Source organism: Lytechinus variegatus, chromosome 3, assembly GCF_018143015.1.
Source record: "Lytechinus variegatus isolate NC3 chromosome 3, Lvar_3.0, whole genome shotgun sequence".
NCBI lineage: Eukaryota > Metazoa > Echinodermata > Echinoidea > Temnopleuroida > Toxopneustidae > Lytechinus > Lytechinus variegatus.
In genome coordinates this window covers 65242260-65343359 of record NC_054742.1, presented here as the reverse complement: position 1 = coordinate 65343359, position 101100 = coordinate 65242260, and the positions used below count along the sequence as shown (strand labels likewise).

The window sequence follows — 101100 nt, the reverse complement described above, 5'->3', positions numbered from 1 at the left end:
TAGTAAAATAAGGAATACTAGTTATTCTAGATCATGTTTAGCAGGACTGTCATGACCAAGATGATAACTAGACATCCGACAAATGACATTTCTCTTATGATCATCTTTATATACTCATTGTCATTAATCAAACAAAAGATTACTGCCATGAAAAATGTGCAAGGAAGTTTGTTTATTACTGGATGCCCTGTTTATTGCTGAAAGCAAAGTGATTAAAAGACACACGAGATAATCCATGAGGCAGATCGTGTTATTTTGTTATCTTTAACTCGTCTGCTTTGGCCCATGATATTTTGTTTTTATCGAGTACGTTATCTCCTTCATTCTTTATATTTATATATTAATTATACATATATATATATATATATATATATATATATATATATATATATATATATATATATATATATATAATATATATTATATATATATTAATATATGACCCAGTTAGGGATCATCCCCCCAGGTCTAAGGACCTGTCTACGCCACTGCATGTCAGTTTCCTTGATTTTCATGTCATGTATGGTAATCATTATGGACATGCGAAACGAAACTTTTCAAGGTTATCAAATCATGATGACGTCATCTAGGCGCCATTTTGTGAAATTAAATGATTGATCATATCATCGCAACTAATCATAAAAAATCATCCATATTTGCATCATATCAAGTTCAGGTGACACGTCATCAGGACATGTCAACAGAGGTCATGCAAAGGTCACGACGCGCACGTACGCGCGCGTCAAAATTTGAAAATTCTCCAAATCAACCGTGGTCAAGTTTGGGTACGTTTCAGGCCATTTTGAGCATGTCAAGAATTTGCGCGCGCATAGGTATGCATGCGCGTTCTTGCTCCTACCATCGGTATGCCTCTTCGAGTCGTCATTTATTTTATGTCTGTCCATTGTCCATTATCTTCTGATTAATTTGATACCTCATTCAGCCTCTTACGACCAATAATACCGGAATGCGCGTCCATTCAAATTTGCATTGCACGCGCGTGCAAACTCGCAAAATAAGTCATAAGTGGGCAAAATATGCCTATATAAAATTCACTGTAGCTCTTCAGGGAGTCCGTTGACCCCCAATTTGTTTTTCCTATTCGAATAGAGTATGAAAGGGAGATATGATTTTATACCACATTTGACCCTTAAAAACATCGTGACGTCATCAAAATGGCGTCCGAACTAAAAATTAACGTTTTCTGTTTCATGATGTCACCACACTCATGTAAATTGATTCTAATTCCGTAAATATTGGTGATTTCTCGCCAAATTTTCAATATGTTTTAACTCAAAATGTACCATTTAGACAATATGTCCATTGTTTTATTTTAAAGCTTGTACTACTCTCAAAACTAGAATTTGTAGAGGTTTGTCATCATGCCAATTTTTTCCTCACTCGTGGATATAGTCAATATCTCATCTCTAAATTGCATAAATACCACAAAATTGCATAAATACCACAAAATTACGTTAAAAAATAAAATTACACATTTTCGCAACATACGTCAACGTATTTATGCATATTTGACCGTATCTTCGTTATTAGTGGTCAGTTTTCTCTCAAATTTTGATATGATGTAGTCGAAAAAAATCTCTACAAATAACGTGTGAATAATTTTCACTTTCGACTGCAACATCAATGTTTTGTGACCTGTTTAAGTTTTTGCAAATTTTTTCTGGGCCTAATTTTTGAGATTTTTTTTGAGAAAATGTTTTTGTTATTCAATTTTACGGTCTTCCTGTAAAATTCAAGCGCACTGGTTTTGCGGTTTTTCATGTAGGATATTTTTCGTACTTTTTCCGGAACTTTTTAAGAGGTAATTTTTACATTGTAAAACATCATTTATGTATTTTCTTAGTAAACGCCACCGTATTGAAACGCTATTCGGTGGAAAAATTTCATTCCAGACATTTTTTAGAAATTCCCGGGGTTTTTTTTTGTGGTCATTTTTATTGAATATAACGTATAACAAATTTTCAGGTACCTTATATAAAATTTAAAAAATTGTGCAATTTAGTTTATTTCACATTTTCCCTAAATTTTGCGGGAAAATTGCTGGTATTTTAATATTTTACCTGACTTTTTTTTCATTAAAAATCATCACAAAAGAATTTTCAAGTAAATTTCAGTCATACTCAATTAATCAATGAATATTGAAAATTCTTGACGGAAAAAATGTGAAATGTTTAGAAATTTGCAGAAATTGTGCAAACTTTTACAACAAAATTCTACTTAATTCTTTAAAAAAAACATCACTGATCAGTTTTTAAAATTATTGAAATTTAGCAGAAATTTTGAACTAAAGTATTTAAGATATTTTAGTTTTAAAAAAGTATCACCTATGAATTTTCAAGTATTTTGTGAAATTTATACTTATTGAAATTGTAAAAATTCTTGCTTGAAATTTTGAAAAAAAAATTGCTAACAGTACAAAGGATTTTTAAAAAGATTTTGCATAAAAAAATTAAAACTGTCGATTAAAAATTAGCTGCTGTGAAAATTAAGGCGTCTTTCATTGCGAAATTTTAGAATGTCAATTTTGGTAAAATCGTCTGAATTTTTAAAGGAGTTTTTAAGGCGTTTTACGTGCTCCAAACTTCATTTAATATTTACCGTATTGTATTATAACCACCATCGTTATAATCATCACAATTGTCATCACCACATTAAAAATCACATTTAGCAATGATCCAAATTTATTCCTAGATGTCTATGATCAAGATTATTAATCATATCTAAGTAATTCATTTCATACAACATTAGACGACACTGAATGAAATTTCATGACAGACCACCTAATTCGTCCTCATGACGAATTAAAATCTAGTTATGTATTTATGTCTATAGACGTATCCCGTCACAAGTCTTTGCTTTTAGGGTACACGTCTTCTTCTTTAAACCTAAATGTAGGCCTACATATTCATATTCTTCATAACAAATTGATTTTTGTATGAACTAATGTTTACGAAAAATCTGGAAATTCGTGAAATGGAAGAAAAAGTTTTTTAATTGAATTGAAATTCGAGTGTATTTTACATTAATTTTCTTTTAAGTTACTGGACAATGCATATTGGTGTTGTAAAGTGAGACATTATCGAGTTTTCGAGACCACTGCGCACACGCTTTCTGGGACATTGATGAGCATGTTCACGGTTGTAAACTGGGAACGAGCAGAAAAAGGTCATTTGAGATAAACCATGAAGGTGGCTTTCAAATTCACTGACATAGGCATTTGTGATTTGGTGATTATTCATGTGTTCCTTTCAAAATATTCATTTTATCACATCCAAGCTGAAGAGTAATAAATAGAGCCTTGATAATCACTGGTGTTTGACAGTAGCCTAAACAATAGTCAAATGTGCCAAAGGCAGACAATAAAACAGATTTCAAAACTTTATCCATGATGTACTATTCTAGTCACCTGGTCTATACAATGCCTTTTGTTCTTAGAATTTGAATACTCTACCGGTAAAGCTTACGCAACATCTACATTTGAAAATGATAGTGCTTATCCTAATGAAAAATCACAAAGGTCATTTGAGAAAAGTTAATCATGAGCTGACCGTGAACTGGCTTATATTTTGAAAATGCCCGTTACATGACAATGAACAGCTTAGAAGTCATTCCAAAAAGTGGTGCGCCGGGACAACAGATCGTCTTAAGATTCGGACCTGACTAACAACTGCAAATATGTCGTTTGTCCAAAGTGTAGGACGACACTGCTGTTTTGATTCACCGATTTTCGACAAAGGCTGCTTTGTTATGAAGGGTTTTTGACAATAGATTCTCAACGTTCCAGAAAGCATCTATGTAATGGTTGTGAAAACTCCATATTAATTACAAAAGAGGCAAACAGAAATATTGACATATCCATATTTGATACACTGATTTTTTTTAATTTAAGAAGAGAGAGTGAGGCATTTAAAAAATAAATAATACATCAACACCTTCCCTCTTTTAGGGTAATGGTGAATACACCAGCAGCTACATGTACAAGAGCTATTTAGTATCAAGCATTATCAGGGAAAATTGGGCTTATGAACACGAGAACACAACACAAACACATGTATCATTTCAACTTTTTTAGCACTACTCTTACAGTAATCAGATATGATTGAAAGTCATCATCAACGGACCCAACATTGTCATCATATCAACGATTATTTAGTCTACGAGGTCTAATACATGTATTATTTTGAATTTATATTTTCTTTATATGGAACGAAGTATTAGTTACAAACGATGTTAACGAATCATATGATAATCTCATGACTATCCTTCTCGATTCTTTTAATGAATGTATCCCTCTTGTAAAATATAAACCAAACAACAAACGGACACCACGAAACCCCTGGGTTAGTAAATCACTTTAAAGATCTATCAATAGAAAAAATAACCTTTATTACAAGTATCGTGCAAACCCGTCAGATGCTGCTCGTGAAAAATACGTCAAATATAAAAACACCTTGACAACTCTTTTGAGATCTGAAAAAAAAAAGAAATTTTATTGTTCTAAATTTGCAGCGAGTTCAAATAATATAAAAGATACATGGAAAGTAATCAATGATGTCTTAAATAAGAAAAAAGATCGCAATACTATAAAACATGTGAAGATCAACAATTCAGTTATTGATGATAATTTTGATATAGCTACGAACTTTAATAATTATTTCTCAGGCATTGGTCCAAATCTTGCCAACGAAATACCACACACAGATAAAACCTTTGAATGCTTTCTAAAGAACCAAAACCCACATTCAATATTTTTTTATTCCAACCGATGCTAATGAAATCATAAAGATAGTAAAAGAACATAAAAGTAAAAAAAGTCCAGGCTATGATGAAATAAGTAATGACTTGTTAAAAGATATCATTAACGAAATTGTTATTCCTTTAGAACACGTCATGAATTTATCTCTTGTTAATGGTATAGTTCCCGACCGAATGAAAATTGCGAAGGTAGTTCTTATCTACAAAAAGGGAGATCCGTCCGATATAAGTAATTATAGACCTATATCTCTCTTATCTTCTATTTCCAAAGTCTTAGAAAAAATTATATACAATCGTACAATAAAATTTGTGAGGAGTTTTGGTCTTTTATCAGAATCACAATTTGGCTTTAGGCAAAAGCATTCAACAACACATGCAATCTTATATTTCATTAATCATATAGCGACTGCTGTTGACGACCACCTTCACACTCTTGGTATCTTTTTGGACCTCTCCAAGGCCTTTGACACCATTGACCATGAAATCTTATTGTCTAAACTATCACATTATGGAATTAGGGGAAGGCCTTGGAGTGGTACAGAAGTTATCTTACTGGAAGAAAACAGTTTGTCTCCATAAACAATTCTAATTCCGATTATAATGACATGATTTGCGGAGTACCCCAGGGTTCGCTTTTGGGGCCATTATTATTCATTCTATATATCAACGATTTTCAGGATTCATCAAAGGCCTTGTCTTTCATATTATATGCAGATGACACCAGTGTTTTCTTTTCACATAAAAATCCTGATACTCTTGTAAACATAGTAAATACTGAACTCAGATGTATTCATGAATGGATCTGTTGTAACAAACTTTCTTTAAATGTTGCAAAGACCCAGTGCATGCTTTTTAGTAATTCAATCACAGCTCTACCCAGGAACGTCTTTCTTAATAATATTTTAATCGATATTGTCGATTCAACGAAATTTCTTGGTCTATATATAGATAACAAATTTTCATGGAAGCCGCACATTACGTATTTATCAAAACTTTTATCTAGAAATGTTGGCGTCATAAACAAACTAAAAACTTTTTTGCCTCCAAACGTTTTATCAAATTTGTATAATACCCTTATTCTTTCTTACTTAAATTATGGGATATTAGCTTGGGGCAGTTCCTCTAGAAATCAGTTGGATAGACTACTACTTACACAGAAAAGAATAATGAGAATCATTTGTCATAAACACAGATTAGCTCACTCAGATCAATTGTTCTTCTCCAATAAAGTTTTAAAAATACAGGATTTGTACTCTCTTCACCTGGGCTGCTTTATGTTTCAGTTAAACCAAGGAGAGCTGCCAACTTCCTTAAGTTTACTGTTTTTAAGAAACGAGATTTTGCACAGCTACCCCACCAGATTATCGTCATCTTTCCATCTTCCGAAGCTCAGAACTTTTTACAAACAGAAGACTATTGTTTATACTGGTCCCCATCTTTGGAATTCTCTAGATGAATCTTTAAAACTGACACCAAGCTTATTTTCGTTCAAACATAAGCTTAAGACTACACTCATAAATAACTATAATGTTACACTATGATTTTCCTGCAGGAGGCTGTTCATTGTCCCATGTTTGTGCTTGAGTTGTTCTGATGTACTTGTCCCGTTTAGTGTAGTCTTGTATCGTCCCGTCTAGTTTGTATCTTTTTATACCATTTTCATTAATTAATGATACTGTAATATTATTTGGGGAACCTGAATTACAAGCTCCGCTTTCCAAGGTTTCCCCCACAATATACAGCTAGCATTTAAGTTAAAACTGAACTTTCTAAAATTCAATTATACATTATATCTGTGTACTGGACCTTTGTGAACTATTTCAATATTTCTAATTGTTAATTTATTCTATACTCACATTTCTGTTGTAAAATAATTATCTTTGCTGTTATTGTGGAAATAAACGAAATGAAATGAAATAGTATAGTGTGAAAGAAATGGATGAAGAGAACAAAGGTAGGCGTAGTTTAAATCAAGGTTCCCCAGAGCTCTCTCTCTCTCTCTATATATATATGAGCCATTTGTAAACACATTTTTTCAAGCCATTGGCTGCCAAATGTGTATTGTTTTTGGAATAAATAACCCATGAACATGATCAAAGTCATGGAAGAGTTGTATTACTAGTGCCATTCCTGGCCGTAGAGGGCTCCTATCATCCTATGCTTTGGGCCTGTGTCATAAAACGATATCGATGTTTGTGACGGATTGCAATATTTTGTACATGAATTTCTCTAGATTTGAAATCACCATGAAATATAAACTTATTTTAATTTTCATTTCATTTATTGGTTTCTGCAACACTTTTTCATAAACACATGAGCAATGAAAATACAATAATTATATACGTATAACTGACAAGCAAAACATTGAACATAATTGCATTTTCTATTAATATATATCGATTGTTAGAAGGTTGCAGGGGTTACCACTATAAGCTAAGCTTGACTGCGTGGCAGCCCCAGAAATTATGTTGTTTTAAATCTTTGAAACGAAAAGTTTGACAAATAGAATTTGCTGAATCAATCCGTTCATCTGATTCAGACACATGTTCATTTAGTACTTGGTAGTTTATTCTGTCATCAGCAATATTTTTACAAGCTCAAGGTCACTATTAAACTGATATACATGTACATGTAAATTGTATTAAATGTATGTTTATATACCAATGAATATTATCACCTCTATAGTTTTGCTGACATAATATCACATCTTAACTATTTATGTACATACACATTTTCTAGACTCAGTGCCAACTGCTGCAACATTCCAAACATGATTTATATACATCGATGTAAGTATAAATAGATATGTAAATTTATTCTATACTCAATTGTATACTCATCCGAATGAATACAAAACAACTGTGTTTTCCGACAACATAATATGAAAAGTAATTATATTCAATATGTTTTATATTTGCATTACTATTTATGAAAATTAATTTGTAATCTACAGAATAAATTGATTTCCTAGTCTAGACGATCGAATAGAGACTAGCGCGTCTAAAATCAGTATATTGGAGTCCGTTTATGTTGTTCGACAACGTATCACTACCAAGTGCCTCACAGACGTCGCTTGCCCCATCAGCAAGGCCATTCTTCCGCCAAGTTAAGTTGACGCTGACGGCTCGGCTACGGGACAGAGACAGGCCACACCCTGCTAAAGATCTCGAAGAGAGTTGTTGGTTTGGTTGGTCTAGCATCACACTGGCGTGTTGGAAGCGCCCTGACGAGGGAAGGCAAAGAAGAAGAATGACATGAATTGTGTCACAAGAAAACACGAAGATCACACATTTACAATGGTTGTCATGATTTGTATTTTTTTATTTAGTATCTTACGACACATCTTCCCTACTTCCTACAAGAATAGACAAATCCATTACATCATGAACATAGTAAGATCTCTTTGGTTCGGCGTATTTCTAATTTTTTGTTTTCTGTTACCTTTTTATAGGTCTTTGACTTCTTGGTAGGCCTTTTTCGGGTCTGTCCAATTGTTGGCCAAAAAAGTCATTGGCCTGACAGTTTCCTAAATCTCTGATACACCATGTATAGAGTCTCGGTTGGTTATACTTACCTAGCTCTATTGCTTAATATGAAGGGTTATACCCCACGTACAGGATAGCTTAATCAGTGGTGTGAATAAAATGTTTTACAAGAAGGCCCCTATTTTCATACAGAATATAAATAAGTTAAGATCTATTCCTCTTCCTTTCAAACCAACCTATGATACCATCGACAGAAGATGTTAGGCCGGTATTATCAAGAACGTTGAATGTAAAGGCATCGGGCCGATGTCTGTCCGTGTTGGAATCCAGTCGTTTGCTCATTATCTCAAACCTAGCACCGTTCGCCAGCGACACTACCACGTGAAGTCCATTGACCTCCAGCGAGTGAGCTCCAAAGGTATACGCAGAGGTGATTCCCCAACGCAAAGGACGACTGGAGTCGACGGCTATACCACCAGAGTTGAACTTGAGGCGATGTCTGGATGGCTGGGGTGAGTTGAGGACAATGGCGATTTCGCCGATGTAAGTGCGATCTCTGTCTCTGAATCGACCAGAGACAGTGTCCCCGACAATTCGCCCGTTTACAAATATACCTGAAACAACAAATACATGTATGTCATAAAAATAGCAAAGCTCATTCAGTTTTAGAATAGCATAATGGACAACTGTACTCTATATGTCCCTGCTAGATTCAAACTCAAAACCTTGATACACCTGATAATGTCTTTAATTAAAAAAGTCATTATGAAAGCACTGTCAGAAATTTGTTGCCTGTCCAGACGAATTTTCTCAGTTTTGGCACTGACCCAGTGAACATGGCGAAAGGGAAGAGGGAAAAAACATTCACCCCATGTCACCTTGATGAACATTTACATGCAAGCTGCATGACCTATAAACTCTATTTCTTAGACAATATTTGATGCACTGATTATATTTGTTTTAATGATATTTTCACGTCTTTACCTTGCAATGGATCTTCTAAGAGAGCAATGACGTCACTGTCTTGAGGATCCTCGTCTAAGCACACAGTGAGCTCAACCTTTGGTACAGCTATGGTGAATCCTAAATCATCAACAACAACAAAAAAGATCACAAAGTCCAATGCAATATCCGTCTCAACTGGTTTCTCTACACTGTCAATTATATTGTAGAAGATGTAAAATTACCTTTTCCTTAATATAGAGTTTCCAAACCGTTCAATGTGGGATCCTATTATGAGCATGATTTATTTAAAAAAAAATCATATATTTGTTTTTAAAAACCTACAATGTTGTAAAGAATGATTGGAAGAGCATGACTGGATATACATTAAAGTCTGGAGGCCGAATGGTAAGGGCAAATCAACTCACGTCTACATTAATAACTCATAACTCTTGCAACGTGAGAACTAACATGTGAACTAACGTGTTTTAGGTAATTCTAGATCAGCAAAGGCTGATGTTTATCCAAGATTGTGGCTCATCCATGCATCCTGGACTTGGTCCTAATGGAGAGACCAGTAGCGGCACCTGTAGGGATAGAGTAGTGATTGAGGGGTGGGCAATAGCCTCTCCTCCAAATAGAACCCCTTTGTTCTCCTCAGTTTCCTTAATTTGAATTACGATTGGCAATTTATGATTTAGTACGAGTACTTTTTTGTTCCCCCTTGCACCCCAATATTTTTCACTTGCCCCTGAATTACTCCCTTCTTTTTAAATCCTTGAGCCGCCCCAAAAGAGACGTATCATTACCGGCAGAAAGAGGTTCTGGTGCAGGGATAGGAGCAGGTGGGATGACGGTGTAGTTCCTGGAGAGTGTCTTACGAGCGGTGCGGGGCAATGGTGAGGTGATGACCCTCATGCCAAACGGATTCACCCTACGTGATCCTTGGTCATCTCGACGGATCAGCAAGGCAGTAGAAGGGTTGAAGAATCTGATGAGGTTGATAGATTACTTTTAAATAAATAACACACGACTTGGGATCATGCATCCTCAAGTAGAAAAGCATAAATGGTAATTTGATATACATGAAATGACCTCGTTTTAGCATGACTTCTTCAATTAAACGTAATAATAAATTCTGTTGACAGTCAAGAACTGCAACCCACTGTGTGATGGATTTTGCACAGCATTAGCTCAGTCTCAGTTTATAATTAACTTGATGAAAAAATACAAGAGCAGAATAAGCAACAAAGTAAAACACACCGATGTATTTGTCAACTAAGAATACAAGTCTTGTGTTCCCATTGGATTTTTGAACTGCTAGTCCCCAAGATCAAAAGGAATAAAATATTTTATGGTTAAACTTCAATTAAAGACCACTTTCCAGCAAAACAGTTGAATTCGGAATTCACACCTGTACTGGACGGACTTGTCTTTGATTTCACTGTCCCCGATCATGCTGTAATCCGGTGTTTCTTCTGCAAGAGCTTGTTCATTCTTCAAGGATTGGATGATGTGATAAGCCCATATCCTCTCTATGATATCCTCCGGCACATCTGCATCAATCAGAGCACGAGAGGGAACCTTGAAAGAGATGAGCGATAGATTAGTGACAAGAGAAAAGGCCGATTTACTCGATCCAGAGACCTGATGGGGAGCGTTTCATCAACATTTCCGTCCGACGGGTTGTCAGGTCGGACAACTTTCATTGATAATGATTGGCTGAGTCACTGTTACCATAGTAACTGTCGGATAAAGCAGTACTTGTCGAATAAATCATCTGACAAGTCCTTTCATTACGTGATCCTCATTTGAAAGATAGTAGATCCGCCAGTGAGCGTTGGTTACCGGGCGGTTGTTTCATAAATTCGTCAGTGCTTGTCATAAATGAAATGGCACGGAGTCATCACGTTTTTCAGTTTTGGTTAATTGTCCAAATTGTTGGTGCATGTATCACTAATGAGCATTAAAATGTTTATGAGACCCAACCCCGAAAAAACAGTACTATATGACGAAATTTCTAACAATAATAATCAAGATATATGAAGAAAAATTAATTTCCTTTACCTGGATATTACCAAGTCCTCTAAGAGTAACCGGATCGTTAGTGGTCCTTCCGTAAACATACGAGTTGAGTGTATCATACTGCGAATTGGGCAGGAGTTTACCCACCACCGTCAACTCGGACCCATTGAAGTAGTTTGAGAAGGTACGATCGCTGAGTGAGTTTGGTTCGATTCCTCGAGAGTAGCGGAATTCTATGTCACGGAGCAGAGGGGTAGCCACCTCGTAGTAGAAGTTCTCGAGGTGTTCTCCAGCGTCGGCGCGTTCGGGAATCCGGCGTGCGATACCATGGTTCTAGGTAAAATGATATGGATTATGAGTCGAAATCATTTTGTTTTAAAGCATCAATGAATACTGAAGTTGTAGCTTGTAGAATTTATTTTTTAAAACTGATCTGTGCAATACAAATAGCTGATATGGCCATGTGTGGATAGCAAGTGTGGCGATTCTGTTATCCCTCCAAAGGAGTGCGGGGGGAGGGGAGCTTGGTAGACAAGACAACAATCACCCATGTACATAGGTTGCTATACGAAATTCGAAGTCCGAGACACACGTCCCTCTGCTCAACCCCCCCACCCCACCACCCTACCCGGGATCGCCGCCCATAGTGTGTAGTGAAAAGTAAATGATATAGTTCAGTATTCAACTCCTTAATACATTTGCATGTAAGAGAAAACTCTTGACATTTTAGGTTCTGCAGAGGTATTCCTTTTCTTCATCTCACCTGCAAAGACAGCCTTCTCAAGAAAGGGTAGTCAGCATCAGCACCAAAGCCGATACAAAAGAGCGAAAAATCACCATTGATCGCCTCGTGGACGTTACGTTCGATGATTGTTTTGTCAATCTCGCCATGGTTCGGGTTGCCATCGGTGAGGACGATGAGCATGGAGACGATTTCCTCGTCTTGTGGATCTTGCTCGCTCTCGGTACGTAGCATCTCAACTCCAGATATGATGGCCTTGTGGAGGTTGGTGTCTAAGAGGTCGGAACAAAAGCGGTGACGAAATTACACACTGCCTCAGATCTCAATTATACCTCATGATGACTGATGAAACGAATAAACAAGTTACATAATCTGTACCACGAAATGGTAAAAAACGAATTGATTATTGATTGAACTAGTGATTAAAGATTGAAGCTTTGTCTTAGGTCTACGATTGACATTATTTTTACTGCTGCAGGACATTGATTCTCTTCATCAAACTTCTATGACAACTCTACCAACGCTGATATCACGGATATGGAATTCAATCATCATCATTCAATGACTGTCTTGATATGATCAGGAAACATTTTTATCAGTGTAACCCATTCTTGTAACTTTCGACAGATGATCAAAGGCTCAACTAATCTGTGACTGATCTTAATGGAATATAGCAACAAACTCTTTACCTAATGTGTAAGATAACCGTTTTGTTAGCAATTCATCAAACATTACTTTAATGTCTATGAGAAGAAAGTACTTCATTTCACAACAATAAATGTCAATTACAAATTGCAAGAACAAATTGATTCCAACGTCCTTTAAGGAATAACCTTAAAACAAACGCAGAGCTCTTCTCCGAATAGATGTTAATTCGCTTGTTTGAAAGAGATTTTTTTTTAAGACTTACTGTCCATTTCCTGAAGACCCATGACGAATCTCTTCGCCCTGCGTACATTCTCCTTGGTGGAATAGAGCATCCCAGAACGCTCCAGGAAGTGAACATCATCGGAGAAAGGCAGGATATTGAATTTGTCCGTCTCCGACATGTCATCCAAGATGGTGGACAAGGCATCCTTGACCTGAGACAGTTTGGTGCCCGACATCGAGCCGCTGATGTCGATGACGAAGATGATGTTCTTGCGGAGAACCGAAAGACCTGATGGGGAGAAGTACTGGACGAAGTAGTCGTTGAGGACCTGTGGTGTTTGGAAACAGTGGCAGATAGGAAACGCATCTCATGGGAGCGTGGAGCAATGACAGAGAGATATACTGGTGTTCTCGAAAATATTACAAGTGATAACTAAATAATTACAACCTTCATTGACGGATAAACACATACATTAAGTTCATAAAGCGAAATGGAATGAAAGATTAAATGCAATCGAATTTTATCGAATACGACAATATCAAATTCTTTATCAAAGAAGCCAAGAAAATAAGGTAAAAGATGAAAAACACTTCCATTTGTCATTAAGTATCACTGTAGTTACTACTACTCTGGCGACCTTGCTAGTATTCACCTGTATATCGCCGGCATCATTGCCGTGGATGACGTCGTACTGCACGGTATAGTCAGCCATGATCCCCATAGGGGACACACCCATCTGTTCTCGCGCCCGGGGTGAGTAATGAACCTCCCATCGATTGCTGTTACGTTTCTGGACACTACGGGCCAGTGAGATTGGATTGGACGGATCGGACTGGTCAAGGAGGTAACTGTCCAGGCGAGATAGGCCTTGAGGTTCGATGATGATGGTGTCCAGGTTCATCACTTCAACTACCTTTGATGAAGAGCATGGAAGACGTGGTAGTTACATGATGGAATCTCATTTGTTTTCATTATATTTTCAATTATTTGCTTTTCACGTTAAATGTCTAACGGTAAATATGAGATGCGTGAAAGATGCGTGAAAGCACAAAATACAAATCTTTTACGGAACGCATAATTCGTAGTACGTCTCCTTTCATACTGTGGTGAAAACATGAGGAGACTTTGTCATCCCCCATCATATTTAATAATCATGCTTTGAAAGTTGCGTTGATGATTTTCATTATAAAAAAACGCTTCAACTGAGGAATGCCGCTGTCTAGCTAATGGGAATATTGTTCATCTCAATTAGATTTTTGTCACATTGTTCATGGTATTTTAAAAAATCATGTTCTTTATCTTTAAGCAAGGTTAATGCAATGACTGACATTCTGATCCGTACCTGTTCTGGGAAGATCCCGATCTTCTGTTCGTACAATCCAAGGCGTCTTGGTAACTTTCGTTCGTAGGTCAGCCGGAAGTACGCCCTCTCACCTGGTTCAACTGGAACAGCTATCACCAGAAGATTGTTCTCAAGATCACCTCTGAAGAGAAACGGACAGAAAGAAATTTTAACGGGGAGGGGGGAATATGAATAACATGCAAGAAGTTATGCGGTAAGGAATGTGATAGAGAAAGAAGGAAATTACTGTTATCGATATGCGTGCGTGTGTGTGTGTGTGTATGCGTTTGAGGATGATATGTGTAGGTGTAAGGTATGTGTGTTCCCATTTCACACATTTTCGCCAAACCATATCCTGAAAATATCGATTAATGATAAATTTTCGTCTTTGCTTCGTTGCCTTCGGCTTTTATTTTGAATAAACAGAAATGCCAAAAGAATACCAGTACAATACGGGAAGAGGTGATTAAAGATGCTTACAATGGTGAAAGAATTCCTCCACTTCTTCCTATCTCTAGTTTTCCCAGTCCCAGTCCTGCAGTATCCTGTGGGTCGGTCACTTCACTGGTATACATCTCCCCGTTTACAGTTCTAGTGAGAAAAGAAACAATGAATTTGAATAACGTTAGAGTTTTAAATAATTTTAAACGTCATTTGCATAGTTGTTAAATAAGAAATGTTAATAAATAAGTTTTCCTTTTATCTGTGTTTATGCATTTTCGTAACATTGAAAGGTCATGTATTATCCTATTCAAACAGTAATATCGTTTAAGAATGTCTTAACAGTCATTAAACTTACGTTAAAGGCTAATTGCATAATATTCTTTCTCAGCACACAAGGTTTTACTATACAAAAATACATACATAAACAAAAAAATATGGAATCACCAACTATATGATCACGAAATCATGAATGGGTGATTATAATGTAAAGCATTGTGGTGCTATTGCTAACGATAAAATACGTAATCAGTGTTATTGTTTTGGCTTGTCTAAGCTATCATTCCAAACCATTGCAATTACTACATAATGACATTATCAATGAATTCCAAATCAATGTTGATCTATTAGCAAGCGTCATGAATTTACATTGTAAGATTAGAGATGAATGCATCTTCTGGAAGCTTTTGTTTGAAGACCGCATGCCCTGGAACCCTTCCTTCATTCTGCATCTCGACCTCGACAGTCGTTATTGCATAACGTAGGATGATCAAAGACATTACGTTGAAAAGAACAATGTTGATATTTTCCTGGAAAGGGGAAGAAAATAATAGAAATAACTTATTTAAATTTTTAGTCTATGTGTCAGACTTCCAATTTATGCTTTATTTTATCAACAATTTGTTGGAAAAGGGGATGAATAGAAAAAGATGAGTAGAATAGATTAGTCGAGTACCATTTACGAGCTATTTGTGAAGGTTAGGTTTTTACTTACATCGTTTTCCATTGCTAGCGGGGCATCTTGCAATTTGACAGGAGCTGTGGTCGGTCCATTGTTGCCTTGAAAAAAAATATTTTAAAGGTGTATCAATTAAAAATTATAAAGTTGTTACTCGTCTGTAATAAGTTCAAAGACTAGAAGGTTGCTCATAAAACAACATGATTTGCGATAGTAGTACTTGAGAATTTTGAGATTTAAATTGTCTAAAGTCTTTGACTTGCATCTCTTAGACGATAATATCATGGATGAAGTTTTGGAGAATACATATTTTCTCCAAAATAGTAGAATAATCAGCAGTCGAAAACGACATGATGGTACTAAAATGCTGTCATCTAAGGTTAATGGAATTTTTCAATTTGAATTCGTCACTTGTATGTCGTGTATGTTAAAGGCCTAGATTATTAAAGCGAAACAATCACCCTGATCTCACCTATTGCTTCTTTCAACAGATCTCTGGCACTGTTGGCCAAACTGTAACCCGGAAGTGGAACATCGTCGCTATTGCTTCCGTCGATCACGTCTCCCGTTCTTGGGTGTCTCAGAGCCAATGGAGTAAGCGGGGTTACCAGGTTATATCGCTTGGCAAGGATGATGATACGCTCTGCAATGTCGTCACGTTCGATGGGATCCCTGCTCCTTGCGTACATGTCGATCAGATCCTCAAGCCGTTTCATCACCCAGATGCGTTCAACCACGTTTGGTACCGTCCGATGGTAAGACAGTTCCGGAGAAGTTCTCTGTATATTCAAAAAAGTTTCGTTTCAAAAGGGTAGTCCCATCAATAATCTTATGATTGTTTTCCAGTGAAAATGTTTTTACTATTATTGAAGCACATTTTGTAAGATGCGGAAAAATTGTATTACCGTGATTACGCTGGGGTACTTGAATTCTTATCAAATAAAATTTAAGATAATGCAATATAAATTCACAAGTCTGCACTAACCATTCATTTTCTTATCTCATTTTGGGGGAAGCTTTAATAGAAAAAATGTTGTCTTAAATCATATAAATTCCATTATGACATAAGGTTTACAGCCTTGGCTCGACACCCAAGAGATGAGACTTATTTTGCCCTGACTTAACGTCATCACAAATTGCGCGAACCATCATGAACCACCCACAGATGATAACAAACTTACTCTGATATCTGAATTGACTCTGGTCTGGTCGGGTCCGTCAGTAGATATTGAATCTATCACCCCTCTGAGATAGTTTGATGGTGGGTTGTCGTCGAGTCTCCCGGCTACCACAAGCTCCGATCCATCGAAGTAGACAGGAAAGCGCCTCTCTGTCAGGGTGTCAGGGTTGACCACTCCGCCTGGATACCTAGCGTGAGATTCAGAGGGGATCAAGGAATGAGAGGTGTCAACACCAATGGCGTAATCATACAAATGCATATTGTTCATTAGTTATATGGGGGTGGTAGCGACAACTATGCTAAAACACCGTTTGCATTTTGGGGAAGGAGCTAAGGTGTTTAAGGTTTACGCAGAGGTACGGTGACCGATGTCACAACTGTACTTTTGCTCTCCTAAAAGGTCGAATGAATGACCGAACATTTTAAAGGATATCTTTGAAAACGTTCATTAACGAAGTGGATGTTAGTATACATGGGGTGAAAATCGCCTCAGAATCTACAAATTTCGGAAAGGTTTGTTTGTTTGTTTGTATGGTTATGACTGACTAAGTTTACTTCACTTTACTTCAGTGACTGTCGAACTTAATGGAGAAAATTCAGCTGGTTAGTTTAAATAGCTTAAAACGATCATCCTTTTAGCACTCCATCAAACGATCATCCACTTAACACTCTCTCACACAAGACACTATTCATTGCTAAAATAATATTTATGAATAACTCTTACTCCATGGACACATCGAACAAGAGCGGTCGATATAGCTCTAGATAGAAATCACGAAGCTGTTCTGTGGCACTGGAGTCTTCGTAGATCATCCTGGCAATTCCATTATTCTCGTAAGCCAGCTTGACAAGAAGATCGAAATCTGCCAGTCGACCGAATCCAAGCGTGTAGAGGGAGTGCTCCCCAGCGATAGCCTCTCGGGCGTTGTCGAGGATCTCTTGAGGATCTGTAACGCCGACCGAAGGGATGCCGTCGGTCAAGAGGATGATCATACTGAGATATTCGTCACCCGGTCTGTTGTACACAGTCTCGCTGTCTAGGAGCTCATCCGCTCTCAGAATAGCCTCGTTGAGGTTCGTTTCTAGGTGAATGGAGTGATTATCAATTTTTTTTTTCAAATGCACACATGTACATGAACAAATCTCTTGCTTCAGTAACCTTAAAGACCAAGGCAATGTATGCGCAAAATTAGAAGAACCGTCTGAAATTTACATGACGTACCAAAGAAGTAACGTCTATGATCGTGTTATTGCAAGTTTATAACCAAGATTTGGGGAAAGGTAAAACGAGACCATCAAGATAATGAAAGGAGATTAACAAGGAAATGTAGCAACTGGATAATTCAGAGTGGAATTTAAAAACATAGAGAGAATGGCTTTTTCAGGAGCATCTCTCTATCATCACCAGATGTCAAATTCTACGGGCCATTATCAATGTTCTTTATTTACCGATTTCAATCTCTAAGGCTAATCATTAATCAAAATTAAAAAAAAATTACAGATGAGTTCCAATGAGTCAACGTAAGGAAACCATTAAGTGAAAGATAACCTACCAGAGTCATCCCTGAGGCTATCGACGTAGGATTTAGCCTCTTCAATATAGCGTGGAATGGCCGGTGCCAGCCTACTATTCCCCTTCCAGTACCTAACCCCGTCAGAGAATGTAATGATGCTGAAGTAATCTCTGGGGTTGAGACGGTCTAACATGGTCTTGAGAGCTTCTTTGGTCTGACTCAGTTTGGTTCCGTACATGGAAGCACTGACGTCGATGACAAAGACTATCTGCTTCTTCAGAGCGTCCAGTTCGGATGGTGAAAAGAAGTGCACGAAGTGGTTGTCTTGTACCTGCGTTCGGAGATTCAGGCAAGCATTATGTCTGATTAAATTCTCCTCGTTTAATAAAAGATCATGATCGACCATGTTTCCTATCCAGTATCCACCGACTTGAAAGCAGCGAATATGAAACACCATGAAAATTGAGGGATACTAGTAACTTAAAAAGCTGGGCGACTGGACGCTACGACGTTTGAAACGTAAAAAAAGATAACCACAGATACAAGAGATATAGACCCACATATAATTGCATTAATGTGGTGTCGATTTTTTTAATGATATATTTGAGGGGGCGGTATTGGTTTTAAAACGAGCATACATGTATACCCTTGATGTTGCTATAAAAATAAAACACACACACATTTTAAGGCTATAGAACAATATGCATGGCAGGGGAACGCGGGGTAAGTTGTGACAATTTTTTTTTTGTGTTAGCATTGATATGATTAATAATCTTGTAGAAATAAGTATCCTGCCTTCAAATTTAATTCTTCTGAAATATTTTTCACCTATACATAACTTTCCACCCCCACACTTTGAGTCATTGTGATCTTTGAAAAAAAACGATGTCAAAAGGCTCAACTTGCCCCATCTTTGGGGTAAGTTGAGCCACCTTCTGGGATAAGTTTAACCACAAAAACTATGTACAAAATGTATGGGGAAGAACCAGCTTGTCCTTTTTTATTTCAAGTCTTTTCACTTGCTAAATACTAACATCATCTAAAAGGAAAAGAACAATCATGTAAATTTGCCCCTTTCTGCCTGCATATTGATGGCTCTTTAAGGTTTGTTTGGTTTTTTGTAAGCATTACCATAAAAATTGCCATGCCCAACTTGCTCCATGTTGGCTGGCTCAACTTAGCCCAGTCCGAACTTAATGCGACAATTTCGCATCCACACATTTCTTATGCATCTATCACGTAAAAGACTATGACAGGAATGAAGATCCATACCTGGACTAACAATGTTGTTCTTATGTCTTTATCATATCTAAAGACGTGTGTGTGTAGAAAGCACTCATCTATTTCATACCTTTTTTACTTTTTTGGCTAAAATTCATATTTTTCCCACTAAAAAAATTGTTGTTTCAAAGTTGAAAAGAATGTGGTGAGGTTAGGGGTTATGCAATCGGTCATCAATACATGACACCCCAACAATGTCTGACTTATTCATTATTGGCATGAGGACAGTGGCTCAACTTGCCCCTATGCTCAACTTACCCCGCCTTCCCCTACATGTATGCCTGTTTCTTGGGTAACATGCATCGATTTTCGCTGATGTGGATAGACCTATTATCAAATAATAATAATCAACAATGACATCTGACCTTCCGTATAGTATAGGTATTGTATTCTGTATTTCACAGAAAGCAAGGGAACTTCAGAGAAGCAGATACGGAAGATTCGTAATCACCTGTAGATGACTTCCGTCCGGAGTACGCTCGACATCGTACTTGATCACGATATCCCCATCCAGACCATTCTCATTGTAGTACGACTGATCATAGACCGTCGGGTAGAATCTAAACTGGGATCTTGTATCTGAATCCTGCGTAATCCCCGTGGCAAGGTTCAGGGTGTGTCTTCCAGTCCGGGTGTCACCATCATACTCTGCGGTCATCTCGCGGATCCTCTGGGGCTCGGTCACCTGTACGTCGATGCCGAGATCCTCTACGAGCTGGGGTAGTAAATGAGAGACAATAAAACCCTTTCTATGTATAGGCAGTATGAATCAAAGAGTACAGTTAAAGCATGAACTTTGTGGTACTGATGGTTCCATGACGTTTCCTCCCTCGACAATTCCTTCTACCGAAATTCCACACATTAAGCCAAACATATAAACCCAAACTTCAAACCTTACCTCAACCTTAACCTTAAGGATTCATTAAAGATTCATTCTCGTGTAGATAACATCATCGTGGGCAAAAATGAAGTTGAGAAGGAACCAGAGGACCAGTGTCGATGTCAAAATATTTTGATGGAGAGGGAAATCCTTTTCAATACTTGAAAACTCATGGAAGAACGGTCAGTGCCCCTCATGCAGAGGAAAATATAATACCAAAGGTAAAGGTATGATGGTGTATCATTGGAGGATCAGAATCAGTATATACCTGCTGAGGTGCGATGTTGATTCGTTGCTCATACTGCCCTCTGACTCGTTTCAAGAGTTCATCGTAAGTCAAGACGAAGGTTGCCCGTCCATTAGGTCTAACCTCTGGCAACTGCATCACAAACGCATCTTTCGTCGGGTCCCTGAGGGATAGAAAATGGAATGAGATGGGAATGGTTACTTCATGGCATGAAGGAGATATACTGAAAATGGTGTGCAAGTGACAAAACTAGAGCTTTGAGAGCTTTGCATTCTGCCATATCTGACATTTTAATGAATAACTTATGAATATAGAATACAATACTTACAGCTTCAGCTATAATAGCGTCTGAAGTTTAAGGAGAATCTTACTAAAGCTTGAAATGACGTATTGTAGAATTCAATGATAATCGATTGTTAAATATTTGATAGCACCTTCAACACACCGTGGTTGTAACAATAGGGTAATGGAACGTTTCATGAAAGAACTTGTCGGATGTTTTACCTGACAGTTACCATAGCAACAGTGCTTCTCAACCAATCAATATCAATGACAAAAATGTTGAGGAAACACTCCCCTGATTTTCAACTTGGAATAGGTTGATACGGTGAGATTTCAGACTTCCTTCACCGAAATCTACACCCAAATCAAGATTCCCATCGATTGACATTGTTTTCATATTCAAATTCAAATTTATTTATTTCACTTCCATCAAACAAAAACAAATTGAAAGAATAAAAAAAAAACCATGGTTTTACCTTCTTGCAAGCACAGCCAGGACCTGACCGCTGCTACTGGTAGCAAAGACATCACGCCAACGGCCATCACGGATATTCTGAACAACACCGCGGTAACGCTCTCCATCAATGTCACTGAAAATGAAAATACAATATCATTTAATCTACAGAAACCTCATAGCTATACCTAAGTGATCCTTGGATCCCAGCAGATATCGTGAGCGCAAGACTCCATGATCACATGTTATTGCAAATATTATACAATTATTGTTCTGTGCAGTACATATGGTTGAAAAATATAGAAATGCGATTCCTATCTAAACCAATACATCTTCAAAAGACATTTCGTTCCAATCTTTATAACTCTGATGACGATGACTTAAAATATTTTTAATGCAATGTAAAAAATGAATTCACAATATTCCTCATCACCTAACTTACACAAAAAAGTCAGATACATAGGCACCACTTGGTATTTGTTGGCTGAACTCGATAGGATGGGCTTCATAGTCAACGTTCTCATACTCGGCCTCGACTTTTGTCCGTGCATACCGTTCAGTTGTGTCTGACTCCACGTTATATCTCCTTAAAACTATTGGATTGTCCTGAAATGAGGGGTGAATTCATGTGTAAGTCATCATTGATAAATTGAAGACTATATTAAACAAATTTCGACTTTCTAAGACATGTAACTTTATGTAAGCAAATTATGATATCATTAAAGAGTTTTGATTGATAATGTGCTTACATACGGAGATTTATAAAATATATTTTTACATATTTCATAGTTTTCATCTTAAAACTTACGACTCGGCGAACTGCAGGGGCACTGGTAGTTCTTGGTTGTGGTCTCGTTCTTGGCGCTTCTGTTGTAGTGGACCTTGGTCTAGGTGGCCATGTTCTTGGTGGTGGTCTCGTTCTTGGCGCTTCTGTTGTAGTAGACCTGGGTCTAGGTGGCCAAGTTCTTGGTGGCCATGTTCTTGGTGGTGGTCTTGTTCTTGGCGCTTCTGTTGTAGTTGGCCTAGTTCTGGGCGGCCAAGTCCTTGGTGGCCATGTTCTTGGTGGCGGTCTTGTTCTTGGTGCTTCTGTTGTAGTTGGCCTGGTTCGCGGTGGCCAAGTCCTCGGCGGTGGCCTTGTTCTTGGTGCTTCTGTTGTAGTTGGCCTGGTTCGCGGTGGCCAAGTCCTCGGCGGTGGCCTTGTTCTGGGTGCTTCTGTTGTAGTTGGCCTGGTTCGCGGTGGCCAAGTCCTCGGCGGTGGCCTTGTTCTTGGCGCTTCCGTTGTGGTCGGCCTTGGTGGCCAAGTCCTCGGAGGCCATGTTCTCGGTGGCCAAGTCCTTGGTGGGTCAGTTGGAGGCGGTTCTGTTGTAGTTGGAGGTGGCCTTGTACGAGGTCTGGTTGGCGGAGGCTCTACAGGACGAGGGTCGCAATTCGCTCCACCTATACCTGCCGCCATCTCTCCAACCCTCCCGAACGACGGTCCAACCATAGACCATTCGAAGCCACTAGGTCTAGACTCGACAATCCTTGTCACAGACACCCAATCATCGCCCTCTTCGCCAGGATCCGGTACGCGGGAAAGAACCATGCTCATCAAAGGTGTCAGCAAGTTATAACGACGTGATATGACACGGGCACGCTCAGCTATGGAGCGTCGTTCCACTGCATCGTCTGCTAGACGGTACCTATTGAACAACTCTCGCAACGTCATGAATGCGTAAGTCCTCTCAACGAAGTTCGGAGGGATGGTACGGTCGTTGACTGTTTGAGGATTCTGGAAAAAAAAAAGGTAAGGGTACCATATCAAAAGGAAGATTTATCCAGTTATGGCATCCAAACAATTTCTGAATATACCCACCTACAATGGAAGAGACTATTCTATCGAGTAGCGCTAACAATACTGATTTTTTTTAATTTCCACTGTAAATGTAACTATAGCATCTAATTTTATATTTAATCATTTATTTACAAAACATTTGGCAAGTGTGAAAGCAAACTATACTTGGAATCACGATTAAAGTCATATTTGGATCTCCATTATAAGAACGTTGTTTACTTAATCATTTATCAGTCAATCAATCCTGACGAACTTGGTGTAACTACTTACCTGCATAAGCGAAAGTCTTGCATTCTTTTAGAGAGACAAAAAGAGAAAATATTGAAAGGGCTGATAAGTTCTCTTATATATGGAAAAAATCAATATACTACACAGAATGATTCCTGACTTATTTGTTACTGTATGACAGTATAAACATAATTATATTATTCATAGGTGCCTTTTACCAGGTTTACAGTTGTTTCTGATTTCAGAATCTGAGTGAAACGATTTACGTAAAGGTACAGTTGATTATGGATTGAAGCCACATGAACTTGTGGATTATCAAATTTAGATAAATAACTACATACTAAGGAATATATATTCTACGACACCAGTGAAGGTAGTAGCTCAAGTGGTAAACCGGGACGGTGTTGGAGCTTGATCCGACACTCCTTTTTATATTGGTTTTAGGAATCCTAAGTTGGGGTCTAACCCCCCACCCCCCCGATCCGCCACTGAGTACAAATTCTGTGAGTTTGACCGAGCTGGGTCCCGTAACACAAAGGTTAGCGATTGATCATACGCTTGATTTTTACGATTGATTGTATATTGTAGTCAATGCAATCAATCGTAGACAAATGTTCTACGATCATTGCTAAGCTTTGTGTTTCGGGCTCCTGGATGGGCTTTTGAGGTGCAATTTCTTGGCTTACCCTCAAATTGACATCCTCTTTAAAGGTGGTGACGCCATCAGCACCAACAGCAGTGATCTTGATCGGCAAATATCGGAGATCATCGGAACTGAGTATTCCCGAGACGGCGAGTTCGGAACCGTTGAAATAGTTCGGAAAGGTTGTGGCTGAAGTGCTTCCGGGTCTCACGGCATTGTTGAGGTATTCCACAACAATGTTAAAGAGCAGGGGCGTGGCAACCTCGCTGTAGACTCCTGCAGAATATGGCGGTAGTATCAATATGCTAAGTTAAAACATGATGTCATGAAAGGATCATCCTTTTTTTATCGAATTGAATTGATTATCAAAGTTTTGAAATGCTAATTAGGTTTTAGTTTGTGTGTCAAGTGACAATCGGAAGTGAGATTTAAACATCTGAACATGGTTAAATCAGGAGAAATGTGTATTTTATGAACTAGACGAGTTTTACAAAGGATACTCTTCTTTCAACCATTTTCCTTCGTTCCTACAATACTTAGACCTACAATCGGATAACGTTTCCATTCTTTTTAATGTATGTGTACTGACCTTAACGAAACAAAAGAGTCTTATCTAGACGAACCATATCGGAAACTGTCGATCTCTTTCACACAATTAGTACCACCACGCAAAACTTTCAAGATCATCTTATAAATACAATTTTTCATAATTCTAATCATGCGAATTCATGCACATTCTATCAACTGTTCTCAATCACATACCACGTAATTGCCCGGCAGCAGACGAGTCTTCGTAGATCCGTCTGGCCATACCACGGTTCTGAAGGGCTAGTCGCACCAAGAAATTATAGTTCACCAGCTTGCCGAACCCAAGGGTCACTATAGAACACCGCTGGTCATTGGCGTTACGGACGTTACGTTCGATAGCGGAGAGACTCGTTACACCAACGGATGGTTTCCCATCCGTTAGCACGAAGAGGATGCATACCATTGGGTTGGAGATGGTCGAGTTCATGGAGCCAGTGGTTTCAAGGAGACTGAGACCCTCTAACAGGGCATCGTTCAGGTTGGTCCCTATGGAAGGCAACACAATAGAAGGAGACAGTCTTCACTCAAAGGCTTGAATAGATCGCCTGTCTTTACGATATTGTAATCAAGGTTGAACTACCGATGCAATAATAGACATTCCGACATTGGTGACATTAGGGACCACTAGAAATTTCGTCAAAAGTTCATGTACATTTTTTTTTCAATATCAGTAATATGGATACTCCTTTATATGATGTTCAGTCAAGTTTCAGAAGCAAACAGGAAAACCAAAAGCGTACTGCAGATTGGTCTTACATTGTTTACAAACACCATTTCATCTGTCAGTTACCAAGATTTCTTGTGAATATGCCTCGTATGTATACACGTTTTTAAAAATACTTATGATACCCCTCTCCCGCCCTTCCCTTTCCAGGTTTCTTGTATGATGTCATCAAAATAAACGAACGTAGAGTTCGTTTACACTTTGCAAAGTGTTGACGCCCTCTACGTTCGTTTGTCACGATTGGCTTACCTCTTTGAATGTCGAGTTCGCGAATGAAGTGCTTCGCATGATTGATGTTGTACGGGTTCACATCGACCATTCGTCCGCGGTTCCAATCATCGTAGACGTAATCGGAAAAGGGCAAGATATTGAAATGATCGCGATCGTTCATCTCGTCGAGAATGGTGTACATCGCCTCTTTGGTCTGTTTTATCTTATTCCCGTACATGGAAGCACTGAAATCGAGGACGAACACCACTCTTTTGTTCACAGCTCCAAAGTTGGCAGGTGCGAAACGATGGATGAAGTTGGTTCCCGAGGTCTAATGTTACACGTTAAAAGAATAATAAAGACTCTTTAGTCAGTACGAGTTTTTACGAATCATCTATTTTTATACTTTATTTTGGGTTAATGTTTTTAAGTAGAATTCGATACATGGGATATAGGCCTACATTATCAAGCTAATTGGCCAGAACTATAGGTATTAGAATCAATCAATATCAACATGTCTATCAAATCGAATGAGATAATGGATGAAGATCTCAACCCAATGTATACAATCGTTTGGTACCAAAAAGAAAGGTATTCTTTTCGTGATGCTTGATCTGGCAAAAGATGTTCCTTCGTAGCTAATATATCAGACATGTAAGCTGGAACTTAAGTAAAGAATTAAATAAACAAAGATTACTAAATCAAGTTATGACCACTGTAATCTCAAACAGATCCTAACTTAGACGCAAAATACCAGAATAAATTTTTTATACAACGTAAGGAAGTGATGTGAGAATTGTAAGATGCGGACTGGCATACCTTCACTGCTCAGAAAGTATGAATAGTAAAGAGAAAACGAAACAACCGGCGGCTTTGCGTCCTGTCACTCGGAGAGGACATTTTCTCACCTGTACTTCCCCTACACCGGGAGGATGAGCGATGTCATATCGGATGATGAAATCTCCGTAGATACCAGGAATATTGTAACGGTTCATGTAGCCATCCTGCTGCCGTTGGGTCGGGCGGTAGTCGATCTGACATTGCGTCGTCCCGGTCCCCGATGTCCGTGTGTTCCTGAGATGACCACCGAGGTCGTAGACCTTACCTCTGTCATTACTGGCGGCTATAATGAGACGAAAATGACAATTAATATGAAATTTTCTGTTATATTTCACCACGGCTCTTTTTGCGCCACTCTTTCTCGATTTATATTAAAAATATGTATTCTGGTTAATTTGCATGTTCACTATTTAAGATTTTGTTTTAAGAGCAAATATCTTTATGTACAAAATTTTAATTCTCTCTAACAAGAAATTCGCATGAAGAACCTTGGACGTGCATACACCACCTTTAACCTAAAAAAAGGTTTAAGATTTTAAATCTACCTAAGATGTGAATATATATAAGCAACTAATACTCAGATGATGTGAGGTACAATTTACAAAGATTTGTGATTAATCTAATTAGCGCTTCTATCGGCTTTCATCATGAATGATGACAGCGCGCAAGGATTCTCCAAAATAATACCAGGAGACGGCTTCATAAAGCTGTTCGTAAGTTAAGAGCGACTTTAAGAACGACTGGGGATTCTTTCTTTTGATAAATGGTATACTCATTGGCAATGGTTTAGCGCGTAAGAAAGGATCACCAGTCGTTCTTAAAGTCGCTCTTAACTTACGATTAGGTTTTGGAAACCCACCTAGATTGGCAAGATAATATAAAATATTTTGGGTACACCCGCCATTGCTATGAGTAATGAGCTTTCTCACTTGTTGTTTAAAAATTCAGTGACATGTAGAATACATTTCTCTTTGATTGAAAAACATGACGTCGATAGCTTTCCATAGATTTAGAATGACAAGAAGAATCATTTGATGAAACTCAACACTTGGTATGGCGGGGAGTTACTTATTCTGCCGAAGTATTGGGCGATATGGACACATCAATAGAACATTGATGAGGGATTACTTACTGGATTACTTACTGGATTGATTATGTTAGACTTGAAAAGGCGTTTGACAGTATTGTGCATAAGATTCTCCTCGATAAATTATACTTTATAGTATACGAGGTGTCAACCTCAATTGGTTTAAGTCATATTTATCCTCTCGATCTCAATACGTTTATATGAATGGTGTCAACTCTGATTATGCTACCGTTGAATGTGGCATACCACAAGGTTCAGTGCTTGGACCATTGCTATTCTCTCTATATATAAATGACATTGGTAAAGTAATTAAAAATTCAAAATTATCACTTTATGCTGATGATACATGCATTTATTTCAGTTCCAAAAATGCTATTGATATAAAATCTGAATTGGAGAGTGATCTCCAAGCAGTATCAGAGTGGCTTGCATGTAACAAATTAAAGTTGAATATAGCTAAATGTGAATTTGTTCTTATTGGTACCCGAAATCGTATACACAAAGTTGATAATGACATAACTGTATCCTTGAATGGCGAATTGCTAAAAAGAGTTACTAAAACAAAATATCTTGGAGTTGTTTTAGATGAATTCCTAGATTGGGGAGCTCATATCAGTCATATGAAATCCAAGATTGCTAAATGTATGTATCTTTTGAAAAGAATTAGACCTTATATATCTCAAAATCATGCCCTAATTTTGTATAAAACTATTATACAATGTCATTTAGACTATTGTGATGGAGTCTGGAGTAATACGGGTAAAGGGTATATAGAACAACTAACTTTGTTACAAAAACGAGCTCTTAAATTAGTATTGATGGTATCCAGAAGGTATCCAACAGAAGACCTCTATCGTCAATTAAAAATTGACAAAGTCACTGATAGGCTTAGAATGAGAAAGTTAATAATAATTCACAAAATCTTGTATGGAGCTGTTCCAGAATATATAAGTAGACGATTTAATTATCAAATATATTACTATAGAACACGCAAATCGGATTATAGTCTTTGCATCCCCAAAGTAAAAACAAATTATGGGAAAAGGCGTTTAGAATATAGAGGTGCAATTGCCTGGAATAATCTTACAAATGACTTAAAAGGAATAAGGTCCACTTTCAGCTTCAGATCACAACTAAGACTCCATTTAAATGAAGCTACCATTATTAATGTGCTTTAATTAAATCTCTAATCAGACATATTAAGATTTATATAATGATTTCACTTGGGAAGGGTGGGGAAACGCAAGGGGTACAAGGGATAACGATTTGTATAGTTTTAGTTTTTTTATAGTTTTTTTTTGTAGGCCTATTTATCCACTTTAATTGTTTGTATCCGTGTAATATTTTGATTTTTTTACTTTGTTTGCTTAAAAACTATGATCATTTTTGTGTATTGAATATTGTATATTGTATCACGGCCCCAATGAAAAACAGCTATGCTGAATGGGCTTTTTAACCGTGGTGAAATAAATGAAGTGACATCAAAAGACATCATTGATGTTAAATTTCGTTTACCTACAGGGGTGAATTCTTATTTCATGTGTTTTGTACACCATGACTGCATGTGTGGAACAACTTCATTTAAAGAAATATAGATAAATATATAAAACATAAAAGCTAAAATTGGAACTATAACGAAAACTAAATCTTGAAAATCAAGAAGGAATAATCCTTACTAGTTCGATGGAGGCCTGCCATACTGTCAGTAAGGAGAGATGAAACAGACTCGGTGTAAGATCTAGTATCGATACCGGCCTCCGATCGTTCGATACCTTGAGGCTCAGTCACTGTCGAGTAGATACGGAAGTCATACACACTCTAGGTGGGAAATGGAATATAATATGATTACAATAACGATAATAGAGAACTGTTGCCTGAATTTAAGCTAATATCATGTCATGTTTACAGAAACGTTAAATCAAGAAAACTAGCAAATCATACAATAACAGATGATTAAAAGAAGAAAAGTTAGATATGGCTTGAAAAGCAAGAGGAATTTGAGATATTATCTATTAGAGAGTTTATGTAGTTCATGTCATGACATCCGTGAACACCTTTATACCTTTGAAAAAAGTGTACAGAATGTGCCCTCCATTGGGATAGGGCGACATGTAAGGAAATTTGAGCATGATAGAAGTTGTCATGATATTGTGTTGTGGCGTCTCAATTTTGATTGAAAAGGGGCAATTTTTCTTGATATTAAATTCATGTCTACAATGGGATTGAACTCCCCAACTTTGCCACTGCAAGCACAGGAATATCCCATTGCACCAAGGACCGATTACTTTATAGGTTTATAGTTCGTGTCTATGAACATCAAGGGCGCTATCAGTATAGTATCTTTTAAAATATTCATGAAGTGTAGTCTTTGACGGCACAAACCTAACCTGACCCAGGTAGAAAAGGCCGTAGTAAATAATAATTTAGGCCCTGTGGATGGGGGACGTGTACCCCTAGGAATTCTGCAGTCTATATGCATGATGAGAGTCAGTTGTCTTGTCACCCCGGCTGAGAAGAAAAAATCTCAACAAATTGCCGCACCGTCCTGTTTGAAATGGTCATGATGGTCACGATGCACTGGCGGATCAAAGGGGGCACAGCCGGCCCGTGCCCCCTCCCCCTTTGAGAGGTACAATAAAAATTTGTAAAGTAAATATGCATTTGTAACACAAGTGTGCCCCCCCCACCCGTTTCGAAAACGAGGACATTTTTGCTTCTCAATTTTTTGTGTGGACAAAATGACCTCGAATTTTGGGTGAAAACTTTTTTTTGGCTTGTCAAATTTTCCACAGGAAATTGTGCATCCCTTTTTGATAATCCTGGATCCGTCCCTGTCACGATGGTATAGGCTTTGGAATCGTCCAAGCTTTCACTGTATATTGTCTCACCTGACTTGGTCTAACGCTGATCCTCTGTGTGTACCAACCATTCTGGCGTTCCAGTAGTTCTTGGTACTGTATCATCAGCTGGACGTTACCTCGAGGGACAGTATCAACAGTCACGGTAAACAGGTTCCTGGTTTGTTGTCCACTGTGTTAAAACAAAAGAAGTAAGCTTTTATTGTGTGAACGGAGGTTATTACATCAATAATAAAGTAATTATTTTTTTTACTTCATGTTAAGTGCCTGAGAACAATTTATTTCTTACAATATTAGTTTCCCTTTGAACGTGTCAAAGAAAAGTGAGAGTAGAAGAATATAGAAAATTAAGAGAAGGATCATTTCACACAGGATGAAAAACGAAGAAAGAAGAAGAGGAAGAACAAGAAGAAGAAAGGGGGGAGGAGGAAGACAGAGGAGGAGGGGGAGGTGGGGGAGAGCAAGAACAAGAAAGGGGGAAGGTAAAACAAAAAGAGATACACTAAAATTTGGAGGGCCATGGGCAAACTCTCCTAGAAACCATTTATTCAGGTAAACGATATCTGCAATATCTCGAGATTATTTTTTTTTCAGATATGTTACACATTAGTTTTATAATTTTCACACCTGAACATCGAACCTTAATCAAGATAATTGAAATAAAAAAAAGTTCCTTTGAAAACCCGTATACATGGATCGTAAAGTTATTAAATATGTTCCTTACCCAGTAGTGTATTCCATTTTTTCCAGACTTGATATCGATACGTCTGATGGTTGCGACAGATCGCTGACTAGACATCTATCGATAGCATAACCCTGGTATCGCTCCCCATCGACGTTCCTGATGAGAAGTGAAAAGAAATATAAATCATTATCAAAGTCTGGCATCGGGCTGCGATTTCGTAAGAGTTTTGGTTCAACTAGAGGGGGGGGGGGCGAGACGACCCTCTGACAAAGGCAGCTGCACAAAATTTAGAAATGGAGGGTGGGTGACGTACCCCTGTCCACACCCCCCCCCCCTCTCCGATCGCCACCAATGATGAAGAGGAGGGAATCACCAAGAGAATCAATCAGCGACGAAATTAAATAATTTAAGAGATGACCCCCAAATGTGATCCCTGGCGCCTCTTGCCAACAAAAATGAAGGGGGGGGGGGGCGTTTCATGCAAGGACTTTTCGGAGGTTTTATCCCATTTCAAACACCATTTGCCTCTCTGCCAATCAGAATCAAGGAAAGTTGTCAGATCTGACAGCTTGTCGGACATAAGATGTTGATGAACACTCCCCTATTAAAGTATGATTGCTTGGAAGGTATGACAATTTAAGATGACAACTGTTAACACTATTTAATGTAATTTTGGTCTCATCAAAATCATATCTTGGGTATGAGGAATATGTTATCCTATGCGCCGCTGTATATTCATAATGTTTACCGGATTATATCAGTCACATGATTTGTTTGTTATATGTAAACTGTGAGGTCTACGTCATTCACAGACAGTTAAGTTCGTTTCCGTAAAAAAATGTGTAATTGTTAAATAAATTTAGAGGTTTGTGTCTATTTTGCAACCAAAACCCTGAATTTAGAGGGAAATAATATTTTAGCAGTGGCGTAGTTTTAGACAACGAGCCATTTTGTCTATAAATGTGAAAACTAATAATATGCAGAAAAAATAATATAATTACATATTGAAATCGGTGATGTACGAGTTGAGTGGGAGCAACAGATCGAATGAGACGCTTTGTCTGACTGATGCCGGATTTCGGATGTAGGCTCTGATCGTTGTACTGGCAAACCGAACGGCTATCCGAGACTCGACATGAAACCGGACTATCTCAGGAGGGACTGGAGTCTGAATGAGGAGAGAGAATGATTATGCTGAGGTTTGAAAAAAGTTTGAATAATCGCAATTTCAAATTTTCAAATCTGATAATGTTTCAAAAAGGGAATGAATTATGAATCACGAGGCAGTAGGCCTACGGCGACTAGCTTAGCACTCTATAAAAGGCAAGAACAAAGGCACAGAAGATGATGAAAATAAATGACGACGGGAAGAAGAAGAACCGGAGAAGAAAAAAGAAGAATTTGAGTGAGAAAGAGAAGAAGAAAAAATGTAGTGATGATAACAATAATAATGGTAACAATAATAATAAAAAAAGAGTAATACAAAATTATAATAATAATAGTAATAATGATAATAGTAATAACAATCATTTGATAATAACAACTATGGTAATAATAATAATGATAATAATAATACATTTTTTGAAGCATTAAAAGTCAGCCTGCTTCTGGACCGATTATACAAAAAGATTATAAGGATTACATTACAATGATTACATACATTTTACTTAAAAGGAGGGAAAGTAATAAAAGCAGAAATGAAAGAAGGAGTAAAGGAGAAGGAAGAAGAAGATGGCAAAGTAGAGAAGAAGAAAATAGAAAGATAGACAATTCCCTAATTCATTTAGTTGATAATGCAAACGTACCACATCAGCTGCTTGTCTCTTGACTCGATCTATCAGATCTTGCTGAAAAAATGAAAATGAAATAAAATTCTCCTTAAGCAATGCGTATTAAAAGACTACCATGACTTACATAGATATAAACCCCCCCCCCAAAAAAAAAGAGAATGAATAAAAAAGCACGTGTGTCGATCTATTTTTCAAGCAATCGGGGGAAAAGATACAATTGGACTCTTCATGAATTGAAATGCATCGGACGACTTCACAGGAGTTATTATCCCCTATTCATGAATCATATCATGTATAGAACCCGCCATGCCTACGGTAATATGATTTAAATAAAACTTCTTATAAAACGATTATGGGGTTCCTGGTTATACATCCTCAGCTGAACAAATCTTCTAATATCATAAGAGCGAATATGTATTGTAAAATTGGATTTGCATGGTTGTCATATGAGGATATTAGAAAAAAATATTTGGGTACAAGTTTTGCTGGGGACGCAAGTACAATAATAAAATGCAAAACAGCGCAACGAATTATTTACAAATTTACACGACGTTGATCATGTTGATTTTCGCAACAGAGTCTAAACTTGTTTAGAAAAATGATTAATAGCTATTTCATAAAAAAATCAATAAATCGGGGGGATCAAATCTGACAGGGTTGGCACCTCCGCTTTCTACCCCCAAGAATATCTCAATCTCCATGACAACCAAAGATCTCCTCCCGTCGCTCCGGTGACAGAGTGTCTTCGAGTCAATAGACCTTCCCACGCCCCCCTTGTTTGCTGGCTTTTTCTCACCTATATAAAACCTACCTATGCCAGACCGAGGTCTCTATAGTTACCAGCTATTGGTAGGAAGGTGGTAAGAATAATAATTGTTTTCAATAAAACATCCCACTCTCTGTCCTTTATTCAATGGCGGTATTTTTCCATTTTAGCGTGCGCTTACAATAAAAAAACATGCCAAAAATTGCAAATTATCGTCCGTAGCATTACCTGTGAGTATAATGTATTTCATTAAATGTAACGCGTTTCCTATCCTATAACTATGACTTAGATTTTCAAAAGGAATCAAAAGTGACATTCTAGATATCTTATAGATGGAAAAAAATTAAATAGTTACGTTTGAATTTTGACTCAATCTTTGCTAATAATAAATGTTATTATCAAAACGTTTAAAATGGTAAGATATTGATTTAAATAACAGGATATATTTTGTTAAGCTTCATTTTATTGCATATTAAAATATGAAAAATTGTCAAACAATATGTTTTTTATAAATAATTAATGTATGCTCTTGATATCACATACAAAACATACCATAATATCAATTAATTGAACATATAATTTTCAAGGAACTTTCATCCATGCTTCACTTGAAAAATAAACAGTTATCAGCATTGACCACGTATTCCATTGTACATGTATTTTGAATATTTACAGAGGCTTCTACGAAATATATATGAAGACTTGCGAATACTAATCACATTTATGGAATACTGACTTTAACATATTAAAAAAACTATATTGTATTAATGAGAATATATTTTCGTTTTAATGTTAAAAAGATATTTTGTTACTATAATTCTATATTTAAAATTAAACTATTATCATTTCGATATGTTGTGTACATGAATTAAAACTTATATTTTTTTTCAAAACTGAGTGTTAATACAAAATACTACAATACAGAAAGGGTTATAATGGAACATACAAGTAAATAAATCTCTTTAGCTTCAATAACAAAAAAACTTTTCTTGAAGAAACCTTGAAACATGTCAAACGATGTCTGTTTTGTGATGGTGAGGATTAAAAAGAAAAAAGAAATAGGTTGCATTGATGCTTTTATACATAAACCCAAAATTGTGGCCTATTAATTGTTCTGAACAAAGATAAGCTATTGTGAAGAGTATTCGCACTTTGTTTACATTCAATGTATCACGATCATAGGTAATCACTACCAGAAATATATTCAAATTTAAATTGAAAATTTCAGGCCATCAAAATCTTGCGACCCACCTTGGAACTGAAAATCGTTTTCTCTTCTGCGAATTCGTCATACTGATTTACAGATTCGTAATATAAGGTAATATATTTCAAAAGTTTAACTCAAGTTTTACTCACCGCTGTAATCGGCTTCTTCCTCAGATGTTTCGCGAAGGCGATCCATTTTTCATTAGTTTTGGAGGATGATGCATCGCATGGGTAAGAAGAAAACTGATGAACAGCAACCAAGAGCAAAATCAGGCGAAAGGCGGTGCTCCTTATCGAGTACCCCATCCTCCTTCCTTTTCCCGATCTCCACACCATGGGTTGCATCTTGTGGAAGTTCGTTCCCTGGACGTCCACTGGGCCCACACCAACCTAGTTTTGCTTCATACCCTACGACAAAAATCACGGAGGCTTCCGATCCTCAAAGAACTGAAGAACGAGGAGGTCTTTACTTCATTTCGACATATTTCCTTCAGTATCACTTCATGATCACAAAAGTGTTAAAGTCCATTTTTCTCCTTTTGTCATCCTGCGATTGACTTGTGAGTGCGTAATTGTTGTGGTTTGGGAGTTTGGCTGAAGTCAGAGTCAAGGATTCCGTGAATGGCAAGATGGGTGCAATTTTTATCACCGTCCCAAGGCAAAGCACTAGAGGAAGAGAGTTTTGAAGGAAACAATAGAAATATGGAACTAAAAAAGAAATGCATATATCGAAAGCAAAACATGGCAAAATTATCAATTATATCATGTAACCAAGGTGACGATTCATATAAATGATTTTGAAACATATATTCATCTTAACAACATTACTACTTATTTTGGTCTCCGGAAATGGTCGTTTGACATTCATATTGAGATTGTCTTTATATATACTGACAAACATTTACCTATAATCAAATCTAAATGGTATGACAATGGTGAGCAGAGTTACCTTAACCCTAATAGTACGGGGGGGGGGCTGATTAAAAAAATGCAATTTAGGTGCCTTATTTAGTTAATTAGAGCAAGCTTTATATTTTAAGCGTAAATTCGCATAATTAATTTGAAATTAGTTTTTACGTAGAATTTGATTAAACAATTTCGTAGATTATGCCAGCATGGGCAACGCGTGTGCCGATTTTCGTCGCGATCACGCAATCGACGACCGAGATCAGAAGAGGTGCCGTGGCCGAGTGGTCTAAGGCGCCTGACTATACATGGAAAGTCCGGAGTTCGATCCTCGGCCCGTGAGCAAGGCATTTAATCTACAATGCTCTTTTATCCTGCTTTCAAATAAATCGAAATGCTACATGCATTATTGCAACTAGGTGTGCACTTGTTTAAAAAAAAATAATAATAAATAATAAAAAAAATAACGGGGGGGGGGGGGCTTAATCAGCCCCATGGCCAGTCTTCTTAGGCGTCGAATTTGTCCAGTCTTTTAAGGGTTAAGACACGATACCAACATTGAGCATTTTATTTGTATATTTTGGGAAAAGTGTTAGTACCCCATCTATGGTTGATAATGAACATGCTAGAAAGTATGGGTGAATTTATTGTTTCATTTCATTTTGAAAAAGAAATGTATCATTGAAATTCTATTGCTACCGCGCCCGCACCAACACCATCATCATCATCATCATCATCATCATCATCATCATCATCATCATCATCATCATCATCATCATCATCATCATCATCACCATCACCACCATCATCATCATCACCACCATCACCACCATCATCATCATCATCATCATCATCATCATCATAATCATCATCTTCCTCCTCATCATCTTTTTCATCATTCATCCAATATCACCACCACTATCATCATTATCGTCATCATCATCATCATTATCATTATAATCTTCATCCTCATCATTTATTCATTCATTCGCCGTTTAATGAATTCATATTATTGACTTCGTCGTCATTAGCCACGTCGTCTCACCCTTCAGTGTTTTCAAGTGTTATCATAATTACAGTGCACGCACCACGAACCGTCCTCTCTGCGCACTTCGATGCGCGATAGCGCACTGTATCTATTCCACGAACCGTCCTCTCTGTTCCGATGCCCACTGTGGCGTAAATAATTGATTTAAAGGAAATATAAAGATACGGGATGACACCTTCGAACCTGAACTTTTGAACGAAGACACCGGTAAATAATTGGCTCTCCTTGTAGGTGCACTTATTGCTGGTTTTAAAAAAGCTTTCTTTAAATGCGTTTTCTGCAAAACTAACTTTCGCATCGAAGTGCGCAGAGAGGACGGTTCGTGGTGCTTGCGACGGTTTTTTTTTCAACATGAAAAAAATCATTTTTAATAATTTTTTTCCATTAGTATCGTCTGTAATATAGGATACTAATCAAAAGCATAAAAACTGGTTGTACACGTTTTAAATTGTAAATAAACAAAATTAACATAGAAATATCACATTAGATTGGCAAATATTATGGACTATAAAAGACACAAGAAATGCTATTGCAGAAAAGACAGTAAAATGACTCATCAGATACAACCACAAGACAAATCAGAACACCATATAAATGATTTAAGCAAGAATTGTTTTAGTAATCCTATTGCAGAAAAGTTCTGGTATTGTGAAAAAAGTGAAGGTGATAGAAATAGCTCGATGATGACTTGCTTACATGAATTGACTTGATTGACGTAGGATCCGTTAGAACGATCTTATCGATGCAACATTTCCTATTATTCCGAATAACAGTAGCCGTCACCACCTGACTAACTTTAGTATCAGTATTACCGATCACAGCCTAATAGAACATACGGATAGAAGACAAAGGTCAATGGGACATAAACTATCATTTTTCAAGGGAATTCTTGTTCTTTTTGAGCAAGTCTGTTCATGGTGACAATTTAACAAAGAAAAGGAGAAACTGGACGATCACTCGATTATTATTTTTTGGACGTTTCAAGACGACGGATCGGTTACAATTTCATCTCACAAATCACCCAACTGCCAAAGGAAAGGATCAGAAAGTAAGTTGCATTCAATCTTTTGAAATTATTTAAAGTTACTATACTTTAATGATGAGATAATCATTAGTTGTAATTAAGTTGAAATGACACCGCCAAAATCATGAAGGGGAAGATTGTTTTTTCTTTTAATTTTCCATATTTAAAAAAAAATCAAATTATGGTATAAATCATTTCTTTAAATTGGGACCATCTTATTTCCAATATTTTTGTTAATTTTGCAAGAACATCATCATCTGTCGACTTATTTCAATGTTATTTTTTTAATCGGCCATAAATACCACTTGATTTTCATTTCGTAGTGTGTATTTGCCTGTTTGATAAAAGCTATACATGTCACTATTCCATTCATTAACCTGTATTCCCCAAAGATTTATGCTCAGAAGAATATAGAATAGCAATGTGTCTCGTTGGATAAACTTTTGCAATGCGCTCATATTATTTGATTTTGATCTTGTGCCTTAAAGTTCGATGTCTTTCTATATATTTCTTTATATATAAAACCGCTTCTCAAACATAATTTGGGGGCGTTTCATCAATATTTTCGTCCGACAAGTTGTCAGATCTGACAACTTTCCTGGATTCTGATTCTGGTCATGCTGGTTGAGAAGCACTGTTACTATAGTAACTGTCGAATAAAACAGGACTTGTCGGATAAAACGTCTGACAAGTCATTTCATGAAACGCTCCCCAGATATCCAGTCACTGAATGCGTACACTTTAAATTGCAGGGATTGAAAATAATTCCAGATAGAGAGTAGTTAGCATCATTCCGAATCGAATACTGGATTTAGTTCTAATCCTATAAAAATGATTTTTTTTTCAAATCTCAGAGGATTTGAAGTTGAATCCCTAAATATAAAAAATGAATCTTTAGGATTAAAACTAAATCCAGAATTCCTTTGGTCCCTATAAAGTCCACGTGGACTTTTTTTAAATCCCTGCAGTTCAGAGCATAAGATCAGGCTACAGAGATCATGAGTATTTTTGAACTACATGATTATACGAGTATATGTTTAAATATCAATCTTAGACATGTTAGATGTCAGTTGAACTTTGAATTTCTGACGTATTAAGGGGGTGAGTAATATGCCATGATTAAAGAGTGACAAAATAGTAATATTGGCGATGGTATTTGTATCACCATAAAGTATTGATGCAGGGTAAATAGCGGGCAAGGATAGTCCTACAGTAAGGATTCACAATGACCTTTTAACCGCTTTTCCATATTTCAATCTAATGTAATATTGATGGATATAAGTATGACATGTCTGTAAACTATATTGGTGAGTGTCACTTCCATGTTTTCTTCCTGTCTCTTCGTCCACGCATTGCACTCATTCATAACAGGATGAGTCAATCGTTATTTTGTTCAGCACGAAGATGTCTAAAATCAAAACTAAAGTGAGGTTGCCTGGAATAAAATGCAATCAAAAGGTATATGACTGATTTCCTCTTTCATTATCTTTGCTTTTTAAACAGGAAAGTGTTGCACCTTACTTTCAGTTATACCTCCCAGAGCATAGCATTAAGGTTAAGCGGGTGTTGCATCTGGATTTTTAATCATTATAGATAGCACTTTCAATGCCATTCGTACTTTTACCGAATAAATCAGTGGACTCCTCTGATTACTCGAGTTGACAGTACAGGGAATAGTTTCGACAATCGACCACTGCTTATATAAGAAATGTAGGTTTACTTTGGAAAATATTTCATGTGTTGTACATTTAGAACAAGGATCTCTACTGGTGGAATAAGCATATCGCATCACCCCGTGAATATTTTAATTTTTCTCGCACACAATTTGCACTTTTGATCCAGCTTTTACTTCGAAGGGATACAAGTGTAAACTTTATTATTTTAATCTTCTTTATAGTATTGCCAGAATGGAAAAGTTCCGATATGTCTTCTGGTTGGTCGTCATGGCAACGTGTTTAACAATAATTTGTGCAGACGATATGGATGAGGACAAGCTCGAGAACTTTCACGACTACGGTAAGAAAGATACCAATTTCTATTTATGGAAAGTTGACAGATTCTCCATATGATTTCAGAAATAAACGGCATGAACAGTAGAAGAAATCAAGTATTTTGCAAATTTTGATATTTGTGATTGAAAAAAAAATATTTTGAAAGGTAGAGAGTGAGAATGAAATAATGCTGGGTACAAAAACAAAGGGGATGATATTCGAGCTGGGGTTTATATTTAGCCTTCCCCTTTTCATTCTTGTCTCATTTAATATTGTAAAGTTTTTGTGTGTATAATCATGTAGTAAAACATTAATGAAAGGTGATTCTAATGAATCATAAGTCTTTATTAGACTTGGCCACGGCGAGGATAGCTTTTGATTGAAGTAAAATCATTAGGGAGTCATGGAGGAATTCATTAGCTACGATGGCATTTACCTGATAGAGATATTAAAGAAATGTAAAGTTGTAAACCAACAATGTGGCGAGATACTGCATGAAAGAAAATCGATTATTTTTTATCATAATAGAGGGAAGGAAATTTGAATAGCTAGTTACAAAGGTTTCCTGAAAATTCTTGATAAAATTGTACACTCACTCCTTTTCTTTTAGGAATGAAAAATCCACAGGTGAAATGCCCCAGCAAGTGCTGGTCAAACCCTCCAGCCAAGAAAACCATTTGCGCCACCAACGGCAGAACGTATATCTCGTGGTGTTACTTACGCATGAGCGCATGCGCACTACGTCCCGTTGCTGATTGGCAGGTGGCTTACTTGGGACCTTGTGTGCACTCATATGGGTCCGTCAGCTATACATCATCAAGTGTTTACGAGGTGAAACATTCTTACGAGGAGGCTATTCCCCTTGGGCAACTAAAGAGAAAACAGCAACAACAAAGACAAAAAGCTCACTTTGGAGAGGAGGAGGAGGAAGAGGAAGAGGAAGAAGAGGAAGAGGAGGAGGACGAAGAAGAAGGAGACTATTCTTCACCTGGTATGACATTTGCATTGTTTTGCTGAAAAAAAAACTTATCTTTTTTCCCCTTTGTGAAATCGTTATCAATTCGAATTTCATTCATTGCAATTATCGATTAAACTCACTATTTTATCCACTGCTGTAAACTTCCATAGTCTGGAAGTGAATCTTGAACCATCATTGTAATGATGATTGCAATTCGTCCATAGAATCATTAGATCTTTCACACGCTCACTCGAAAGTGTGATTTGAATTCGAATTCCCGAGCGAAGGCGGCATGTGTCCTTGGTGACTTGTCAATCAAAGCACTACATCACAGATACAAAATACGATGAGCGCATGACAGTTGTATCACCTACGGAAGTGCTTGAAAGGTCACGTCAGCTCCGCCCCCAAAAGATGTTTTGGAGGTCAAGCCTTTCACACGCAAAATTCGTATCGTAATTTGAGTGAAACTTAACTGGAATTTACCTCCGGAGTAGAATTTGAACTCGTGATTGTGATTAGCGTTCGTGGTTCTAGTCATGTTCTAGTTTGTTTCACACGCCATGCACGTGCTAAATATTAGTCATTAGCCTTATTTTTTCACTGACATTATCATTTAAATTACGAGTTTTTACCGTGTGAAAGGGCGGTACGTTAACTCTATCCTATCATGACAACTATCGTAATGCTTTCGTAACAATTAAGTATGTTACGTAAAAATTGACACTCGAAACCAAAGCATGCACCCACAAATTCGAAGAATGAAAGCAGTTTAGTTCTAACAAGAAGTAGACATGATTTACCGAAGTTACACCAAATTTCAGAAAATTCCGACCGCGGACATAGTTTGAAAGTGTGACCCATTGAGTGTTTACTGAACATAGCAATTCGAAAAAAAAATCGAGATGTATTCTCTCACAGATTAGTCCATATACTGATGAGAATATATTTTCATTTCAGTTGCAATGGGAGGAAGCGAATCAGAGGGGGAAGAAGCAGAATCGTCACCATTTGTACCTGTTAGTTTTGCAGGTGAGCTAATCTCCACAAAACATAGAGATGTATATAATTATATTATATATATATATTGACAATATAATACATTTCTATGCTTCAAAACATAATTACAAATATATATGAATACTATAGGCAAACCAAAAGAGTTGTATTTTCATAAACTGAAGATCTGCCATTATTGCAATGCAATGCATTGCAAAATTGGCATCTTAAGAAGGAGAAATTATAAAAATTATAATTATAATAACCTATTTCAACTATTTATTCCGACCTGAATCAATAAGTTGTCAATATCCCGAACTTTACAACGTTTCACAATGTCTGTTGTCTCGTGACAACATTCTGTTGTTCATCACGTTGTCAGGTTAATGCGGTGGTGAAAACGGACTACTGTAACCTAACAGTGGTTTGTAACATACTGAGTTCATACAGCCTCTTGTTGAATACTAATAGATGCTAGATTTACTAGTAAATGAGAATTTAAGAAGATCGATTGATGCATTATTATGGAGAATTGGTGATCTGAATCGCTAAATATTTCCCATTCAATTGCAGCCTCCGAATCTGCTGAACCAGAAGAATCCGAAGAACCGGAAGAATCTGAGGAACCTGAAGGTTCGGAACCAGCAGAATCCTCGCCAATGGAACAAGCAGGTATTTTTGATGGTTGTGTATTCCGTTGAAATGAGTCAATGAGACATTTTTACAATTGTATCACACACCTTTCATGCGTTTGACATGATGAAGACAAATGTCTTGAATAACTAATGTACCCATTTGTATTCATTCACAGCCTCTGAATCCGCTGAACCAGAAGAATCAGAGGAACCGGAAGAATCCGAGGAACCAGAAGGTTCTGAACCAGCAGAGTCCTCGCCTCTGGAACAAGCAGGTATTATTTCTGAAGGTTGCATATTCCATTGAAATAATCGAGTTAACATGATTAGCTACACTAACTTGTCTTGTGCCACATACACTCTCAAATATTTGAAATAATGAGGATCAATGTCTTGAATAGATAATTACTTACCATTTATTTATGTCTATTTGCAGCCTCTGAATCTGCTGAACCAGAAGAATCCGAAGAGCCGGAAGAATCCGAGGAGCCGGAAGGCTCTGAACCAGCAGAATCCTCGCCAGTGGAACAAGCAGGTAAACCGAATCTCTAAAGACCTTCTACTTACATGACTGAGTTGAGTTGATCTGAGCTGAGAATAACTGAATGATTGAGTTTGTGATTGGGTAGGTTTCTTTGTCTCACTGAAATAGTTTAAATGGATCAAATCATGCAGTCTCGAGACAACCAGTGATGGTTATATCCTCCACCTTTCTCAGTGAGAAGATGTGATGATCATTATGCTACCTGTACGAATTAAATATCGATTTGGCTGCATGATTACTCTATCGAATGTTTACTCAATCAAAATGAACAATAATAGTTCCCCTTCACATTGATATGATTAACACTTGTGAAATTTGTGTAATTTTTAAAGTAGACTTTAAAGATAAATTCCAGTTTTGGTAACGATCTCAAATGACTTTTTACAGAATCTAATATAATGACCACCCAAGTGTCTGTTTGTATGAATAAAAAATATGTGCCAAAGGATTCTGGAAGAAATTGTGTAATTGCTGAGAAATAAGCAAAATAAGCGCGGATTCGGTCACTTCCGTCGGGTCTTTATTCGAGCAATAAAATACACTGTCCCACGTGTGCCTATCCGTGTTGGTGATCTTCAGTGTGAACGTTTTTCAGCGTATATTTCAAGATTTCACAAAGTTGTCAGTTATGTAACTGTACCAGATCTAGATCCTCGATGATATACTGACAATTAAGCCTGGTTTTACAGACTTTCTCATGAAATCAGTGTTTACTGCAACTACTGGAATTTCTCTTTAATGTGTTTGAACTACAGCTTCTGAATCTGAGGAGCCAGAAGAATCAGAAGAGCCTGAGGAATCAGAACCAGTAGAGTCATCACCAGTAGAACAAGCAGGTATGTCACAGCACCATAAACTCAACACTCAAAAACAAATCAGCAAAAAATGACTAGTCAATAGGGTCAGCTGGGTGCAACTATTATTCTAGTCATATTTGACTATGTTCTAGTCGTATTTACTAGAACATTTCTGACTATTTATGACTAGAATATATGTCAGAAATATGAAAAGACATATTACATGTAGTTGCACCCAGCTGACTACTGGTCTAGTCAATTTGAATGATTTGTTTAGAATTAATTCTGCTTAGACCTTGTGAAATCATGTTATGGTTAGGCACATAGGTTTCCTTATTATCTTAAAGTCATATGGTGATTTAATCAGGGCTTCAAAACCAAGTTGATAGAATCATAACAATGTCTTGTGTGAGGAACGTATGGTTCTCCCGTCCCCCAAGACCAAACAAGATGTTGCAGGATGAAGTGTCATAAAACTAGATACTCGTCAAATGGACTTAATCATGGAGGCAAGAACTTTAAAAATACATAATCAATACATCATTATATCATTTTTAACGTCGCATTCTTTCCTCCGGTCGATTTCACCATACCAGATATTGGGTTCTCTTCAAATTGTCTTGATGCACTTTCTTGCCTTCTCGGTACTTACTCATAATGCACTTTCAAGCCACCCATGTCTCATCAACGAGACTGGCTCCAAATCAGCCGATAATTCGCCATTGGGAAAAACACTGGCTTCGATCGGTCCTGATTCGGTTTCGTTGGTTGTAGCATCACACTCTAGCTGTTGAAACAAATTTTTAATCAGAAATCATATTTATTTTGTAAATAAGCAGCATCCGAGTCAGAGGAGCCAGAAGAATCAGAAGAACCTGAGGAGTCGGAGGGCTCAGAAGGAGCAGAATCATCGCCTGTAGAACAAGCAGGTAAAATGTCGTATTTGACTCTAAAAGATTACAGATTTAACGAGACGAAACGCGTGAAAGATAGTTATACATCATACATTGTCAGAAGAACATTCCTTCATTTCTAAAGAAATCACGAAAATTTACAAAGGATTTTTTCCCTCGAAGCTGAGAGGGCGGAAGAGGGTGAGAGATAGATTTCGTCAACAAAATCAAGCGGTACAAACCCCTCAAGTCAGTTTTGTTATGTCGAACAGATGAGTTGTACAACCTTAAGGAACGTGATATCTAGGTCTAATAGCGTCACCAAAACATAGCAACAGAAGTTGTTTGTATGTAAAATATATCTTGTAAAATTTGTGAAAAAATTGCAACTTGTATATTATGTGTTTTCTTTTGTGATGTAATATCTTATTGGTGTTCTTCAAATAGCGTCAGAGTCAGAAGAGCCAGAAGAATCAGAAGAGCCTGAAGAATCGGAAGCACCCGAATCCTCTCCAGTAGAACACTCGGGTAAGTACTTCCCTTTCAAGGACAAATGATCCCACATTCAAAATTAGGCAATGCATAATTATGATATCCGTCATAACACCTCTCCCCAAAACTAATAATATAAAAATGAAGGAATATATTACACATAATTCCAAAACTGGAAAAGAATAGAATAAAATATAATAATCTATGCAAGCCACTGGTTCAAAGCACATCTTACATAATAGCCTCATGCAAAATTGTGAGCAGTCATTGATCGCATCAGGGATCGCACCCACGCGCAATCACTGAAGGCCTCGATAGCATACCGTATGAACCTTTTGAATATCAATTTATAGAATCCATATCTATACCAAAGCTGGGGGACATTTAAAGTAATGAGAATGACAAGCTCATAAACATAGCCAGTAACTGATGTTGACGAGATCGTCTTTATTGGAACTGCCCCCCTGTCACAAGTGAGGATTCTAATAAAAGTCAGATAAACTCAATGTGTACCAAGTCAAAATTTACAATATATTTCAGTATACAAAAATTCTAATATCAAAATATTTCGTATGATGTAGAATTTGTGCAAATTTATTCTTTTTAAATTTTATTATTGATTGTATTTTTATGTAAATGATTGTAAAGGGTAATTCAATTCGGCTTTTCAGCCGCTATAGAAACCCTTGTTGAAATAAACCCTTTTAAATAAAAAAAAACACCTGTCTCTGAAGTTCAATTTGTCGAACAGATGAAGTTTATAAAAGAGAGAAAAAATAGTAAAATTTCTAAAAATAAAGCCATGTCAAACTATCACTCTGATTCACCGGTTAAAAAAAAACGAAACAAAGGATTCTGTATTGGTCCAATTTATGGTATCAAACTCTCGACCTGCCTCAAAAATACAATATCCCTGAAAAGATCCTACACTGATCTAATCAGTAATTACCAAACTTCAATATGTTAGTGTGTCACACTTCACCAGTATTAATACCTTTCAAACGTATCAATCAATCATTTAACTTTGTTCTATTTCACTTACAATCCCCGGTTACAATCATAACTCTACACAAACATTCCTATGAAAGGATCCTGCATAGACCCACCTTCATAATGTTATCATCACTTATATCTCTAAACTAATATATTTTACTGATCACATTTCAAATATTTTCAAACATCTTCAACATCCGAACTTGAGCGTTTCTCCAAATATATTTTAGCTCAAAAGTCTATACTCTAACATCGAACAATCTTACAAATAAGGATCCAAATTAAAAATAACACTTCTCAATATCATCCGTCGACTGTTCAGCCATCTTCATAATTGTCCGTTATCTCTGATCTCAAATAAATCAGAGTTTCTGATATTCCACTTATTGTCCTTTACAACTTATCTGTCTGGTAGCTTTTTAGACGAAAAAACATCCTTTGAAGTCAGTACTTCGTATCATCGGTCAAAAGTAATTCGCCAATCTCCAAATCGAAAATGTCCTGATTCTGGAAATCATCCAACTGTGGATGATCTATCACGATCTTGGTACCATCTAAAATTAAAGACAAAATCAAGAATCTTTCTACGATATATCCTGACAATAACATCAACTGGAACTCATTTTTGTCTATCATGTCATAATATAATTAATAAAAACTTTTTTGAATTTTTGTAACCTTTTTAAGTATCAAATCACATTCAAGAAAATTCATAAAGTTTGAATTATCTCTCGCATGAACTCGCAAAATACAGATTTTATGATACTTGTATCTTCCTCATAAATGCATATCTACTTTAAAAGGCTCATAAAAAATACATAAACATTTCGACATCTCTCAAAGTTTATGTTTGTTGTTTTTCTTTATAAAATTTGAAGAAATCACAGATTGACTCACCGATGGCTTCTTTAATAAGAAATAAATACAGCATAAATTCTGCTTACAGGCTTCTACCAGTCTCAGCAAATATCAGTCAAAAGGCTGCTTTTTGGTTTAAAGTTGAAAGTTAAACCAAGATGGCAGTTAAAATGGCGACAGCCTCAGACTGTGATTGTGTGCTTCACGAAGTCTAAAGATGCAATGCCAAGAAGATTAATGGAAAGTTACTGGGCTCTCCTCCAAAGTTTCTAATTACCCCCAAAGTATCTCAAGCAGCTGTTAAAAAGAAAGGCTCATTGAGCTCAACTAAAGAGGGCATGTGCAAATTTACTACCCTGGATACAACACACAATAGATAGGCAAATTAACCTATCAAGTTTTAGCAAAATAATCTCTTACACACATCCATGACATATCTCATTCACTTTTCATTGATGCATGGGATCTACTCCTTGTCTGTTAGCAACCTGGCCATGTAGTGAAACTTAGAAGAAAATTATTAAGCTTTGCTGGGAAAAATGAATAAAATGAAATAAATGCATTTTCAATATGACATCCCCTCCCCCTCAGGAAAACAATCGCATTCAGTCACTTTCTGTATCATAGTTTCAAGTCATACATTGTCTCTGTTGTCCTCATTCATCATTCCTGAAGAGAATTTATGATATTTATCATTCTGATCCCTTTCCTTGAAACAGCTTCGGAATCAGAAGAGCCCGAAGAATCTGAAGAGCCAGAAGGTTCCGAAGGAGCAGAATCATCACCAATTGAACATGCAGGTACGTGATGTTCAGGAATCCAGAGACTTCGTTCCAAATCCAAATCATCCTGGGGAATAATTTTCACCCTAGATGGGACCCTTTGACGAAAGTGTTGCAATCAATATCAACTTCAAAAATCAATTGCTACTCCAATATGTATGATTTTCCGACACATGCTTGTACGTGATTCATTCTGCATAGGCCTCAAGTCTGAGGAAAGATGTCAGTTTATTGTCTCACCTGCATAGCAGAGTGAGACTATAGGCGCCGCTTTTCCGACGGCGGCGGCGGCGTCAACATCAAATCTGAACCTAAGGTTAAGTTTTTGAAATGACATCATAACTTATATATGGACCTAGTTTATGAAACTTGGCCATAAGGTTAATCAAGTATTACTGAACATCCTATCAGAGTTTCATGTCACATGACTAAGATCAAAGGTCATTTAGGGTCAATAAACTTAGACCATGTTGGGGGAATCAAAATTAAAATCTTAACCTGAGGTTAAGTTTTTGAAATGTCATCATAACTTAGAAAGTGTATGGACCTAGTTCATTAAACTTGAACATAAGGTTAATCAAGTATCACAAAAGATCCTGCATGAGTTTCACGTCACATGACCAAGGTCAAAGGTCATTTAGGGTTAATGAACTTTGGCCGATTTGTGGGTATCTGTTGAATTACAATCAAAACTTTCAAAGTTTCTGGATCTGATTCATGAAACTTGAACATAATAGTAATCAAGTATCACTGAACATCCTGTGCAAGTTTCAGGTCACATGATCAAGGTCAATGGTCATTTAGGGTCAATGAACTTTTAGCCGAATTAGGGGTATTTGTTGAATTACCATCATAACTTTAAAAGTATGTTGGTCTAGTTCATAAAACTTGGACATAAGGGTAACCAAGTATCACTGAACATCTTGTGCGAGTTATAGTAGTTTTCAAAGTCAGTACTGCTGCTATGTTAAATCGCGTGATGCAGGTGAGACGGCCAGAGGCATTCCACTTGTATAAACTATATGTTGTCATTTGATATAGCCCTAATGACTTTACTAGGATTTGTAAGATAAAAACAAGTTTTCAGTGCTAAAACTGTCATGAAAGCTATATCCAGCACGATTAAGGTTCATAAATGCTCAGACAGATCAATTAGAAACTTGATACTGTAATTTGGTTTTACATTCCTCTTCTTCAGCATCTGAATCAGAAGAGCCTGAGGAATCAGAAGAACCTGAGGAATCAGAAGGAGCCGAGTCCTCGCCAGTAGAACACGCAGGTAAATAAAAGTTGTTCTTTCATCAGATCTTTACACCTGCACTCTTGAAGACTCCCGGGTAATCTTTGAGCCGCACATTATTCATTGGGGTATCACTCCCGTTCCGGTTAAAAAAATAAAACAACAAACAACAATGAACGATGCGACAATTTCAGATCTGGCTAACTTTGTGTCGGTTATTATCGCGGGTCATATTTGACCCGGAACAGAGTGAAACGATGAACTTTTTTTTTTGCTTGTCAATTTTTTTTATATGTGTCCATCACAAAATTTCAGGAGGACACCCCCCTTAAAATGTTTGGCTTCCGCCGCCAATGTTAGTCTGACTCGGGATTTGTCTTTTGTCAGCATCTTGACGGGAGATGGATACATACATTCCCTGAAATTTATATCAACATGATCAATTTCATTTCTCCATTAATCAATCTTATTTCTGCGGCGAATCATGTACCCAAGAATTATTGGGTGCTGGGTTCAATTATGTTTTAGGTTATATGTATATCGAAATGAAATATTGATAAAAAGAATTCAAAGATTTTTATGTTAAATATCAGTGTGGGTTGAATAAAAAAAGAGTACATTTGTTATCAGAGAATTCCGTTGACATGATAGTGTACGTTTTAAAAAAAAATTCAAACGGATTGATATTTTTTATGTTTCTCATTGAAATACAGCATCGGAGTCAGAGGAACCTGAAGAATCGGAAGAGCCCGAAAGCTCAGAACCAGCCGGATCATCTCCTGTCGAACATACAGGTATAATCATGATTTTTTCAAAGAAAATTACAAAGTGTATGTTGCGCACATAAATATTGATATCCAAATTATGTTCCTTTCTTATAGGCCATTTGAAAATTAAATCAATGTCGAGGAGCAATGCAACAACCGCAATTTTCTCCCACTACTTGAAGTTTCATTTAACCCATTAACAATCAAATTCCTATTCATGTAGACTTCATTTTCAACTGCAAACATATACAATGACATGATTTGTCATTATGCAAACGATATAAAGTCAGATCCCATATTCACCTTCTTTGCTATGTTCCAACAGTTATCTAAGTAACAGTCAGAGACTAGCGCTTCACCGCCAATCAAAATCAAGAAAAAGTTGCCAGATCTATAGCAACTTTTCAGACAGCAAATGCTAATGAAATTCTACCAAGACGTTACCTTTGATATGCACAATGTTATAAGAGCATCACTCTGCAACACTTTGAAAAATTATTTACCTGTTGGCATTGGTCAAGATGCGATCATTATGTTTTAATAAATCTTGAATCTCGAAAATTCCAAACCATTCACCGAAGTAAACATTCGAACTTGTAAGAGATCCACGAGGCTCACCTGATAACTGACAATTTACAGTTTACCTTTGATAAAAGTATATTTAATAGTTATACCTTTGTTTGCTCTCCAGGCGAATCTGAATCCGAATCTCCTCAGCCATCTGAATCTGCTGGTAAGTGATTTATTATTAATGACAACAAAATCTATAGAAAGTAAAAAGAATTCGTGCAAAGAATAACACATTGAGCTGCATATCCTTATCTTGATTATAGTTTATTCAAATTTGGAGTGTGATCATTTGAAATAAGAGTAACACAATCAGATTTCCTCGAGTTTCTGAATTGAACAGGAACCGTACCGGGAATCAAACCCATGGCCCTGGGAAGTAAAAATAAGTGCTGAACCCCTTTAGCCATCACGGCTACGACACCCTTACTAGTTTTGGACAAATTAGTGGTATCACCATTGCCTATTCAAAGAGGGCGGTTTTTATCTAGGAAAAGATTTGTTGTGGGGATTATGGTTGTAATAAATCTAGCAAGCAATTATAGTTTCTACTTGATTCAAGAAGTGTTCTTCTATAAGTCCCAAATCCAAAAGACCATCAGTCGATTTCGAAATCCCTATCCCTGCGATCAAGAAGAGACAACGCGAAGATTTACGGATATGACTACGTCACCATAACAGAAATTCGTAACGTTCACAACGCCTTTTTTTCCATTCCGGATGGGAATGACAATAAATTAATGTCGCCAACCATGAACTGCATTATGATGCTATTTCCAAGATGCGGTGTTCATAAATTTGGGTATATCTGCCACGGGGTTTTGTAATTCCTAAATATAGAGTTCAACCCTATATCAAAGACCCTTTTATTTTGTTTCCTTAGAACCTTCTGAAGAAGAAGAAGAGGAAGATGACGATGATGACGAGGATGATGAGGATGATGAGGAAAATGAGTCATCGTTCAGCGAAAGCGTAGGTCCGCATACAAAAAAGCCAGGTAGAGATTATTCATGCTGTGCTTAGGCGAAAGAGAAATGAAATGAAAGAAAAATGACGTGATATTAATGTTTTGATTAATAAGAAAGAGGGGAGTGATACGGCCTATTGATATTGTCTTGTTTCTATTTAAAGTAGAGAGCAACCAGAGAGAGTATTGAGTCATCAATTAAAAATGAAAGTTTTAGTTTGGTCGGTCAGTTTGGCCATAACTGAATAGATTAGAATATGCCTGAAGCCAGCATATCTTTATACAATTAAAAAAATCGTATTTGAAATAGTCACCAAACTATATTCGGAAGGGCAAATGTCTTTGAAAGTGTCATAAAACCAAATACAATTATTTCCATTAAACAATCAATTTTTTGTCTTCGTCTTCGTTGTTTTTACAGTCCCCCATAATCGCACGCCATCTACCACTTCCGCGAAGACCACTACTATCACTACTGCCACCCCAACCACCGTAGCCGTCCAATCCACCACACCCCGTCTTGTTGCCACCACCCAGGAAGGTTGCCAGGTCTTCTGTCCACTCTCCGGAACGAAGGTGTGTACTACAGCGGGTGTCTTCGATAGCGAGTGCCTCTTCAACTTCTTCAAGTGTCTGGGTAAGATCGGCGAGGATGAGGTGGTTCTTTTCGACGGTGAATGCCCGACGACAACAGCACCGAAGATCAAGACACCACTGAAGCCGGATTTGATCACAAAGGCCCCTGTCCTGCCAACGACGGTAAGATCGCGTTTAAGGTACCATGTTCACCGAACACTGTCATGCTCTGGTACAATGATGCAGAGAAGATGGTGGATTTTTTTTTCTTTCTCTTGCAAAGTAAACGTTCACTCCAAGCATGCACAGCTAGGCAACAAGAAGATAAAACATGCAATATTAGGATCACACTAGAATATTTGAGAAGGTGACCCTACCAGATTCAATTTGACAAGGTTTTAATAAATCAGTTATTCAATTCTATATTTCAACAAATGATAACCCTAATCCGAAAACGAAATAAGGTTCGTTGTTCCGAAGGTTCGTTAATCCGAAAACGAAATAAGGTTCGTTGTTCCGAAGGTTCGTTAGTCCGAAAACGAAATAAGGTTCGTTAATTATTTCGTTTTCGGACTAACGAGCCTTCGGAATTACTAACCTCACCTCGTTTTCGGACTAACGAGCCTTCGGAATTACTAACCTCACCTCGTTTTCGGACTAACGAACCTTCGGAAATACGAACCTTTGGAATAACCAAGCTTCGGAATTACGAATGTATGCGATTATAATGATGATGCTAACGAGTGTCATTATTTTGAGAACCACAGAGTAGAGGGGCCGCGAAAGCGGAGGAGGGGCAGGGGGGCTTCAGCCCTCTCCCACTTTTATTCCAAAATCGTGTACAGAAAAGTAAAAATGACCATGTGATTGTGATATTTTGCATGGTCAGCCCCTCCCCCTGATAACCGTTCTGCGGCCCCTGAATTATAACATCGAAAGGAATTGATATTCATAGCAAGTTCCAATCTTTCTTTATAGACAGCGGTTGTTTTCAGGTACCAAATTGAAAAGCCCAGAAAGTTCCCAACGTCACCACTGATCAAATGTAATTCAATTCTTTCAAATCTAACCTTTCCTATCAACAGACAAAAGGACGATGTCCAGGATCATGTCCCATGATAAATGACCCCGTCTGTGCGACCTACACAGCTCTCATGTCTTTCTTCTCGACTCCCGAACCTACCCCCAGCCTCGTCACCTACACCAATGAGTGTGTGTTCCTTCTGCTTCAGTGTCAAGGCAAGATCAGTCCAGATGACATCATCCTGTACCAGGGAATGTGTCTAGCGCCCCCTACGTTACCCGATGTCGATCTCGCTTACCGAGGAACTGCCGGACCCTGAAGAGAACTAAACACTATAATGGTCCTCACCGAGATGTACAAATAATTGGTCTTTCAATCAGTGGTATAACTACTGGCAATCACCAGTGACTTTCTACCTTCTTTGTTATGTTATGTTTTTTATGTGCATGGGACACCTCTAGTGTCATGATCGAACAAACCAAGAAAACTGTTGCTTTATGAATTCATCGATAGATTACACTCGTTCGAGTACCAGCGATGGAAAAGTTGTGACAGACTCAGCTACAAATAGCTTGACTACACTTTTGAACCATGGATATACAGCGGTATACCTAGTGAACATGGTGAATACAAGAATCTGCTTTTGGATGTTTTGGCAAGAGACACATTGGTAAAGACTAAACATAATTATTGGCCAACAAACATGACGGAAGACGAATGGGTGTTCCGTAGAGTTGATCGCAAAGTTGGGCAGAAATTTTCGACGAACCACTTTGCTATCATGGGTATGAAGTGCTAAATGGTGCGTCAATTTGTTTTATACATTAAGCAAATTTGATTACCTTTCTCAACGTTCATCCTAACATGGCATTTACTTTTCTTGACACTTTCGAAGTGCAGGCAGATCTCCTCAGTTGCTATTGTCGCATAGATCGTTACTTATGATTTAGTCACATCAACGAAATCGAATCAAACCGATTGATGGTATGCCATTCGATATCATGCAATAGCTTTGATTGGTCCGGATTCGTTTTTGTTGGTGTGGTGTTTTGATTGACCATTGGGGCTGGCCCCCGTGATTGTAACTCTTATGCAAAACAAAAACCCAACAAAACTGACATGATGAGGCTATTTCCTTTATGTAAGAAGAAATCACATTTTTCTCCCAATATCGTTCTTGTTTTCACGTTCATCACGGTATGTACAGGGGACCGTTTCATGAAAGTAGTCAGCACTGACAAGTTATCTTTCTCCGACAGTTACCATAGTAACAGTCAGAGCCAGTGCCTTTCAGCCAATCAAAACCAAGGATTTCACTGAAATTGTCAGCACTGACAATTTAGTCAGTGCTGACAACTTTCATGAAACACCCACCAGAACTGATCCGTGCGCGTAGTGAGTATAATTCACAGAGGATATGAATTTTAGTATAAATATAAAGTATATTCTAATTGAAAATGTGATCATTTCAAGTTATTTATTGATTGCAGCATATTTTTAAATAGTTTGTATATTACAATATAAATGTTTTTAAATATATGAGAGACTTCCTTGAAACGACATGTCAAAAACACTTGAATTAAAAAATGTATAGCTAAAATACTTTCTTGAAGAAACTTAGTGTCTTTATTTGTATTGACTGGTGAAAATATTATTTCATTTGTTATTCTTAGAAATTTAAAGAACCACAGTTGATTCAATTAGAACATCAAGAAAAATTCAGACAAGTGAAATTTCTTTACATGACATGAGTGAACAGAAAAGTGCATGGGAAGAAATTTCATGTTTATCACATTGGGGACAAAAACACACAAATGATTAAGATGTAAATACATCAGAAATAGAAATAATGAAAGTACTAGAGGCTCTGTCTAAGCTATGATTGTCAAAAGAAAGTCGTACAAGGTAATCATGAGTTAGTCATACCACACCTCCCCTCACCACGAACAAACCAACTGCCATGTTGACAGCCCCCCCCCCCGAGTGCTAGTCAATATCTAACTGCACTGGAATGCATACTAATCAACTATTCTCTGCTTGACAATTGAGGAAAGTCCGGTAAAAAAATGCATCTACATATTAAAACACGAACCACATATACGGTTTTGATATTGACCCGGGGGGTGAGCAGAAGGGGGAGAGGTAGCTGACTATTATTAGTAAATTACAATCAAAAGGAAATGTTACCTTTTTGTTCACGTTTGATGAAACTAGGGGAGGGCGGAATCCCCCCCCCCCCCTGGTTCAGTGGCCCATGATGTAGACTATCATGTGAACAAAGCAGAAATTTCAACAGGCCCTCAAACAGCTCCTACTACTTTGCATATCAATAACTGTTCATTATTATCTGTTTGATGTTGTGTTCCTTGCTTCATAATTACATATTCATACGCGAAATGTCTGAATCAGGCCCATGCCACGCAACTACACCCCTCCTCACCAAATCGAACTGCCCCTTCTTTCATTTTGAATTTAATAAGGATGTCATTTCATGGCTGTTCTATTATCGAAATTAACGCTTGCATTATTCTGTCTAGCTCTAGAGGAAGAGGGGATAGGGGTTGAAGTTATAGTGAGTTAGTGACAGACAAGTCTATTATCCGGGCAGAATCTCCTGTATCACACACCTGAAAAAAAAATCATAATAGCTTGTTCATCACTTTGGAGACACAATTCATGTTACCTTTAAGTTTTGTGAATTATATAAAAATCATGATTTCGTTTTCATGCTCTTTCCTCTGACAAGACTCTATATCCAAGAATTTTGCTAATGAATATAACAATTGTTTGAAACGGCAGTCCACGCCCCCCCCTCCCGAAAAATAAAATACGCAAAAACATGAAAAATACATAGGAACTCTCCATCTTTTTTTTTAAATGAAACATTCAAAACGACATTTACTGTACATTTAATGATCAGACAAAAAGTTCCCATTCACTGAATTTGAACAGAATGAAATATTTCATCATTATATATTAATACTAAAAGTGGCAGAGAATAAAATTATATCAAATGACACGGGGAGCTGTAGTATCCTAGATTATAATATATATATACATACAAGGAATTTTATATTGTAGCTATTTCCTCAACATCAAATGATTGTTTTCAGTGGCTTTTTTCCAGGCTATTTTGATATATATTTTTAGAAGGGGTGTAGGAACACTTAATTAAATTGAAATATTTTCTCAGTTGTACACGGCATGTATAAGGATATTATAGCGCTACATGACCAAGATCACTCCTTCACACTCTAATAGTTTTTTTTCTCCTCACCCTTTTATCTCAATATATGAAAATCATAATGGTCCCTATGGTGCCGCCCTTGTTGGAGGGGACTCAAATGGGGCCCATAGTTTCTTCATAAAGAGGAAGCTGATGAAATAGAATAGTGATCAAAAGTCGAGACTTCTATATTTCATATCATTAGATACAACAAATGCAATGCGTTTTGATACATTCATCTAACAAGATAAGAAATATTTCATACAGTGAAGTACAAAACAAATAGTGAGGTCATCTCATCAATTGAATACCATGTAACAATGTTAATTATGCATAAGTTAGAGTAAAATATGACATACTGTTATTTTCTTGACATTTATAGAGTATTTTTACTCTGTTATTTGGCTAACTAGTCCTCTCTGTTTTCAAATAAGACAGAATATTCATGATTTAAGTTAGGCCTTTAAAATGTAAAGTTCGCTCATAGAAACAAAACAATGGAAGTAGTCCCACTAATCCTTTAGCTTTGCGGAGATACCTAAGATTTCCGAATTTGTCAATGTCTACAATATCAATCAATAATCCTCAAATTTTATTTTTATGCTGCTGGCCTTCATCAGAAGAAACACACGCACGCAAATTATCAACACACGGCTACACCCCACACTCTCACCATCGCATCATTACCTCGAGTCTCGTACCACACATACCCTCTCGCACGCACACACACGCATTCAACACAAATACGGTACGAACGTCCACACACCTTAGTGGACTTACACACACGCGCGCGCGCGCGCACACACACACATACATACAAAAAACTGACACTCTCTCTTTTTTCTTTTACAGACTTTTTCAAAATTGTGATTTTCGTCCGAGATCGACCTTTAACGTCATGAGACGTAATCAATGGAGGGGGGGATGCCTTGCTCGGGGACATAAACGCCAAGATGTGATGATTTGAAGGGAAGTGAAGATATTATTCCCATTCATAATTGCACAAATCACGTGATCTACATTCCACTAGAATAAACACTGTTATCAAAACATGAAAAATGGAAATGCAAATTAATGTTCGGATGTTTAACCTAATTTCCAGTCAGATCCCAGACTATATTCTGTCAATCAATGATGGCGATACCTATGATGTTAAGAAATATTTTTTGAAGGATGGGAAGTGGTGGGAATGGTTCACATTTACAAGATAGATGAAACTGGCAAGCAACCTACGTCAGACTTTCCCTGGATGTAATTCCTTAGAGATGACTCTAATTGTGGTTATCACAACGGGCATACAGATGGGGGCTTGGGGTCCGTGGATCCCCTAAAATTATAAATGAAGGGAAAATATGTGAAATATGTTACGTTATCATTTCTGGATTTTGAATCAAAATCTATCACAAATTCATATAATTTTTTTTTATTAATAAGGTCCTTTTGACACATATGCCATGTCTGGCCTCATTATTTATTTTATTTTTTTTGGGGGGGGCTCAATGTACTACTAGTTTCCATGAATACGATCACAAAACTAAGTATCATGATTTGAATTGAATTTATTTTCCACATTCTCATTAAAAAACATACACGTAAATATAAAAAGCATGATAGAATATGAAACAATCATTATTTCATGTAATAAGCTAAAAATGTATAATGGGGACGAGAAGTCATCAGCACAAGTAATGAATATTCATAATGCCATTCATAAAACTGTTTTGTTTTTCAAAAAATATGTAAAAATTCAATAAAGTAGTTTTTCCTTATCATATTTTGATGAAATTGTCATTTTGCTCAGTAATCAACCCCGAGTATCCCTTTAAACCTCAATAACAGGAAAAACAGGACGCTTGATTTCTATCTCTCTATGTCATGAGAGTGCTGACGTATAAAGAGTTGAGCGGGGGGGGGGGCATTCCTTTGCAAGAATATATACATGTACAGGACATTTTTCCTCTCTATATATAAACCATTCGACTCAAAATTCACTAAAAAAAATTACTATCGCACTTTAATTGTTTCTGAGGTGCAAGGAATCAAGGAATCAAACCACGATATTTCGAAAAGGAACTAACCAATCTTAAAGGTATTTTTTAACTTTGTGAGCAGCCGATTTAAAAAAATCTCAAATCAAGATGAAACATGTATACAAGTGCATGTATTAGAACTAATAAACCCTGAAAACGACCATAATTGAGAATGAAAAGCTAAAACTACAAGGCAAACCCCGATTTTGTAAATAGGCGTCTTATAGACACCTAAATAGTACACATAAGTGTACAGGATGAAATTAAAATGGTGTTTCCGGTCACTTTATATTTCAATTTTTGAAGCACTAAATAATTATATTCGAACGCAACTTTTTTTGGGCTTCATTTTTGTAACATATCACAGACACAGGTGACAAGTGTGACCTTCTAGCTCAGATTTTTAAAAAGTCAAACCAATGTTAACCAATCACTTTAACGCAGCACAGAGAAATGAACTCAAAATAAATACCTTCCTCCTGTGAATTCATAATCTCCTGCATTTTGTGTTGTTACAAAAGAGAGCAAACTGTGTCATCTATCAGAACAAATTCAAATCAGCCTACTAAAACAATGACAATTTCATATAAAATTATTATATGTTCAATATTTCATGTGAAACCAACCATAGGCAATAATTATACTTATCTTTATTAAGAGAAAATGTGGTGTTTCATCGGATGGATCATTTTAAGTTAGACACAGTGGCGTACACAGGATTTTCCACAAGGGGGAGCAAAACCGTCCGCCAAAAAATTTGACAAGCAAAAAAAAGGGTCTTTAAGCTCGTCAGGGGGCAATAAAGATATTCAAGCTCGTCGGGGGGAGGGATACGTCCTTTGCATGGGTTGTGATTCGTCAGGGGGCAGACTGTCCCCCCTGCCCCCCCCCCGTAGGTACGCTAGTGGTTAGACACCCCAACCCCTAACAAAATGTATTACAGGTTAATCAGCTTGATGATAAAATATGCGACATAAAAAACAAATTAACAACTATTTTGAAAATTTCAAATGAACAATGTACTGATCATTATTGAATTAATCCAGTTTTCAGTTTCTATCCATCTACTTTTTCCTTTCTATTTTATTCTTTGTGTCGTTTCAATTGTTTTAATTGTAATTTATTACATTTAGTTTCAAATCAACATCAATTTCTTTTCTTTTTTTCATGTTCTGATTTTGGTTGCCATTCTTTGTTTGCGTAAACAATTATTACAGAAAATCAAGAAAAGATATGCAGCAAAAGTCACGTACATGTATACGAGAAAATACTTAATTTATTTATTGTTTTTGTTACATTTGCAAAACCTATATCCGTATTAATCCAGTTTGTGGTTTTTATCAATAAACTCTGAACTCTAAAGAATTATGGTGTATGGGGAAGGGGGTGGGCAAGGTGAGAGGAGAACAGGGAGGGGGGTAATGAAAAAAAGGGAAAATATATGTTTGGGTTACTGGGTAAATAAAAACAAAATGGGGGAGGGGTGGATCAGCTTAGTAACCGCCTTGAACCAGATCCAATGCGAGAGACGTGCCAGACATTTGGGATTTGTTGTATCTTTCTATAATTCATCAAGCAAACGCGATTATGACATAAATTATGATGTGCTTTAATAAACCCGGAAACTATATTTGCAAATAACTTAAAAACAGCAAAAGAATTCATGGCGTAGTGTCAAAAATATCAAAGTCGCCTATGGTGTAGACCGTTGACTATTTCGAAATTACCATTTGTGAAGATTTATATTTGAACGAACGTAGTCGCTCTATATTTTCAAAAGGGGATTTTAGAGCCCACTGTCGGAAATAATGTCAATTTCTCTATAAAGTATTGGAATCAAATAATTTTTACATGGATTTTATATTGTGAATATATACCGCATCTGATCTGAACGTTTTATCCGAAATGGGTAAGTATATTACTCAATTTATCGCATATTATCGGTGCCACAGTGTGATACTATGTTCACAGTGTGGAAGCACTGTGTAAATGGGCCAAATCCAGCTAGTCGTCACACTGCAAACACAGTACTATCACCATGTTGCTACAATGATTATATCACACTATGAATGACTATGACATTTCCCGCAAAGAATCCAACACATTTGGGTAGTTCAGGATTCTTCTAAATTCATCGTCTCACTGACCCCCCCCCCCCCCACAAAATAATATTTGGATATGTATATAAAAATTATTATCGGGCTAATATGTATTTATGAGGTCATATCTTGAGCACCCGTGGACCGATTCTACCAAATTTATATTTCATTGATTGCGGAAGTATTTAATCATGCTTTAATAATGATGATAATATAGGATATTTGTATGGCGCACGTACACTCTAAAGACTATTGGGTAAAAAATGTTCAATGAAGGTAATGTGTCCAAACAACATTGGGCATTTCTTTGGGGCATTTTCATTTATCCAGTGTGAATTTTGCCCATTCTAAAGTAAAAGCTGCTTATTTTTTAAACTTACTGGACGATATGCTTCCCGTATTGGGTAAAATACTGCCCCAAATTGGTTGGACACTTAATTACCCTCGTGCTGGTTAAAACTTTACCCAATACTTTTTACAGTGTATCCCCCTTGTGAGGTGGATGTACGTGGCTTTGGTGAATTAAAAACGCTGAAATGAATAAAAAGAGAAGAAAATTGATTACGTCACACTTCGGCACCCATAATCGCGATATTGACTTCCGTTGATCCTCGAGGAAATAATTACCTCAACCTTTTCCGATACAAATATAAAACGAACATTTCTCAATAAAAATCTGACAAACAACCGAAGGCTTCTTTCTATTTATTTCCTTGTTTTTATCAAAATATATCCTCTTCCGGAGAACCAAGTCAGTTCATTACCCTTCTTCGAAAGTTACTGAAATCAATTTCTTTTGGGGTGACTAGCGTATAGATGGGAGTGGGCTTGGGGTTCGATGCCCTATGAAAAAAAGAGGAGGTTCCAAGAAGAAACAGAATGGAAGGATAAAGTGTAAGGAGTGATGTTATTTTTTTACTACTGGGTCAAAATATTTCACAGTTTTTATTATCATTTTGAAAAAGTCATTATCTTTCCTCGCTCGCTTGGTCTTTTTAAGAAATTTTGTCAGAAAATGCCATATTGTACCCCCTCAGTATTTGTTTAGCCTAATAACGCTAATTAATTTCTTATCTGATTAGGTCCTGTATGTGGTTTGGATATGAGTGGACATTCCAGGTTTTTTCCTTCATATTTCATTGCTGATATACATCAGGTGGACGTTCGGTGGACATTGTTCTAGGACCGGATTTTCATTTTGTGTCATTTTTCAGTGAAAAGGGATGCTTCTAATTTCTCCATATTTGAATCAAAAATGAAAAAAAAAACACGTAAAAACGAGTCATATACAACCAACACACTTCCCCGATATATTAGCCGGAAGAAATTGGGGAAGAGAATTGAGTAATATTATTATATAAATTTGAAATTATTTTAATTGGGAGGTCAAACAAGCAGATCGTTGGTCATTGTTGGGGTTATAGCAATCAGCAATGAATTCCTTTTTTTACAAAAAAAAATAAAAAATACCTTAAAATCATCGTTTCGTTTTCCTAATTCGTGAAAATAATATTCTCGCTACACTAATGGGCACTAATACAATATTTTCTCAGAACTTTTGTCATAACCAACAAATCAACACATTTTCAAAGAGGATAAAGAAAACAGAAATGCATGAAATTAAAACCCTCTTTAGTTTTTGTAACTAAACAGCATTCATGGCAATACTATGAGACTTTCTCGGAACTTTCCTCTTGTTTCCATTTTGGAAGTTATGAAAATGGATTACTCGCTATACTCAAATCTTTAATATAATAGTTTTCATATATCTATTAATGTTGTTTGTATATCATTTAGTAAATAAATGTCAATACTTGAGATTAATTTCTTATCTGAATAGGTCATTTATGTGGTTTGGATATGAGTGAACATCCACTGATGTCTTTCTTTCTTTCTTTTATTGATACTTCTAGTTTCCTTGTTTGTTTGTTTATTTCCCCTATAGTAGCCCATTGGTTCTTTTTTTCTCTCTCTCTCTCTTATTAAATTGTATGTCAATGTTATTTGTTGTTCACTCTTTGTGTATGTTAGGCCTATATATTAATTTGTATTTAATTGTACCATGGTGGTGCCCCACCCACAAGTTTTTCTCAATGAAATCTTCTAGGGGCTCCCAATCCCATGTTTTTATCTAATTTGTATATACCTGTATTTTTATGATCGATTAATTGAAATAAATTTTGAATTGAATTGAATCAAATAACGAGTAAATCCTTTTCAAATACAAAAACAATGGAAAGACAACGGAAACTGTAGCAATAGAGAAGGGGTGGGAAGAAAAAAGGGAAAAGGAAACGCGTCAAAATTGTGATATGCAAGTATTACTCATGGTCTGAACAGTATTTGGAATTTGGGTACACATGTCAAGTCAAACAGCTGTCGTGTCTACAGACTCGTACAGGACGGGAAGAGTTAAACGAGTCATGTATACGACGCACCTATATCCAGCAGCACCAATGATTTTCGAGAAAAGAGTGTGACTGATTTGCCTCGGATGTGCTTCTCGCCACAAAAAAACTGACTGGGTCCCTGTGAACAAAGAGGAATCCTTTGTGATATCACAAGGTCGGTATATAAGCATTGAGGCTCGGAGGTAGTCCCACAGAGATGGTTAGATTTTGCGCGCCAAAAAAACGTCAACACATTATCGAGGATTATTTCGTATTTCGTAGGAGGTTTCAAGGAACCGAGGAATATAAACAAAGTTCTATATTGATTACAGGCATCTAATTGATTTCGATCATCGTCGTCTGCCATCTGCATTCGATCACAGAAATTGGTAAGCAATGTCACTTTGAGTTTAATGAGTTTTTGGTGTCGACTATCAAACGGACTACGATAATATTGTAACTTCTGCGTTCATTCATGTCATTAATAGGATTCAAATTGTATTTTCTGATTCTTCGGTTTCTTTTCCTTTTCTACGTCTCAGCTTTATATTTATTCGAGTTGGATGTCGTTGTTTATGAATTACTTTTGATCGTCGTACAGTGTTGTATTCATTTATTATTACATTCATAAACTGTACGTAAACAAAATCCTCCTACCTCTTCGGTCAGGCAAATAACTAAAATGGTTGGTTTCAGTTATTCGACTCACCTTTAACTATACAGACATGATATACCTGAGACCATGGGGTGCTCAAATTATTGTCACTCTTACTTCTCCTTTTCGTTGCTAAGCATCAGTCACTGATTAACTGTTTTTAAAGAATGGAACGGGGAATATACAGTCACACACGCCCTTTCCTATCCTCCGAGGATAACAATCTCTCATGCTAGTTTATACCTGTTATACCGTCGCACATTGCGCTAAGGGGGCTTGGCAGGACATCACGAGGTAATTACAGTTGGCAAACTGTAGACCTGTTAATAAAAACAATTTCATTGGCAACACGAAATAGGATTGTACATTAAGGGGGGAAATTATATAGGAAATGCAATTCGATTTATTTTCATGTATGTAGGTCAGTGATTGTCAAAAATGGAGTCATATTTCGGCCTATCTGATTTTTCCATCGTTGCTCATACGGATGTATTTCAGTAAGGGGTAGGAGCCGGGGCGGATTTGCGAAGGGGAGAATTGACTTTCGTTTCATGAAATATATTGAATTGCAATGACTTCCTCTATCGGCCTGTCAGACGGTCAAGTTTTGCGTGATTATTCATCGCCGTCAAGATCCCAGATTTAGTGCGTTACTTTTAGCGGGACTTTTAGACGCGTAGCTTGAAAGAACAATGAAAGCCAGTAAGGTGGTAAAAAAATGATGTTCCTGTTGGCGGGAAAGAAATACGTATAGCTTGTCCTAATAGCTCATTCAAGCTCATTAAAATATGATAATTGCAGATACTTTATGTAATGTAAACACTGACTTACGATATGAGAAAGGTTTGCCGCAGGCACAGCAGTTGCACTTTAGGCGAAGCAAGATTTCACCTCATGCAACTGTCAAAGACATCTTTGGTTAAAGCCGTCACCTTTTTAGTTAGGGTCCGAGGTTTTACTGAAAATTGTCATATTGATGTTTAGATAGGATATCGTCAGCTTATACAAGTGTGTAGGGAAATGAATAGGAACATAAGCATCTGTGAATACTACATAGAACAGAACATAGGATAGACGTACCAAATTGTCGACAACCTCAACAAATTTTCATTTTTTGGTTAACCCAATGCCTACTGGAACTAGGTGATCCCTGTCCAAAGTCTCAGGAAATCTCAAAACTTACTAGTCAACGGTAATAACTGTGTAACAGTTTGCTATTTCTTTACCTTTTCACTGCTTGCAAAACGATATAAGCACGGAATAGTTTATTTTTGCTTAGTGATTTAGCCAGTCCGATCCTTTAAATTCAAGATAATCTGAAGAGACTACCGTACCGTTAAGGAAATGTTCAAGACGGAGGATATAGATTATGGTGGCTTCTCCATGAAAAGCTTAATCAGTTACTTCCTCGTGTAAAAAATAATTATGCGACCGCCATATCAACGAAATGGACTCCAAACTGACCGATAGTATGTTATTGGAAATAACGCAATCGATTTGGTGGACCATGAGCCGGTTGTGTAGGTGTGACTGTGTGGTATCAAAGATCTGAACAAGCAACACTACGTGAAATTTGATTCGAATGAAAATATCAATTCGTTTTCTTTATTTCAGAAGGTTCAACACGTATGTCTGTATGATGTATAATGGCAAGTTGGTGACAGTTTTGTTCACCGCCACCACAATCATATCAAAGGGAGAAGATAGATAAGAACAAAGAAGAGAGAAAAATGAAACTAGATTGTGGATATTATTTCTGAATAAACAACTATATAAGATGAAGATCGTTAAAAAATGAAAAATGTTCATTTTTGTAATAAGGAGTTGAAAGATATTGTACACTTTTTCTATGAATGTAAATTTAGTAAAGAAATTTGGAAGAAAACAGAAAATTTGATTAATTAATGTTCTCAGGCACATGTTAAATTCAGTTTGAAAAATGTAATTTTTGGTTTTGATGAGAAAAGAAATGATGCATTGAACTGTTTGGTATCTATAATCAAACAGCATTTATTTTTTCAAAAGTTAAATAGTAAAAAAAAACAGTGTTTACATATGCAAAGAAAAAAGTGATTCAATATTATGAAGATGAGAGATATTTGAGTTCTACAGTGCGTATCAAAAAAAAGTTTACACTTTGAAAAAGCCCTGGGAATTAAAAAATATACAACATGTAGGTAATTTTTTCACATATATTCCTGGGTTTGGGTCTCATCTATCAAATGAAAGTAAAAGTTTTGACAGAATGTTACACTTGAGTGAGTACTGTCCATTTTTGTAAAGCTCGCAGAAATCTGTTTGCGCAGAAATGCCCGTTTTCACGCTGTGTCGAGGGGAAAGGGCGAAATCAAACTTATCCTGCGAAACATTTCTCATACATTTCCCTTCCACTTTTAGTCAATTAAAATAAAACGTATACATTAAAGCATTTTAGAACAATTTTGCCACCAAAATTGAAATTTCAACACTTATTAAGCACAACCTTTACCCTTTTTGTGCCAGCTGGATCTGAGGACATAACTGAATCTGACCAAAAGTTTAAATCAGACATCTCCAGCATTTGTTTCACTAAGTTTTTATCATTTAATGTGGGTTTACATTTCATTTTTCATTTAATACTTGCTTCTCCAGACTTTTCCCAGGCTTGACAGTTATAAACAAAATGAAAATCAAGCCTAAGCCATTTCATGTGGATCACAGCTCAGTGCAAAGCAAATACCATCACGATGGTCTTGGTGTGAGGGGGAGGGGGGTGGGGCGCAATGCACTCTTCGAAGTGTTTTGGGCAATGAAACAAGTTTAAAAAGTAAAAAATATCTTCAAATCAATTTTGTTAGCTAAATTCACAGTGTTTTTTTTATGATTAAGGTCTACTTTTATTCGCATAACTATTTCGAAGTTCTGCGCAAATCATTTTTCACTAACTTTTCAAAAGTAAGTGGTGCTCACTCAAGCGGAAATAGTTTTCGACAGTTATATCGTCCTCTGCTTAAATGTACATGTACCAATGTTAAAATATGGAAAAATCTTCAGGATATTACAAATGAATATTTTTAAGGATTTTTTGTAAGTGTAAACTTTTTTTTGACACGCACTGTATATCGGGTTTGTTTTAACAAATTTAATACTAAATGGAGGTCACTTCATTCTTTATTAACTTGAGAGAAATGTTTAAGTATTATTATTGTTTAAGATCATTTATTGATTGTTTAATAATGTTTGTTTTTGTATATTTTGATATTATTTAATTCAATAAAAGGCCTTTGGAGGGCTAAAAAGTTGGGGGAAAAGATTGTGGAGAGAGAGAGAGGGGGGGGGGGTGGTAAAGCTGATTGAAATAGATATTGGATTTTTTTGTAATTTTTCACAAAATATCATTTTATGATGATACGTGATATGCACATATACATGTTTAAAAACATTAACCTTAACAATACGCATTCCATTGTGGCTGTGTGTTTCGAATAAAAGTTTGAATATAATGGAGAACATTATTTCATTAATTCGGTTTAATATCATTACTCACTCTGCCTCCCGATGACGCGTGCCATCAGTGCGGAAGACATTTATTTAAGAGTGACGTAAGCCTAAATCCGGGACTAATTTCACTTCAAATTGATTACAGAGAGGGGATGAATCAGAATGAACGAAATTGTGCCCGGCTTAATGCATGTGAGACTAAACTGGATAATGTTGATGGGAAAGGTTTTCCGTGACGTGCTACTGGATCAACTATCCTGAACGTAGCTAATCGTTTAGAGGTTTACGAAAAAATAGTTAACTAGTTCATTGCACAAAATACAAAATAGTATTAATAAATGGAAGGCTAATTTACACGGCAATTAACATAATCGGGATATAAGTAATTTGGTCAGTTAATATTCTTATCGAGGGGGCGTAGGTGCTTCTGCTTAAGTATGTTAAGCGGTTAATGTTCTTTGCCATTGTCACTTGACTAATAATTATTGATTCAATTACTTTATTTGAAATGCCCATGTATTTGTTCGTAGTTTTTATTTGTTTTACTTTGGTTTCTCAATTATGAATATATATATTCATAAATATTACAGGATCTATTAATTACATTTCATTCAACTGAATTATCACTTTATTTTTTTTCACCGTGAAAAGCAAGAATAGAAGTAAGTTAGTGGAAAACCATGATCTGAATTATACGCAATAAGGACAGGAACTGCTTACAGAATGAAAATAAATTGTTTCCTCTTGTTGATCATTTCCAGAGTTCACAAATTTTGAAAACGAACGATAATTTCCCTTACGATTTATATTCTCAGAAAAAATATAGTTACGTCTGTATCAAAACCAATTTGTTGGATTTTCCTCCAAACGTCATAAATATTAATTGCCAAATTAGGGTAGCACTCCCTGTCAAATTACAGGATATCCCACCTCATGTCCGATAACAATATAATATAGTATTTTTAATTAGTCATCATGAATTCAAACTTAAGCTAACTGAAGAAAACAAAAGGTACCCCGAATTATGTGGATAAAACCACGTATATAATATCCATGGATATTTTTTTTATTTGATTTAGTTATTCAATCATATATTTTACTATTATCATAATTATCATTTGATTCTGCGGCTGCTGCTTCTATTGATTTTAAAAAAAATTGTCCAAGAATTGACAGAATGGGCATGACAAATATAAGAGGGAATATTGTTTGAAAGCTGATTAATTAAAAGTGAAATAGAAAATCAATTTTGTGAAAAGTACTAACACTCAGGTCTTCTGATTATTGTGTATCACTTTGAACGAAATCTTGAATAATTTGCGCCAATACCAATAGCGTAATGAGGCAACAAATTTAGGGGACAAGACAGAGCGTATGCAGCAACAATTTTCTTAAAAATTACACAAAAATATCAAATTTTGTGATAGATTTTGCCATAATATCAAACAATGAAATCATACTTCACCCTTTTCCTTCCTTTGCTTTTTAACTCTTTTTTTGGGGGGCGGCCCCAAGCCCCCACCCCAAACCCTCTTCTATACGCCAGTGACCAATGTAGTTCTGTTCTGTTAGAAGATTCAAAAGAGGGCCTCTTGATGGAGGTCGAGGAAGGCTTCAAAACTTTCCTCACAACAAATACTCTAAAAGTGACAGATTGTTTCAACCCTCTTACTCCACGTGTGCCCTGGTTTTGATTAGCTGTCTGTGTTGATTTATCACTAGACCGGTGTGAATCGGTGAATCATCATCGATTTCATGTCCGCCCTCTCTAAGATGTGTTTAATCTTTCTAAATAATAAAGGGTGCTTTCGGAGGGCTCATGAGCGCGTTAGTCATGAAGTATCAAAACTTAGTCATCTAAGAAGATGAGATTATTCGGGTGCTATATCGAGACTCTTGAATCTTGATGTCAGCAGGTCTGTTATTCTTGGCTAGAATCTTCTTTAACCGTTTGTGAAATTACTCTTACGCTTATATTCATTTCCTTTAGATTTGATGATGCATGGATTAAACTTGTTAATCGAAAGCTTGGATTAAGATTTTTTCAAAAAAAAAATTCCCGTGTTACCATTATGACTCACATCATTATAAATCAAAATAGACTTCGATTTTCATGGTATCATGAAGTGTTTGTTGGAAAATTGTTCTAATAATAATAACCAAGAATTAGGCCTCGCTGAAAGGAAATTTCGTTACCACAATATTGATCTAATGGTCGTGAAAAAGGATACAACGGTCGATGACGAGATCCACTGGGGAGTTTACGATTCACAACTGGATTTCGTATTTATAGTATTATATTTAACAGATGATAACATCACGAATCTAAATCATACTAATAATTGTCACATAATTGTGGCAATATTGAAATCACTAAAATGATAATTATCTATAATTATTTACATTCGAATACCGTGAATGATTTAATACAATGATGAAAGAATTGGATTAATTGATCACGTTATTGAGTAAAGCATGAAAAATACACTGGTAACCGTTGTGAAACTATTTTTTTCTCATTATTTACAGACCTTTATTCGAGAACGGAGAGAGAGAGATGAAGGCTCCATACGTCATCATCCTCTTGGCATGCATCATTCTCCATGGCAACGGAGATGATAGTGAAGAAGGTACGGATGATGACAGTTCAGAGGAACAAGTACCAGGTAAGCGTATAGTTTCTTGAAATTTACAAAATGAGGGAGGTGTAGCTTGTTGCACAAGTTAGCACAACAAAAACATAATGAAAAATATCGAAATCACTTTATTTGTATTCCATTTCTGTATCATAACATGAAGAAAACACATGAAGCACTTTAAAATTTAACTGTACTTAGTTTGTTTAAGTCCAGATGTAAGGGAGTCTATATACGAAAACATCACGAATGGCATGGAGGAAGGAAAGCTGAAATTAAGAAAAAAACCGTTCTGCTCATGCTCTGTCATGGAGAGCCTTTGACTAAGCATGGGCAGCCAATCGATCTTCTTTCTCATCCGTCATGTGTTGCAAGCTCCCTCATAGCGATTTTTCGCAATTGCAACTGGAACGGATTCTACAACACAGTAAATCAATTGAAAATGCCCGTCAAATAACAATGGACAGCTTAAATGACTTTGTCGAAAATCGTCCTAAGATTCGGAGCTCATGAAAAATTGCAAATAATTTGGTTTGTCCAGAGTCCAGGATGGCACTGCTTTTTTGATTCACCGACTTTCGACGAAGAATGATAAAGGTCTTTTGACAATACATTCTCAACGTTCCACAAAGTGTCTGTGTAGTAGTTGCGAAACCTCCCTAATATTGCATGACTCTAACCCTTCATGGCTTAAAAGGTAGACTGTGATAGAAAATAATTTATTCATTAAACCCTAGTGTTGAATATTACATGCAGTTGGTTCTCTGGTGACACGACATTTGTTCCTGCGACAAATGCTCTGGGCTTAATTTCTTCTAAGATGTGTTTTTTTTTGGGGGGGGGGGTAGGTTGAGGACAGGGTATATAGTGTTAAGCCCAGGGTTAAAGTTTGTCATTCGATTAGTCATTGTGTGGAATGTAGAGTGGAGCAATTGTCGCCGGAGCAAATGTCATGGTACCGATTTCCTTCTTTTAAGCTCGGAGAAACACATATAAAACAAGTTACATTTTTTATGTTTTCATTTTTTTTCTTTGGTTGCAGCCCAAACTTATTGTCCAAGATGCCATCCAAACCCTGATCCGAGTTCTACTGTGTGTGGTGTCGTTGGTGGTATATACAGGACAACATTTAGATCGGAATGCCACCTTCGACAAGTCGCCTGTTTGAATGGGAATGTTCAGTCGAGAGTAGTGCATTGGGGAGCTTGTATGACACGCCCACCGGTCACAACTCGTAAGTTACATCGTATTAAAAAAAAATGAATGGACTTATTAGTTTAATAACAGACGAATTAATGTCGGGTCATCATGGTCATGTTGCTTGTTTAAAAAAAATAGATTTCGACGTTGATACCCCCAAAATGGTGAACTTTCTAAGTTATGATGGCATTTCAGAAACTTTACCCTTTTAAACCTTTGTTAAGATGTTAACGACGTCAATAGTCTACCTCTACTATTCAGGCGAGCTCCCCCCAAACAAATGATAATAATAATAATAATAAATAAATAAAAAAATAAAAATAAAAAAATGAATGAATAAATGAAATAAAATGAAATAATAATAATAAATAAATAATAAGAAAATGCAAAAACAAAACAGAAGAGAGAGCATGTTCTTGTGGAAAGTAATTTTACTCTGTCGATAAGATGAGTTCAATAAAAGCAGGATAAATAAAGACAATAATAATTAATAAAGCTTTGATGAAAGTCTGTCAAAGAGTAATGCAGATATAAAGATTTAAAAAATTAAATAAAAAAAGCTGGGAGTTTTAACTCCATCCTTACTAAATGTATACTTGACATCGCTTTTGATTATGAATGAAGTTGCAGTCACACCTATTGATCCATCTCTTGACCGATCAAAAGTTTAACGTTGCTTCGAATGGCATACGTGGTCGGTTTGGGGTCTTGTTTTGTCTGTGTGAAAGGGCAGTATAGGGAGTCTCCGCAACCACTACGCAGACGCTTTCTAAACGTATATCTATTGTTAAAAAAAAACCCTTCACCACAAAGTAGCCTTTGTCGAAAATCGCTAAATCCAAACAGCAGTGTCGTCCAGGGACCGTTTCATCAAGATTTTTGTCCGACAAGTTGTCAGATCTGACATCTTCCTTGATTTTGATTGGCTGAGAAGCAGTGTTACTATGGTAACTGTCGGATAAAACAGGACTTGTCGGATAAAACGTCCGACAAGTCCTTTCATGAAACGCGCCCCAGGACTCTAAACAAGCAACATTGTCGCCTGCTCCGGGATTTAGAAGGATCTCCTTAGTGTCCAGGCTCACCAATTTCCACACTGACCTCTAATTGAGGGGCATTTCAATAGATTTTCAACAAAGCGTCTGCATAACGTTGCGAAAACTCGATAATCTTTACTCAACTAATCACGGAAACGCCAGTCTCCAAAACCAATCGTGTGACACTGAAAATTATAGATAGATTGGTCTGGAGTCATGGGAGTTGGTTCCGTAGATATGACTGTGGTCATATACTTTTACAGTTCCTTATGTTGTTCACAACACTCAGTTCTCCAAAATGTCTGTCTTATTCTATAGGAGTCCCTACTACCAGGAGAATTAAACCAACCCCTCGTGTTACTCCAGCTCCAACGACAAGGAGAACGACTACGGCAACGACCACGACGATGGCCCCCGCGATGACGACGCCATGTCCAGATTCGTGTGACCTGGTACTAGAGCCGGTATGCACGACCGTAGGAACCTACCAAAGCGAATGTACATTTAACTTAGTGCGATGTCGAGGTATCATAGCGTCTACAGAAACCATTCTCCATGCGGGGAGGTGTATCGATACATCGACAGCGGGCCCGTGATCGATCGGAACTAGGGTTCACCCGGAAGTACTACAAACTTATCGTCTCCGACCGATTCATTAACCTTTATCGGATTGACTTCTTACCTTACAGTTAAGGAAGATCATCTGGACCCTATCCTAATGAGACAATCGAAGGAACTACACAGACCCTTTGGTCATATTTATTCTTCTTCTTCTTCCGTTGAGTACAGTCCTCTTTCCAGAGTATAGTCGTACTTGGAACTGGTCAAAGAAATGTTTAATAATGTGGATATTTTTTTTAATATGGACATGGTCCAGGTGCAGATCCTCCATAATGTGTGCTTTTGTGTCGACATGTGGGTATGTGTGGATGTGTTCATCACGCGTTTGTGTAAGTTTGTGACTGTGTTCGTGGGTCGATATGTACTTAACCCTGATGGAAAAGGAGGGCACATACTCGAACTTAAACCGAGGACACAAGTCACATAGGATGTCCTCATTACGCTGAACCATAGCTTGTGACGGTCCCATTTTTTCCCTTTCTTTGCATCGGCATTCATGGCCATGTACATGGCATAATGTAAAGTTTAGAAAAGATCAGTGCCAAACGATATAAGATGTCCTCGGATGTAGAGTAAAGTTTCAGATCCGTATACGAGACTGGCACAAGAGTCTTCGCATATGTAATAACGTATTTCCGTATTTCCATGAACAAAAATTGTTTCGATTTCCGCCATAAACGCATTTCAAAAATATATTTGTGTCCTACTGATGTGAGTAGGGAAAGCAAAGTTTACCTTGCCAAGACCCGCTAATTAACTAATCAAAAGGTTTTTACAGCATGTATTTCTATCTAAAAGGCCTATTTGGATGTGCGGTAGGACATGTAGGATCGGTTATGATGTCCATGTAAGAGTGTGTCTGTAATTTAAATGATAAATTGGACCAAGCTGTTGAACCAAGACATTAAAAAAATGTTTGTGTGTGTGTGTTTGCAATGACTCGAAAGGTCGATGGGAAGGTCAATATTGTAAATATATTAGCTTATATTCTGGAGTCCAATTTTACATGGTCTAACCCTGTGAATAAATTATGGAAAGCCGAACATGTCAAAATGATGTTTACATTGTGTCTATGTGCTCTCTCCTAATTCTTTTGAAGCCAACTATCTTATTTATCATTCCTATAGACACTTACCAATGATTTGAGTAATTGATCCTCTACAATGAGAGGAGTACAGTATGTCACATTTGGCTTTCCATAGTTAAACCACATTAACCAGAGTTTATATCAAACCCGACTTCAGAATACGGGTCTTGGAATTGTATTAATTCTGAATTCGTTTCATGAGGATGAAGCGTTAAACTACATCGAATGATGTTGAAGTTATCTCATATTTAGTTTACTTATGGAAAGGTTCAGATAAATTGTCAGGGGAATGAATGTTTTGAAACACTGTAAAATCGAATTGATTTGCATATAAACGATCAAAACGAAAACAGAATTTTGAGTATAATAATAAATATATTAAAATAGGTTAACCCTTTTTTTGGTTGAAAATAAATCGTTCCCACGCCATGTTCGCATAATGTTTACAACGTGTTCACATTCTGTTCACAGCGTGATTTACAGTGAATTAAGTTTGTTCACAGTGCCTTCACATTGTAATCACTTGGTCTTCATATTGTGTTCACAGTGTATTCACAGACTTTGTTTTGAGGATGTTTGCAGTGTATTCACAGTGTGTTATGAGTGTGCATGGTCTCAGTGTGAGTGTGTTCAGTGGCTAATATTCTGAAGTCAGGTTTAACTTAGACCATGGTCCAACTCTGTGCTAAAAATATGGGAAGCCAAAAGGGTAAAAAATATATTAAGTTTATGTTTCTTATGTTTACTGTGCTCTTTCCTGTGATTCATCGATGGTGAAGACAATCATCTATCTATACTTCCTAGACAAGTACGAATGATTTGAGAACCAAATGAGCTGAAATATGATAGCTCTGCTGTTAGTGATTTCTGTAACAATTGGCTGTCCATACTTAAACCGCAACTTTAAACCTGAGTTTGAGTTAAACCAGACTTCAGAATACGGGCCAGTGTGTTCAAAGTGTGTTCAGATTGCGTTCATGTCGCTTTCCTTGGTTTAACATCGTGTACACGGTAATTTACAATGTTGAAACGCTCGAATTAAACACACAGTGGATAGTGGCACACTGTGGGCATCTACTAAGCTTAATTACAACAGAGTTACCGCATCTTGAACGTCCAAAGAAATCCTTATTTTGTATATATGGAGAGGAATATATAAAAATATGTATTAAATGATAAATCAATTAATTGCTTGCAATACATTATATTCATCTCTTGAAGTGAATGGAAACAGTTGTTTATAAATGTGTTATCTTTAACATCATATAGAAATCGATTTAAATTGAATATTTCCATATTCCAAGCATATTTGCCTGCAATGACAATCCACCTTCATCAAATGATTTAATGATCAATAATGTATATTTCTGATTTAATGTCAAATGATTCTAATTGTTCACAATATATTTCAAAATGATTCGATGACACGAAAGATTAATCCTTTCATGCACTTGACCCTATATTCCGCAACTTTTTGAAAGTAGTGTCTGAAACAATTGGCCATAATTGAATATAATTTCAATCTTCAAGGCAAATACCAAATAAGATGACATTCTTAAGTATGATGGTGTACCAATGACGAATACTGCACCCTAATATATAGATTTTTCAATGAAAGTTCTTCTTCTTTTTTTCATTTCGAGAACTAAGTTTTTTTTATTTCTATAAGTATTTTATATTTCGAATGTTAAAATGTCTGATGTAGCACTTCCCCCAAAATGTTATTGCTTTCACTCGAGTCCACAGTTTGGTGTACCACAGTTTTGAGCTCGTAATAACCATCACGAACTATATACAATAACCAACCAACAGACTATAAGCCTAAAACAATTTGCCTTTATATTTGCAATATCACCGTATTTTACAGTGATTGCATTGTCAATATATTATTTTAAGTGAATTGTAAATATTTTCAATAAATATTAAAAAAAGATTTTGGCGTATCCCATCGAATTCGATTATTGAGGAATAAAATGTAATGCAAGATAAGCATGGACCTATAGATCCATGAATAAAGAGAGAGGGGGAGGGGAGGCGGGAGAGAACGGAGAGAGAATTAAAGTGGAGGAAAGAGGGGGGGGAGAGAGATGGGGATAAGGGAGCTCAGGGGGTCACTTGCCCGTCCTCTGGGATAAACCGAAGCCCCCTCTTAACAGACAATATTCTTCTTTGACTGCCCTGGCCCAACAGAGGCAAGGGGGGGGGGTAATCATCCCTTCCTATTAAGACACTTTCAGTGAGATAAAAGCAGGAATGTGTCGGGAAGTATTTTTTGCAAATTTCTGCCTGCTCCAAGTGGCTAGGGGTACAAAAGCAACTCCATCACGCCAAATCCCTGACGCATAAACTCTCACCTCTCCCATTCCTTCAGTTTCTCAATTTCTTTCCATTCAATCATCAACATTTCCTCTTTTTATCCCCTTCCATTTCTCTCCCCCTTCTCTCTCCCTTTCTCATTTCCCCTACTTTTCTTCCATTTCTCACTCTTCTCTTTTCTTTTTTAATTTCCCATCTTCCTTTACCATGTTTACTTCATTGTTTTCTTCCCTTTTCCTCTTCCCTTAAATTCTTCTTGTTTATATTCCCTTCCCTTTTCTCTCCCAACTTTTATTTGTCTGGTTTTCTCTTTTTCCCCTTTCTTTTCAATGGCTTTTTTTTTCTTCTTTTGTTCCACTTTCCCCCCTTTCTTTTCTCTCCCTTCTCCTTTCTATTTTTCTTTCCTCTTTCTTCCCTTACCCCCTTTCTCTTCTCTCCCTTTTGCTTTTTTTCTCTCTCTCTCCTTCTTTTCTTTCCTTTCTCCCTCTCCATTCTTTTTTCTTCTTTCCCCTCTCTCTTTCTTTTCCTTTTACTTTTTTCTTCTTCCCTTTCTTTTTTTCCTTCTTTTACTTGTTCCCCTTCCAATCCATTTTTAGTTTTATTTTTTCTCCCTCTCTTCCTTTCATTTGCTTTTCCGTCTCCCTCTCCGTCCGTTCTTTTCCTTCACTTTTTTCCCCTCTTCCCCTTTTTTCTTCTCGCTCGCTTCGCTCACTCGGGACCTATTAAGCAACTTTTTAACACAAGCGCCATACTGTGCCCCCCTCTCTTTTTTTTTCTTTTAGAGATATAAGCATAGAACTTAGCCCCAGTGCTCGCGCACAATCCATTTAAAAAAATCATGTTCACAGAGGCGTATACAGACCAAGAAAAAAATAAAGAAAAAAGGAAAGAGAGAAGGGTGAAATACTAAGTAATTTTCTCAATATTATGTCGAAATCTGTCACGAAATTGGAGTTTTGTAATAAAAATGTCGGAATTTCTGCTCGCTCGCAATTTTTTGCCAAATACGCCGTTTCTGACCCCCTCAAAAGACTTGCCTTGTTAAGCCATTGCCTGTTCATACCAAAACATGACCAGGAAATTTTTGGCTCTTGCCACCCCCCCCCCCCCTCCTGATAGCGTACTACTTTGTTCAAATTCCAACCCTAAATTGATTGAGGAAAAATTTAGCATAGTTATCGTTACACTTACGCAAAACTGAGAGCATTCTGTTTTGTTCTAAAAGTAGTTAAAAACGTCATTTTGATTTGAAGTGACATATAATTCAGAGGAAAGAATCTGTAAAGTATTTAAGCATTGAGCTGACCAGCTCCCTTTCATTTCATCTTTAGTAGAATCAATCATAAAAAAGGCGAATGCTCGTTTGAAATTTCTGTAAAGGTGTCAAAGTTGTATGGATCAGAAAGCAAGGCGTATATCTCTGATTTGCTCTTATTCGGAGTTTATTTGAATATGCTAACCCTGCTTGGTTTAGTGGCATAAGCGAACTCGATAAAAAGAAGTTGAACATTATACAGAATAAAATGGTTAGATTCATTAACTGTTCTGGTCCCAGAACCCATGTTGGCTACACCGAACTATCTGGAGCAGGTTTCTTGAAGTCAACAAAAGATCAAAACAGCTTATTTTGCACCACTTGCATAAAATCTATCACAACAGATCGAATCATTGTATTGGACAAACTTTAATTAAGTTACCGAATTACATAACTATAGTACAATAAACAGCCATTTCAACTTTTGATTACCAGAAAGGGTAGGTAGTATTGGTAACTTCTTTCATTACAATGCTATGAAACATTGAATCCTCTTCCCAATGATATAAAGGAAATAGGAAACTTTTTGCTTTTTAAGAGTAAATTGAAAGAATATTTTTCACTTGAAAGTCAAAGAGAAGATGCAAATGATATGTGTTACGGTTGATTTAGCCTGAATACTGACCACGTTCTTTTCTCTTCTCTACCAGGCATTATTATTTATTTTACATAGTTTGATTGAAGTTTCGATATGTCATTCTATTCTTTCTATTTCTTTTCTCTCTTCCTTCTATTCTCCTCTTCGTGTTGTTATTGTTGTCGCTGTTTTTGCTGTTGTTCTTCTCCTTATTCTTTTTCTTCCTCATCCTTTTTCTTCCGTAATTCTCCTTCTCCTCCTCCCTTTCTTCTTTATTCCTCCTCCTTCTTCTCTTTCTGTTTTTCTTCTCTTTTGTTATATTCTTGTATATATTATCTCTATATCTTATTCATTGGTAATAGTAAATTCTGATTTTTTTCTAATTTTTTTTTAAATATGTAAATGGAATAAGTTTACCATTTTATTATCTTAATTCTATAGGTCGACGACCCCACTGGAAGTAAGCTTTCGAGCTTTCGTGGGTCATCCTGTGCAAGCCTGTTGTTTTTAATGCTACTGTATACATGTTATGGTGACTTGCCAAATAAAATCAATCACAATCAATTAAACTAAGATTTTTTTTTGGGGGGGGATCTTCGGAAAATAAAAACGCGCACACTGCAGCTTCATTATATGACGTCAGACTAATCAAGATAGCCAATGATTATTACGTCAAAGGAAAAGCGCATCAACAGCGCGCTTCAATATGGGATAAAACATGTATGTTTCTAATGTCAACATTAGTCTATCGTTTTCGAGTGACTTTATACAGCTATAGCTATCATTAGCTCTCTAGCTCTAATTTGCTATATCATTTCGTATTGCTGATTGCTATCATAACTGTTATCAGTATGGGGTGCAATCAATCTAAGGTTATACTCCTAAAACCTGATAAAAGTAAAAGAGGCTTCAAGGAGTTTCTTCGATGTAAAGTAGGCCTCCAACCGAAGGTCGAGCATAGATTTCGGTCATTCAGACGTCAAAACAAGGTAACTGCGCATACATTCGTAAAAAAATATATTATTTTCTTTCTATTTCGTGTCAATGAAATATTATTCCCTGTGAACAATTAAAAAACTAGACTTTATCATTTTAATAGTAAAATTTTAAAAAGTTTTGAAGGTGTTTCACTTAAAAAAACATGTTTATTGCCATTTTCAAGTAGATAATCGGTTGCCCCGGGTCGCCCACTATCATTCTGTTTTTTTTTCAAATACTTTTTTTTCTTTTTTCTTCTTTGCATCGTTTCTAAGGTGATGCCACTGCTTGTCGAACAATCAGAAGAGTCAATTGTTACGTCACTAACCCAGAATTTTCAACCTGTTGCGCGCAATAGAACTGCGCCTCATCGCCACGTCACAAAGACCATCACTGCATCAGCCGATGTTCTGCCTCGCTGCTGGGACGAAACAGAGATCTCGAAAGCATTTGGAAAGCTTTGCCCTGCCGAAAAGGATAGTGCTTTCGAAGTGGAAGAGGACTCTCTTAACCAAAGTGACATAGATAAGGCGATTGATTACATCCTTTGTCCACCTGCAGGTGAGAAGTGCCTTCTGGCTACCATCATCTTCTCTTGGAATTAAAAGAAGCTGGTTACATTCGTTTTGTAGGGAGATAATTACATGAAATCTTGGCTTAATAAGAGAATTAATAATTCATCAGTTTTATCATGTTTATACACACCTACATATCTATGTATTACTTGTTTTTTCGACAGCGTCATAAATTTTGATATCCTATCTCTTTTTGGTCATACCTCGTGTTCTAATAATGTTTCTTAGGGTTGTTGTTTTTATTCAGTTTTCTTTTTTGTTGAGTGTAAACGTATACTGACTGACTCCTCTCCGCTCATATCTTTTCATTCTACATAGATGTGATGACATTGGACCATTCTACTAGTGGACCCCCTAACATCTCTTATCAAGTCCAGGAGTTTCCAGACATCCCAGGACTTGTCCCAAGTCCCACCGACCCTCGACCCATCAAAGAGCTCGATATCTCATCACCATGGAGCGCTGGTCTTCGCCGTCCAAACGGAAGAAGGCGATCAGTCTGCATCGTGTAATAACTTTGATTAGAGCATGTAGAGTGTTACTGGCTCTCCCATCCTCAGAAAGGGAATCAATAGCCTTGCATTGCCTTTCGTTTGGATGGGAAGGATGTCTAAATATTGGGATGAAATCATGATAAATAAATACTACCACTACCAGTAAGCGATGTTCTTTTTTGTTGTTGATTGACGTGGAATACAAATGCGAATATAGGCAGATGAAGTTGGGAAATAGAGAGATGCTAGACCGAATATTGCATTTATTATTACCCCCAGATGACTAACTTTTGAATCAGCATTTGACAGAGTTGTGAATGTGGTAGGTTGCGGATCCTAATTACGAAGACACTCGAAATGCAAATTCATCTGAAAACAAAATATTCGAGCCAGACATAGTGTCCACTGGTGACATTAGACGGTGGAGGGGCATGAGCCTCCCTTTGTGACCGTCGCCGCCCCCCCCCAAAAAAAAAAAGAGAGAAAGAGCGAGTATCCGCCCTTGCCCTCCCACCAACACTTTAAAAATTGCCACTGTCAGTATCGCCCTAAATACTCTGGAATGTTTCCAGAATACATTTGTACACGAAGAGCCGAAGAATAGTCACCCCTAAACGCAATAAACACTTTAAAAATTGCCAGTCAGTATCGCCCTAAATACTCTGGAATGTTTCCAGAATACATTTGTACATAAAGAGCCGAAGAATAGTCATCCCTAAACGCAATCAAGTTCTTTCAGCGAATAGCGTTACTATAAGTTTTTCCCTTGAGGGCGGTTGAGGTATATACCACAAAAGTTTTTTTTTTGCCATTTTGACTGTTGACAGAAAGAATATATATAAGAACTTTTATCTGTTCATTATGACAAGTCAGATCCTCTAATATCAAAATCAAATTTCTTATTCACTCTATATCACACACAAACCTCTCAGATCTCCATTGTGATTTTAATTGCATTTTCAAGGAATCAATGCGTTGAAGAGAGTTTCCGTGTTGTGTTTGGGAAAAATACCTGTTGACTAATGTGTTGAAATATACTATAAAATCCCACGGCTGCCACCAGTCAGTTACGAAAGTTATAGAGCATTTGAAATTACAAAGTCAGTAGTCAACATCTCTATGATTTCATCAATATTGTTCATTCGTCACCTCTCACAGTCAATGCATTGATCATCAACTTCTCACTTCAGTTCTTGATTTCTCGCTAATAGCTAATAGCTTCCATCCCGTTGTACACGTTGACATATTATCTTTACAGGTATCTATAAGATCTCACGTGGCAGCAAATTCAATTTGTCTTTTTAAATAAAACATCTTCTTTCCAAATATTTTTTTAATAAGATCTTCGAAGAATATGACACAATCTAACTATGATTGATTGGACTGAAGTCCAGCAGTTGTGCTGAAAGACTTCCCTCTCACTTTGGAATTACTGGCTAGTACTAGTATAGAGAGCTATGATACTTCCGAAGCATCCTTGAGCTTATGTCTGTCCTTTGCCAAAAAAAAACCAAACCCAGGGTTTGTCCTCAACCATTCCGGCAAGGGGTCGCACGCGAATTGGCGTCAGTCCTGATGTTATGTAACACAAGAACAGACTCTGTGAACGTGCGAGACCCTGGATATATGGGACACGGAATATAACAGAACAAATCTGTCCTCAGCTTGAGGACAGATCGAGACCCAAAAAAGAGATCTGTCCTCAGGGTCTCGATCTGTCCTCAGCTTGAGGTCAGGTGAGATCGCACGCGACAGAGATTAGCCAGCCCAGCTGCGCGATGTCACGCGCGAATGGGGCCGAGGAACTGGCCTGGCATTGTCGTTACGTAAGATTGAGACAATCTCCCCTCAAAACCAAGGTTCTGGCCATAAAAAATCGTGTGACCTTGGACTTGGGACGGTCTGACCTCAGGTGAGAATGCCTGGAGGATACGCAGGCAATCGGGATGCAAACATGCTCGCAAGCTCATAAGCTATGCCAAAGGCTATTTATTAAAATGGTCAAAAAGAATACCTTGTTCTCTCACCCCCTCCTTCCCTTTCTCTCCCTCGCCTCTCTATCGCAGGCTCATAAGCTATGCCAAAGGCTTAGCAATTTATTAATATACTAAAAAATACTTTGTTTTCTCTCCCCCCCCCCCCCCCCCCCCCCCTCTCTCTCTCTCTCTTTAAGCTACGCTGAGAATAGAAGAGCCATGCAGTCTCTGTATTGGCCAAAACATTTGGGGGGATCCTCGGAAAAATGAAAATGCGCATACTACAGCTCCATTATGGCGTCAGACTTATCACGGGTGCCAGTGATTATTACGTCAAAGGCAGTGCGCTTCGATGGGATAAAACCAATAGGTTTCTAATGTCAACATTAGTCTATCGTTCTCGAGTGACTTTACAGCTAGCTATCATTAGCTCTCTTATCTTGGTAACCATTTAGCTCTCATTTGCGATATCATTTCGTATTTGTGATTGCTACCAAAACTGTTATCAGTATGGGGTGCAATCAATCAAAGGTTATAGTTCTAAAACCTGATAAAAGTAAAAGAGGCATCAAGGAGTTTCTTCGATGGAAAGTAAACCTAAAACCAAAGGTCGACTTTAGATTTCGGTCATTCAGACGTCAAAACAAGGTAACTGCATACTTTCATTAAAAAAATGATATCATTTCTTTCTACTTCGTGTCAGTTAAATATGATTCCTTATCAACAATGGAAAAATCCGACTTTTTCATTGACGACATTTAATATGTAGAGTAATCAAAGGTTTAATTTTTTTCTATCATGATTATTCCTAAATTCATTTGATATTATCATTAATAATGTGACACGAAACAACTAGTAACCACTAGCACGGGTCGCCCATTATCATTCTTTTTTTCTTCAAAAATCTACCTCTATTTTCTTTTTTCTTCTTTGCATTGTTTCTATGATGCCACTGCTTGTCCGACAAGCAGAAGAACCAATTGTGACGTCACTAACCCAGAATTTTCAACCAGTTACGCGCAATACCACTGCGCCTCATCGCAACGTCACAAAGACCGTCACTGCATCGGTTGATGTCACTGTGAATCTGGGGAATCTACCACGCTGCTGGGACGAAAAAGAGATCTCCAAAACATTTGGAAAGCTTGGCCCTACCGAAAAGGAAAGTGCTTTGGAAGAGGATTCTTTTAACCAGAGTGACCTAGATAGGGCGATTAACTTCATCCTTTGTCCGCCTGCAGGTGAGGGATATTTTCTTAATTATCAAGGTCTTCTTCTGGCATGTCTGGAATTAAAATAAGCAAGTAAAACTGTCAATTTGTGAATTGATTGTTCCATCATCTTATACATACATGACTGTATATACAAGTGTTTTAATGACGAGTTTTTGTTCAATAGCATCATAAATTTTGCTTTTGTATAATTATGTTTGCTTTGTTTTGTTTTTGATACCTACTGCTTGCAGTGGGTTTCAGTGCTAGAGGGTGGTTCAAGCATCCCCCTTTTTAGAGATTCTTATGCTGCCTTTCATTATCATCAGTATTTCTGTTGAAAATGACATGAATACGAATTCAGAATTTGAATTCGAATTATACATTATACATCGCTACATGCCCTCTGCATGACAATGACGTTTATATGAAAGACTCCTCCTAGTGGAAACGTGTAGTGGTGTACTGACTCACTCTCCATTCGTTTGCTTTCATTCTATATAATAGATGTGATGACATTTGATCATTCTACGAGTGGACCCCCTAACATCTCTTATCAAGTCCAGGAGTTTCCTGACATCCCAGGACTTGTCCCAAGTCCCACCGACCCTCGACCAATCTTCAAGGAGGACGATATCTCGTGGACCGCTGGTTTATGTCGGCCAAAAGGAGGACTGCGATCGGTCTGCATTGTGTAATAACTTTGATTAGAGTGTTGCCGGCTCCCCTGTCTTCATGAACCATACTACTCAAGAGCTACGTGGCCTTCGTGGCGGTGGGGAGGGTGTTCCGATAATGATTAAATGATATTATAAACAAGACTACTACTTTTATACAACATCTCTTATGCTTCGTATTTTGTTTTGTTGGTTGATGTGGAATGCAAACGCGAATACGCAGATGAGGTCGAGAGAGATATGATATAGACCTCTATCATAAGCTATTGACAACATTCATAATTTCACCGATTTCAAATAAATCCCGATCGGCAGTAAATATTTTACTTTTATTATTAATCCAAATTATCTTTTCGATCTAAAGAGATCTTTTTTTGCATAAAATCCGCAAGTTTCAATCAGCAAAAGTGGGGCATGAGGTTATTGTCCCTCCCCCCTCTCGTTGGAACCTTGCCCCCTTCCGTAAAAATGATGAAAATGAGAGGGAAAAAAAGATTACCCACCCTCCCTTAAAACAATGGTAATACACACGTTCAAGGAGGAATACAACTTTGTTTCATAGGACAACAGGGAGAAAATTTGAATATTTCTTTCATTTAATAAAACAAAAGAAATAGTGAGTGAGTGATGTCATCAGTCCCCTCATTTGCATACCGAAAAACTTAAACATGTCGTAACTTTCGTATTTTACATCCGATTTAGATGAAATTTCCAGTGTTATGCTTGTTGGATTTTTTTCTCTTTTATTCAAATAATCTTTTTGTTGGGGTGGACTTGTCCTTTAAGAATGTCCCCAGAGTGAATTTGTACATGAAGAGCCGAAGAAAAGTCATCCCTAATCGCAAAGTCCCCTTTCAGCGTAAAGCGTGGCTATAAGTTTTCCCGTGAGGATTACAACGAGAGAGGGCGGTTGAGGGATATACAACAAAAGTAACATCCAGTATGCCACTTCATCTTATATACCATTTTGACCGTTGGACAGAAAGAAAATATAAGAACTTCTATCTGTTCATGATGATCATTCAAATCATTTACAAACAATCACAATCAATCTTTTTGATTCACTCTACAATCTACATCATTATAACTTCGCTATATCAGCAATGTCATGTTTTCCATATACTTCTGCTCTTTGCGAATGCAGTGCTCTTTCAAACTCAATTTATTTTCAGTTACTTGGTTACTTGTTTTTAAGTCTTTCTTTCGTCTCCTCGACATGTGTTGAAGTATATTAAAAATCCCAACGCTGCCACCAGTCAGTTATACGCAAGTTATTGGGGGTTGGAATATTACAAACTCACTATTCAACATAGGCTTGCACGGATCTCTATGGTTTCATCTACTGTTCGTTCGTCACCTGTCACTGTCAATACAATGATCTCGAAGTTTTCACTAAAGTTCTTGTTTTCTCGCTCTCAGACATAATAGCTGCCATCAGTGGCGTACCGTGGGTCACGGCATTGGGGGGCACCAGCAAAAAAATATAGTCACTTAGGGAGCGCGCGAAGCGCGCTCAGTTGCCAGGTATACTTCTGTCCTAATAGAGACATTTTGCGAGCGCGAAGCGCGAGCTGAAATTTTTTTATATTCAAACCTAAAAAGGGGCATTATAAGCAAAATTTTTGTAATGATACGTACCTGCCTCGCTAAACAGACGATGCGAGCGCGAGCTGAATTTTTTTTTATATATTGGCCCCAAACAGGGAATATATTTTAGGAATCCATTAAGAGTATACATATCTCAGCATAGTCATCTAATGCTAGTACCATCCTTTGCTGATTTTGTTAGAATTACATCCAAACACATTTAGCACTTTTTGTAGACATGGTAATCATGATTATCTTACGCGTCTCTAATGCAATACTGCGAGCGCGAAGCGCGAGCTGAAAATTTAGGAAATTCAGTCCTGAAGAGGGGCATTATATGGCTCGTTTGCAGGAATTCACTAAGATCGTACGTATTTCACTAACCAAATGATGCGAGCGCGAAGCGCGAGCTGAAAACTTTTGATATTGAGATCAGAAAAATGGACATTGAAAGGACTGATTTTAGGAATTTATGATGAGCAGATATCTCACCAATCAGCACGGAGGGAAATGTTTTATATCAAGACCTTAAATAGGGCAATCACTTTAAGTAGTCATGAAAAGAAGCAAATGTCACTACATGAAATGATAATAACTCGAATAGCGAGGAAATATATTTGGTATACTTGATTTGAAAACGGGAGGTTTAGTACAACAGGATTATAATTATATCTCGTTAAACAGTCTATGCGAGCACCAGAATCAATAACGACATAGGCCCTGAGCAATAACGTTTCATAAAGTTATGAAAAATGCGTCCTATGTAATATAACATAATTATAATATAATATAATATAACATTTATAATGAACATAATTTATTCATTCCCACTACGTTTCTCTTCTTTTCTCCCTCTTTTTCTCCTTTTCCCCGTTTTTTTTTTTTTTTTGGCCAGCCGATGGGGGGGGGGGGGCACGTGCCCCCATGCCCCCCGTAGTTACGCCACTGGCTCCCAGTATACATTGCACAAATTGACATAATTATTATCTGTGCAGGTATTTGCAAGATCTCAGGTGGCAGCAAATGGGGGGGTGGATTTGTCTATTCAAATAAAACATCCTCTTTTCGACCTTTTTGTTTATAAGGTCTTCGAAGAATATGACGCAATCTAGCTATATAGATTGAAGTCCAGCAGTTGTGATGGAAGACTTCCCTCTTTGGACTTACCGGCTTTTAAAAGAGAGCTACATGTATGATACTGCCGAAACCTCATTGAGCTCATGTCTGTCCTTCTCCCAAGAAAAACCTGCGTTTGTCCTCGGCGAAGGGGGTCGCACGCGACTGAGCGTCCGCGGTCCTTGATGTTATGTAACACGAGGGCAGACTATGTTGACGAGCGAGACCCTAGATTTGTACAAAATATATCTGTCCTCAGCTTGAGGTCAGGTGAGGTCGCACGCGACAGAGATCTGTCCTCACTAGTGGAGGTCGCATGCGAGTGAGAGACTTCTCCACTGCCCTTATACCGTTACGTAAGAGAAGGACAACTTTGGGACGAACCATCTTGACAAGCGGGAGTCTAGCCATAAACAGAGTCTGACCTCAGCTGAGAACACTAGGAGGACACGGAGGCAATTGCGGATAAAAACAAGATCGTAAAGTAGGCTTAGGGTATTTATGTAACTTATTGATAGGCTTTCCTCTCTCTCTCATAAACGCCGAAAATGTAGATAGTATACCACAAAAATCCTATTTTGTGACATTATATTGCTCTTAGCATGCATCTCGAAAGTTTCGAGTACGAGTCAAATATCAGAGCCAGGTTCATTTTCGACCCGAACCCCCGAACACTATTTTGTAATGCTCACAGAGTGCAGAAGAGCCGAAGAACAGTCACAACTGATCGCATTCACGTTCTTTCAGCCTCCGACCAGTGTGGCTAGCGTTTTGACTTGGGGTTTTAAAAACAAGAGAGGGCGGTTTAGGTATAAACCTCACAAGTTCCATCCAGTACACCACTTCATCGGTAAAGGATAGAAAGAAAATTAAAAAACTGGGGGTGATGGCTGGTCTGGATGTGACTGAATGGCGCGAAAACAGTTGGGGCGGATCAGGTGGACTTTACTGGCGCACCCGTAAAATTAGACCCCCCCCCAAAAAAAAAAAAAAATAAATAAAATAAAATAAAAATAAAAATAATAATTTTTTATTCTTTTTTTTTCTTTCTTTTGGCATCTCATTTTTAAGGGACGAAAAACATCCCTTTAAAAAAATGCTGGGAGCGTCGGCTGGAGTGAATAGGAGGGGATTTATGGAGACCAATTAACACCAGATGGTGTTTGCAGCCTCGGTCTGATCATAAATCATTAAGTCACACTTTCAGCACATTATACTTTGACTAATTATGAAATATTCTCGCAGTAATACCACAAAAGGGAAATTTTAGATTATTGTGTTAGTGTGGAGGAAACATTTGATTTTATCTTAATATAATTCACAAGTTACAAAATATTAGAACTTCTATCCATTGAACTGACACTCCAAGTACATTATACTTTCTTTGACTAATTATTAAGCTATATTCTCGCAGTAAAACCAAAAAGGGAGGTTTTATTTGCTGAAATTATTAAGTTAGTGTGGAGGAAACATTTCATTTTATCCTAATATTTTAAATTCACACAATATTATAACTTCTATCCTTTAACTGACACTCTAAGTACATTATACTTTTATATTCTCGCAGTAAAACCAAAAAGGAAGGTTTAATTTGCTTAGGTAACTGTGTTAGTGTGAAGTAAACATTTCATTTAATCGTTATATAATTCACAAGTTACAAAATATTAGAACTTCTATCCGTTCATCATTTTCATGTTCATGTTGTAGGCCTAAAGTCAAATCTTTTAAAAACGATGATCACAAATCCTTTTTTTTCTTTAACCTTATTGCCCCATTGTGGACTTTAAAAGAAGATTGGTAATTTCCTGTTTACCTGTTTTTTATGTAAATGGGGCGATTCCAGCACGTTAAAATGGAAAAGGTGCCAAACTTTATAAATGGCAAAATTATATGCATGCCTCTAGAGGTTTCTGTAAGTCATGCTAGAGTTACTGAGTGTAAAGGTCCAGTCAGGGGCGACGAAACGGAGGAAGGTAGGGGCGATTACCCTGCATAATTTTCAAAGGGGTATTTCAAAAATACCCTGTAAGCATTTGAGAAAAAAAACTCAAAGTTGTTTCGCGCCTCCATGTCGCCCCTGGTGCATTCCGAATACTTCCATTACCTCCACTTGGACATGTTAAATACTAAGTATGACCTAATTGGTGAATCTGAGCACAAACGACTAATGAATTCGATTTATCACTGGTGAGAGTACTAATTTTATTACTGCAATTATGATCTTAAAATGAATATCAGTGGCGTACAGATGGGGGACTTGTGTGCGCTTGCCCCCCCCCAAAAAAAAAAACATGACCAAGAAAAGTAAAGAGATGGAAAGCAAGAAGGGGGACATGATTTTTTTTAAAATAATGTTTATGGTTTACATATATGTTGTGAAACTATTTAAAATTTGATGTGTACGTAGGCCTACATATTCATAAAGGATACTAAATAAACTTTTTGAACTCCCGATTGAAAAAAAAGGTTTAAGTTAAAGAGCACACCGCAATGACAGAAGCAGCAAAGGAAAGGATAAATAACAACCGGGTCTGTGTAAGATACTATGTTAGCAATGAGAACGTCAGAAAGTTGAAAGAGGGTATAAGGACGGTTTCAATGTCATCGATATTATTTTGTTGCGGTGTTTTCATTCAATAATCATATTAACCCTCAGTGAACAACGAGAACAGGAAATCCGCCATATTGCAACGTCACCGTCTGCTAGTCATTGTCTCGATTATCTTTTTTTTCTTTACTGATCCAAAGAGAGGTCTATGTAGCTTTACTACAGTTACATAACGTATTTTCCCCAATACATTTTCTTGTCCTAGACATTTTTTTTTCGATATACTGGAAGGTTACGTAGGTATATAATCGTCTAAGGAATTTTATGCTCACAAAATATTCTCGTGCTGAGAAATTACAGGAGGAGATGTAGCAAAAGTTTAAGACGAGTTCATCGACGTATATAGTATTTTTTCTTTGGGGCGGCAAGACGTGAAAAATGTTTGTAAATAATATCGAAAGCGAGGGAGCGAAGTGACCGAGGTTGACATAAGGACGTTTTTGCATTTTCTTAAGCATTTTAAGTGAAATCAAAAGATTTCGTACCCACTTTTGGTGAATACTGTGAATTTTCTTAAATAAAATAACATTAGTTTTCGAAATTTCGGAGGGAGGTGGCAGTTGCCACACCCCCCCCCCCCCCCTGCGCTACGTACGGACATGGACTAGTTTTCGTACTTTGATTTTATTTGTTTGGGCCACGTCGTCACATGTGTGAGTGACGAATAGGATGATTTTTTTTAAACTCAACTCGGTGAATGTTATTTGAAGCCCCTATTAGCCTTCTCGTATAGCTCCACCCTCTTTTGTCGATGTACTGGTAGAAGCGTCAACAAGCTATGAAACTCTCTCGCGCTGTGAAATTACAGACGGGATTGTAGCTAAAATAAAAAAAATATATTCATAATTTGCTTTATGTTTACGTCACCACATATACTGGAGTGACGAAATGACTTAAGAACCCCTTAACCCCCTCTGCTCCTCCTAGACCAAAACAATATCATGGTTTTCTATCACGTACACCGTACACGGGAACCCGAGGGTGGAAAAGCCAGGACAGGTGGTCGAGGGCGGCCTGCTGTCAAGTAAATCCGGGTTTTTAGCAGTCGTTCCCGCTTCACGCGAACACGACACGGCACCTGTGAGCAAACAGAAGGATATCCTGTGGGTTTCGTACCCGGAGCCATTCCCACATCGCCTAGGTCTCCACTTACCAGCGGCATCCTGCGCTCATCATCGAACGTGTACACAGGTCATGCATACCAAACTAATTTGAGATAACATTCACGATTCAACATCATTCTACCCGCACCGGATGGTAACATAAACTACTCATGAATGACGAATTAATAAATACGTTCTGGAAACTAACTGGACTACTAAATTTGGGATTGGAATACATCTATCCATTGTTGATCGTGTGGGAGTGAACGTCGTCTAATCAGGCCAGTGAAGGTCTGAGCTAGCCATATACCCGCGAACCTGAACTCATTGACCGCTGCTGTATGTGGAGGTGCTCCAACATCGTTGAAGGTAGCAAATATTTGACATCATTAACCTGACTTTTTTGTATATAAAACATGGCTCTACGACAAGCTGTGAGGAATGTATCCGTGATTCTCTTCGTCATCGTGATCAAATGCCAGACCTCGTCGTCGAGAGCTGACGACGATGACGACGGCAATTCATCCAAAGAGTACAGCGAACCCTTGACCAGATCGTCGTCGGCATCAAGAGCCCTGTTTAGTACCGTAGCTACCATGAAGCCGCCCATGCGGAGAGCACCGAGAGGGCTGAACAGCAACAGAAATGGTAATTAACTTGTCATGATTTAAGTCGTTTTGGTATAATTCATTATTAATAGAAGTGTAGTCATGATATAGTGGCCATTTAGTCTTAGCATGGGGCCAAAGTAAGTAGCTTTAGTAACAATCCCAAAGTAACCTATTCATCTTGATTTTATTCCCCCTTTAATACCATCAGTTCTCGAAAAGAGAAGAACACATATGGCATTGCACATCAGCTTATTTCATACAACATAAATGTAATCATACTCAACATCTCTCAACTGTATCGAATGTGTTATGATTGAATTATGTCGAAAATATTTCAAAAACAACATAGTTGTTGTGGCGGGTGATGGATTTTAAAAAAAAAAATCGGGAGTTATATTATCATGGTGAGATTAATGTCCGAAAGAAAATGTAAGTTGAAAATTTAATGGAAGTTGAATAATACATATTTATAGAAAAATATTCCAATCATGTGAGTGACTCAAATTATGAGAATATTTATCAAGGCTAGAAGAGACACACGATACAACTGAGTAATTGTCCAAACAGACGATTGCCTTGAACCATGGACCTACTAACATTCTCCTTTAAAGTTCACATTCTTCGTATAACCCGAGACCTTAAATGCCATTTCCACCCAGAATCTAATTTGATTTGATATAAAGGAATAACATCACAGTGGCAAAACCGTAAAAATGATCGAAATTGAATAAAATGTAATCTGGTTACAACGGCATGTAGAGCTTTTGCTATGTTTAGTGAAATAGCGAGTCAACCAGGGGCGGTGTCGTGTATTGATGAAAGTATGGGGAATAATAATAATGAAATATTACAAAAAAAATTTCATTACATTTTGTAAATCATAATTTTACTTTCCTTGGTATGGGAGTCAAAGGGATATGCTATCCTGAAATTCACTAGTCGATCAAATTTAAACTATCATGAGCCTATTCAAAAATCATTTCTCGAAGGATAGAACTTAAAAGGCGATGTGAAGACACTTTCCGGAATTACTGAGAATAATTCATGTAAATTTGTGATTCGTTGATGATTATTTATAATGCCTTTAAATTGAGGTTACAAGGCACACATAGCATACACTTTTTTAAGGATTACATTTGTTCTCATTTAAAAAAAAAGTTAATTAGACCTGATAATTATTGTTTTGTCAAGCCGATCTAATAACGTATTTTATTATCCACTTCGCAAACGCTTTCTGCAACGTTCAGAATCTATTGAAAATGACCGTCAAACACATTTTGACACATTACAGGTCATGATTGTCGAAAGTCGGTGGACCGGGACAGCACATCGTCTTAAGATTCGGACCGGACCAAAAAAAAAAAAAATAGATAAAAAATATGTCGTTTGTCCAGAGTCCCGTTGCATAAAAGTTATTATCATTATAGTAAAATTTTCCATCCAATGCTAAATTCCATGATAACAAATCTCAACAGCCAATCAGAATTAAGGATTTCAGGGAAGTTATACCATTGGATGGCAGAGTCACCACAAAAGTAACTTTTGGCATCGGGGCCCAGGGGGCCGTTTCATAAAGCTGTTCGTAAGTTAAGAGCGACTTTAAGAACGACTGGTGATCCTTTCTTACGCGCTAAACCATCACCAATGAATTACCATTTCCCAGAAGAAAGGATAACCAGTCGTGCTTAAAGTCGCTCTTAACTTACAAACAGCTTTATGAAACCCCCACCAGGACTGTTTTGATTCACCGATTTTCGACAAAGGCTGCTTTGTTATGAAGGGCTTTTTTTACAAAAGATTATCTGTGTTATAGAAAGCGTCTGTAAGGTGATTGCTAAAATTCCCTATTCTCCTCCATCTCCAACAGGCAACGCCGGGGTAAAAACTATGTTAAAATAAATAAAGTGGAAAGAATAGCAATTACGACCAATCCCGCTGTGTTACGTGTACAAATTAGGGGGCGAAGCGACTGAGCACAATAATACTCTTACGTTTTCTGTCTGTTCTTTTTTTCAATTATATGTTTTATTGTTGCAAATCAACCAAATCACAAAATTTTCATATAAAAAAATTAAATGTGACAAGAACCATTAATGTTTTAGAAGACAATACAGAATAAAGAATATGATTTCCATTATCATATCCATATACTCTTGTTTGTAGGAACGTATTCTTTTTAAATTATAATGTAAATTATCTAAAGGGTCACCACAAGTAATGGGAATGGTTAAAAGGCATATGGCACAGATTAGAGGGAAATTATAGTATTTTTATTTTCTTTCATTTCCTTTATTTCAGACGTCTATATAAGCGAAAGGGTTTGTGGAGATGACGGGGTTTTCTATGACAATATATCAGAATTGAACAAAGCTGGCGCTAAGCTGCTGTTGGAAATATTTTGTGAATCTGGTAAGTCATGTCTTGGTGATTGTCGGGGCCTTTACCACAAATGAGATTTTTACTTGTTCTTGTCATATTATTCCTGCAAAACTGTAAATACCGGTATGGGAGTGCACCGTCTAACATCCCTACAATAGGGAGTTTCCGCAACCACTACGCAGGCGCTTTCTGGAACGTTGAGAATCTATTGAAAAAAACCCTTCATAACAAAGCAGCCTTTGTCGAAAATCGGTGGATCGAAACGGCAGTGTCGTCCTGCACTACGGACAAACGACATATTTGCAATTTTTCGTCAGCTGCGAATCTTAGGACGATCTACTCTTCCGATTCACCAATTTTCGACAATGACCTCTAATCTGTTCATTGGGATTTGACGGGCATTTTCAATAGATTCTTAACGTTCCAGAAAGCGCTTGCTTATAGTGGTTGCGAAGAGTCGCTATAAACATGATAAAGATCGGATTGAAGAACATGATATGAACGAATAACTGTTCGTTTCACAAACGGTCTCCGATACTTCCATTCCAGTTGTAACCCGATACCAACATCATATCCGTATATCATATCCACAGGTCACTTCACTTCAAACACATAATTTTATTAAAACGCCCTTTTCATGTCTTCGGTCCGTTCCAATTCATCTGTTCATTCTATTCTACGACCAGGAACATCTTTGTGCAGGCTCATTGTTTTGGAACACCAACCTGACCCGCCTACATGTACACTTGGCCACCATTGGCCACCCCCATCATGCCCAAGTAAAATCTAAAACTATCTTGTACGCCATTTTCATCTCTTTTCATTGAACAAGTTTCGATGAATGACTTTGGGTTATTCTTCACGTCCAGGACAGCCCAGGTTCATCCAAGCTAACTTACACGACATTGAATTCACGTAAGTGTGGGCGGATATAAAATTTCATAAGGGGGGACATGGAGGGAGGGAGGGGTTTCGTCTAAAAAAAACCACCAAAGTGAAGAGGGCTATACGTTTAAGAACGTGGCACATCTCAAGTTACAATATACATACAGTACAAAATTTGAACCCGTTTAACATTTCCAGCATAAAGTGGATATTGATTTTCCGGTTCGATTGCAGAAAACTTGTCTTCCCTCCATTGGATAAAACCTTATTTGGATGGAGGGCTTTGAGAAATGGTAGCGATTCTTACGAATTTGACATCAAATATCAGGATGAAAAGGCGACCGATTGAAAAGGGTGTAGGGTCGATAACTTAAGAATTACCATGGACCTTTAGTCAGAAAGTCGATGAGTTGACTGAGGAAACAAGTGGAATGCCTCTGGCCGTCTCACCCGCATCACGCGATTCAATATAGCAGCAGTGCTGACTTTGAATACTACTCAGTGATACATGGTTACTCTTATGTCCACTTTTTATGAACTAGACCAATAAACTTACAGAGATATGATGGTTATTCAACAAAAAACCCCAACATGGCCAAAGTTCATTGACCTACATGACCTTTGACCTTGATCATGTGACCTGAAACTCGAACAAGATGTTCAGTGATACTTGATTACTCTTATGTACAAGTTTCATGAATCAGATCCATAAACTTTCAAAGTTATGATGGTAATTCAACAGATACACCCAATTCGGCCAAAGTTCATTGACCTTTGACCTTGGTCATGTGACCTGAAACGCGCACAGGATGTTCAGTGATACTTGATTACTCTAATGTCCAAGTTTAATGAACTAGACCAATAAACTTTCAAAGTTATGATGGTAATTCAACAGATACCCCCGATTCAGCCAAAGTTCATTGACCCTAAATGACCTTTAACCTTAATCATGAGACCTGAAACTTGCACAAAATTTTCAGTGATGCTTGATTACTATTATGTCCAAGTTTCATGAATCAGATCCATAAACTTTCAAAGTTATGATGGGAATTCAACAAATATCCCAATTCGGCCAAAGTTCATTGACCCTAAATGACCTTTGACCTTGGTCATGTGACGTGAAACTCATGCAGGATGTTCAGTGATACTTGATTAATCTTATGTCCAAGTTTCATGAACTAGGTCCATATATTTTTAAGTTATGATGACATTTCAAAAACTTAACCTCAGGTTAAGATTTCGATGTTGATTCCTCCAACATGGTCTAAGTTCATTGACCCTAAATGACCTTTGACCTTGGTCATGTGACATGAAACTCTAATAGGATGTTTAGTAATACTTGATTAACCTTATGGCCAAGTTTTATTAACTAGGTCCATATACTTTCTAAGTTATGACATCATTTCAAAAACTTAACCTCAGTTTAAGATTTGATGTTGACGCCGCCGCCGCCGCCGTCGGAAAAGCGGCGCCTATAGTCTCACTTTGCTTCGCAGGTGAGACAAAAAACGAGCAGAGATGAAGGCATTGTCACATCGTGGAATGTAAAGCCATTATTTTACTAAATACTTCCTCAGAACAAAGTCTTCAGTTCCTCCCATACAAAAAGAAATTTATATATATATTTATGGTCTGAAATCTGTTCCATGTATTTCTAATTTGCAAAATTCATAGTCACGTGAGTCTTTGTTTACCGAGTGAGCGAAGCGAGCAAGCCATAATTTCGTATCGGCCTATCGGCCTCTATATCGTTGAGTCAATAGATTTAGATTTATTTATTTCAGTTCAACAATTTTTTTCAAAATATAATCAAAGTAACAATACATATTCAATATAATAGATATAATGACTAGTCAATGAAATTTCGTAACAAATGTTGAATATAAATTAAACAAAATTACAATTTGTTGCAGTAATTTTATCAATGAAGAGAAACAAGAAATGAACGGAGGGACTTGCCAAGAAAAGCAAAAGTTTGAGAGAAGGCAAGCCCCTAAACTTAGTTTCAATACTAATTATAAACAAACTATATATACAACTATATACAAAAATCGAGACGGACACAGAAGACAAACTTAAAACAAGTAATCCAAAAATATCAAAATAAAACGAATAAGCGACAAAAAAATAAGAGAAAGTAGTTCAAATAATAATAATTACTGTGGTAACACACACACACAAAAGTTATAATAGGGAGGGAAAAGTGGCAAAGGAAAGAAAGAGGGAGATAAGGGATGTGCAAATAAAAAATGCAAATGAATACATTTGGCAACCTTGCTTTCCTATTAATATTCTTAGCACGATGCTCATACAATTATTGTCGAGTACCCAAAATCACCTTCTTCCTGTATTACGAGCGAATGCAGCGAGCGAAATACTGAAGATACAGTATAATGATGTTAGTAGGTTATCCGTGTCTTTTTCTTGAAAAGGGGGGTTTTGTAATCACTTGCAAGGCGGGGGGTGGAAATGATTATTTCATTTCCTACAGTTTCCAGCAGATTTTGAATGCGAAGAGGACATTTTAGTTTCTGTTGAAAATTCAAAAATGTAAATTTCTGTGTTCCCCTTTTTATTTACATATACATGTCGTCAAGAAAGTAATTGCGACTAACAATGACAATAGGGGAAAACAACATAAAAGCAAATATTGAGAGCTACCCGATACTTGTATCTGTTAATTTCACATGCGTATAGTTTGCAGTACATGACTGCGTTTAAAGTCAATTATATATATATATAGTGCATGCATTAAACATGTAAGAAAATTTCAATGCGATCCAATCCAAATCACATTCATCGTGTATGAGATAAAATTTGAAATATGATAATCTCAAGATGTCAAATGTATATAACAAGAAATAAACGCCTGGGTCTATATGGAATCCCCATACATGTGTGTAATTTTGTGACACCCATTTAATTTTCTTTTTTGTGGAGTTTTAATAGACATTAATAAGATTCCATCTTTCTCAATACCCTTGAGAGTACTACAGGTTCAAACTTTGACAATGAAATTCATAAGCACTTATTGTCTTCAGCTGGTCCCCGAAGGTGGATGATCTGGGTTTTCCATGTTTTAGGTACTTGGTAATTGATTGTTGTCATATTTTTTTTAGGGTTGTGGAAATAGTCATTTTTCCTTGTAGTATACATAAAAGGGGAAACCAATTCTTAGATGAAAACTGTCATTAAAATTCTAGGTTAAATTGCATTTTTAGTTTGAACATGAATATTGAATTACCTTGAAAAAGAATGTAAGTAAATTTAAGTTTAAAGAAAGTTTTGTAGAACAGTCCTAGCCTGTCCTATATAACTCTTGACATCACCCATGTTAGTTTAAATCTTCTAATGTGATTTCTTATTGTTTTATTTATTATGGATAGCAACTACTTAGAAATTTGCGAATTCATTTTGTTCAATATAGTTATTATTGGCAGATAATAATAGTTTTTTATTTTCCCCTTCTTCCTCCTTCTCCATCTTCTCCTCCTCCTTCTTCTTCTTCATCTTCTTCCATTTCTCTTACTCCTCCTTCACCTTCGTCTTCCTCTGCTGCTTCTTCTTCTTCTTCTTCGTTTTCTTTTCCTCTAACTCACCGTTTTCTATCACCCTTATTCTCAAAACTCTGAACTGATAAATATGAATATCTTTCTCAAATTCAATTTTCTCTTCTCCTTTTCACCAGGTTGTTTAATACCTCAAGAAAATCCATGCTCGAGCTCGGTACCAGTTTGCACGGGTCCTCCTGAAAACCGCAGAGTCTATGAGAACGAATGCGAGCTCCGAAGGATTAACTGTGAAAGACTTGAAAACGATCTCCCGCCAATAAAACAAGTTGATCCAAGTTTATGTGGACTAGAAAGTGAGTTAGCCAGGTGATCTGAATGGTGCTGCAAAAATTGCAATCAATTACATTGCTGTGTTTGATACACTGCATGTCAATTTGATTGATATATTTGGGCAAGAAGCCGAAAATTGTAAATTTCAAATCGCAAGATGTATGATTTCATAATTTTTAACAATGGCTTGGAGAGATTGTCTCCTATAAAGTTAATTACATCTTTTATTTTGATTTTTACATAATCAATAATCACTACTACTACTACTACTACTGCTACTATTACTATCAGTTTATCATTAGTATTAGTAGCATTAGTCGTAGTATAAGTTATTATCATTAGTGCTATTATTGTCATAATCATTATTAAGTATATGCTTTCCTTATTAGGCTGAGAATTGTGATTATTATGAAGATAAACATGATAAAAATAGTAATTTGGAATTATCAACCATTTCGCTCCGCTGAACATTATTCGTTGGGGTCAGGGAAGTGATTCGTTTCAGTCGTATCACCCACATAATTTTCCATGTCAAAGATTCCAAATCAAACAGTATGCCTCTCACTCACGGTGTACCACAGTGTACTGTTGGCGGACCTACATTATTTTCGGTCTACCTGATTATTTCAGGCTACGACCTGGGGGAAATGGAAGATGCAGGCCCGTTGTGTTTCACCTTTTTTTCATTCAACAGTGTGGTGACAATGAAATGAGTAAGATTACGATTAAAAGGTTATTATTTTTCCCGTCATACCCCATTTATTGAATATAATTGTAATAATTATTGCCCTAGCCCTCTAAAACTCAATTAGGTCTATCTTATTCTGATGGCTATAGCCATCCACACAATCGCCACAACATTGCAAGTCCAAACAACGGTCTGTTTCATTACCTTCCTCCATCGCATATTATATTTTTCTCTCTCTCATTAAACAAATTTTAGGCACCTTGGCAAAAGTTAGAGCCGCATATTTCCGCGGGAATCCTGCAATTAGCCTTTCATTACAAAATAATAATCACAGTCACCAAAGACAAAACAATGGGGACTGCATGAAAGCTGCAAATATTAAAGCGGAATTTCAGCTAAAAGGCGCAACACGCTTTTTAAAAATCCTTTTTTTTATTTGATTTCCAGGAACACAATTACACACATTACAATAGCCATTATTCACCATACAATATTCAAAATACAATATCAGAATGAAAGAGAAAAAATACAGACTAAAAAAGGGAAATAACACCAGCTAATGCCTGGGGATTATCAAAAGAAATCAAATTTTTGTTAGACGACTCTCCTCATTAGCTGGGGATAAAAAGAGCATTTAACATTTAAAATTAAAATGATGTTTCACTTTTAGCATTAATTGTATTTTAGTTTTGCTGTACATAATTACATGTTTGTAATCTTTTCTTTTAATATATGTATATTTTCTTTATGCAGGACCATTATATGTGAAATAGCCTGCGAGCTGATCAATGTTCTATCCTGTTGAAAGATGTTTTAATAAATAAATAAATAAAATACAGTTCAAACTTATGAACAAATAACAGATAACTAAGACATTTAAAAACATAATCCGCAAATGAATGTCTACAAGTTCATAAAAAAAGAAAGTTGCCTTGTGTTATTGATTTTCATGATTACGATCTTAATTGTTGTTCTTTACCCAGGTTGTGGACAACCCATACCGAGCCCCTGCCCTACCAAGGTACCTGTGTGCGCGGGTCATGGGGACAACTACACGATCTATGAAGATATGTGCCATGTCGACCAAACAAGATGTAACCGAAAGGGAAACGGTCTCAGACCAATAATTAGTGAAAAAATCGGCCGTTGTCAAGTAGAAGGTAATAATAGAAATGCATTGTTCTGTTGCCGTGTTTTGTGTGTGTTACCTGTAAAAAAATGTGTAGACAACGGTGACCAATTTTCTGTCGATTTCGGGTTCCACACTATAACTTTCCTTTTAATAGGTCCCCTTTTTCTAAAGAGAGATATCCATTTACGTTCACAATGTGTAATCTATTAGAATTAACAAAACTTAGGCAAAGCTATGTTTATACATGATTATACATAACTGCCGAATTTCTTTTAAGATAAAAAAATCTTCCCGAAATGTCCAACAGATCCCTCTGAGGAAAACCAGTCTGGTCGCCGGCATGATCACTTTGCCCCTCGTTTTAAACATGTTTACATGAAATTGTATATTTCGCTCGCATAAACTTTAAAAGTCAAGTGAATTTCGTGATAAAATCTTTAACATTTACGCAAGGAATTTTTACTTTTCTTTCTATCAGTAAATGAAAGCCAACTGACCTGTCACGATATTCTCCGGGGCAAGTGCCCAAGGGGAACCTTCGGGAAACAGGTTTGTGACATCACGATCACCACGACAAATAAGGTCGTGACAAAAACCTTTCGGAATATTTGCAGAGCGTTGCACAAGCGATGCAAGAAGATGGACGACACGTGCTATTCAATCGAAGGCAACTGTAGATCTCACGAAGGTAAGGATTTCAGTTACACCAATGATAATTATGATAATGGAATGGACAACAACAACAATATCAGTTATTACGATAATACTGACATTGATTATCAAGATCGTCATAATGACGATGATAATATTAATTCTAATAATAATATTATTATTGATAATAATAATGATTTGATTAATGATTTTGATGATAATAATGATTATAATGATGATAATAACAATAGAAACAACAAGAAATCGGATAATAATAATGATGTCAATGATGACATATTAATAGTACTCCTATCATACGACTGTAAATATTTTGCTAGTTGTGCTCCATGTATTTCAAGAACCGTGACTTTTGACTTCAAAGGACTTCCTAACCTGAAAATGACTGGGGCCAAATGCCCCCCCCCCCCCCTTCAACGCGCGATATTTGCGAATAAACGCAACTTTTGAAACCAAGTTCGCGACATAAGGGTAAAGCATCGCGACGCCACATGACTTTTTATGAGACATTGTCATGCCGAAAATGGCTCATTTTTATACTTTGTGTACGAAGTCTATGGTAAATGAAATTCATAAAACGGTGATTATATTTTGTTCTAATTTGTCTGCTTAATTAATTAAGTTGTTTAATGGTCTGTAATAATTTCCATTGAAAAAAACGATGAAAAACATAAAATTAAAAACAAGGAAATACACAAGAAATTCTAAAAATGCCCCCCCATGTCCTCAATACATCTCAAATACCCCAGTCCTTTTAGGCCTAAAGAGTATCATCACAGTATATTTCGGATTCATGCATGCTTGTTCTTAGAAAGAATTTGATAATGTAATCGCTGATCTATTCTTAATTATCATCTTCCTATCTCCAGGTAAATACAACGTCACGAATTACCCTCCGAGGCAAGATTGCGCAAGGTACATCAGACATAGTGTAATGTAGTGATTGTATAAATCACTACA

The 101100-nt window shown here is 37.0% G+C and overlaps 5 protein-coding genes across 7 annotated transcripts in view; 4 read left to right on the top strand and 1 right to left on the bottom strand.

Annotated features, from left to right (window-relative positions):
• Window positions 1-7165: 7165 nt before the first annotated feature.
• On the bottom strand, window positions 7166-35532 carry LOC121411689. Its single transcript, XM_041604515.1, has 33 exons — window positions 35030-35532; window positions 32923-32964; window positions 32119-32285; window positions 31157-31273; window positions 30463-30604; window positions 29251-29392; window positions 26556-26770; window positions 25687-25978; window positions 24888-25199; window positions 24169-24401; window positions 23525-23548; window positions 22229-23191; window positions 21863-22026; window positions 21443-21556; window positions 20706-20847; window positions 20009-20272; window positions 18316-18607; window positions 17487-17844; window positions 16764-16950; window positions 16055-16361; window positions 15619-15683; window positions 15273-15433; window positions 14664-14774; window positions 14184-14325; window positions 13494-13754; window positions 12881-13169; window positions 11992-12242; window positions 11271-11561; window positions 10618-10787; window positions 10013-10194; window positions 9246-9344; window positions 8498-8875; window positions 7166-7999 (listed from the first exon to the last, which is right to left on the bottom strand). The coding sequence occupies exons 1-33, from the start codon at window positions 35222-35224 to the stop codon at window positions 7749-7751; spliced, it is 7323 nt and encodes a 2440-aa protein (XP_041460449.1). The 5' UTR covers window positions 35225-35532; the 3' UTR covers window positions 7166-7748.
• A 3771-nt stretch (window positions 35533-39303) lies between these two features.
• Window positions 39304-42192, top strand: LOC121412121 (histone-lysine N-methyltransferase EHMT2-like). Its single transcript, XM_041605027.1, has 5 exons — window positions 39304-39567; window positions 39755-39873; window positions 40459-40839; window positions 41767-41838; window positions 42188-42192. Exons 2-5 carry the CDS (start codon window positions 39765-39767, stop codon window positions 42190-42192), a joined length of 567 nt encoding a protein of 188 aa, XP_041460961.1. The 5' UTR covers window positions 39304-39567; window positions 39755-39764.
• Window positions 42193-42354: 162 nt separating this feature from the next.
• LOC121411688 (cilia- and flagella-associated protein 251-like) lies at window positions 42355-54141 on the top strand. Its single transcript, XM_041604514.1, has 11 exons — window positions 42355-42477; window positions 43740-43820; window positions 44621-44710; window positions 45122-45202; window positions 47737-47817; window positions 48998-49078; window positions 49753-49833; window positions 50498-50539; window positions 51257-51370; window positions 51762-52099; window positions 53002-54141. Exons 1-11 carry the CDS (start codon window positions 42465-42467, stop codon window positions 53257-53259), a joined length of 1260 nt encoding a protein of 419 aa, XP_041460448.1. The 5' UTR covers window positions 42355-42464; the 3' UTR covers window positions 53260-54141.
• Window positions 54142-60085: 5944 nt separating this feature from the next.
• LOC121411687 lies at window positions 60086-74096 on the top strand. Of its 2 annotated transcripts, none has more exons than XM_041604513.1 (4): window positions 60086-60105; window positions 69350-69486; window positions 70499-70690; window positions 72012-74096. In XM_041604513.1, the coding sequence occupies exons 2-4, from the start codon at window positions 69378-69380 to the stop codon at window positions 72287-72289; spliced, it is 579 nt and encodes a 192-aa protein (XP_041460447.1). In that variant the 5' UTR covers window positions 60086-60105; window positions 69350-69377; the 3' UTR covers window positions 72290-74096. The 2 variants fall into 2 exon arrangements, with proteins under 2 accessions (XP_041460447.1, XP_041460444.1); XM_041604510.1 differs by lacking the exon at window positions 60086-60105 and adding an exon at window positions 62964-63074.
• Window positions 74097-89777: 15681 nt separating this feature from the next.
• The window catches only part of LOC121411686, an 11702-nt gene continuing 379 nt past the window's right edge, over window positions 89778-101100 (top strand). Inside the window, exons 1-6 of one of the 2 annotated variants that reach the window (XM_041604508.1) lie at window positions 89778-90582; window positions 92844-92954; window positions 97498-97674; window positions 99323-99499; window positions 99950-100159; window positions 101010-101100. The exon at window positions 101010-101100 is cut by the window's right edge and continues 379 nt beyond it. In XM_041604508.1, the coding sequence (XP_041460442.1) occupies window positions 90351-90582; window positions 92844-92954; window positions 97498-97674; window positions 99323-99499; window positions 99950-100159; window positions 101010-101080 (978 nt within the window). In that variant the 5' untranslated portion in view covers window positions 89778-90350 and the 3' untranslated portion in view covers window positions 101081-101100. The remainder of the gene's footprint in view (window positions 90583-92843; window positions 92955-97497; window positions 97675-99322; window positions 99500-99949; window positions 100160-101009) is intronic. The other variant, XM_041604509.1, reaches the window with a different exon arrangement.

Excerpts from the sequence above, each read along its gene's own strand:
- LOC121411689 (XM_041604515.1), bottom strand. The coding sequence starts at position 35,224 with ATGCAACCCATGGTGTGGAGATCGGGAAAAGGAAGGAGGATGGGGTAC. Across the intron at positions 32,286-32,922 it reads AGAGACAAGCAGCTGATGTG|ACTCCAGTCCCTCCTGAGAT; the intron begins GTACGTTTGCAT and ends CTCCTCATTCAG. Across the intron at positions 30,605-31,156 it reads AAAATGGAATACACTACTGG|TGGACAACAAACCAGGAACC; the intron begins GTAAGGAACATA and ends GTTTTAACACAG.
- LOC121412121 (XM_041605027.1), top strand. The coding sequence starts at position 39,765 with ATGGAAAAGTTCCGATATGTCTTCTGGTTGGTCGTCATGGCAACGTGT. Across the intron at positions 39,874-40,458 it reads CGAGAACTTTCACGACTACG|GAATGAAAAATCCACAGGTG; the intron begins GTAAGAAAGATA and ends CTTTTCTTTTAG. Across the intron at positions 40,840-41,766 it reads AGGAGACTATTCTTCACCTG|TTGCAATGGGAGGAAGCGAA; the intron begins GTATGACATTTG and ends TTTTCATTTCAG.
- LOC121411688 (XM_041604514.1), top strand. Across the intron at positions 49,079-49,752 it reads CTCGCCAGTAGAACACGCAG|CATCGGAGTCAGAGGAACCT; the intron begins GTAAATAAAAGT and ends ATTGAAATACAG. Across the intron at positions 51,371-51,761 it reads TCCGCATACAAAAAAGCCAG|TCCCCCATAATCGCACGCCA; the intron begins GTAGAGATTATT and ends TTGTTTTTACAG.
- LOC121411687 (XM_041604513.1), top strand. The coding sequence starts at position 69,378 with ATGAAGGCTCCATACGTCATCATCCTCTTGGCATGCATCATTCTCCAT. Across the intron at positions 69,487-70,498 it reads TTCAGAGGAACAAGTACCAG|CCCAAACTTATTGTCCAAGA; the intron begins GTAAGCGTATAG and ends CTTTGGTTGCAG. Across the intron at positions 70,691-72,011 it reads ACGCCCACCGGTCACAACTC|GAGTCCCTACTACCAGGAGA; the intron begins GTAAGTTACATC and ends CTTATTCTATAG.